The sequence below is a fragment of the Panthera pardus genome, unplaced genomic scaffold (assembly GCF_024362965.1).
Source record: "Panthera pardus isolate Hobbes unplaced genomic scaffold, ASM2436296v1 HiC_scaffold_21, whole genome shotgun sequence".
NCBI classification, from domain to species: domain Eukaryota; kingdom Metazoa; phylum Chordata; class Mammalia; order Carnivora; family Felidae; genus Panthera; species Panthera pardus.
Window position 1 is genome coordinate 56,600,895 of NW_026526777.1, and position 143,362 is coordinate 56,744,256.

Sequence of the window (143,362 nt, forward strand, 5' to 3'; positions counted from 1 at the left end):
AAGCATGTTTTCCAGTTGTACGACCTTAAATTGGAGCTCGTAGCATAATCAGAGGAAACCTGACTCCTGGGGGGGTGTGGGCACTATTCCTGCACCACTTAGCCCGGGATGTCCTGAAGTGATTCACACTTGCCCCTGTCTCCAGACCCTCCCCCCCCCCATTGAAGTAGGTGACCCCTGTCCCCTTGGTGACCACTGCTAACTATTATCAACCACTCCTGTGTTATCAACATCCAACTTCATGTGAAGGGCTGTGGCGAAATTCTGGAACTTGAATAGGAAGTTGCTTTTCTAAACAGCTTAACACAGAGGGGAGGCAGGGAGGCTATAAAGTCTGGGTTGGGCAGACAGCCTAGAGGAAGCCGAGGCGCAGAGGAGATGGTAAGTTCGTTTCTCTGTACTCTGGGAAGTGGACGAGATGCTGCGTGGAGGCTGAGTCAGGCGGGCAAACGTTTAGAGAGTGCAGAAGAGCAGTGGTCGCGGCACTTTATGTTGAGTAGCCCTTTAGACTGTGAGCATCTGAAAACCTGCTGTCTGCTTTGACCCTCCCAACATCCTTGGGAGGTGAGGTTGCTATTTCCGTGTCACAAATGAAGTCGCTGCGCCTTGCAGAGACGAGGTGTTGCACCTACAGCCCCGCTGTTAGGCTTGATGTTGTCTGCATCTAGACTTCTGCCCTCTGGCTCCCCGGCACCAGCCTACTAGAGCTTACAGAAACTCTCGAGGGCACAGATCTTGGTAAACCCTCGACCCCCTTCCCCAGGATCGGTCTTCTCTGTGGCTTGAGGGCAAGGCTGAGCAAATGCCCTGTGGCACACCTGTGGGTAAATGCTCTCTCATCCGGGCTCTCCTAGTTCCTTCTCTGAGCCCTAGGAGTCAGCTGGGACTCTTGCAGAGTAACCACATGGTTTCCATAGCTGCCTTAAGTCTCAGTGCTGTTAGTGACTCAGTTTCCTCATCTGTAAAATAGACATACATACAGTGCTCTGCTTTATTTTTTAAGTTTATTTATTTATTTTGTGTGTGTGAGAGAGAGTGTGTGCAGGGGAGGGAGAGAGAGAGAGAGAGAGAGAGAGAGAGAGAGAGAGAGAGAGAGAATCCCAAGAAGTTTCTGTGCTGTCAGCATGAGCCCGTTGCTGGGCTCAAATTCAGGAACAGTGAGATCATGACCTGAGCCGAAGTCAGGAATCTGACGCTTAACCGACCAAGCCACCCAGGTGCCCCTATGGTGCTCTACTTTATGGTGTCATTTTGAAGATTAAGTAGGATTTGCTCTGAAAAGCGTGTAAATCTGAGGCTGGCACACGGTAACTGATTTGTCAATGTCAGCTATTATTGTTGTGAAAAAGAAAAAAATTCGTGGGGGTTTGGGATCCAGGGAAGATCCAAGGAAAACTAGGCATTCATGAACTTATCAACAGATAAGAAACACACGGTTTTACCCCCAACTTGCCAGGAGTCTCTCCCACAGTCCCAAACCCTGCAGTCCGTGGCTGGAAAGGAACCAACCGAACATCTCTGTTGTTGAGCTCCTTTCTGCGGGATGCCAGAAGAGAGCAGCACTCACACATGATTTCAACCCCCTCTTTGCTTTACTATCGTTCACTTTTCAAATATTGGCAATGGGGATTTTCTGTGTTGGGGAGAAATAGAGATAAGAGGACTAGGGAGAGAGGGGAAAGGAGTTTGAGTCTGTCCTGAGTTTGAACTCCAGTGACAAAAGAACGTGGATTGCTTTTGTCTCCTCTTTTGCATATCAGACATTCCCGGTATTGGTCAACTTACATGGACAAGGACTTAGTCATCTCTTCCTTCTATTCTCTTTGGGATCCTCCTCTATTTCGGAAGTGTATTAATACATTGGACTGTGGAGTTCTTTGAGATTCTGGTGAAAGTACAACTCTCTGTCCCAGATGAAAATGCAAACATCCACATAAACACCGAGCTTTCTGGGCAAGGACAGGGGGTTCCCCAACCCCCACATGGGTCTCAGGTTAGGAAACCCACCCTATCGCCTCCTTTGCTTTATGCTCAGAAGCTCCTCCACTGGCATCTTGAAACTAGGTTGGAATACTACTTGGCAATGAGAAAGAATGAAATATGGCCTTTGGTAGCAACGTGGATGGAACTGGAGAGTGTTATGCTAAGTGAAATAAGTCAGGCAGAGAAAGACAGATACCATATGTTTTCACTCTTATGTGGATCCTGAGAAACTTAACAGAAGACCATGGGGGAGGGGAAGGAAAAGAAAAGTTGGAGAGGGAGGGAGCCAAACCATAAGAGACTCTTAAAGACTGAGAATAAACTGAGGGTTGATGGGGGGTGGGAGGGAGGGGAGGGTGGGTGATGGGTATTGAGGAGGGCACCTGTTGGGATGAGCACTGGGTGTTGTATGGAAACCAGTTTGACAATAAATTTCATATTTTAAAAGAAAGAAAGAAAGAAAGAAAGAAAGAAAGAAAGAAAGAAAGAACTGGTAGATGACTTGAAAAAAAAAAAAAAAGAAAAGAAAAGAAACTAGGCTGGAACTCTGCAATCCAGGCCTGATGGTGCCACCTCCGACACTGTTTCATTATTCCAAAGACTAGACCTCTTCCTTCGCCCCTGAGCACATTTGGCCCCTGGGATTCCGGAACCTCAACCCTTTCTGTGTAAATTTGGCTTCAAGTTCAGAGTGGCTTCAGTTAACCTCTAGGACCTGAGGAAAGAGGTTAAGAGTTAGCTGGTGGGGTATTTTCCATCAGATGGATCTCAGGGAGGAGAGCCTTTGATTGAGAACTTGCAGTTAAGTTGCACTGATGTTGGGAGAGATGTAGTGGGCTAAGAGCAGGTCTGGATTCTCTGCCATTTTACACCGGAACCATCTTAGGTCTGTGGCTTCTATTTCTTCCTTCCATGACCTGTTTTTCAAAATGTCACTACTTGGTTCACCCTCTCCTGGGCTGACCACTGGCTCTTAGAATATGTAGCTTCAGAATTCTGTAAGCAGAGGCTTATTAATCAGATCGTCAGAAGTCAAAATGACCTACCACGTGATGGGCAATACTGAGAAAAAGACCCTGGACCTAACCCTAGAGAGTAGGCCGTGGTGGTTTCATGAATGGCATTTATTACATTGTCTTCTAGGTGTCTCGCTTCTCTGGCTGAAAAGCAAACAGAAATGTTACAAAGTCACATACAAAATGATTCTTTTATGTTTGTAGGGATGTAGCTCAGCCAGGTTCCGATGGACTTTCAAAATTAGGTATGCTGCTTTATTTTTAATGCTAGTATATCAACCTAAACAATGGTGATCGGTAGTCTAATGTAAACACGTGCTTTGATTCTTAGCATTAATGTCCGGGGCTCCTTTCTGTCTTTATTTCTAACTTGCTGTTGGCTTGGAGACCTCTTTTTTCCACTGTGTTTCATGGTCTGCCTTTAAGCTGGGGCTACCAATAGCCGTGCTATGCCACCACCACTCCTATCCAGAACCTGAGGGAAGTGTTGTGTCCGTTGTAATGCCTTGTGAAACCTGGACTCTGCCACCAGCACCTTGCATAGTCCTGCCTCCCCAGTGACCCTCATATCTACCTCCCCACTTTGCATTCCCATTGACCCCAGCCCCAGCCCGTCCCCCATTTACTCCCACTGGGACTAGTACAGTAGTCTTCTCTCTCCACAGCTCAGCCTCTCTACCTCTGAGTCATCACAGCCACCATGGTTACGTGCACCTGTTCAGAACACTGACGGTTGGATCCCTTCTGCTGACATTTATGTCAGACCCGCAAGATCGGGCCCCAACTCACCTTTCCAGTTGACCTCTGGGACCTCCCAGTTCTTCACACCAAATGACCACATCATTGCCTCTCTTAAAATTCACACCCCCCGGCCTCTGACTCTTCTTTGCACTTAGAACCAAATCTCACCCCCCAGCTTCAGTTCCCAAAGCCCGGAGTGATCTGTAACCAGCTTCGTGTCATGCCCTTCTTGCTCATTCCATTCCAGCCACACTGATGGCTTCATGTTCTTTGAACTCTCCACACACACAGGGCTGCCACCCAAAGCCTTCACATTCGCTTTTCCTTCTGTCTTCAATGTTCTTCCTCCTGCGTCTCCCTGGATGGCTTCTTCTGGCCATTCTGCTCTCAGTTTCAACATCATCTCCTTGGAGAAGTCTGCCCTGAACTCCCTGCCTAAGGTGACCACAAGTCCCTGTATCACATAGCCTCACCTTATTTCCCCTACTTCTCGCTAGCTTCCAGTTTTCACGTTTACTTGTCATGAACTGCCATGTATTTATTGGTGCTTCATTACCTGTCTTTCTCAATAGATCATACATTCCGTAAGACAGGAATGATGTCTGTTTTTACCATTTTAATGCCAGTGCCTAGAAGAGCGCCTGACACATTGTAGGCACTTGGCAAATCAGTAGTTACTGAAATAGACAAGGGGCCAGGAAGTGCCTGTCTTGGTGACCGGTGGGGAAGGATCGATCGTAGAGAAGGCTCCTTTCAAGAGAAGATGTTTGGACTTATAGAGCCAGGCACACATAGAAGGAAAGAGTGCTCTGGGCAATAAGAAGAACATTGGGCACATACAGTGCCTTCTGGAAACTACGAGATGTTTCGTTACAAATGCATTGTAGAATTGGGGTGGGGGGGGAGAGGCACAAATAAATTGAAAATTAATGGCAGGAGATGAGACTTGACAAATAGAGGCCACATTTTGAGGGGTCCTATATGTGTCATCTCAAGGAGTTTGTAGGTATTGCTCAAGGGGTAGGAACAGCCGATGGATTTTAGGTAGTGAAATGATGCGGTCAGGTTTTTGTGTTAGAAACATCACTCGGACTTCATTATAGAGAAACAATGGAAGATGGGCAACTTGAGGATAAGATACCAGTCAGATGATGTCCAGGAAGGAAAGGATGATGTGTCTACTAGTTCTGTAGCAGTAAGCAGAAATCCGGAGAACGACCAGGTATCAGGTCAGAAGGTAAAGCCAGTGGGATTTGATGACAGGTTCATGTGAAGGGTTTGGGCAAAGGAGAGAAATGTGCTTTCTCATCCCCAACATCTAAGAGATTCTGCTATTTGATACCCTTCCCAGCTTTCCTGAAACATATGACCTATGTTAACCATCCTTGATTCCCGCACTTCTCCACATATCCCTCTATCTTACCCGCATGGCGTGAAGAGAGTGAGTCCTACTCATTTTTTCCCTCACGTGGGATGTGAACGATTATGCCCCTTGCTTCTCTCACACCCAAATAGAATGAGAAAAAGTGCCAAGATCATTTTTTTGCACCGATTTCTTATGCTCTTCTGCCTAATAATATACTTTCAAATGTGATACAACTACTGCTGTAGCCCTTAAATACTTAGGTCTAATGATCACATATTTTCCAACATTTTCCTACTCAGTACACCCTTCTATCTTACTTTCAGTCATTTCTCTGCCATTGCTCTTTATTTGTTCATCCATTCATAAAATATTTATTAAGCAGTAAGCACCTGCTCTCTACTATAGCTGAGATTCAGACCTAAGGCAGAGCCCTTGCCCTTGAGAAGCCTCTGCCAGCATCCTCCTCCAGCTGGGCGATCATTTGTTTGCTTTGCACTTGGATTGCAGACATCACGCTCAAGAGGGAAGTCAGGGATGGAGATACAGTGTTGGGGCCGTTGGCAAAGAGATGACCAGAAGGTGACCTCAGGACAGCAGATGAGTGATAAGAGAATAGGGTCATGGAGGCCAGAACCCAGGGAAATCTCTATCTCTACAAGTGCCAGAAGGGGGTCGAAGTAGATTCAGAGGGAGACTCATCAAAATTGCTCAAGATGTAAGAGAAGAATCAAGAGAAGGAACCACGGAAGCATTTTAAACAAAAGGAACTACTCAGCGGTATTTATTGCTGCAGAAAGGTCAAGGAAAATAACAAGGGCACATGTTCACTGGGTTTGGTAATTAGGATTTCAGTGATAAAGGTAGCAAGGGCCATTTCACAAGCTGGAGTTCGGAGGAGGCCGGAGAGTAAAGGGAGGCAAGGAAGTTAAGGAAGCTGAACCAGAGGAAGGAGAGAAATCAGATAGCATCGGGGCAGAAGGCAAAGGGTCCAGGGAGGGACTTTGTCAGTTCTGCTCTAAAAGTGCAAAGCTGTGGTCTACAATGTAGACAGGAGAACAGAATCCCTTTCCGCGGTATCATCTCTCCCAACTTTGTGCGCCGCTCGCAATGCTGGCAGCTATGGGACTTGTGCTGGCATCCAGTACCCAAGCCAAGTGAGGGCAAGGGATAAACACTTTCTCCTTCCACTTTCTCCCTGCCCCTCTCTTCACCCCATTCTTGTAGTTCTTAGGAAAGGTAAAAGTTAAAGACAATCACGGTGTGAAGTGGCTTTAATGAAGGTTTACCCAGGCACAGGATGTTATTCTAATGACCCAGTCTCAGACGGCTTCTCGGTGACTTCCAGTTTGAAGTGAGCTGCCAGAGAATATTAAAGATTAGCAGAGCGCATGGCCATTTCTCCTAGAGTCATTTCCTCTTGTTTCAACACTAAACAGGCTTAATAACACTAGGACACGGCTCTTAACTTTCCAGGATCTTAGATCTGAAGACGACACTGTAGAACAGGGGCAGGTGTGGAAGGCCTGCCCACCCCAAGGAAGCCTCAGAGGAAAACGACCACTCAAAGGCGTCATCCATTCTCCACATAAAACCCTTGTCAGTTTCCAGTGAGCCAAGGTACTGCCTTACAGTTAACAGAGATTCGAACTTGCGGTCCATTAAACGTGGACAGACTTAGAGGATCTATGAGTCTTCTGAAACTGTCTAAAAACATTGCAACTGTGCTTTTTTTTTTTTTTTTTTTTTTTTTTTTTGAAGAACCCTGACGATAGCTTTTATCTGGCTTTCAAAGGAGTTCAAAAGTCCCGCAAGGGTAATCACTATGCTAACCCAACATCCATCCAGGTGAGCAAGCTTAGGCAAATCATCTTTACTCATTAAAACTCATCTCAAGTATTCACGGTCCAAAAGATCTGCTGCAGAATGCTGGAGAAATGCTTAACTGACCTGGCATTAATCTTTATGGCCTCCTTCGTCTCTCACATAATCTGTGAGGAGTCATTCTTAATATTTAGTGATTTTTTTTAACGGAAAAATATGATCAGATTAAAGTAGGAGATGCATCATGTATTTCCCTTTCTTACATGTTGTGCTTGATCAGAAGCACCTACCAAGTCCTCTAAAACCTTGAAATGTTTAAAACCATCTCCCTCTCTCTCTCTCTCTCTCTCTCTCTCTCTCAATTCTGTTTAAACCAAACCATATTTCAAAGTTTAAACAAAGAAGTTACGACATGAAACAGCTCTTTTAGGATAGTGGCCAGAGTTGGACGCTGATAGGGAAGCAGGAGCCTCCCCACACACTTCCTTGAGCTTGCCCCAAGGCCAGAGAAACCCCTAGAAACGCTCTGCACAGGGAGAAAACCACTTCCAAAGGGCACAGGGAGAGCACCATTAGAGTGAAAATACTATACTTCTCTCTAGTCCTACTGGAGAAGCCCAGCGCAAGGTCAAAGGTGAATATTGGGGTCCCCTTCATGCAGCCTACGCTATTGTGCTCTTTAGCAGCAATACTTTTGTTCTTTGTGCCTCTGAGAGAATTCTGGAAAATTGTGTAACGCCTTACACCTGTCTAAGTGGAAAGCTAGTATTTTTCATCATCAGTTTTAAAATTAACAAGAGATGGGATTTCCAACACATTGTAAAGATTAGCCTTTTACAATAAGTGAATGTCCCATCATGTCTTTTATTCCAGTGGAATTAAATACTGTAGTGATCTGATAGCCCTCATCACTTAAAAAAATATATAAGCAAGCTCCTAATAATAGGAAATTTTATATTATTCATCTTCTCTCCTCCTCCTCTACAAAATTTTTACCTAATATAATGCAACTTTAAGCTTAAAGTCTTTTCTTGATCACTAAATCTCACTTCTTTTACAAAAAAGGTAATAATAAATCCACATTTAAAAGGTTCAACTTTTTGAAAGCATATGCGATTTTAGACTCACCAACATTTAGTACTTTCATGTGCAGCATGAGGGAGTTGGCCAAGGTGAGCATTCCCGGAACTTATTTGTCTCGAAACATTTTTTAAATGTTAACAGATTTCATGAAGTCCCCACAGAAGGGAGCCCATTAAATATAGTACTTGCTATTGATCCAAAGGGAATAGGATTATTATACATATTAATAAATATTAAATATATAGGTACCGCGCATATGTATTAAATATTGAACAGTACTGTGGACATAGGCCGCCAGTGTAAAGCAAGGAGACAAGACATAGGTCAATAATACAGAGCAGACGGCATAGCCCAGCACCATTTGTCGATTCCCTGTGCATCAAAGTATAGGTCAGACGTATCTGTGCAGATCGGGAAGTTTGCGTGCAACTTCCTATTATTTTGGGGTATGGCATACTGGTTCTTACAGGAAGATTATTGCATAATAATAATGACAATACTCTTCTTACACGAAAATTGTAAAATGTTTCGTAAATGAAAAATCTTAGTTGCACAAAGTAGTTACTTGATAAATACTTATCGAATGAAAGAAGAAACAACTTCTGTCCTCAGCCTGGGTGCAGAGCAGGGCTCGGAGCAGAGCAGGGAGAAACAAGAAGGAAGCAGAGCACTTGAACCTCCACCCTGCTGGAAACAAGGAGGATTAGAACTCAACACAATGATGACTAACAGGGATTTGGGGGGCCACGCTGATTTCACCTGGGTACTAAAAGGAAGTTTTCCTTTCTCGTTTCAGGCCAGCTGCCTAAAAGCCATCTGGAACTGGAGATTTCAGACGGTGATCTTCAGAACTGCCCAACTCCTTTGCTTCAGTGCCCTAATCTTTGGTAAACTTGGTGTTAACCTTTCGTCTAGGCCTGAGTGATGAGGGGAAGTTAAGGATGCTAGCCAGTTGTTACAAGGAATGGGAAAACTGTTCCCGCCCAGATGCCTTGAAGAAAAATGCACCCAACACCATCATATTGGTGGAAAGGCTCTGGCACAAACCGAAATGGACATATCCAGGACCAATTAGCCACTGGGCACAGCAGGCCCTGGCCCACAGTACTGTCAGGGACCCACAAAAAGGTCTTAGTATACCGTACTGATATGTATGTCTTTCTACTAATGCAATTATAAAATACAGTTTTTAGTATTTTATTACAGAGGAAGGAGCTTATAAAAGAAAAGCTGCCCAGAGTCCATGAAAGTCAATAACGCAGCCCTGGTGATGCCAAAATAAAGTCTTAGGGCAAAACAATGCAGTAGAGGTGTCAGTGGGGGAGGGACAAACATAAATGACCCTCGTGCGGGCAGCAGAGGACAGGGTTGAATAGGAACAAGATTCTATAAACAGGAAAAAGAGGCACTTCCAGGCCTGATTGCTTACATTGTACACCTCTTCGTGTGCGATCTGGCCTCTTCTGGCCCGGGTGAGCTCCCACTGGCCACGATAACAACAGCTTTCATCAGAGTCCCCCTTACACTTTCAGAGGGCACAAACTTTATTTCTACTTGCTGCCACAGGCGTTGCTTCAAACGGCTTGTTCTAAGCCCTATTTTGCCACGTGAGTGAGCAGAGATGGAGGGCGTAGCGTAACTTATCAAAGAGGAACAGTCAAGAGCAGTGGAACGAGCGTAGGATCGCAGGCCAGGAGATCTGGTTTGCGACCTGCCTCTGCCACAAACACGTTGTGCTTCACTCAACAAGTATTTACTGAACACCTGTCAGGCACCATGCTCTGTGCTTGGTGTTAAGGACCCAGAGATTAAAATTCACAATCTGGCCGGTGTGGACCGTGTCATATGAAGAGACGTTCCAACGCCCAGAGGGCGATAACGGGAAGTGGAGGCAGAGACGTGCCTACCCGGGGAAGTCAAGGAAAGCAGGGCAAGGAAAGGTTTACCAGGCATAAGTGGGGAGGGCAGCCAGACTAGCAGGGAGCATGTGCAAAGCACAGAAGTGGGAGTTCTGTTTTGCTAAGAAGGTAAATATGGCGGGTGATGAGGCTGGCCCAGCAGGTAGGCTCCGGATCATAAAGCATCTTATTTTCCACGTGAAGAGGTTGAACCTGTAGATATGAGGCAGCCACCAAGACATTCTGTGTATCCTTTAAACAGGACAAATTACTTACTATGTCTCTTCCGTTTACCAAAGGAGACTAGATGCCTCATAAGGTCCCTTCCAACTCTGTTCTCTTATGATTCCAAATCTTTTAGTACCAAGCGTCCTCAGAACAGTACAGCTTCTTATTTTGACTTCACATATATATGTGTTTGGGTGAAAGATGGAAACCACTCTTCCTTCTTAAGACGACTAGATTAGACACAACGTAGTCATATTTTAGCTTTGTCTTCCAGTCAGAACCCCATCTGACTTACACAGAAGCGTATTTATGCTCACGGACTCCCGGTGAAGGATGCTAACCTGGCACTCGCTCTCCTTTACTCAGAACTAATAAAGCAGAAAGAAGTGGCAGCGTGGACCTATAATTACAGCATCAAAGCATATTCATGGAATTATTCCCGGATGTTCTGCCAGAAGCATTACACGGATTTAGTGGCCATCCAGAATAAAAAAGAGATCGCTTACCTCAATGATGTCATGCCTTACTTCAACTCTTACTACTGGATTGGGATCCGAAGGATCAATGATAAATGGACCTGGGTGGGAACCAAAAAGGTCCTCACCAAAGAGGCCGAGAACTGGGCTGACAACGAGCCCAACAACAAGAAGAACAACCAGGACTGTGTGGAGATCTACATCAAGAGCGTGTCGGCCCCTGGCAAGTGGAACGATGAGCCCTGCTGGAAAAAGAAGCGGGCGCTATGCTACACAGGTAGGAGCTTCTGTACTCTGAAGTTTATCTGTTTCAAAAAAAAAAAAAAAGCCTTCCCTGGTTCACTAATAGAGCCACTGAGTCAATAACATCGAGTCACAAAGTCAGGTATGTGAAAACAAAGAATAAATGACAGTTGGAGTGCTTGGGTGGCTCAGTAGGTTAAGCGTCCTGATTTCTGCTCAGGTCGTGACCTCACGGTTCGTGAGTTTGAGCCCTGCATCGGGCTCTACACTGACAGCGGGGAGCCTACTTGGGATTCTCTCCCTCTGCTTCTCTCTCTCTCTCTCTCAAAATAAATAGATAAACTAAAAAAAATTTAAAGTAATTAAAAGAAAAAACTACAATCATGCAGCATTAAGGAGCACCTTGAAGAATATAAGATCAGGAGTAGAGAAACCTGGGTTTTTCTGAAGCTAGAAGGACATTTTTTTTTTAATTTTTTTTTTTTAACGTTTATTTATTTTTGAGACAGAGAGAGACAGAGCATGAACAGGGGAGGGGCAGAGAGAGAGGGAGACACAGAATCCGAAACAGGCTCCAGGCTCTGAGCTGTCAGCACAGAGCCCGACGCGGGGCTCGAAATCACGGACCGTGAGATCATGACCTGAGCCGAAGTCGGATGCTTAACCGACCAAGCCACCCAGGCGCCCCTAGAAGGACATTTTATAATCATCGGATCCACCTTCCTCAGTGTGTAACTGATTAAATAGATGCTCAGGAGTTTCTAGTCCCCTAAAATTTATATCCAGAGCTTTTCGGCACCACTGCGCCCTCATATAATGGGCAGTATACGTTGGAAGATAACTTGGCCCCTAGGAGACACAGCTATAACTGATAGCTATTGTACATCACTACGTTATTGTGATGTTATTAGTTCATGGGTCGTAAGCCTGTTTCGTATTAGTTTCATTTAGTCCTAGTGAGAACCTCATCAGTCAGGTCCTCTCATTTCATTGATGAGAGGAAGGTCCAGGCTATGAAGGAATCTGCTCAAGGTTCGAAGCTACCTGATGGTAGAGTCAGTTTCAAACTCACGACTCTAAAGTTGGTGTTTTGTGGCCGCGTATGCTACGGTACTCTCTACTCTGCCTTCTCATGAGACAACACGAGAACAGGGCCGAGAATCGCAGATGCTTACAGATTCCCTTCGACGGCAGCATGTATTCAGGTGTGCTGGTAGGGACCAGCGGCATGAGGGAAGGGAACTGACAGTGAAGAGACCCTGCGAGTGTGTTCGCTTCTCAACAGAGTGAGCGGTTCCCGAGTAGGCAGACATGCGTGGAAGCGTGGTCCTCCTGGGGTCACGCGCCTACGCTGGAACCAGTTGCATCTTTCTGATGTGGCTTCTCCCGCCCCCTGTGGCACATGAGATCATTCTGAGATCCTTAGGAAGCTACGATCAGAACAAACCATGTGTGCTCCAAGAACATAGGGCACGGGTATCACGGCTGTAAGACATTGGTGGGGTCAAGGTGAATACGATGGAATGTGGACCAGACCTCTATCGCCTCCTACATCTTCCCTTTACTCCGACCCTTCCCAGGGCCCCCGTGCAGCCCCACCAAACTTGCCGGCTGCCTCGGGAATGCCCTCCTGTAGAACCGGCACGACCTCTAGAATTCGAGCCTCTCAGAGTTGAGAGGGAATGTAGGTAGACATCATCTGGCACAAGCCTGAATGTGACATATGACTTCCCTCTTGTAATCAACCCTAAAGTGGCCCAATGTGTGCAGAGGAAACGCCACGAGAAAATATAGCCACAGGCCTTGCCCCCAGCTATGACCTCATCAGTGACAACATTCTCAGAACCCTCCATCGGGTGCATGATGCACACGCCCACAAAGAGTCTCTTGTAGGAAAGGAACCTCAGCCCTTCTCCACTGGGACTCGCTGAGAAGGGTGTGGCTAGTCAGTCGTACTCGGCACTACCTAAGCCTGGCATATTTAGGCCCGTGAAACATCTCTCCATGGGATTGTTTGTCCTGTACCACGAGGAGGTCTTAAGCGTCTCATGTGGTTCCCCTGCCCCTCCATTGTGCGGCGCTGGGCACAGATTTGAAATCAACAAACAGTGGAAGGGCTTTGGCCCTAACCCGGGGCAGGCTGGCCTCGGAGAAGTCACTTGCCTGAGGTCCTGTAATAGTAGGCAGCAGAGCCAGGACTCTGATGACATATGTGTGACCCACCCACCGCCCCCCCCCCCCGCCCCGCCACATCTGATGCCCAGCCTTTATGTTGTAATGCCCATCATAGGGGTTTCCGTAATAATACAACTCTATGCATATTCTTGGTTAAAAAGCCACAATCTATTTTGTACCACATAGAGGAGTTTCTCTGTCTACACATCGATCAGTGGCTCTTTTGTCTCTCTGGGCTACACAAAGCAATCCCTCCTTAGACAACAGCTTAAAATGGAAGCTATGCAATGCTCTGGTAGGCTTCCACAATGCCCTTTGCAGGGAACAGGCTGGCACTCCAGAGGACACTGTAGTTTTGTGTTGCTTGGCTAGCTCAGTCTTATACCAAGAGGGGCTGAGTCTGCGGCTTGGAAAGGAATCTAACTTCTCTTCACACCTCCCGGGAATGCGTACCATACTGACCCTTTTGCATCCGTGCAGCGTCCTGCCAGGACATGTCCTGTAGCAAGCAAGGAGAGTGCATTGAGACCATCGGGAACTACACCTGCTCCTGCTTCCCCGGATTCTATGGACCAGAATGTGAATATGGTGAGGGCGCTATTTTGTTGATATTATTGTGGCCTTTGGTCTTGTGCTGGAGGTGGTCCAGGAAGCAAATCATGTTGGAGACTCTCCAGGGGGTAAAGCTCATCCTGGTCCTCTCTGGGGTCAGTCAGTCAGCCCCACTCAAAGTGTCCCAAGACACGCCCTCTGGGCGAAACCTTTTATCCGTAGACCATTGGTTCAAAACAACCTACACGGTAAAAGGGAAGCAAAACAAAGGCTGATTTTGCTTGCTTGAAATAAAAACCACTGAAAGACTGATTATATCCCAAGATGTAGCCAACACAAAGGAACCAAGTAAAGATGACCAGGTTGGGTGAGACTAAGCCCAGGAAGACAGGATTAAAGAGGGTCGTACAAAGAGTTCCAACGTCCAGCAAACCTGACGTTGTCTTTAAACCTGCAATGAAAAGAAAATTAACGTTTTGTCTCCACAGTCCAAGAGTGTGGGGAATTTGGTCTCCCCCAACATGTGCTCATGAACTGCAGCCACCCGCTCGGGAACTTCTCCTTCAATTCAGAGTGCAGCTTCCACTGCGCTGAAGGGTACGAATTGAATGGACCCAGCAAGCTGGAATGTTTGGCTTCCGGAACGTGGACAAATAACCCACCGCAATGTATAGGTATGTGGACCCTACTCTTTCCATCCTCGACGACGACTAGAAAATACGGGGAAAATAAGCTTTCTCCATTAAAAAACACGAGCGATTGGGGCGCCTGGGTGGCTCAGTTGGTTGAGTGTCCAACTTCAGCTCAGGTCATGATCTCATGGTTCATGGGTTCGAGCTCTATGTCCGGCTCTGTGCTGACAGCTCAGAGCCTGGAGCCTGCTTCGGATTCTGTGTCTCCCTCTCTCTCTGCCCCTCACGCTGTCTCTCTCTCTCTCTCTCTCTCTCTCTCTCTCCCTCTCAAGAAAAAAAAAAAAACCTTAGAAAAATGTGAGAAATAATGAGCATCTGCATTCAATGGGGAATTCTGATTTTTACTACTACCCATCAATGAGAGTGACACTGATTTTGATTTTCATGATGTTTTGCGTCTATAGAGTGAGGTGATCACTTTAATTCTTGATTCTCAGGCAAAAGCATCACAAAGGGACCTCTCTCCCTTTGCTTATTGCAAAGTGAACAGTATAGTAATGAGGACCTAGGGGTTGAGTCTTATTTATTTGATACTTTGACCTTGCTTCTTTAAATGAAACATGGGGATGTTTGGATCTTTCCAAATGGCTCCTGAAAGTACCATTGAACCAACCAGGTGTTTCACCTTGCCCATCACTTACGGAAGGTGCGGACGGCTGCTGGGGCATCCTAAGGTTTCACAGGTGCTGGGCATAACCCAAGGGCTCACACCTTTGCTCTGTGGTTGTTTGTAGCTGCCCAGTGCCCACCCCTGAAGACTCCTGAGCGAGGAAGCATGACGTGTCTTTCCTCTCCGGAAGCGCCCCAATACCGGTCCAGCTGCCACTTTGCTTGTGAAGAGGGATTTGCATTAGTTGGGCCAGAGGTGGTGCAGTGCACAGCCTCGGGGGTGTGGACAGCCTCACCCCCAGGGTGTGAAGGTGAGTTTCCGGTGGTTGGGGATATGCGACGTCTACCGTGCCAGTCCTTGCTGTGAGTACAGAGGACAGTGGGGGTCTATGGATAAGCTGGCCTGAATCACCACAACTTGACTCTCCTTTCCACCTGCCACTTAGTACATCAGGATGGGAAAAGAGGACCAGGCTCCAGAAAAATCAAGAGGCTGATCTGGCTACAAACAAATTTAAAAAGTCCTCCCTTGGCCTAAACTCAGAGCCCTCAAGCAGTTTTCAGAATGGCTCCATTCATAAATTTCACACAAGAAGGAAAGGATGGCATCTACATCCTTCTAGTGTATTCTAGATACTAGAAGACCTACCACGACAGGTTTATAGAGATAAAGGGATAGAGGACATTATAAAAACCTTGGAGGAGTCTTTTTTTTTTTTTTTTTTTTTTTTTTTTTTAAGATTAAGGTCACCCTGTGGATGGATTGTCCAGGTCTGGACAAATCATCACTAGGGTCTCCTGACCCTTACAGATTTCTAGCTCCACCTGGATTTCCTGGACGAAGTTTTATCATTGCTTTCCAGCTGTGGGTCTGGGTTTTCTCCTTCCTTAGTATCTTTCTCTCTGTCCTTGGTTGTTCTCTCTAGTTGTGCGGTGTCCGCTCCTGGAAGCCCCTGGCAAAGGGACCATGGACTGTGTTCATCCCCTCACTGCCTTTGCATATGGCTCCAGCTGCAGATTTGAGTGTGAACCTGGCTATCAAGCGAGAGGCTGGGCCACTCTCCACTGCATTGTTTCTGGCCAGTGGACCGCACCCTTGCCAGCCTGTGAGGGTAGGATTTTCCTTTAGTAGCCCTCTTCCGCCCAGAAAGGGGCCATGGCGCAGTGGAAAGGCTCAGGGTAGCCTCCTTCAGGTTCTGACATTGGAACAGGTTGTTCAGCCTCCTGGAGGCATGGTTTTCTCATCCATGAAATGAGCTAAGGTGCTTTTGTGAGAACGAAGTATATAAAAAGCACACAGTTAAACAGCACGTAGAAAGTAGCTAGCATTAGACTGGGCATTCAATCAACCTTCATTTCTGCCTCGTTTTTTCCCTTTCTGCCTCACTGGCAATACAAGCTGTGGGACAATGTCCTCTACTTGAGAGGAAGCCAGAATGGTGGCTATTAGGACAAAGAGGGGGATTCCCCATTAGCGTTTGGAGGTGACTTGGACAAAGGAGCGAGGCGCACTGCGTCCACAGGGGCCGTGATGCAACCCTAGGCGGTTACACAACAGCACAAAGCTGAATTCTCTGCAGTTGCCTCCTGCCCTCAGCTTCTGAGGCAGAGAGGGTGAACAGGGGAGCAGGAAACTGAAGACTGGATTAGTGAGTGCCCAGGAGATGGAGATCACAAGCCCAACTCTGCTACCGTCCAGATACAAGACGTCAGGGAAGTAACTCATTCCTGAACCTTCCTTTTCTCATCTGTAAAGAGAGAAGGTCTGGAGGATCTTTGGTTCTTTGATGCTCCGATTCTGTAACAACTCAGAGGTCTAAGCCCAGGGTGTGATGGTGGTCTTCACACTCTGAAAAAAACCCAGGAATAGCCTGGAAATGAAATGCTTTATCAAGGATGCACATGAGGAAACTGGTCTGTATCAGAGCTAAGGCCACTCAGGGCTCAATTCTGTGCAGGAACTGTCCTTGGCCTGCACTCGCTTGGCAATTAAAGTCTGATGACGCTGACATCCTGTGTTTCAGAGATATGGCCCACTCAGGACCATTTTATAAACCTAGCTAATAGGATGTCAACAATAAGCCATGTTATTTCAGCTTTTTCCTTAAACGTCCAGCCTGTTATATATCTCCTCCTGCCTGATCCAGTTCTGCAAATATCATCAGTAAATATTTAAAGAGTACCTTCGAGGTACCAAACATGGCCAGGCTGTGGGACGCAACTAGGAACGGCTAAGCCCAGCCTCAGGGAGACTGTGGTCCAAGGGCAGGACCACAGCAGTCTCCGCACAGTGCAGGGGCTGTGGGGAGCACACTAGGGGAGTCCCTACCCCTGAGCTGCTGGGAGGGGGGCAGTCAGGGAAGGCTTCCTAGGGACAGTGAAGTCTAAGCTGAGATCAAAGGGCAGGTGAGTGACCCAGGCAAAGAGGGCACAGGAAGGTGTTCAAGGCAGCTTCCCTTTTGGAAAAGGGAGGATTCAGGGTTCTGAACGTACTGATAATATGGGTAGGAAGACGCATCTCTTGAGTGGCTCTTGTGAGAAAGAACTGAGCCCTTCCATGACCCAGTTTCAGACGACAACTTTTTCCATTTAGCCATTGCCTGTGAGCCACTGGAGAGTCCGGTCCATGGAAGCACGGATTGCGCCCCACTCTCGGGACCGCTTCCATACAACACCAGCTGTAGCTTCCGCTGTGCTGATGGCTTCAGGCTGAAAGGAGCCGACGTGGCCCAGTGTACTGACTTGGGACGGTGGACAGCGCCCGCCCCGGTCTGTGAAGGTAATGTGACATCGGCACGTTCCGTCTGTGTCTCTCAGCTTATTATGCAGTTAGCAGTCATTGATTTATTCCTCAGACGTTCACTAAGAACTACCCGGCCCTTTGTGCTGGCCCTAGGGACGAAATGGTGAGCGAAACACCCGTTCGTTACAGCATGTTGGAACTCAAGGTGAAGGTTTCACCGATTGAAACCCACTGAGTGGGTTGGCGTGAAGAAGATGGGACTGGGAGGAAGGAATGATGCATGAGGAGCAACGTAGAAGAGTAAGGGGCAGGGCATTTAGTCTAGTTCTGTCATTCCCCGGCAACAAGGTTTTGGTCTCTCAGAAGTTCAGTGTCTTCTGTAGACCGGGAGTATTATTATCTGCCTCACCTACGTGCCTCATTACTGTTGTGAATGAATGTGGGTAAAAAGCAAGCTTGAAATTGCTATGAGTTGAGGGTGCCTCGGTGGCTCAGTTGGTTAAGCATCCAATTCTTGGTTTTGGCTCAGGTCACCATCTCACGGTTCGCGAGTTCGAGCCCTGTGTGGGGCTCTGTGCTGACAGCGCAGAGCCTGCTTGGGATTCTCTTTCTCCCTTTCTCTCTGGCACGACCCAACTCATGCGCTCTCTCTCTCTCTCTCTCTCTCTCTCTTTCTCTCAAAATAAATAAATTCACTTTAAAAACTCCTATGAGTTTTACAAATGTATGCAAAATGATAATAACGTTACCTTATAAATTATATGTCTGTGATCTGATTTTACAAAGTGATCTTCTTTCAGTAGTTCATGTTTTCAATATTTTGCTCTTATAGGAGAACAAAGACACAGGGAAGTCATTAGGATTATGATTTTTATGAGGGTACCCCACACAGAAGTCAGGTCCCAGAAGTGCAATGTTGGCATTTCACGTTGCTATTTACTGGGATCTTTGGGCAATTGATGTGAATCCCCTGCATCTGTGCTGACAGCACAGAGCGCGACGCGGGGCTCGAACTCACAAACTGCGAGGTCATGACCTGAGGTGAAGTCAGATGCTTAACCGACTGGGCCACCAGGTGCCCCCGGGGATTGATTTTTTGCTATTCATTTTGATTACATACTTAGCATAGACTCGTGGGTCCAAAAGTATGAGGTTTAAAAAATTATTCCTGCATATTGCCAAAATGCTTACGATGCCTCAGAATTTTCTTCATAAAATCCTTCATGTGCCATTGTGCCATTTCTCATCCTCCGGTTTAAACATGCCCCGTTCAGAAATCCCTGTTCTTTTTTTTTTTTTTAACTTTTTTTTTTTTTTTTTTTTTTTGAGACAGAGAGAGACAGAGCATGAACGGGGGAGGGTCAGAGAGAGAGGGAGACACAGAATCGGAAGCAGGCTCCAGGCTCTGAGCCATCAGCCCAGAGCCCGATGCGGGGCTCGAACTCACGGACCGCGAGATCGTGACCTGAGCTGAAGTCGGACGCCCAACCGACTGAGCCACCCAGGCGCCCCCAGAAATCCCTGTTCTTATAAGGGAAGGGAAACAAAAGTCATATAAAAACAGGGAGGGGGACAAAACAGAAGAGACTCAGAAATAGGGAGAACAAAGTGAAGGTTACTGGAGGGGTTGTGGGAGGGGGGGATGGGCTAAATGGGCCAGGGGCACTAAGGAATCTCCTCCCGAAATCATTGTTGTACTATATGCTAGCTAATTTGGACGTATGTTTTAAAAAATAAAAAGTAAAATTAAAAAAAAAAAAAAAGAAATCCCTGCTCTTGGCGCTAGACGGGATTAAGGGGTCAAAATGAACGAGAGCTCGCGTGATCCCCTCTCCTCACTCCCTTACTTCCTCACCTCTCAGCGCTGCAGTGTCAGGATCTTCCGGCTCCAGACCAGGCCCAGGTGAACTGCTCCCACCCGTTTGGAGCCTTTCGGTACCAATCTACCTGCAGCTTCTCCTGTGACGAGGGCTTACTCCTGGTGGGAGCAGGCGAGCTGCGGTGCTTGGGTACGGGGACCTGGAGTGCTCCTCCCCCACAATGCCAGGGTAAGCTGAGTTCTCTCCAGCGTCTGGGAAATCCAGGGTAGGCTGCATTTTAAAAGGCTGTATTTTCGCGGCGGTCCCTGTCTAGGGGCCAGAAGCTTGAAATGGACCGGAAAATTAAGAAACGCTTTTCATCTTGTGACCCAGTGATCCCAAATGCGGGGCCAGGCAGGTAACACCAGTGGCGGGGTGTCTGGTAATCAGAGCTAGGGAATTACCCCCTGTGCACTCCTTACCAGGACCTTTACTAGGACCTGGAAGCTTCTATCAGGAACCAGGTAGACTGTTCTCACGTGGCTGAAAACAGTGCCTAGAAAGGCCAGAAGGGAAAAAAAAATAGCTTCAGGATGGCTGTACCAAGGCTGACCCAGCACTCTGCTCCTGGGGACCATGGAGTATGACCTCTGGGGATAACAGTGCAGGAGAGGCAGGATCTACAGGTGCTGCAGATATCCTCCAAGATCTGCGTAGGAATGGAGAAGTAGACTCAGGGAAAGTGAAGAGTGATGGAGAGAGGAAGCAATTAATCTATGAATGCAAGATTACAGGATCCTCAGTAGAGAAAACATGCAGATTCAGCCTCAGCATGTATATATCCCCATTGTATGGAGCTGAAAAGAAAGCCAGGGTAGTCTGCCACTATTTTAAGAACCAGAACCGTCTCTGGTCATTTGTGTTTGCCAACTGAAGAACAGATAGAGGCTTTTCATACCCCTCGTGCCTTTTTCCACTCAGTGCATCCAGTTTTTCAGGCTTATGGCAATTGCTTTTACGAAGCAGGGTTTTCATTTATAAAAGCTACGGAAAAGTGAGAAATAAAGAAACACACACAAAACAATCGTCTTAAATACTCCCAGCCTGAGATAGGCATGGTTGGCATTCTCGTATGACTTCTCCCAAAATTTTCCCCACTCATTTTTCCCTCTAGGCAATTAGTATTTTCGTGATGCAGATTCAATTTTCATAATAAAGTCAAATAGGGATGATACCAGATAATTCTGCATTGTTTGCCTTTGCCTGTCACTTTGCACAGGCTTTCAACATCTGAGTGAAAGCAGGCAGACATGTGTTTTTAATGAAGAGGAAACCACTTGCTGTTCAGGTCACACTCAAGTGCACACACAGACACACACACACACCCCACAGCTAAGTTAGGACAACAGTAAATGAGTGAATGAATGAATGAACTCAGCGGAGTTGGATGTCCTGCATTTCTAGGCATCAGAGAGCAGGCAAGCCACTGGTGCTGGGGTTGAATACACCTTCCAGCAGGGTCTGGAAAGACCAGAGTAAGGCTTGTGATTTAGCCTTCTCGGCTTTATTCCTGGCTACATTGCAGCCTGGATATATTCCAAAGTCCATGGAACTTTGGGGAAGAACTTGGAGTCCCCTAAGAGGGTTATCACAGGGATTAGAATTCTTCCATAGAATTCTATCACAGTAATCCGAATTACAGTTCGTTGCCTCACATTGTCCTGCCTGTGTTTCACAGCAACGAGGTTGACACTCACCACAGCTTCCTGTGACCTCCCAGTTCCCTTCTGCTTTTAGTTCTTTGTTTACTCCGACTGAACTTTCTCCTGTTGTTGCCGGGTGAGATCAAGTGAAATACCTGAATGTGGGCTGGGCAGGAAGGCACCACGAGGCTTGCAATCCACTGGCTGATGTAAGACTTATGAGAGAGTGTTATCAGACAGTTTCCCTTTTCAGTGTCCCCTTTGCCCTGTTGCCTTCTGACATGCACCCCAGCTATCAGCGGGCAAGGCCACAAAAGCTGGACACAGACTCCAGGTCATCGAGACCCTCCTTTGTGTCCTTACAGTCTTCTTGTCTCCTCTCCTCTCTACCACCCCACACACATACACCCTGAACACAGAAAGACGTTTCGGGTGGCAGAAAATGCCTAGATCTTTGGGAAAGTCGATCAGACCGAGGAGAATGTACCTGGAGAGAGGAAGAGGTGAAGGGAAGAGAAAGGTATAAAAACTGCGCTTGGAACCTCAGGCAGTTCGAAGTCAGCGGCTGGAGAATGGCCCCGGATTCAGCCCTGCTGTCACTGACTATGGTTCCGTCAAAGCAAACGGTGAAAAAGAAGCACCCCAAACCATACGTTTTCTCAGTCTTCATTTTTAAATGTCACCACGTTGAATCTAGACTTTATAGTTTCATTAGTTGGCAACTATTAACATTTACACATAGAGTGTTTTTGCTTTTGTAAAAATTTTGGAAGCTATGCAATGCTATTCTCCACATTTTCTTTTTTGAATATTTTATTTTATTTTATTTTACTTTATTTTATTTTATTTTATTTTATTTTATTTTACTTTATTTTACTTTATTTTACTTTATTTTATTTTATTTTACTTTATTTTATTTTATTTTATTTTATTTTATTTTATTTTATTTTATTTATTTTTGGGGGGGGCAGACAGAGAATCCCAAGGAGGCTCCGCTTAGCACAGAGCCGCACACAGGGCTCAATCCCGTAACTGCGAGATCACAACCTGAGCTGATATCAAGAGTTGGATGCTCAACCGACTGAGCCACCCAGGTGCCCCTATTCTCCACATTTTTAAAGCGAAGAGATTGAGGCTCAGAGAGGTTAAGTGACTTGCCTAAAGTCACAGAGCATGATCTCCAACCCAAGCAAATGCCCTGGAGCCTCAAACTCTATATGCATAAACTACGGTAAAGAGCCATGAGATCTAATTTACCTTTCTTTGTAGGTGAACATGTACAGTCACTGGGGCTGGTCCCTGTAGGATGACATTGGTGGAAAGAGCTTTTGCAGGTGGCCAGTTACGTTATGTGCCTACCGCATGTCAATGACTTAAAAAATATTTTCAAACTTAATTTTTACACATGATTTAACTAGCTTATTATTTTATAACTGAGGAGCCCTGCAAGGCAAGGAGTATTATGTTTCCCATTTCATAGATGAAGCAACTGAGGTTCAGAAAAGTCTAGAGACACATTGCTAATAAGTAACAGAGCCAGGGTTTAGACCCGGATTCTTTATACTCCTTGGTTGGGGAAAGTAGATTTTGTGGGAGGAGAAAGTATTTTACTTTGTTTTCCTACTTCCAGTCATTTGTCATTGTTTTCTGGCAAGGTCACTAGGTCCCTTTCTGAAGGTGTCAAGGAAGCAGCCACTTCCACTCCTGTGCGGGGACAACTGAAATGAGCTGTGTCACTATCTTCCCAAAGCACCAGTTCCTTTTCAAATGACCTTGAGGGACTCCTGGGTGGCTCAGTCATTTCAGCATCTGACTTTGGCTCGGGTCATGATCTCACAGTTCATGAGTTCAAGCCCAGTGAGAGGACATCCGGCTCTGTGCTGACAGCTCAGAGCCTGGAGCCTACTTCTTCAGATCCTGTGTCTCCCTCTCTCTCTGCTCCTCTCCCACTCACGCTTGGTCTCTCTCTCAAAAATAAATAACATTAAAAACAACAACAGCTTTAAAATGACCTCTAAAGCTCCCTGTGGGTGAAGGTTCCAGAATGCCAATCAACTGTCAGTCTCTATTTTATACAACCACGACCTCTACCTGGTGATAAAGCGGCGTGAAATTCAAACGATCATATCTAACCGAATGCTGCCCCTGTGGATTCAGCACGCACATGCACACACACACACGCACACACACACACGCACACACACACGCTGATGTCAGCTTGCCGTGTTCTAAAATGATCCTTCTCTCCTGTACCATGTTCTGGGTAGCCTTTACCTGCACACCTCTGCTAAGCCCTCGGAATGGAACAATGACCTGTGTCCGGCCTCTTGGAGATTCCAGTTATAAGTCCAGATGCCAATTCACCTGTGATGAAGGATTCTCTTTATCTGGACCAGAAATATTGGACTGTGCTCCATCTGGACATTGGACAGGTCCCCCACCAACATGTGAAGGTAGGATCGTGGGTGTGTCCTTTCTTACGGCTTCTCGGATAATATGATAGAATGAAGAATCACCAGGGATTCATGTAAAACTGTTCTTAAGCTAAAGGAAACACCCTCTCCACAGAGCATTGGTAATCTCTGTCTCTCTCTCTTTGAATATTCTCCTAACTTAAAACATTGCACAGTTTTATAAAGCATTTTAATTGTCATCATGACACTTGATGTTTACCACCGTTCTGAAATATAACGAGGAAAGGCAGTATCCTCTCCATTTTCCGGAGGAGAAGCAGAGGCTCAGAGAGGTTAAGTAACTCGCTGAAAGTCACAGGTTCACAAGTGATGAAGTTCAGCTATGTCCCTGGGACTTTTACTTCCTTATCAAGTCTTTTTCCGCGGACTTAATTTATTCCTCCATGCACCGTCCGTGAGCACTGCTAACGCCTAGGCACCGAGCTTATGCAAGGATGCGGATGATTTCATCCTGGCCCCTTGAGGATCTCAGTCTACTCGCGCACCTCTCTCCTGGCTCTGCCTCCATGTGGATTACGAGGTCCTTGAGGACGGGAACCGTGCCTTCTTCATCTTCGTGTCCCTGCAGCAATTAGAATCAAAGTGGCTGTGTGACAAATGCTGCTCAGCTGAAGCTTATCATTGACTGGTTACATTTGCTCAAGCACAAGCCTTATTGCCAGTGGATTGGAGGAGCTGGATCCTATCTATCTTTGTCTCCCCCAAAACATCTGGCTACGAGTTCCTAGCATGTAGTGTGCTCTAAAATAGGAGTTTGCTGAAGTAATTAATTCATAGCTCGCATTTACTTTCCAAAGGCACCAGTGGCCCAAGTTATTGTTCAGTGTGCTCAGTAATAATAAGACCAGCACTAATAGCCAATGTTTATTGCTTGCGTAATAAGTAGCAGCTATTTCACAGGCAGGATCTCATTCAATCCACACGACAACCTTGAACATGGCTATTATGATCCCCATTTTAATGTTTATTTATTTTTGAGAGGCAGAGAGAGACAGAGCGTGAGTGGGGGAGGGACAGAGAGAGAGGGAGACACAGAATCCAAAGCAGGCTCCAGGCTCTGACTATCAGCCCAGAGACCGACGCGGGGCTTGAACCCATGAACCGTGAGATCGTGACCTGAAACGAAGTCAGACGCTTATCCTACTGAGCCACCCAGACGCCCCACGATCCCCATTTTAAAGAAGAAGAAACGGAGACTTTGAGAGGATCCACAGCAGGCAAAGGCCAAGTAGCTGGGCAGTATGGAGCTGGACTCCAACCCAGGTCTCACCTGATTAAAGTGCTGGAGTTTTCACCACTACCCTGAACTGCCACCCTGTGGCAGAATTCCGAAGTCCCTTGTCGGTCTCCTAAGGGCGCTCTTTTCCACTGGCCAGGTTGCCACTCTAAGGGTTGAAATTGACTTCAGAGATGGCAGTGCCTGGTGATCAGACAAGAGAGAATGTTGATAGAAATCTATTAGTTATATGGAAAAAAAAGCGCTAAAATATCGTTTATTCCTTCTTGTGGAATGAATGCTAGATTAATACCCAAAGAACTGTATCGCTCTTCCCCAAATTCCTGAGCCATAAAAGTCCCATCACACCCGTGGGCTTCAGTTTTCTGGATTCCAAAAGCAGAGGAGTGGACGCAATCATGTCTGAGGTCTCTCTTGTGGTCAAGCATTCTGGGGTTAAAGACGTAGAATGCTGCCATCTGCTGTCAGAACGCTATACTACAGGCACCTGAGGAATCTAGACCATTTACGGGGGATTAACACTAAGGGTTTGTGCTTCCTCACTTGGTTTTCATTTGCTCATCCACCCATTCCATTGACATTTACCGTGAGTTCTGTTTTCCCACATTCTGTGGTAAGGCTAAAGAATAAAAAACCGCCTAAGAACTATCTCACTAAAATTTGAAATCATACATGCAACCACTATGGTTGTTATTACTCTGTTCCCTGAAGCCCGTCTCCCCCCCCCATACACACACCTTGCCAGCCCCCTGTCCTCCACGAGAGGAGGCATTCACCCCCCACCATGCAGACCAGCCCCACCTGGGGCCTAGAACCAGTCCTGACCACGGACAGCAGCCTTAGCCAACAGCAGGCCTCCGATTCCTCAGCCTTGTCAGAGCCTGATCTTGAGCTCTGGTTTTTGGCCCTGTGTTTGCACCCCACTCTCCAAATGCATTCTCTAGATGTGGGCAAAGAGTCCCTTTTTTTTCTTACGTGCCTGAACCCATAAAGTTTTAACCCTTCAACATTGACCCCGGAACCCTGATTTTTGCACAGTTTTGCAGCACCCTAGGTTGAATCAGAGGGGTGTGGTGTGAGGGCCACCAAGTTAGCAGGGCCAGTGTGGCAGTGGAGCGTTCGGTCTCTCACGTCAGAGCGCAGTGAAAGATTTCCTTCTTGAGTGGTTCCGCAGACATTTCCTTTCGAGTTAGAACCCCAGTTCCTGGCCTTCTGGGACTTGGGCGCTGCCTGATATCCCACTCTCCTCACTGCCTTAGTCCTCTGGGACCCAGAGTCCTTTCCGGAATTGCTTACATCTGGTTGCTATGACCCTCAGGTCCCCAACTGTCGGGGCACTATCTTGATTCAGACCACGGCTCTCCTCATCACTTTGTCATTGACGCTCTGGAGACCATGTTTGGACGCTGGACCCAACTCCTAATCATCAGCCTCCCCCTAGTGGGGAAAGGAGGTCCTTGTTCCAAGTCCCAGTCCTAGCTCTGCCCTTTCGGCCATGTCCCTGCTCACCCAAGTCCTATAATATAGCACACAAGTACCCTCTAAGCTCTGGCCTGGCTTGCGTCTCTGTTTTTCTCTCCCCTCCTCCAACATTTCTCCGACTCCATGGGGGTTCCAAGTGTTCATTTCGAAACTTTGAGTCTAGAACAGCCAACTTGGTTAAACTTATTATTCACACTGTATCTTCTTTCCAAAAGTTTCCTGACAGAAACGATATCTAACTCAAAAGAGAGAATACAAAGAAACAGAGAAGAATTAACTAAATCTGTCTAAAATAATACAAGCCAGTATGCTGTCAGTTGACGACAGAGTGCCAGTGGACCCAACAATTTATACATTGATGTGCAGTCACATACACTTACTTCATGGGTTACAGGAAGATATCCGTGAAGGTGGTTGTGGTCGACAGAGCTGTCTCAGAAGTCCATGAAGACAGAGCACTAACCCTGTGATAAAAGCAATCCTTATCTGTTTTCTATTCTTCCTGTAATCACTCAGGTTTGGGGACAGTTTTACAGGAGGCTTAAGAGTAGGACTATTTTTTCAAGTTACCCAAGAGGTCATTCTTTGGTAAAAATCTCTTCCTCTACGTCTGCCCTCAGCTCTTCCACAAATGTAGTTCGGCCATGTTTGCCGAGAGCCCATGATGTTCCAGATTGGGAGTTAGACTTCCCGTGTACCTCGTCAAGGCTGCCTCAGGCAGGAAAACCTACTTCCGCACTTGATTCAAAGTCAAATCCTTAAATTTATTTACAGGCCTTTGTTTGGGCGAGGTTAATTCTTACCTAAGAGGGTTCAGAGATTTTCACATACAAAACAAAAACAAAAACAAAAACAAACCAAAAAAACCACACACACACACACACACACAAACCTGTATCGACAATCTTGGCGGAACAAGACTGACAAAACGCAGACCAAAGAAGAGCCCCAAGTGGATTTAATGCTGCGGCAATCCTCTTTGTGTACTGAAAGTCACTTGAATCAATTTTTTAAAACAGTCACTTCTCTTCAGACCAGCTAAAAACACTTGTTAGAATGCGCCCAAATTAAATTGTGCTCACGGGCTTTTTTGTTCATTTGACAAACGTTTCTGGAGCCCCTACGATGTGCCAGACCCTGTCCCGTGGATGCGGTGTTGAAAAGATGACAAGGTCCCTGCTCTCCTGCCGCTGACATTGTGCATTTCCTGGGGTTTGAGAATGAAATCCCAAGAGTCTGAAAAAGTTGTTTTAGTGAAAATGTTCACAGATGATTTAATGTCTGTGACGTACACCAATAGATTTTTTAAATTTTTTGTAATGTTTATTTTTGAGAGAGAGAGAGAGAGAGAGAGAGAGAGAGAGAGACAGAGCATGAGTGGGGGAGGGGCGGAGAGAAAGAGAGAGACACAGAATCCCAAGCAGGCTTCAGGCTCTGAGCTGTCAGCACAGAGCCCGACGTGGGGCTCAAACCCACGGACCACGAGATCATGACCTGCGTGAAAGTTGGACGCTTAATCCATGAGCCACCCAGGAGCCCCACCAATAGATATATTTAACAAATGTTTGGTAAATGAAACTGACCTACCAACATACATTTATTAATTACTCAAAAATCTGAGCATTCTAAACTGAAATTCAGTGTGTTACTTCAGTTATTTGAGTGGACTCAGGCAATGAGGAGCCGCAATCTTTTGGCGGATAGCCTGTCACCGGAAAACACGTGGGGTGATATGGAAAGGCCAGAAATATCACATTCCCATGAAGTAATTACCTAGGACTTCAAGAGGTTTTATTTTCTTTTGTTTTTAAGGCAAAAGTGCTAAGCAAAATGAGCCTGACTGACCGAGGCACTGCTTTCAGAAAGCTTGGATTTAAAGAAAGAGTAGGGGCGCCTGGGTGTCTCGGTTAAGCGTCCAACTCTGGATTTCGGCTTCAGGTCATGATCTCACAGTTCATGAGTTCGAGCCCCACTGTCAGTGCGGAGCCTGCTTGGGATTCTCTCCATCCCCTCTCTCTGCCCCTCCCTTGCATGCTCACTCACTCTCTCTCTCTCAATAAATGAACAAATAAGTAAATGGAAAAAATAGTCACTCAGTTTGTCAAATATTTGATAATAAATAATAGTCTTATGTCAGAATTTAATGGAGAAAAAGACATGTCCTAACAGAAATATATAACTGCAATAATTTGTAAAATGATTTTGAAGGAAATGGTTAATTAAATTAAAAATTCCTGTATTCATCCACTTGGCAAACGATTGCCGAACACTAGCCCTTGAGCCCCTGAAGCGTGAGCTGTGAAAGACACAAAGTCTTATGGCTCTTGGGTTTTAGAAGCGTTCCATCCAGTAGGTGAGGGGAGACGTGGCCTGTGGTAAGACAACATAGGAGTTCAGACGAAAAACTGATGCGTTCGTAGGAGAAGCCTTTTAGGCTGCGGTGATCAGGAGACGCTCTGCGGAGGCTGCATTCAGTCGGATCCTCCAGGACGGGTGGGATTTTTTTTTCAATGAAAACGGAAAGAAATTCAGGGCAGCATGAGCCAAGAACGAGAGGCAAGTCCACATGAAGTCAGTTCAGGGAATTTCCAGGGACTAATCTAGCTTAGCCAGGAGCTCTTCCGCTTTCCTGTTCTATGGAAATGTGGTATTTGAAAAAAAAAAAAAAAAAAAAAAAAGCAGCCTGAGGATCCAAATGGAGGCAAAAGTTTAGGACAGAGGACGGTCATTGTGTTTTTAGATATGTTGAATTTGAGGAGATGGCAGGCTACCTAAGAGGAAGCGGCCTCGGGCAGGGCAGAAGTGAGTCCTAGACTGAACCCATCCAGACTGGATAGGGAGAGCCATGGGAGGCACAGGCGCAGAGAGAAAAGGATAAAACTGTGGGTTCTTCAGTGTGACTGCTTAAATCCTTGACTTCATTTTTGTCCCTCCTACCTACACTTCCCTCTGTGTGCCCGCCATCCCTCCTCCTGCCTCTGTAGTAAATGGCCTGTGTCCTATTTTTTGTGGGACACCTGCTGCCTAGCAAAACACCTGACCTAGTAGGTGCTCAGTAAGTGTTTGTTCAATAGATGAATGAATGAATGAATTCAGTGCAAAACTGGCTTCTGAGGAAACTTGAAGATTGTGACCTCATTTCTTTGACTCTCCAGCCATCAAGTGCCCAGAATTATTTGCCCCAGAGCAGGGAAGCCTGGCTTGTTCTGACACCCGCAGAGAATTCAGTGTTGGCTACACCTGCCGTTTCTCCTGTAACAAGGGCTTTAAGCTGGAGGGATCTAATGATGTTGAATGCACAGCTTCCGGAAAATGGACAGCACCTCCACCAACCTGCAAAGGTAAAATACACTCACTGAGACCACTCTTCTTCTGGAAACGTCTTCAAAAGTAACAAAAGCCCATATAAGCTCTTACGACGTGACAGGTATGCGTGATTGCATTATTATCGTGAAAGCTTTGTTTCTTGTTACGAAAAATCTGTTGGGATCTAGGAAACATAGCCTACGGATTTAAGAATTTATAAGGAGTGACAGGACTTCTCACTTTTGTGAAATAAAAGATATGTTGGTGCTGTTTTCTTTTTCCTTCTTTTGAGAGAGAGAGAGAAAGAGCATTGCACACATACACACGAGCTGGGGAGGAGCAGAGAGAGAGAGAGAGAGAGAGAGCATGTGCACACATACACACGAGCTGGGGAGGAGCAGAGGGAGAGAGAGAGAGAGAGAGAGAGAGAGAGAGAGAGAGAGAGAATCTTAAGCAGGCTCCCTGCCCAGCACAGAGCCCAATGCAGGGCTCGAGCTCACAACTGTGAGACCATGACCTGAGCCAAAACCTAAGCCATGACGCTTAACCGACTGAGCCATCCAGGCTCCCTGAAGTTATATTTATTCTTTTCTTGTTAAATGTTTATTTTTTGAGGTAATGCGAGAGACAGAGTGCACGTGGCAGGGGGGGTGCAGACAGAGGGAGACACAGAATCTGAAGCAGGCTCCAGGCTCCGAGCCGTCAGCACAGAGCCCGACGAGGGGCTTGAACTCACGAGCTGTGAGATGGTGACCCGAGCCGAAGTCGGACGCTTCCTCGACTGAGCCACTCAGGCGCCCCAATTCTTAAGCAGAAATTTTCTTTCGCAATTTTGGCCTCTTTTGCTCAGAGACCTTTACTGAGTCGATCGCATGTTCTTCATGCATTCACTGTGACGAGAAGTACAAGGCGTGGGGTCACGAACTCAGTTTTTCAAATCAAGGAACTGAGAGAGAGGTCCATGAGCATCTTTCTGCGACGTGGAAAGTTAGCGACAAAGCCAGTGGCATCGTGCATACCTTACATTTCGTGCTGACCTTTGACCAGCAGGCAATGCCACCTCCCAATGAAGCAGCGAGGGCAGGCAGTTGGCCTGTGTGTATTTCGCTTTCTACTGAATTTCTATGTTTTGGCAAAAATCTTCCTTTTTCTTTCTTCCTTTGTTTTTTTTTTTTCTTTTGTCAATACTGGTAACATTGACCTCATGCCCCACACCCCGTTCTTCCTGGGGCCTAGAGCATCACCTCCCCAAGGGTATTTTTCAGTATTTTTTTTTTCTCACCTGGTTTTCCATACCTGAGATCGCCAATTTTCCTCAACTTCCTTGAGGAGCCGTCGCTAGAGCCTCCGTTGCTACAGAAAGAGTGGAAGGCACTTAGGCCACGCCAGTCTTCACGCCGCTACGCCCCGCGTGACTGGGATCTCTCTAAATGGAAACGCTTTTTCACAGCAGGTGTGGTACCAGCTCCTCTCTCAGAGGTTCGATGCCCAGCCCTCATCACTCTGGAGCAGGGAACAGTGTCCTGCAGGCATGGTCTGGGAACCTTTGGCCCGAATACCACGTGTTACTTTGGATGCCACGCTGGATTCACCCTCACGGGAGGCCGTGCTCTCAGATGCAGGCCTTCGGGACAATGGACGGCGGGAGCTCCCACGTGCAGAGGTAATGGCAACGGGGCAGGCGGTTGGGTGCTATCTTCCAGCTGGCGCCCACGCGCAGCGTCGCACCTACCTGTTGAAATCGCATCCAGCCCCAACGACCCCTTCACGCGTCGGCTCCTCGGTGAAGTCCCCACCGATCCCGGTGAGAGGTAACCTGCCGGAGGCGTGTCGCCGCTCCCCTTGCTGTGTCACAAGCGAGTGCCCTGCTCTCGAAGACGTAAGGGAGGGAACGCTTGTAAAATGTCCAAGTGTGCGAGGACAGCAAGCACGCGGAACGTGAAACCCAGCGTACGAGTTGTGAAATACACGCTGCCGTTCCACGAATTATGTGATAGTGTGAACATGCCGTGTTTTCATAGCTGGGACCTGAATGAAAAGATATGCCATGTATGATACCTCTGGAAGAGCTGTCACCCCCTGCGGGAGGTACCGTGTTTCTCCCGTCTTTGTATTCCCCATGAAGCACGGGAACAGGGCTTTGTAAATGTCACCATTTCTCAAGAATGTTTGAGTTCAACTTTATTTCCTGAGCTTTAGTTTCCTATCTACAAATTAGGGACAATAACCCGAAGTTCCCTGAAGATAAGTTTGATTTTTTTTTTTTTAACGTTTATGTTTGAGAGAGAGAGAGACAGAGAGAGTGCACGAGCAGGGGAGGGGCAGAGAGAGAGGGAGACACAGAATCCCAAGCAGGCTTCAGGCTCCGAACTGTCAGCCCAGAGCCCGAGGCGGGGCTCGAACCCAGGAACCGTGAGATCATGACCTGAGCTGAAGTCGGACGCTCAACCGACTGAGCCACCCAGGCGCCCCTCCCTGAAGAAAAGTTGAAAGGGGGTGACATTCTCTACTTCATTCAAACTTCCAGAGGCCAGCCGTGCTGAACGCTTACCAAGTGTCTCAATAAACACGTGCTGCCATGCCAGCAAATTGCCCATGGCAATTTGCAAGAATAACATTTAGAACAGCGGTGCTTTGGAGAAGCCAAATATTGAAAGTAGTATTTTTGTAGGTGAGATTGATGGAGCCACTAGGAGGTATTTATTGAATGCTCCCTCCTGGTTCTTCGGCTGTCATCCACTGAGCGGACATCTTAGTATGTGTGATCTTGGAGGAGCTGGTGTGAATGTCAGCAGCGGCTCGTCCCCTCTGATCTTTCACATTCCTACGCCAGCTGCTGGCAACACTACCCAGGTCACAAATGAAACCAGAATCTCTGTCACCTTCCCTCTAAATGTTTGTTTTTCCCGCATTCCTTCTTTCTGCAGCCGTCAAGTGCTCTGAGCTGCATGTTACCGAGCCAGGCACGATGAACTGCTCCAACCCCTGGGGAAATTTCAGCTACGGCTCAACCTGCAGCTTCCGTTGTCCAGAAGGCCAGTTACTTAATGGCTCAGCAAGAACCGCATGCCAAGAGAATGGCCAGTGGTCAACCCCCAAGCCAACCTGCCAAGGTATATTTTCCGTATGGATTAGGAAGTCATTTGATAAGGAACATAACAAAATCAGTATTCCTTTTCTGTGTATTTCTTTATTATTTTTTTCTTTCTTTAGTTTAGAGGAGAGGGCATAAGTGGGGGAGAGGGGCAGCAGGAGAGAGAGAGAGAGAGAGAGAGAGAGAGAGAGAGAGAATCTCAAGCAGGCTCCACACTCAGCACGGAGCCTGATGTGGGGCTTGATCTCATGACCCTGGGATCATGACCTGAGCTGAAATCAAGAATCAGATGCTCAGCCAAGGGAGCCACCCAGGTGCCCCTGGTCTGTGTATTTCTGACAGTGGTCTCACTTTCACTGGGTTTCCCCTATGTTTAATAAATATTTCACAATGAATCAAGCAGAATCTCCTTGCCTCCTGCAGAGCAGTGGGAATGAAATTCAATGACTCTACAGACAACCCCACCCCAGTGCAGAGCTCAGATTTGCCAGATGCACCTTCTCATGTCTTTATAACCTGTGTGTAATAAATACATCTTGAAGTTTCAGAACCTTTTTAATGGGAGGTTATTTCGTGAAGATTCCTAATTAATGATCTCAGAAGAATTTTCTGTACCACACGCCTCTAAAAACACATGGATCTGTTTAAATGAAGCTTCATCTGTTTATAAGGCTTATCTCACCCACCTTCCTTTTCCTTTTTCACTTTTTTCTCTACGGCTTGTCAGGACTACCTTTTGTTGCATAACTAAGTCTTTGATTGCCGAAGAAAAAAAATTACCCATGGTTTATTTTATTTGCTTAAGTTTCTACTTCTTTAATCATTTAATTCACATTTTTTTAGATTTTTATTTTTATTTTTTTAGTATAATTTATTGTCACATTGGTTTCCATAGAACACCCAGTGCTCATCCCAACAAGTGCCCTCCTCCCTGCCCATCACCCACTTGCCCCTCTCCCCCACCCCCCGTAATCCTTTCATCCACTTTATTAGGGCCCCTTCACCTGACTCCCTTGGAAATTATGTTTGATGTTGAAGCATTGGGAATAGAACTGGGCCCCGGTTAGCATTCTACTGCAGTAGTCTTATGGCTTCCGGATGTCTGGCGCCAGGCTGTCAGCACAGGACTTGATCTCACAGCTCCGAGGCCCTTCTCGGGGCCCTTCTGGAAGAGTGATGGTCTTCTGCACAACATGCTTCTCATGCCCCGCGTGTATGTTTGTTTTGCAGCAGGGCCGCTGACTATCCAGGAAGCCCTGACTTACTTTGGCGGGGCAGTGGCTTCTACAATAGGTTTGGTGACGTGTGGGACCCTCCTGGCTCTCCTAAGAAAGCGTTTCAGGCAAAAAGGTAAATAGGAAAGAGTCTTCTCCTTCTTTTTTTCTTTAGTGTCACGGGGGAGGGGCCATGAAACCACAGCGTCAGGAGTTCATGTTTGAAAACATGTTTGCGTTCAAAGGAAACAAGCCCAAGACAAGTTATCTTGGGAACTGACCTCGCATCAGAATCACCTTTATAAAAAAATTACAGGGGCGCCCGGGTGGCTCAGTCAGTTGGGCGTCCGACTTCGGCTAGGGTCATGATCTCACCATCCATGAGTTCGACCCCCGCGTTGGGCTCTGGGCTGATGGCTCGGAGCCTGGAGCCTGCTTCGGATTCTGTGTCTCCCTCTCTCTCTCTCTGCCCCTCCCCGGCTCATGCTCTGTCTCTCTCTGTCTCAAAAAAATAAGTAAAAACATTTTTAAAAATTTTTAAAAATACAGATCCTTATAAAGAGAGATCTGGAAATTGGTCTGGAAAACTGAATTTCTCAAAAGCCCTCCCCTCCAAATTCTGATGATGCCCCTTGGCCCATTGGCATTTGGAGGCCTCAGGTCTAGGTAACCTTAGTTACCACCAAGACCAACTGGAAAGGACCGTGCTCCCCTCCTCATCTTTCTTTCATGCAATAGTCATTTATTGGCCGGCAGTGCTCGGTAGTGGGACCCAGGGTAATGGCCATGATGTTAAAGACTGTGCAAGCCCAGTAGGGAGACGGATAAGTGAAATCTAAGCTAATGCAGAAGTAGTACCTGTGTGAGGCCAAAACACACCCTGGATATGACTGGAACACAAAAGAGAGGTGTCTCAACCAAACTGATAGATCTGCAAAGGCTCCTTTAAGCTCTACGTTGGACGGATAAGAAGGATTTCCCTAAACGGAAATAAATGGAAATAGAGTTCCAGCAGAGAGAATGGTGTGTGGAAAGACCTGAAAGGGGTAAGTGGCCAGGCAAGTGCGACGTTCAGCATTTTGGTGCCTCTGAACCAAAAATGTTGTGGAGGAAGCGAGAGATAGAGCCGGAGGCGTGGAGGGTAGCTGCTCAGTCATGATCTGGGGTGGCACACTGAGAGATCTGTACGTTCTCCTGAAAACTTGCGGGGCCGACGCAGGATGGAGGCAGGGAAGTGACCCAATGGATGAAGACGCTCTATGAGGGAGGCTGTGTTTATCAGACTGTTCATCAAATAGGAGCTCTAGGGGAGCCTGGGTGGCCCAGTTGGTTAAGCATCCACCTTCAGCTCAGGTCATGATCTCATGGTTCGTGGGTTCGAGCCCTACATCAGGCTCTGCACTGACCATGCAGAGCCTGCTTGGGATTCTCTCTCTCCTCTCTCTCTGCTCCCCCCCTGCCAAATAAATAAACTAAAAAGAAAAGAAAAGAAAAGAAAGGAAAGGAAAGGAAAGGAAAGGAAAGGAAAGGAAGAAAAGAAAAGAAAAAAGAAAAGAAAAGAAAAGAAAAGAAAAGAAAAGAAAAGAAAAGAAAAGAGAAGAGAAGAGCTTGGCCTAGGATGAAAGAAGGGAACTATCTCTTATGGATTAAAACGTTCTTTCTTTGTCTGGTCCGGATGCTCAGTCATGAGTTCAGAAACCTCTCTTCACACACTAATGGGGCTCTTCCTCATTTCTCATGGAAGGTAACAAGGGGCATCAGAGGGGTCAGGAATGCTCAAATGCAGGTGACTGAGAGTGGCTGTCATACCTGATGGAGCTCTCATGGAACTGACTTTCAGCTCTGATCATTAACTGCTCTAGGGCAGACCCTCTTGTTCCGCACTTGTAAGTTCTCTCCATTCACAGAATCACCATCACATTGAGGCTGGTGTTCTAAAGTTCCTGCACATACTCTCCTGTGGATGGGTGAGTAGGACGATAGACAAAGAAAGAGCGTCACTCTGCTTAAAGAGCTGCCACCAGTCCGTCTGTGCGACATTTCTGTTTCTTTAACCAAATCCAGAAGGCAGAAGCAAGAGTTCCTAAGACCTAGAACCTATTCTCCTTAACCATGTAGGAATCATATTATTCCTGCCTTCGCCCCCCCCCCCCCCCCGCAGTTCTTTCTTTAGATTTGAGACGTTGCCAAAGAACCCTCCAGACCATGACGAGAGACCGGCAGCCGCCCATCCTCCAATATCTTTAATAATAAATAAATCTGGGGCGCCTGGGTAGCTCCGTTGGTCAGGTCATGATCTTACAGTCATGAGATCAAGCCCTGCGCTGACAGCGTAGAGTCTGCTTGGGATTCTTTGTCTCCCTCTTTCTCTGCCCCTCCCCTGTTTGTGTGAGTGCTCTCTCTCTCTCTCTTTCTCTCTCTCTCAAAATAAATAAACTTTTAAAAATAAAAATAAATAAATTCATTTGTGAGGATGGGCGATTTTCCTTGACCCGTTGCAATGTGATTTTAACTTTATAGGACTCTATGGTCAAAATAATAGGAAAATGCTGTGTACTCTGTTCCTCTCCTGCAAATTCAAAATGCACATTCATTATCACATTGAAGGCTCAATAGTGCCCTGTAATAAATATACTTGTTCCCCTTCATTTGGCTTAGTGTTTACTAAATTTATTTAGCCATAAGATGCTTTCCCCTTTTATCTCTCCATGGGACGATGGGCAGGCCGGCTGCCATATTTAAAGTTTCCACTCTGCGAGCCCATTGTTTGGATTAAGGCAGGAGGCCCTGGTCACCCATGTTACCAGAGAAAGAAAACAGCCTTTGTTATGTGGGTATGGATTTGTTTACACAATCAGCTTCCCAACTAGTGGCTGGGGGAGTGTGGCACAGGTTGCAATGGCAGGGGACCTCAAGTGCCAAACAAATGGGTTTCAAGAACCAGCGATCTCAATGTCAACAGCAACCAAAAACAGCCGAGAGGCTGACGGCAAGGACCAGAGGACAAAGAAGAGGTTGTCACTGAAAAGCAAGAGAGGAAACATGAGTGGAGTGTGGATTACATACTGTCAAATGTTTTCATTCAGCCCCACACGGGTCCCAATGCACAGCTCGTTCCCAATGCACCCCTGATAATGAGCCTGTGTGAAAATCAGTAACAGACTTTCCCCAATGACTCTTACCACTGATGACCTTTCTCGTTCATCTAGGGTTTTTTTTCCTTTAAACCAATCATTTGTGTCTTCTTGCTTATTCCAGATGATGGAGAAAGCCCCTTGAACCCTCAAAGGTAAGAGAGACATGTTGCATGGTTGAGTAAATTTTTCTAGTTTGACTTTTTAACTCACTGTGATATATCAGAATGACTGTACATAATGTCCCCCTTTTGCAACAAAACTTTTGCAAAATCCCCGTTACTAATTCTAAATTCAAATACACAGATAATATATCCTAACTACACACAGTGTTTTTAAAAAATCAGTGATTTTCTCATTTACTCATAAAGTAAAGGAGAAATGAAAGGGAAAGTGATATATGATAGAAATAAAACGCTAAAGCCGAGGGACTACTCCAGTGGATGTGATGAGGCTTGCACCTTTGGGTCAACAGCCGTAAAGACCAACAGTCAGTGACCAGCAGTTTTTCGTGACTCAAACAGCCTCAGAGGCATTGCCAGCACCAACCTGATTTTTTTTTTAATGATGAATGACTCTGGTAAAGGATTGGAAAACCTGTTATAACCTTCTCTCAATTCACATGGCAATTGTAATTTAAAAGACACAAAAAATACGCTATTCTAGTTAAAGCAAGATAAGTTCCAGACTCAGAGGTTATTCACCTACAGGAATATTGAGTAGATATCCTAAAACCGTATGGAGTGAAGGATAAATCTTTTGCGTCGTGTGCCTATTAGGCTATCCAGTGCCCCTGGCCCTTTCCCCCACTAAATGTCAGTAGAACTCTTGATCATTGTGAAAATGAAAACAAACAAACAAACATAGGGGGAAGTACTACCATGCTTTGATAACTGTTGCCAGATGATCAGATATCAAGCCTGGGTATTTTCTAAGGATTTCTTCTCCCCAGGAAGAGGCACAGCGGGTACTCAGTACCTACAGCTCAACAATAACTTAACGGGGGTGTACGTGCCGCGCAAATTGCCCAGAGCTGTTAAATGGCATCTCCAAAATATTGCAGGCATTTAATTTTGTTACCTTTTTTTTTTTAATGCTTATTTATTTTTGAGAGAGACAGAGACAGAACGCGAGTGGGTTAGGGGCAGAGAGAGAGGGAGACACAGAATGGGAAGCAGGCTCCAGGCTCCGAGCCGTCAGCCCAGAGCCCAACAGGGGGCTCGAACTCACGAGCTGTGAAATCATGACCTGAGCTGAAGTCAGACCCTCAACCAACCGAGCCACCCAGGAGCCCCAATTTTGTTAGCGTTTCAAAGCAGAATTCCGGGGTCGGGTGTTCATGCATGGTGTCTCAGGAACTCTGTGCTGCGCCGTCATCAAGGCCCCAGCACCACATGGCAAATCTTTGTGTTTCTGTCCTTTAGCCACCTAGGAACATACGGAGTTTTCACAAATGCTGCATTTGACCCAAGCCCTTAAGGTAAGTCCCCCGTGAAGATATTTTTGAAGTGGGGGAAAGAGAAAGAATACTAAAACTTGACTTTTTAGTATATAATCAGGAGTTACATTTTTAAGCATGTATTAAATTTTTAAGCCTTGAAGGAAATTGCGTTGGCAGCAGGGGACAGGGTACGTCAGTAGAGTGACAATAGAAAGTAAGTTTATGCGAGGATTTCCATTTCCTCCGGGATAGAAATGCTCTAATAAGACATAACTTCTTTCAGGATGTGTGACATTCCCATTAATGGCCGCTCGGTGGTATTAACAACACTGCGGACCTAAATTTCATATATTAAAAACAAAGAAACAAACAAAGAAAAAAAACACCACGGCCTTGCTTGATGACCACAAGTCACACTCCTGGAAACATTCTACAAACTTTCATGCAGCCGGTCCCCTATGTGACCTGCTGGAACACAAAAATAATTGGTTACTTTCTCTGCCCCCCACAGCTCAGTATGAGTAGTTGGGTTTCCTAAGGAAAGGAGCCTAAATGGCAGATTATCTAGAATCTAGAAAGAGCTTATGTTGATCCTCAGGGACAGAAATGCTAAGAGCTAGCTAGCTAGCTTGCTTGCTTGCTTGCTTGCTTGCTTGCTTGCTTTGAAGCCACATGTAATTATTTCAATTTCTTTCGTCTCATTTTCAGAGACCTGTCCTCCTCGTCACCTCACTCAACCTCCATAGGATCCTATTTTTGAACATCAGGCTTCCTGCCAGACTGGGCTGTAACTGTGGCATATTTGCTGCAGCTTTCTGGAAATACTTGTAAAAAAAAAAAAAAAAAAAAAAAAGGCATGAAGTTTCCTGTAGATTAGTCCTGGATGACAGCAGAAGGATTGTGCCACAAGCCCGAACTCTCCACCCACCCTTCCTGCTTCACCTCTTCCTTAAGCCTCAGCAGCCAGGACTGGATGCCTGCAGTGGTCTGTGGGTTTTGCCCAGCTGTCCCTTTCTTGAAAGACTCATTAGCCAGAGACTGAAGCATCTGACTTACCAGAAGACCAGACTGTGGAAACATAAAAAAATGCCTCTATTTTTGGCTTGGAGGAAGGCATACTCTACTTTGTTGGGAGGCGGGTGGTGTCTGTGACTTGAGGGGACTTCTAGAAGATCTTCTGGGGTCTCCAGGGCTTGCCCTTCATGAAGCTTATCACACCCTGGCTGCAAGCCTTCCGAGAAGCCTCTGGTTGGCACCAGAGGGTGCAGAAGACCGAGAATCAAGACAGGAAGGCACGTGTCGCCTTCCCTCCACCGGTCAGTCCGCCCAAAAGGACCTCAAGACCAAAATTCAAATGTGCAATTAAAAGGATTCTTCCCAAATACCACGCTCTATTATTTGACGTTTTGTTCAAGAAGGTCTGTGTACATCATTTTGTTTACATCAGTGTAATGCATAATTACTGCTGTCCCAATGGTAGACTGACCCTTCATTCGGTCGGCAAATATATACCACACCACACCACCCCCAACACACAAAATCAGAGAAGAAAAAGAAGTCAGGAAATCAGAGAGGCAGAAAAAAAAAATCTTTATCACCTGAACGTTCTGTAAGAAAGAACAGATGTTCTTTATTAAACCACATGTTTAATGCATAGGTTGTTGAAAGTTACACAGTAGTTATCTGGAACTGATGCCAAAAAATAGCCAAACGGTACAGTTGCCTCGTCTCTGTGAGGCAGTAAACGTGTCATGCAGAACAAACAACACGTGGGTGCATATGCAGATAAAAATGGCAAAACCGTCTAGCTAAAGGGTTACAGTAACTTTGCAAGAGCTTCAGTGGTAACCTTGGGGGATTTAGGGACTCGCTGCTCTTCAAAAGCTTCTCATATACTGTCGACAGCATCTCTGACTGCTTATCTTAGGCCAATCGCTGGGCCGGGTGTGGCAGGACGGTGGCCACCGGCCCCGTGTCCAGAGTCAGAATCTGCCATTTGTAAAAGGTCCTCTGGGGAATTCTGATGGTGGACCCGCTTTCAAACCACTGCTGTCACAGATACAGAAGAGTAAGGCCCTGTTCCTGCTCTAACAGCTGATCACCTAATTGGGGAAACGATAGACATCCCGGCAAGGTAACAGAGGGCGAGCAATACGAGTGTTTTGTTTGAATACTGCTGTAGGAGCTCATAAAGTGGGAAAGGCAACTTGGGTCCAGAAGGAGACTCGGGAGATACTCCTACCGGGAGATAGGTAGGACTCGATTTGAACTCAACCAGTGGGCAGCAAAGACGAAGAGATGGGCATTGTAAGTTGGCAGAGTAGTATCGGCAAAGCAGCAGACAGAAAGAAGCCTGCGTGGAGGGAGAGTGAAGCCTGGAGGGGCCCGACGTCACGGGACATCACCTCGTGCGAGGTGCCCCATTACAAGGTATCCAATCTACCGAGACAAACCGTTGAGACAGAAGCTTGGAGGCCCGCAGGTTCGGGGAACCTCGGACAGCGATAGTGATGCTTCGGACAACCTAAGCCTCCGATTTTCTAGCAAGGGCAAAATAAGATCTTAAGGCCCCGTGAAACAGCCCAGTGCTCGGGGAGACACAGGGGGGCCCCTGCAGCGGGAAAAACACAATCGGAGTAATACGCGTGTGCGGGCTCCTCTCAGCCGCGGGCGAGTCGGGCACCTCACAGTATTCTTTTATCTTGCTAACAATTGCATCGGGGGAAAGACTCTCATCCCCCTCTCGGGCCGATGTTAAAACCGAGCTCTAAAGAGGTTGCGTCGCCGACCCAAGCCAGCACGGCGCGGGGAGTGGGACTGAGGTCTGCTCTACTGATTGCCTCTGCGGTGCTGCCTCCGTGGCCTCGGGCCCTCCTCCGGCCAGAGCCGGGCGCGGGCAGCAGTCAGTGCGGTGGTCCAGGCCCGCCGGCCCCGTGCCTGGGCTCAGGCCCCCGCTTGCTCCCCTGCAATTGCAAGGTGTCCCTGTGCCCCTACCACAGCAGAACACCCTTTCCCCCAGGTCGAGAGACCGACGCGGCTAGGGGCGTGGGGTGACGCCGCACTGGGAACTGCAGAGGGCGTAGCAGGTGTGGACGTCTTCGCGGTGGGTGGTGAGGGGGAGCGGGCTCAGCGGGTGCAAGGGCCGGACCGCTTTTGCCCGCGGCTCGTTAACCCCTGGGCCCCGCCCCGCCCGCGAGGGCCTCCATTTCTGCCCTTCTCTCCACCTGCGGTAAAACATTCACCAACCCCTCGCGCTGCCTCCTCCCTCCCGTCCCCGCGGGCGGGGACCCAGCCAACCCCCTTTGGCCTGGAGGGGCGCTGGGAGGGGAGGACGGCTGGAAGCCGCGGCGGCCTCGGCGCCCCGGCCGAAGGGCGGGAGGACACCGCCACCCGCAGCCTCCCGGGGCGCATTGCAGCCGCGACGGCGGGCCGGCCTGCTGCGCGGGGCGCGACCGGCGGCGGACGCGAGCGCGGCCCAGGTCCCCGGCTGGCGGCGGCGGCGGCGGCGGCGGCGGCGGCGGCGGCGGCGGCGGCGGCGGCGCGCGGGAGCGGGGAAGCAGCCATGGCCCCGGGCTGCCCGCGCCTCTGGGTCCTGGTGGTCCTGGGCGCCGGCTGCGCAGGCTGGGGGCGCCCGGGGGCCGAGGCGGCGCGGCTGAGGCAGTTCTACGTGGCCGCGCAGGGCATCCGCTGGGACTACCGCCCCGAGCCCGCAGACCCGAGGTGAGGCGGCTGTGGTGGCCGGTGGGCTCCCCCCCGGGGAGCATCAAGTTGCCTCTTCTAGGGAGCTCTTCCTTTGCAATCGCGGGGCGTGCGCAGCAAAACAGAGCGGGAAAAACAAAAAAAGCAAAAAACCTTATCGCTAAGTTTGGAAACGGAATTGCCAGTTTTGCTTCTAGCGAGGCAGCGTATTCCACGATGCAGTGTGCGTCCTTCCGAGGTTTTGGGAGACACAGGTGCCGCTTTCAAGAGTTGGTGAATACAGTTTCGTTAGAGCGGCTCGTTGGGGGTTTAGTGCGGTGATGGATGCAGAAGCACCTCATTCGCCCTTCCTGCGAAGTCCCAGGCCAGAATTTGGGAAGGCTCGTGTTTTTCTAGAACCTCTAGTTACATATTGTTTACTTCGTCCTCCACATGGCTTCCTCTTCTAAAACTAAAGATGTACGCTTTGGCCTTCATTACAAGCAGAGTGTCCAATCGCGGTCGCCAAATTGCCACAATTTTGTTGTGTTCTTACAAATGGCTTTCAGACCATCATCGGTCCGTAAATGTGCAACATGTTTGTTCCTTTACCTTGTCTTCCGCTTCACGTGGCTCGTTTTATTCACATTCTTAGTCCCTGGGATAAAGTCTACCCCGGGCTATTTTGGAAGGGTCCCTGTTAACAGACATATGTAACGAAAAGGTGGCTGAAATAATAAAACTCTATCTTTGAATTGCAAACTATTTTTCCTAATTGAAAGGTTAAAAAAATAAGACTTCCCAGCAATGAAACAAATTATAGGACCTACTCACTATTTCCAGTTATATTTTTATACTTTTTAATGGTCAACCTCTCAGTGTGACTCAAGTTTTTTTTTTAACTTAACATCACAGTTTACGTGATTGTGAAAGACATGTTCCTCTTTTACAATTACAAAACCAAAGCAATCTGCCAAAAAATAATGTAATATTTCAAGAGTCTTGTAGCGTATAGCATTAGATCCTTCAAAGAATTGCTTTGTAACTGGGTTATCTTGGAGAGTACTACATACTATCTTGGTCTTGTAATAAGAAGAAATCCTTGCTCAAAAAATTTATTTTAAATATTGTCTTTCTTTTTTTTTTAATTTTTTTTTTTAACGTTTATTTATTTTTGAGACAGAGAGAGACAGAGCATGAACGGGGGAGGGTCAGAGAGAGAGGGAGACACAGAATCGGAAGCAGGCTCCAGGCTCTGAGCCGTCAGCACAGAGCCCGACGTGGGGCTCGAACTCACGGACCGTGAGATCATGACCTGAGCCGAAGTCAGACGCTTAACTGACCAAGCCACCCAGGCGCCCCTAAATATTGTCTTTCAAGTCGATGATCTATCTAGATCGCACCCATAGCCTTAGGAAACTGCCAGAAACCCCGAAGAAAATAACAGGCTTCCCAACATTAATCTCTGTTGCTCGTGGGCAGACAGTAACACGCTTTGCTGCCTTCGCGGGGGCACCCCGTGCTTGTGCTTGGAAGTTTGTTCTTCCTTCTGTAGTTGACTCCGAAAATGACAAGCAGAACCACACAGGGCAAAAGCCTGAGTCACAGAGTCACATGGTGAGTCCACAGGGCACCATGACTGGTTATCCGATCCCCTCACCCTGTGGTTGAGTTTCCAGAATTCGCGTAAGAGTCATAACCCTGGTGCCAATCATTGCTCCCAAACCGTGGAATGATAACCGAGAACAACTGTCAATATCTTTGAACCTCAGATCATGTCATTTCTCTCTCTGGCACTTTCTAGTGAAAAATCTAACCCGTACATCTGGCTGCTTAAACTCAGAGCTTGTGCTCAAGTGGCCTGCACCCGCAGCTGAATGGCACTCACTTTAAGGAGATGGGTCTAGACAATTCCATTCTTTGCCAAAGTGTATTTTAGCACAAAGCAAAGATCTCCCCTCTTACTTCACCCAGTATTAGCAGGAGAATGCCTTTGAGAGGTGACATATATCCATTATTCTTGTTTGAAGTCTGAAGTAAATGTTTTTGAAAATTTCCCTAAGGAAACTTGTTCAGTCACTTACATGTATGTAGGTAACAGGTCTTGAAAACGAAAACGTATATTTTTTTCCCCTCTAGGGTTCTAGCTTTATATGATTCTTATTATGATCAAATCAGTTTTAGAGAATCCTCATAAATGAAAAATTCATCATGCCTGTTGTTGGAAATCCTATTATTTTCAGCTTTCTACTTAGATTATTTTTGAATAGCAATTCAGTTGTTCGAAATCAAAACAGATATACCTCAGGATGTACACACAATATGTACAGTGAAATATGGTAGAAAGTATGCCCTTATTGAACAAAAATTAAAATACACACCCCACACAAAAGTCTGATTCTGCTTAGTAAAGCTTTTATGCCATCATCCGTGGTCATGTATTTCAAGATCGGGGGTGGGGGAGGGGAGGGTTGTTTTCGAATGTACTAAAGATTAAATAAATAGAAATGGATTCCCACATGAGGGACACAGCTACCATATGGAATCTTAAGATTCTTGGGTTCTAAGAACTCTCAGAGGTAATTTTGTTCATTTTTAACATCGATGTTTGACCTTCTACTCCCCCCCAACCCTAAGCACCAATCCCACCCCCCAAGTGGTTGTCTAGTTTCTACTGAACGCTTTCAGCGACTGAGAACCCAGTACCTTGAATAGCTAACTACTCATTTCCAAAATACTTTACTCATACTTCCTTAAATTCTGCCCCCAAACATTAACACAATTCTTGCATCCCACATTTTAAAAAGTTTAAGAATTACTGCAATTGACGATTTTTCTGCTTGGTAGGAAAACATGGAGACTAAAAACCAACTTTTATTACCTCTTAAAAATATGACTAGTTAGCACGTATTGGATATTTACAACGCGCGGGCTCCAGGCCCTTTGCAGGTAGCCGTTTACGTAATACTTGTAACAGCCCCTTGAAGATTTCACTATTATTCTCATCTCACACTTGTAGAAACTGAGGCACAAATGGATTAAATACATTGTTGAAGGTTAGACAGCTAACAAGGGGTAGAAACGGGATTCAACCCCAGACACTGAGTCCACAACGTGTTGTCTTAACTACTGCACTATATAGATACTGCAGCAAAGGTGGTGAGTATCCCATTCTGTGATGCCCTGATTTTAGGGGTGGGGGGCCACCCTCTCTGGATTAGGAAGCCTCACAAAGCCAGTTTGTTCAACGGGCTTAGACATTTTTGAGAAATTTCCCCCAACTACCTTCCCGTTTCCTTTCATCTGGAAGACCGCAGTAGGAACGCTGTGCCCAGCTTTAGCGATGCAGAAGGAAAAAAGGCCAGAAGCAAGCTCAGTGCTCTCCCGGACTCCCCTTGTGTGATACTTTACCATGAATACAAGGGTTTCACCTCTTTGAGTCTTGGCTCTGCCACTTTTCCATTGATCCTCGTCGGGACAAGTTACTCAACATTTTCTGAGACGTGGGTTTTTCATTTGTTTGTTTGGTTTCCAGGGTGAATCCGCAGGGCTTTTACTCCATTAGCCCATCTCCAACTTCTCAGCTAGAAATAGGGTCCACCAAATCGGTGGTTTTTTGCCGTGTTCCTCAGGTAATTTACATATGTATTTGATTCATCAGTTAAAGAATTGCCCATGTGTTTATTCGTATCGGATTTGGTTGTGGGTTTAGTCATTTAAAATCTAAGCCTAACGTTTGGGTTCACACGATGATCTTAGGTCCTTTTTTAGAAAATGGATTCTGGGGCGCCTGGGTGGCTCAGTCGGTTGAGCATCTGACTTCAGCTCAGGTCGTGATCTCGTGGTTCATGGGTTCGAGCCTCGCATTGGGCTCTGTGCTGACAGCTCGGAGCCTGGGGCCTGCTTCGGGTTCTGTGTCCCCCTCTCTCTCTGTTCCTCCCGTGCTCTCTCTCTCTCTCAAAAATGAATAAAGATTAAACAAAAAAAGAAAAAAAAAAGAAAATGGATTTTGAGTACATTAGTTAAGGCAGACTCAATTTGGGAAAGAACAGTTATTTCAACAGAATATTCTTAAAGGGATCAATAATTGTTTTATTAACTTCACGTATTATTCATGTTTATAAAATCTTGGGTTTCTGAAACACAATTGAAATACTGGTGTTCCTACCACATATCTGAGGACACGAGAAAGCCATCTGTCTTGTGATGAGATATAGATGTCTTATATGCCTTTCAAATTAATTTTTGTATTTTATTTCTAGTTCGAATCCTTTTGCAACTTCCTTTCAGAAAATTGTCTACAGAGAGTATGAACCATATTTTCAGAAAGAAAAACCACGATCCAAAATTTCAGGTAAGCCCGAAGTATACTATTTAATTTTGAAGATAAACCTCTACGAATAATTTGATATTCATATATATATGTAAACCGTCTATTTAGGACCATCTTTGTAGAAATGCGTGCTTTTGTTGTTTTTAACCAGTTCAGGCTACAGAATGTGTGGGTCCAAGTGCAAAGAGAAAATGTGGGGCCCCTGGTTCATATTTTTGAGAATTTCAAGGCAGGGGGCCCTTCTTGCCCATGAGGTGCCATGGCCAGGAAGCTGGCTGTTTTTGACATTGATCAAAAAGCTCGACAAAACTTTGAAGTGTTTGAACTTTTAAGTTTATTCACGCATTGAACAGACTACTGTTGAGCACCCACTATGGGCTGGGCATTGAAGCAGGCGGTAGTGGACAAGACAGAACCTTACCTTGTCTTTCTTACCCTTGAGTGTGGATGAACCTTAACAAATAATCCGGTGCCTCTGTCTGGGTCCCTAGACTCACTCAAAGGAACCATATATGGCTGATTCTTTTGCATCGGTTTTCCCATCTCTTCTCCTGTTTTATTTATAGTGTGAGATGTACAACAGCTGTCAGTTTCGAAGAGAAATCTCTCCTTTTCCCTCCTCTCTTCTTTAATCAAGGCAAGTGGGTTGAGTGGGTTTTTGGGATCTTGAATATGGTACTATATTCCGCAGGAATGATAGAGGCCGTTAAGAGAGAACTTCCTCCAGCCGGGCCCCCTGGTCAATAATTCCCTCATCCTCCCACACTAACCAACGGAAGAGGGTCAACTTTCCCAAACTCCTCCTTCTGTCTCTCCGTGCAAACCGTTCTGTCCTGCCTCCTCTGACCGCCCTTTACCTTCAGTCTTCCCTCGGCTGGAGCCTACCCTTCAGTCACAAATCAACAGTTTTGGAGTTTTACAAACAAGAATACAGTGTCTTAAAATACCTAAGGGCTCAGGGGAAGCATCCAGTGGAAAAGGGGAGGATAACAATATCTGAGAGAGAATAATTGCTGGAACCAGATTCAGAAGAAACAGGAAGTGAGGGGATTCAAAGCTTGGGCCGAATTAGCTGGAGATAGATGAGATACCACCTTCACGGGGGCTGGCGAGGCAACAGACGATAAGGTTACTAATAAAATTAAGTTTGTAGTTGAGGGCAGAAAGCTCAAGGATCTCCCGTCCTCTGTCACAGAGTCTATTCACTTTCATAGCTCTGGCTCCACGCTTTGTATGTACGACAGGTACTTCAGAACTATTTAATTAAAATTAATTGTAGGTGGGTGAGGGGAAAATGAGCTGGGAAGCATATTCATTAGGCCTGGAGAGAAGAAGAACTGGGCAGGTGTTTAGAGCCTTGCCTCGTGTGGCTTTTGCCAAGTGACTGAATTGAATCTCTGGTCTGTGTAAGCCACCGTGCTGAGTGATGGAAAGGCCAGTGCCAGCCTGGAGACTCTCTTTTAGCCACGAAGGAGTCATTGATAGGTTTTGGAGAGGAGAGTGCTGTGATCAAAATCCTTTGAGATGATCAACTTTTGTGGACATTTCCTGATTCAACCTCATTAATTAGAGGTAGACCTTAATCAGGGCGCCTGGGTGACTCGGTACTTTAAGCGTCCAACTCTTGATTTGAGCTCAGGTCTTGATCTCACGGTTCGTGGGATCGAGCCCAGAGTGGGGTTTTGTGCTGACAGCGTGGAGCTTGGGATTCTCTCTCTCCCTCTCTCTCTGCCCCTCCCCCATCTAAAACTAAATAAATAAACAAACTTAAAAATAAAAGTAGACCTGATCATTAATTTATGTGTAAGCCCTGTGCACTTACAACATCACCCCTCTGTCCACCCCTGTATTTCTCATTACGCATTTGTTTTATGTGAATTCTGAGGCATTTTAACACCCGTTTTAAAAGGAGCTCCTTCCTGAACTCCCCACGTCACTTAACGATGAACCCCTGAAGGGCAAGGGTAGTATTTTATTCACTGAATCTCTACAGTAGCTGATAGAGTGGGGCAAATTTGGGGTAAAGGAAAAGCCTGAGAAGCTCTGGGTTTAAACACTACCATTGACTATGTGACCTGCCCCATCCCGCAGCCTGGTCCTGTGTCATTGGTACCTTTTCCCTGTTTCCTCCTCCACCCATCTGGCAGGTACGATTCTAGCCGAACCTGGAGCCAGTCATGAGCCACTTCTGCAGCGTGAGCCCAGAAGTCATTCGAATTGCGGGTGGGGGCTAGGCTGTAGGACCAGAGGTCTGAAGGTGCCTGGCCAGCGAGGTTTGAGGACCCGCGGACAGGTGGAGGGGCCAGTCTCATTTTCGGGAATCCTGTCTGGGGCTTGAAAATGGTTCGTTTTGACTCCGAATTTTTTCCAGGAGGATTAAGAAATGTTTGCTCCTGAAGGGGCTTTAAAATAACCCCACGACGGGCTTTCCTGTTTTCTGTAGTGCGCTGTTCACCTTGAGAGCAGGAGGCTGGGTTAGCTGGCTTCAGAGCCAGCTAATAGTTTTCAAGTCCAAAACCATTTGGTACATGCTGTGCTACCTTCTTGGGACCACAAGATAGGCAGCTCCTTCCCCCCACCTCACTGTCGGCCACTGAGGAGAGGGTGGGATGGGTCTCGGGCCATCTGGCCTACGGAGGAGCTGAACGGCGGCTCAGACAACGTCCAGGCCTGTGTTTGCCCACGTGCGGGAAGGTATTTGGGGTGCACTTACAAACACATCGCTTTGTTTTGCCTTAATTCCGAAGAAACCGAAAGGGAGGCAAATAAACATTCCACATCACTCACTGCAGCAAGAGGTCTTATTAGGTTAAATAACTTAGAAGACTTATCCTGGGCACCGGGCATTTGCAGCCCCATGATGCCAACAGACAAATCGCCAGGGCGAGGCGCCCATGGCAACGAAACCTGTGCACGCTGTGACACCATAGCCCTCTTGTGGGCTCCGGGGCATCCCAGCGGGTGGGAATAGCCAGTGGGGGCTTCTGTCGGCAGCTAGGACGGAGGGCAGCAGCCAGAAGACAGAGGTCAGCCAGTGGAGCCAGATGTGGTCAGGAGTCAGAAATGGTGTAGACACTGGAACCATTTCAGGAAAGGGGGGCTTCTGAACCCGCTCTGTGCGAGGTGGGAGAGAAAGGTTCAAGAGTCCGGAGATTTGAGTTCTCGCCCCAGCAGTGCCACCCAGTGACTGACCTTGAGCAAGCCACCCTCCCTGCCCCCATGTCCTGGGCTTTGTCACTGTCTCCAAAACGAGGATTGAACGACGTGACCTCACTGGCCCTGTGCAGAGCTAACACAAAAACAAACAAAAAGCTTCAGGCACATGATCAGCATAAAGTCTAGCACCGGGAGCTCAGCGAAAGGAATAAGAAAACTGGGTCCTGGGGCAGCTGGGTGGCTCAGTCCGTCAAGCTCCCAAGTTTGGCTCCAGTCACGATTGCGTGGTTCATGGGTCCGAGCCCCGCATTGGGCTCCCTGCTGTCAGAGCAGAGCCCGCTTCACATCCTGCCCCTCCTCTGCTCGTTCTCTGTCTCTCTGTCTCTCTCTCAAAAATAAATGAACTTAAAAAAAAAGAAAACTGTGGGTAAAAAGATAGGAGCAGAGAAAGGTAGGGCCTCTGTCTCAGAAGTCCCATTTTCTCTTTGCCAATAGGTAGGCATCCTATCTTTCAACATCCATTGAAACATCCTTCCGACATCCATTATCATTTCGACATCCTTATCTTCATCATTCCCAAGGGGCAGAACCCCTTCGGCCATATAAGGTAGCGTATTCTCAGGTCCCAGTAGTTAAGATGGGGACACCTCAGGGAGGGCCTTCATTCTGCCTACCACGCCCACCAAACAAAACCTTCCCACAGTGGCCTCCCTTTCAGAGAATGACACCTTCCTGCACCCAGCTGCCCAGCCAGAGTGTCACCGACCATCCACAGCAACTTGGACCCCTCACCGTCCACCCATATCCCATCCATTGAGGCCTGGCAGTCTGGTCTCCTAAGAGCTCTCTAGCATGTTCTTATCACCTCCACTACTGTAACTTTACGGTAACTCACTGACATCACCCCCCTGGAGCCTTCTATCTGCTCTCTCAACATCCACTCTGGATTCTCCTCGGCTCATCCTCCACCAACGCAGCCAGAGATTTAAAACCCCAAATCTGGTCCATGTCTCACTTCTGCTAAAAACTCTCTAATGGCTTTCAGATACTCTTAGAGGAAAACTCTAAATGGCCCAGAAGGCCCTACCTGACAGGGCCTCTGACTATGCCTTCAGCCTCACTTTCTGCTCCTTTCTCTTGCCTGTTAAGCTTCACCTTCGCCATGGCCATCTGTCAGTTCTCCAAAGAGGCCAAGTTTTCTGGTGCCGCGGACCCTTTGCACGTGCTAATCCCACTTTGACTTCAGTTAAAACATCGCTTCCTCAAGGAAGTATTTCCCAACCCTGATCCCCTCCATGCATCCGAGATTGGACGAAATCCCTCTGTAAAATGCTCTTCAGGGTGTTCTGTACTTGGCTTTCATAATACTTACCATAGTTTGTCATCAAATGTTGGTGGGACTATTTGTTAAAATATGGCTTTCCTACCTTTTTTGTAAGCTCTGTGAAGGCGCCTATTTTACTCACCATTACAATGCTGACAGCTAGGACAATGTGGGCACTCAATGAATATGTTTTGAGTGAATGAATACATATAGCATGGGGGTGGACTATTAAAAGGTGGTTAAAGGCTCAGTATGTAGAGTCTGATAGGTTAGCTGCCTCTAATTAGCTACATACTATTGGGCAAGATGTTGAAACTCTCTGAGGCTCAGCGTCCTCATCTGTAAAATGGGTATGTTAGTATCTCCTTGAAGATTTTCTCTGTGGTCACAGACTTCAACTGGCATTCATGGGCAGTGGTGATGATCATTATATTATCTCGATATTATATTGCTCTCCTGTGATTCCTAGTGGAGAGAAGCCAGCCCCACAGAGTTTACAGATGGCTTGGCAATGAGAGCGGTCAACTCTTGTCACTTGTCTGAAATAGGACTTCTGGTGACAGGTTCTCAAGATTTAAAGGACATCAGAATCAGTCAGGAGCACATGTTCTTCGCAAAACCCCAGTGATTTCCCATTTCACTTAGGAGAAAATCCAGAGTCCTTACCATGCCCCCTAAGCCTCACATGACCCACCCCTCCCTCATCTGTTCTCACTCTGCCCTCACCATTTCTCTTACAGTTCTTTGGATCCAGCAAGCTCACTCTTGCCTCAGGGACTTTGAACTTGCCTCAGGGCCAGAGTACTGCATGATTTGCTCCCTCACTTCACTGAGGTCTCTGAGGTCTCCCACCTCAGGGAGATCTCATGGAGCCAGTCACCTTCCCTCAAACCACCTTGTGTAATTGAAAATGACCATCTTTCTTTTTCTTGACCAAAGACAAAGACAGTGATCTCCAAGAAATGACGGTGGGTCTGAATGGGGGGCGGACATGGTCAGAACTATTCCCCCTCTCTCTTGACTTGTTTTGGGCACAAGCCAAGCATTTCTGCCTTCCTGTCCTTACCTGCCTGCCATGTAGAGGCAATGAGCTGGTCAGCCTCAGGACCAGGAGGAACGACCGCCATTACTCATGGGGTTCATGCTTAGCAGCTCTGGCTTTGGTAGTCCTGAACACAGACCCATTATAAATCCTTGTTTCCATAGGACTTCTTGGGCCAACTTTGTATGCGGAAGTTGGAGATATCATGAAAGTCCACTTCAAGAATAAGGCAGACAAGCCCTTGAGCATCCACCCTCAAGGAATTAAATACAGTAAATTCTCAGAAGGTAAGAGGAATTTAATATCCCCCTGTCAGCGGAAAATGTACAACTCCAACAGCCGTGTCAAACATTGAAAAGCAGGCTGGTAACCACATGTTAGAGAAATCTTTCCTTCAACTGGTAATTACGAAAGTTGTTGCCTTTGTAAGTTTCAAAGAGGAAAATGAACAAGTTCTGGGGTCATCTGGACCTCAGGTTCTCACTAGGTTCTTGCCCTTATAGTTGGATGGACAAGCTACCTAATCTTCCTGAATTCCAGTATGTTCATCTGTAAAATGAGAATAGTAATACATGCACCCTGCAAAATGGTTTAAGGCAGGGAGGTCCACAGACTTTTCTGCGATGAGCCAGATGGCAAATACCATTGGCTTTCGGATCTCTCTTGTAACTACTCAACAATACCTTTTTGCGCAAAAGCAGTCACAGACAACGTGTAAGCGAAGGAGTATGTCTGGGTCCCAGTAAAACTTTAATACAGAAACAGGCAGCTGGCTGGATTTAACCCATGAACTGTCGTTTGAAATCATGAGATAGGACTAGCCTGACAGAGGCCCAAGCTAACACAGAAAGCACACTTAATACGTGGTATTTTGTGGTGGTGCTTGTAGAAGTATGATTCAAATTTTGGACGTAGTGACATGGTTAAGAACATACGCTTAGAAGGCAGACTTAGGTTCCCATTCCAGCTGTGTTGCTTTTGACTCTATGGCCTTAACATCTCTGAACCTCAGTTTTATCATCTATAAAATGGGAATGGTTATACCAACGCCGTAAGTTTGCTTTGAGGATTAAGTGAGATCATTTAGGTAGTGAACATGGTTCCTGGAACATGGGAAACCCTCAATAAACGACAGTGATGATAAAGACAACGAGGGCAAAGATCACGAGGACGAAGGTGATAAGAGTGACTACATCAGACACACGATAGTAAGCACCTATTGTTGACATCATTCTAGTTATTTCCGTTATGCTGACGTTCAGACCACAATACTGGTATAAGCACCGATACAAGAAAATTGTATCTATGTTGTAATAGATATTGGTATAATAACAGTTTTAAATAACTTCAGGCCCTTCGTGATTCACAAATCTTCTTCCTCCCCTGTGTTCCAGCCATCATACCTTTGAAGAGAGCAACTGAGGTGGAAAGTGGGTTGTAGCGCAGGTTCTAGAAGTAGACTGCCTGGTACAAATCCTGGCTCAGACACTTACTAGCTGTGTGACTTTTGAAAAGTTGCTTAGCATTTCTCTGCCTCATCTTTCTCATCTGTAAAATGAGAATAAGAATCATACCTGCCCCATATCGGTTTGTCGTCATGAAAGCCTTGAACAATGTCTAGCATATAGTAAACACTTGATAAACATTAGACATGATGGTAACATTGAGTCTTCAATCAACATGGATTCCAGTTATGTTATATCTCAGTGAAAAAGTTTTAAAATATGTTCAAATAACTCCATATTTATCTGACAATTTATGGCTTACAAAGTGACTTTTACATTTATTATTTCATGCGTGAATTAATTCGTCAAACTCATTCCAACTAAGGTATATATGACTGATAATAGGTCAATGAACTACCCTTCCCAGGACTATTTGCATTAGTGCTTGATCTTTGGATTAAGGAAAAACAATGAAGGATTAACTGTGAAATTTCAGGCATCTTAAAGAGCCAATTTGGCAAGACTCTGAGTGAGGTAGCATGCACAGGAGTCTCTCTTGTGTTCTTAAAATCATACGGCAGCGTAGCAAACAACCATTTAACCTACCTATGAGGCTTCCAGATGACTACATCAAGAATTCAGCAATGTAATGTGAGAGGGGAAAACCCCCAAAATGTCACATCCAGGTTCCATTTCAAATAGGGGAGGAGATAAGGTTTGTGGACTTTGTACTCCAGCCGGGCTGTTTGCACAGGGAGCAAACCTTGCACCCTTGCCCCCGTTTCTTTACTGTTTATTTGTTCCCACGCTCCGCCACAGCCAGTCCTTTATGAGCAACGATTTAAGATGCTCCCACCCCTTCCACTGGCCACCCGATTACTGCCATGAGTCTTCCAAATCTGAGAAAGGCAAATACAGATTGGTGGGGACTGTGGAATTTTTATTTTGGAAGTGAGATGCAAATCTAGTAAGTAGGTTGAGTGCCCTGCATGGCAAAAGACAAGCCTGTTCGTTTTAGTGTACCCTCCGTGTTAAAATAAAATATCCTCTTGCCCGACACTCACTCTGGCCCAGAGCCTTCCTCTATGGTTTGAAGTAATTTGGGGAGTATGGAAATCAACTAACTACATACTGACTCAGCTACATGAGAATCCAGATTCCTTTCTCGCAGAAGTAGGTACTGGAGAGATGGCTTGACAGAGGACTCAATCCTTGCCCCTATGGCCGCCTCATCTAACCAGGGAATGACACCACCTTGACACTAATCCTACTTCTTTGGGAATTAATCCTTGAGCCCCACCAAGGATGTGGAGACCTACTCTCATTAGCTAGAAGGAAAAGATAGCCATGGAAAGAATGCTGGCTTTAGAACCAGGATGACCTGGTTTTAAATGTGGGCAATTTCTGGGTGCCTGGCTGGCTCAGTCGGTTGAGTGTCCAACTTTGGCTCAGGTCATGATCTCATGGTTCATGGGTTTGAGCCCCACACTGGGCTTTGTGCTGACACCATGGAGCCTGCTTCGGATTCTCTGTCTCGCTGTCTCTGTGCACCTCCACTGTGCTCTCTCTCTCCCTCTCTCCCCAAAATAAATAGACATTAAAAAATATTTAAATTTGGGCAATTTCCTTTACCCCTAACCCTTAGTTTTATATCTGTGAGATGAGCATAGCAGTTCCTCTCAATGAAGATTATTTCAGGGATTAGTTATAATATATGTAAAGTTCTTGGCACGTGTTTGACACACAAGGTCAGCCATTGTTGGTGTGGTTATGTCATGGCTTTTCACAGTGCAGGTGTTAAAGTTTGTTTCCAGAAGCTTAGATGAAGGAAGGCCTTGGCCTTGAATAGTGCTAATCATTTTATCTGCACTTGAATGAAATAAAACTCATAGATTTTAGATGTCAAAATGAACTAAAATTGCACAGAAAACCTCAGTTATCCGGAGCACAGAGAAGTCGTTTTGAATCATTACATTTTCCAGATGGTTTGGGGTTTATTTCTTTACGTGTCTAAGATCCTTAAAAAAATTTTTTTAATGTTTATTTATTTTTGAGGGGGGGAGGGGCAGAGAGAGAGAGAGGGAGACACAGAATCCGAAGCCGGCTCCGGGCTCTGAGCCGTCAGCCCAGAGCCTGACGCGGGGCTTGAACTCACGAACTGCAAGATCATGACCTGAGCCAAAGTCAGATATCTAACTGACTGAGCCACCCAGGAGTCCCATAAATACTTTTTTTAAATCACTTTGGGTATATGTTGTCCTTCCCCAGACTCTCTTGAAACAGAGGATGAGAAGTAAAACTCTTATCTCTAAGCCATTCCTTCCAATCCACCGTGAGACTTTGCAAACACCCACAAATGTTAGAATTACGTGCAGTCTAAGTAAATGGACTCTAAACGAAAGTCTACGTTGTCGCCTGTGGTGTTGCCTACAGGTAAAGATCCCGAGCTGTCACTCACGGGTTTTGTAACGTCTGTTTTTGTTGGCCAGAAGCCCTGTTGCTTTTCGAAATGTTTGGCTGTGCTTTCGTTAGGTTGGACATCTGAGTTCTGGCCGGGAAAGAGGCTACTTGGTGTGAAAGTCTCATCCTGGCCTTTCATCCATAAGCTGGCATCACCCGACATGAACGCCAGGTTGTCGTTGGCATTGCCGACCGCTTCTGGTTGTACCCCCCTCCCCAGGTGTGCCCGAGAGAGACCTCAGTCATACATAGGGCGGGATGAGTAACCCATTTGACAGGTCGCACAAGCCATGATTTGTAAAAATGCTCACAAGAACATTTCCTTTACACATGTATTTAAAAGGAGTGTGTGTGTGTGTGTGTGTGTGTGTGTGTGTGTGTAGAGAGAGAGAGAGAGAGAGAAAGAAAGAACTAGTGGGGGAGGGGCAGAGAACAAGGGAGAGAGAGAGAATCCCAAGCAGGCTCTGCGCTGTCAGTGCAGAGCCCGATGCGGGACCCAAACTCATGAACTGTGAGATCGTGACTTGAACAGAAACCAAGAGTTGAACTCTTAACTGACTAAGCCACCCAGGCACCCTTGATAAGAGTACATTTTTAAGGCAGGAAATAAAATATCTTTAGCTGTACCAAATCATTTAAAAAGTTTCTATCACTGAGAGTTTTGATTTGAGGTTAAAATTTCAGAGACTCTGTAGACTGCACGCCCTGAACTGTTTGTAATGATGCACCGTCGAGCAAATTTTGTTCTTCAGTAAGATTTTTGTAGCTGTTTTGGTCAATTAACTTTAAAAGTTTGTTTCAGAATGAATCTTAATATTATTCTTTTATTTGCTTTATATCCTCACTTAAATGTGTGAGTTGCGTTATGAGTATTAGATCACAAGATTACTTTTACAATATTCAGCTATCTGTTGGTAAGCCAACTCTGAATAAAGGAAGAAAGAAGAGGGGCGCCTGGGTGGCTCAATTGGTTGGGTGTTCGATTTGGCTCAGGTCATGATCTCACAGCTCGTGAGTTTGAGCCCCGTGTCGGTGTCTGTGCGGACAGCTCAGAGCCTGGAGTCTGCTTTGGATTCAGAATTTTTAAAAGAAAGAGAGGAAGGAAGGAAGGAAGGAAGGAAGGAAGGAAGGAAGGAAGGAAGGCTGGAAGGCAGGAAGGCATTTTCCACCAGAGGTTTGCATCTAGTGTTGCCAAATTCTCCATATGAAAACTTAGTCTTAGGGTTTTTCCAAAACATTCCAATACTTGACATAATGTAGGCAATGATATTTTTCCCTTTTCATCTGAGTATTTTGGCCTTATACAGATCCTTCTTTGGGTATATGGTAAATACCCGAACAACTGTAATGGCTGATACAACAATTCTCATAAGTCTCAGAAATGTGGACTCCCCTTCAAAAGAGACTTGCACATCCTGTGCTGTGGAACCAGGTTCCTTATAGAACGTCAGCATTCTAATTTGCCCATTACCTAAATTATAGCTTCTAAAGAAGGTTCTATGGGGTACCTGGCTGGCTCAGTTGGTTAAGTGTCTGACTTCAGCTCAGGTCATGATCTTGCCGTCCATGGGTTCAGGCCCCGCGTGGGGCTCTGTGCTGACAGCTCGGAGCCTGGAGCCTGCTTCAGTTTCTGTGTCTCCCTCTCTCTCTGCCCCTCCCCTGCTGGTGCTCTGTTTCTGTCTCTCTCTTAAATAAATAAACATGAAAAAAATTTTCAAAGAAAGAAGATTCTGAATCTTCAGATGCACACTGAAGCATTTGCTAAGTTTATTAAATGGAGAGGAAAAGAGCTCTTCTAAAAATAAATAAGTAACAAGGGAGGATCTCAAGAATGAGCACCCTATTGGGTGACCAAAACAGGTCTTCTCGGACCTTCACTTTCCCAAAGCTTGTATGCAGCATTTTACATTTGAAAAAAAAAAAAATACCAAGGGCCTTTGGCAAATAATTGGTTCATCGTGACAAGAGTAAACAAATTGCAATGCTGACTATGAACTGAGCTGGCAGTGAACAGACTTAAGTAAATATAAAACAAAGGGCTACCCTTGTGTAAAGAATTTATTCTCGCAAGAAGCTGAAGAAGGACTTTTTGTGCTGTAGCACAATAGTCCTTCCTGTCCATTTCTCCCCTCTTCTGTTAAGAGATTAGGCTTTTAGTTTGATGACAAAGTCAAAATCAGATTCATCAAAAAATGCATTTCATAAATGTTTCCTTTAAGTAGCTGTTTATACTTTGTACCTCATATTAGGTAGGTTGTGAAATCAAAGATACACCATGCCTGGTTTATTTTAGGCTAAAGGTAAAATAAAATACTTGGAAGTGAAAAGAACAAAAACCACAATAAAATCATGCCCCAATTATCTCATTATCTCAGTCCTCAGTGTAATTGGAGAAGCTATGCCCATGTACAACTTTGTTTACTATTTATTTTAAGATGCTCATAATTCATCTTTTAAGTAGTATAGCAAACTTAATTAAAGCCATTCATTCAATTATTTGAAATGTATCTTACATGTAACTTCATATTCCTATTCCTTTCACACGGATATGAAGTTCTCGATGATTTGCTTTGGTCACTAGACAGACACTTAAAAATCATCGTTGGTTCAAATAAAGCAGGATACAAAACCGTGACCATTTAAAAATAAATTTGATATCATTAGAGAATCAGTCTCATTGCCATATCTAGTATGTGTTAAAGCCTTTTAGGTGATTCTTAGATATTTATATTGTTTGATTGTAATTACAGATGCACAATGTGAACACTGTGGCTTCTCCACTGAAGTGGCCCTAGAAGAAATCTAGAGGTGAAACCCACCACAGCCGAGACACCAGCATGTACCCTACTGGGCTGTGGGTAGACTTCAGGGTCTTACCTCTTTATATTTGCATCCAGGAACCTAGCACAGAGCCTCCCCCGTGCTCTGAAATTTACTAATTTTGCTGGTGATTGTGATCAACAGCCCAGTCTTATTACCAGTTTTTACCACTTTAGAGTAGATACGTCACCACCTCTAATCTTTCTCACCTGTGTTAAGGTGAACACTTAAGATACAGCTAATCGGAGGTAAAACACAAAGGAAAGAGGCTGTATCCATTGCAACGTGGCTGAGAACGAAAAAGCCAACATCATGAAGTGTAGTGCTGTAGCATTGGTTAGGCGCCAGGCATTTTACATACAGTTTTTAGTTCTCATAACCCACCAAAGATGATAATATTATTACTAGAGAAAGGATTATATTGTTATGAATGGGAAACGTGAGGCCCAAAGGCAGGTCAAGAAACTCCCAAAGTCACCCAGTCAATAAGTGATACAGTCAAGAAATTTCAATTCTGGCCTCAAAACTCATGTACTTTCTTTCACAATTTATCATCAATTATATATCTCACAAATACTTAATTAAAAATTATGATGAATATTATATGTATTTATGAATACTTTTAGAAATATAAATATATATATTCCATTTATATATCATATACACTTCATATGATATATATATATATGTATGTATATATATATGTATGTGTATATATATATATATATATATATATATATATATATCAGACATCAGGGAATGAGTAAGCTGACATTTAGGCTGATGTCTGAAGGTTGAGCATGCATTTATCCAGAGAGAGAGAGAGAGATGAAGAACTTTAATAGTTATCTCTCACCCTACAAAGAATATCACATTTGTCCTCTTGAGAGCTTATGAAGGCAATAGAAAGAATGCCACTTTCTACTATAGGAATTTGCTGTGATGTTTTAACAGCTGGGACAGTGGAAGCATCATGTCCAGAAACATAAATTGGCTTCTTCTGAGGCCAAGAGGCATGAAGCATTGATTAAGGGCCCTCAGGCTTGATTCCCGATAGTTCTAGTCACTAACTTGCCATGCCAGTTCCAGTCAATAGACAAGGTTTGATCTGAGAGGGCAACTCTCCTTATCAGACCTGTTTGTTCTTTTCTACCAAAGCTATTTTGTAACTTTCCAGAGATAATACTTCCTGTTTATTAGCAGAGACTTCTCATAAACTCTTTTTTTTTTCTTTTTGATTAGACTGAAATAATAGTACTACTCTCAGGAAATTATTCAAGCTTTTAACATTTCTCAACTCCTAATAATTTTAATATTCAGATCCTTTTTATCATCAGAGTGAAAGTTCAGCCTAGAGTAAATATTGCTTATCGGCGTCAAACTATCTTTGAGGAGAAGAAAAGATACAACAGAATGCCATGTTAAGCTTTTCACTAGCACGAGGGTCACAATTCAGATGCCTATAGAAGTCAGGAGGCTAATTCAATGAAAAAAAAATGTGTCCTTTAGGGACTGGGGATCACAGAGCCACTGCCCTATCTAAAGGGGGTAACCAGATATCAGGTCAGGCAAATTCCTGGATACAGGAATTTGGTTCAGTGTCGTGAAATGTCCATGCTTTAGTTGTTGCTATTGTTTAAGAGAAGAGAGCAATCCAGATTCTTATATGATATCTACATAGTGTTAATGTTGGCATTTGATTTGTTTTAATGCCATGCAATCCTAACAAAACACCTGTGAGCTAAGACTCAATAGCTTTGGTTCTAGCCCGCAGGACCTTATATCTTGAGTTCCATAAACACTCAGTGAGCACCTTCTCCACGCCAGGCACTGTGAAAGGCACCAGACGTGCTAACACAAATACAATCCAGCAGCTGCCTTTGAGTTGCTTACATTCCGGTGACCGAATATGCATGATACAATTAGTTGTTATCTAGTCGGAGAAAATGAAATTAATCATGCAATGCCACACACATTTAATTATAAATTATAATGAGTGAAGTAAAAGAAAAAATCTGTAACACAATTAGAGATCAGGAGTAAGCTTACATCTAAAGGATGAGCACGCATTTGTCAAAAGGAAGAAAGAGAAGAACACTCGAGGCAGAGGGAGTAGTATCTGCAAAGACCCTGAGGTAGGATGGAAAGGCTTGTTTGGGGAACTAAAAGGCAGCTCAAGAGAGTGATATGTAGTAAGCAAGGGGGAAAGTCACACACGATGAGAATGGAGAGAGAAGTAGGGGTAGGTCATACAGGGACTTGCGGTCCATGTTAAGAATTTTGTGAAAGTAGAAGCTATTATCAGGATTTCAAGCAAGAACATGGCAAAGTAAGATCTGGAGTTTTGAGGGATCATTCTGGATACAGGTTGGGAAATGGATTGGGAGGGTACTCTTATGCCAGAATCCCAGTTAATAGGCTAATTCTGGAGTCGATAGCTTTAGCCTGGGGTGATGGCAGTAAAGATACAGGGAAGAGTGCAAACTTGGGATGTATTTTGGAGGCAGTAGGTTGCTGTGGGAGTACAAAATGCACACAGCTTAGAGGTATGGAGGAGATCACCCTGGATAGGTAGACTGGGAAAACTCACGAATGACTTCAGCCGCCATAGTAACACACTTGGACTTTTCCCTGTGAGTAAGACAACACTTAAAAGGTTTCCAGAATGAGTGAACGCAGTTGGATTTGTGTTGCGTGAACAGTAACTTGATTCAGTTTCCTGTCTTTAGTGAAGACTTTGAGGTCCAGCTGTGACTGGTTTTCTTTACTGTGTGCCACCAGCTGAATCCCCAGCATTAAACTGTCAGCTTCTGAGAGCGTTAAAATCCATCTTTGTTTCCCATCTGTAAGACTGATATCATGACTATAATATTATCTCAAGTTTGGTTCTTTTCTCTCCCATGCATATAAAGATGATGCTCTGCCCTATGGAGATACGTAAGTAAATCTAGATACATCTACTCAACTCTTCTACATATGGCTTCTATGCTCAGAACCTTATGTTGTACAGTAATGCATGTTGCTGCTGTGCCTGAATGCCTCAATGATGATGGATGCATGTGCCTATTTCCCACTCCCATTTGGGGAGCCCCAAAATATGCCGATGCCTTGCAAGCTCACATGAGTGTTTGTGAGTAGAATAGATTTTCCTGATGATGGGCAGTTAAACAAGGGTAGCCGACATGGCTGCAATGTAAAATATTCTATGTAGAAATTTAACATCTCAAACTTGGGCTTTTGGAAAAGAGCTATCAGATTTACCCTTTTGTTTACCAACTAGACAGGCAGACAAAATGTATGAAACAGCAGTTTTCAGACATCGAACAACAGACAACACAAGAGAATCCTCCATGAGAGAAGAATAACAAATGAAGTGGGCCCTACGAGTATTCAAGCTCCCTGCCTTGAGTGAGTTTCCAGAGCATAGCACAGAGAAGATGAACGGTCTCATGGTGAGCTCAACAGTCTCTTGGAGTTAAGGAAACGGAGACTTTTGGTAGGCCAAAGTGGCTGGAACTTGTGATTTATAGGGCAGAATCCTGAAGAGGGTGGTATAGACACAAAGAAAGAGTTCTTGAGAATCTACACAACGATCCTGTCAAGTCTTCAACTAAATACTGATCTGCACGTGCACGTGAGGAAAGTATTGAAGGTAAGGAAAATACCACCAGACAGAAACAGCCAGAACACTCCCTGGACCACACACATAAACATAGTTTATGTCCCCATCATCAAAAGTGGAAAGACCGCCTAATTAATGGGCACTGGGGAGAGTAGAATCATCAGAAGGCACAGGAGTTGGGTAACATTAGTCTAGGCTGCAGACTGCTCTGGAGGTGACAAGCATAAAACTCAATATTAGTTACAGGAATGCAATAAAATCCAGCAACCAACATGTGAAACTCACAAGGTTAATAAAAACTAACGAGCATTAAAAGAAGCAGGAAAAATACGACCCATAACCAAAAAATACTTAATCAAAAGAAACAGATCCAGAGAGAAAAGAAATAATAGAACTTGCAGGCAAAGACATTAAGACAGGCTATCATAAATATTCTCCACATATGCTCCAGAGCATGATGAGAAGAGTGACAGAAGGTATGAAAACACGTAAGTGGAAACTTTACAGACGAATACAAGAGCCGAAATGGGAAGTACACAGATTAACAGCACTGTAGAAGAAAATATTAGAAAATATTATATATAGCAATAAAAACTATCCAAATGAATCATGAAGACAGAAAAGACTGAACAAAATGAACAGAGTATCACTAAGCTATGGGACAATATCAAGAGACATCACATATATGTAATTGGAATCCTAGAATGGGGAGAAACAGAAGAAATATTTAAAGAAATAGTGGATAAAAAATTCCCAAACGTGATGAAACTATAAGCTTACAAAGGCCTGACAAAACCAAGAAGAAGAAGCATGAAGAAAACCACTCCAAAGCACATCATAATCAAGTTGCTAAAGACCTGTGATAAACAGAAAATGTTGGTTGGTCCAATGGTAGTGGGTTATCAAGCTTATTAACATTAGTGTCACTGAAGTTGGTATACAACCCCCCACTAATAAATTTGACTAGCTTTGAAAAAGAATGAGAGAAAATGTTACAAGCACTGAAAAAAACAAAACCCCAGAAACAAAAATAAGAATGACAGTAGACATCATTAGAAACAATGCAAGCCAGAAGACAATTAGAGATATCTTTAAAGTACTGGTGTGGGGTAGGAGAGGGCCATTTGTCCACTTAGTATTCCATACCAAGCAAAAATACTCTTTTAAAACAAACAAAATAAAGACTGTCTTAGGCACGGAAAGAAGAAATAATTTCTCACTAGCAGAACAGAAAAACATGGTAAAGAAAGTCTTTTAATCAGAAAAAAATCATGTTAAAAGGATATTTGGATCCACAAGAAGCAATAAAAAGCTCCAGAAATGGGCAAATATAGAGAAAATTCTTCCTCATTTTGAATCTCTTGAAAAGATCATCAATTACCTAAACTTTAAAGCAAAAATAATAACAATTTATTGTGGGGTATATTATAAATGCAGAAGTAAAATTTATGTACAATACAAAATAGCACAGAGGCTGGGAGGGAGGAAATGAAAATAAACTATTGCAAATTACTTTTATTTTAACAAAAGCATTAATTTTATTTATATTTTTTAATTCATTTATTTTTTAATTTACATCCAAGTTAGTTAGCATATAGTGCAACAATGATTTCAGGAGTAGATTCCTCCTTAATGCCCCTTACCCATTTAGCCCAACCCCCTCCTACAACCCCTCCAGTAACCCTATTTGTTTTCCGTATTTAAAAATCTATTATGTTTTGTGCCCCTCCTTGTTTTTATATTATTTTTGTTTCCCTTCCCTTGTGTTCATCTGTTTTGTATCTTAAAGTCCTCATATGAGTGAAGTCATATGATATGTGTCTTTCTCTGACTAATTTCGCTTAGCATAATACCCTCTAGTTCCATCCATGTAGTTGCAAATGGCAAGATTTTGTTCTTTTTGATTGCCAAGTAATACTCCGTTATATATATATATATACATATATACATATATATATATATATATACACACACACACACACATATATATATATATACACATACACACACACACACACACACACACACACATATACACATACATACATGCCACATCTTCTTTATCCATTCATCCATCGCTGGACATTTGGGCGCTTTCCATACTTTGGCTATTGTTGATAGTGCTGCTCTACACATTGGGGTGCATGTGCCCCTTGAAAACAGCACACCTGTATCCCTTGGATAAATACCTAGTAGTGCAATTGATGGCTTGTAGGGTGGTTCTATTTTTAATTTTTTGAGGAACCTCCATACTGTTTTCCAGAGTGGCTGCACCAGTTTGCATTCCCACCAGCAGTGCAAAAGGGTTCCTCTTTCTCCACATCCTTGGCAACATCTGTTGTTGCCTGAGTTGTTAATATTAGCCATTCTGACAGGTGTAAGGGGGTATCTCATGGTGGTTTTGATTTGTATTTCCCTGATGATGGGTGATGTTGAACATTTTTTCATGTGTCGGTTGGCCATCTGGATGTCTTCTTTAGAGAAGTGTATATTCATGTCTTTTGCCCATTTCTTCACTGGATTATTTGTTTTTTGGGTGTTGAGTTCTTTATAGCTTTTGGATACTAACCCTTTATCTGATAGGTCATTTGCAAATATCTTCTCCCATTCTATCGGTTGCCTTTTAGTCTTGCTGATTGTTTCCTTTGCTGTGCAGAAGCTTTTTATTTTGATGACGTCTCATTAGTTCATTTTTGTTTTTGTTTCCCTTGCCTCCAGAGATGTATTGAGTAGGAAGTTGCTGTGGCCAAGGTCAAAGAGGTTTTTGCCTGCTTTCTACTCGAGGATTTGATGGCTTCCTGTCTTATGTTTAGGTCTTTCATCCATTTTGAGTTTATTTTTGTGTGTGGTATAAGAAAGTGGTCCAGGATAATTTTTCTGCGTGTTGCTGTCAAGTTTTCCCAGCACCACTTGCTGAAGAGACTGTCTTTATTGCACTGGATATTCTTTCCTGCTTTGCCCAAGATTAGTTGGTCATACATTTGTGGGTCCATTTCTGTGTTCTCTATCCTATTCCATTGATCTGAGTGTCTGTTCTTGTGCCAGTACCATACTGTCTTGATGATTACAGCTTTGTAATACAGCTGTAAGTCTGGGATTGGGATGCCTCCAACGTATGGTTTTCTTTTTCAACATTGCTTTGGCTATTCGGGGTATTTTCTGGTTCCATACAAATTTTTGGATTATTTGTTCTAGCTCTGTGAAGAATGCTGGTGTTCTTTTGAGAGGTATTGCATTGAATATGTAGATTGCTTTGGGTAGTATTGACATTTTAACAATATTTGTTCTTCCTATCCAGGAGCATGGAATATTTTTCCATGTTTTTGTGTCTTCTTCCATTTCTTTGATAAGCTTTATATAGTTTTCAGCATATAGATTTTTCATCTCTTTGCTTAGATTTATTCCTAGGTATTTTATGGTTTGTGTTGCAATTGTAAATGGAATCGATTCCTTGATTTCTCTTTCTGTTACTTCATTATTGGTGTATAGGAATGCAACTGATTTCTGTGCGGTGATTTTCTATCCTGCGACTTTGTTGAATTCATGGATCAGTTCTAGCAGTTTTTTGGTGGAATCTTTTGGGTTTTCCACATAGAGTATTCGTGTCATCTGTGAAGAGTGAAAGTTTGACCTCCTCCTGGATAACTTGGATGCCTTTTATTCCTTTGTGTTGTCTGATTGGTGAGGCTAAGACTTCCAATACTGTGTTGAATAACAGTGGTGAGAGTGGACATCCCTGTCTTGTTCCTGACCTTAGGGGGAAAGCTCTCAGGTTTTCCCCATTGAGGATGATATTAGCGTTGGGCCTTCCTATATGGCTTTTATGATCCTTCTATCCCTACTTTATTGAGGGTTTTTATCAAGGAAGGATGCTGTATTTTGTCAAATGCTTTCTCTGCATCTATTGAGAGGATCATGTAGTTCTTGTCCTTTCTTTTATTGATGTGATGTATCACATTGATTGTTTTGCGGATATTGAACCAGTCCTGCGTCCCAGGTATAATCCCACTTGGTCGTGGTGAACAATTTTTTTTATGTATTTTTGGATCCGGTTGGCTAATATCTTGTTGAGGATAATTGCATCTATGTTCATCAGGGAAATTAGTCTATAGTTCTCCTTTTTAGTGGGGTCTTTGTCTGGTTTTGGAATCAAGGTAATGCTGGCTTCATAGAAGGAGTTTAGAAGTTTTCCTTCCATTTCTATTTTTTGGAACAGCTTCAAGAGAATAGGTGTTACCTCTTCTTTAAATGTTTGGTAGAATTCCCCTGGAAAGCCATCCGGCACTGGCCAGATGTTTTTTGGGAGACTTTTGATTCCTAATTCGATTTCTTTACTGGTTATGGGTCTGTTCAAATTTTGTATTTCTTCCCATTTCAGTTTTGGTAGCATATATGTTTCCAGGAATTTGTTCATTTCTTCCAGATTGCCCATTTTATTGGCGTAGAATTGCTCATAATATTCTGTTATTATTGTTTTTATTTCTGCAGTGTTGGTTGTGATCTCTCCTCTTTCGTTCTTGATTTTACTTATTTGGGTCTTTTCCTTTTTTTTTTTTCTTTTGATCAAACTGGCTAGTGGTTTATCAATGTTGTTAATTTTTTCAAAGAACCAGCTACTAGTTTCATCGATCTGTTCTACTGGGGTTTTTTTGTTTGTTTGTTTCTTTCAATAGCATTGATTTCTGCTCTCTTCTTTATTATTTCCTGTCTTCTGCTGGTTTTGAGTTTTATTTGCTGTTCTTTTTCCAGCCCTTTAAGGTGTAAGGTTACATTGTGTATCTGAGACCTTTCTTCCTTCTTTAGAAAGGCCTGGATTGCTATATACTTCCTCTTATGACCACCTTTACTGTGTCCCAGAGGTTTTGGGCTGTGGTGTTATCATTTTCATTGGCTTCCTTGTACTTTTTAATTTCCTCTTTAACTTCTTGGTGAGCCCATTCATTCTTTAGTAGGATGGTCTTTGGTCTCCAAGTATTTGTTATCTTTCCACATTTTTTCTTGTGGCTGATTTCAAGTTTCATAGTGTTGTGCTCTGAAAATATGCAGGGTATGATCTCGATCTTTTTGTACTTGTTGAGGGCTGATCTGTATCCCAGTATGTGATCTATTCTGGAGAACGTTGTAGGTGCCCTGGAGAAGAATGTGTATTCCACTGCTTTAGGATGAAATGTTCTGAATGTATCTGTTAAGTCCATCTGGTCCAGTGTGTCATTCAAAGCCATTGTTTCCTTGTTGATTTTCTGATTAGATGATCTGTCCATTGCTGTGAGTGGGGTGTTGAAGTCCCCTGCTGTTATGGTATTATTATCAATGAGTTTGTGATTAATTGATTTATATATTTGGGTGCTTTCACATTTGGAGCATAAACGTTTACAATTGTTAGGTCTTGTTGGTGGATAGACCCCTTGATTATGATATAATGCCCTTCTTCATCTCTTGATACAGTCTTTATTTTAACGTCTAGATTGTCTGATATAAGTATAACTACTCTGGCTTTCTTTTGGTGACCATTAGCATGATAGATGGTTCTCCATCCCCTTACTTTCAATCTGAAGGTGTCTTGAGGTCTAAAGTGGGTCTCTTGTAACAGCATATAGATGGTTCTTGTTTTCTTATCCATTATGTTACCCTATGTCTTTTTATTGGAGCATTTAGTCCTTTGACGTTTAGAGTGAGATATGAATGTATTGTCATTATGTTGCCTACAGAGTTGGAGTTCTGGTGATATTCTCTGGTCCTTTCTAGTCTTTGCTGCTTTTGTTTTTTGTTTTTGTTTTTCTTTTTGTTTTTTGTCTTTTCTCCCTTCAGAGATTTCCCCTCAAAATTTCTTGCAGGGCTGGTTTAGTGGTCATGAACTTTTTAAATTTTTGTTTGTCTGGGAAACTTTTTATCTCTCCTCACTTGAATGACAGCCTTGCTGGATAATGAATTATTGGCTGCATATTTTTCTGATTCAGCACATTGAATATATCCTGCTACTCCTTTCTGGCCTGCCAGGTTTCTGTGGATTGATCTGCTGCAAACCTCATCTGTGTTCCCTTATAGGTTAAGGACTTTTATTCCCTTACTGCTTTCATGATTCTTTCTTTGCTTAAGTATTTTGTGAATTTGACTATGATGTGCCTTGTTGATGGTCGGTTTTTGTTGAATCTAATGGGAGTCCTCTTTGCTTCTTAGATTTTGATGTCTGTGTCTTTCCCCAGTTAGGAGAGTTTTCCACTATGATTTGCTCACATAAAACTTCTACCCCTTTTTGTCTCTCTTCATCTTCTGGGACCCCTATGATTCTGATGTTGTTCCTTTTTTTTTTTCAACGTTTTTTATTTATTTTTGGGACAGAGAGAGACAGAGCATGAACGAGGGAGGGGCAGAGAGAGAGGGAGACACAGAATCGGAAACAGGCTCCAGGCTCCGAGCCATCAGCCCAGAGCCTGACGCGGGGCTCGAACTCACGGACCGCGAGATCGTGACCTGGCTGAAGTCGGACGCTTAACCGACTGCGCCACCCAGGCGCCCCATGATGTTGTTCCTTTTTAATGAGTCACTGATTTCTCTAATTCTTAAATTGTGCTCTTTTGCCTTAGTCTCCCTCTTTTTTTCTACTTCATTGTTCTCCATAAGTTTGTCCTCTGTATCGCTGATTCACTGCTCTGCTTCAACCATTTTTGCCAACGTAGCCTCTGTTCGAGATTGCAGCTCAGTTATAGTATTTTTTATTTCATCCTGACTTGCTTTTACTTCTTTTATCTCTGCAGAAAGGGATTCTAATTTATTTTCAACCCCAGCTAGTATTCTTATTATCATGATTCTAAATTCTGATTCAGACATCTTGTTTGTATCTGTGTTGATTAAGTCCCTGGCTGTCATTTCTTCCTGTTCTTTCTTTTGGTGTGAATTCCTTTGTTTCATCATTTTGAAGGAAGAAAAGGAATTAATAAAGTAAAACAAATTTAATTAAAAACAACACAAAAAAAATCAAATAAAGAATGCTAGATCCTAGGTGTATTTTGGTCTGGTTGTTGAAAGGAGCTTGGTAGATTAGAGAAAAAAGGTGAAGAAAAAAAAAGGAAAAAAAGAAGAAAACGTTTGAAATTTTGAAAAAAAATGAATACAGTAAAATAGAATAAAATGAAATGATAGAAATAAAATAGAATTTAAAAAATTTACAAAAAGGTAAAAAATATAGTAGAAAAATTAAAGACAAATCTTTTTAATAAATATGGAAAATAAAAATAAATATCTTCTCTTTATTCAAGAATAAGAAAAAAAAATTGAATAGATGGATCAGCGAACAGACTGAAGTATGATTGAAATTACATCGGTTTCCCCTGGAAGTCAAACTATGAAGTACTTTATAGTCTGTAAACTAGGCAGGCAGAGAGGTCCTCAAGAGCACGGTTGGCCCAGTTGGGTGGGGCTTAGTGTAATGACTCTGTTCTCCACTAGATGACGCTGCTTAGCTTTCTGGGGTGGATTGTTGTGGCTCACGTAGGCAGGTATGCGCATGTGTGGGAGGGGTGAAAATGGCATCACCCAGCTACCTAGTCTCTAGTATCAGAACTCTGTGCTCTCCCTTGCCGGCAATCAAGCACCCCTCCTTTGTCTCGGGCTTCCGTCCACTCCCAGCTTTTATACTGTTCATGACCAAGCCATCAGCCTGCCAGGCGGCACCTCCCTCCTGAGTTTTATCTCAGATGTGGCGGTGTTTCCCAACCCCTCACTTCTGTGGGACTGTGATCTTGACCTGCCCAGACCTTCTGGGGGAGGGTCTCATTGAGCAATGGCCTGGTGGCTGCCTGCCTCCAGGAATGTTCATGGGACTGTGTTGCTGCCGATGCCCAGATACTCCAGCCGGGTGCCCGCCCGCCACAGAAAAAGTTCACATGATTGTGTAGCAGCAGCGTTTCAAGGATTATGGAAAATCACAACACACATCTGGCACCAGGCTTCACCTTTAACGACCTTGTTCTAGCACCAGCGAATGTGGTTGTTCTCTGGGGTCCGCTGGGACCTTTGCCTGTGGGTTGGCCACATAGCCTCTACCAGGTATCCTTCCTGCAGGGGAACCGCCTCTCTCCCATGTGGCCTGAGGACCCCTTGGACCTCACTCTCTGCTCCTGGGGATTTGCCCTTCCCACCAGAGCACCACCAGGTATCGAGCTACAGAGTTTCAGACTTTGTGCTCCTCCTGTTTGTAGAGTCTTAATGGAATTTAAACACTCTCCTTTCTCCCTTTTGTATGTTCAGTCCCTTGCGTACTCTTCCTTTTCTCTCCAGCTGCTTTCTGGGGGGTGGGGTGGGAGGGGTGCCTTCCCGTACTCTCCCCCCGTCTCCATCCTCTCTCCACAAGCAAAAACAGCCTTACCCTCTGCTGCTTCTCTCTCCCCCAGTTCACCTCTCCGTGCCATGTACCTGCTGAGTTGTGTGGTTCAGGTTGTGCAGATTGTGTTAATCCTCAAATCCGTTTTCTAGGTGTGCAGGCTGGTTTACTGTTGATCTGGCTGTATTTCATGGATGAGAGACGCACAAAAACTTCCATGCTGTTCCGCCATCTTGGCCTCTCCCTCTATTGCAAATTTCTTATAAGTGAAACGATACCATATTATCTGATGGTAGACTGAGGTGTTAAAGTTGTATCTTGTAAACTGAAGGGCACCACTAAGAAAACAAAGCGAAGTTAATAAAATAAGTGGAGATAAAAAGAAACTATAAGAAAATACTCAAGCCAAAAGAAAGCAAGAAAGATAAGGAATAAAGACATGATGGATAAATAGAAAACAAGAGCAAGATCATGGACTTCCACTCAACCATATCAATAATTACATTATAAGCAAATGGGCAGAACACTGCAACTAAGAGACAAATTGTAAGACTGGGTAAAAAGAAACACCCTACTATGTGCTGAATTTGAGAAATCCACTTGAAAGACAATGACAGGACAAAGTAACAGATGGAAAAAGATCTAGCATACTAACACTAACAAACACAAGGGGGTGTATAATGTGTTTTTCCATTTGTACGTCCTTATGGGAAAGAAAATTATAATGACAGAAAGCAGAGCAGTAGCTGCTGGGCCCAGAGGGTAAGGGAAGGTGCTGACTGGAAATGGCACAAGGAACCTCCTTGAGATAGAACTATTCTGTACCTTGATTGTGGAGGTAGCTCTACAACCATATACATTTGTCAAAATTCAGCAAATGTTCTACTTAAAATTGGTGGATTTGATTGTATGCAATTTATACTTCAATAAAGATGATAAAAGGCAGAAAAAGAGAGAGGAAGGAAGGGAGAGAAGGAGGAATAAAGAGACGAAAAGGAACAAGGAAAGAGAATGGAAGGGAAGAAATCAATCCTTTGTTTTCAAAAAGCACAGTCACTTCCGTAAGAATAGCTTGCACTGGCCCTTTACCCCATCACGTAAAATGTTTTAGTCCTTTTTCCTGATCCTAATTGTCTGCCAATGTCTACACTCTGATGATCTCCCTTCCGCCTCAAATTTGTCAAGCTGCTGCACTGAACAAGAGAAATTCTGGCACCAGATAGTGATAGTGAAACTTTCACCTAATTAAACGCGGCACACCTCAGGCACTTGGCTGTCTACAACACTGACCTCTCCCCTTCCTGACCTCCTTTGCTTCATCTCTGGCCACATCTTCCTTTTGTTGTTGAACGCCCCGCCCAAGCCTTTGCCCCTGTTTTCATCTTCAGAATCCTAGCTCCCTCTCTTCAATAAGGAAGACCCATTTCTACATCCCCCACCAGTCCGGAAAGCCAAGTACGTACATAAGCCAAGTACGTATGTTAGCGGTCGGTTTTCAGGTACACAAAAGACAGGAGTGAGACATCTGAACTTCAGAAGGTAGACACATTTCATACTTGCAAGGGCAGCTAGACTGCACAGAGGAGCTGGACTCGGAGGCTCTGGGGAAAGTGAGACTGATCAGTTGGTGGAAGCGTGACACAGCGATCAGACAGGGCTGAGGGTGGCAGAGGTTGGGAAGAAGATACGAAATACAGAAGAAACACAAAACAATATGGAAACAGCTCTGGGTATACTCCCATCCCATGCTAATAGGAAGTTAAATGGAAGATGTCTTGTCAAGCACCACAGAGAAAATAGAAATAGAACTCATTCTCTTGAGGCACCTGGGTGGCTCAGTCGGTTAAGCGTCCAACTTCGGCTCAGGTCATGATCTCACGGTCCGTGAGTTCGAGCCCCGCGTCGGGCTCTGTGCTGACAGCTCAGAGCCTGGAGCCTGCTTCCGATTCTGTGTCTCCCTCTCTCTCTCTGCCCCTCCCCTGCTCATGCTCTGTCTCTCTCTGTCTCAAAAATAAGTAAAACATTAAAAAAAATTTTTTTAAAAAGAAATAGAACCCATTCTCATATTCTGAGATGATTTACCAATCAAAGGTGATTCAGCTCTCTGATTTTATTTAAGTAATAATCATTTAGATACCCTGTAAAATTAACTTCTTAAACTTTAACAAAAATATACTCGTAGCATTTTTTATTCACCTCAGATCACTATGGATACAAAACCCTTACAACTGCGTAAACACAGAAGTGGTATATGTGAATCTTTCCAACTAATGAAGGTCCACTGTGGAAAGGTATATACATCTCTGTAGAGATCGGACATTCCCCCATATTTGAAGAAGATGAAAAAGTAGTCCTCAGAAACTGTCCAGATGTTTTCACGCTTTTCTTCTCCAGGTGCGTCTTACTCTGACCACACATTCCCTGTGGAAAAGCTGGATGATGCTATAGCTCCAGGCCAGGAATATACCTATGTGTGGAATATCAGTGAGGACAGCGGGCCCACGTACAATGACCCTCCGTGCCTCACACACATCTATTACTCCTATGAAAATTTGGTACAGGACTTCAACTCTGGGCTGATTGGACCTCTGCTTATTTGTAAGAAAGGTAAGGAAAAATCAGCAACGATTAAGATGTTGAAAGGGTAAAAAGTGCTCTCATGGAATGAGGCTCGAGAGAATCTTGGTACCTTTTTGTAAATCAGGCAGAGGGAGAAGGGGGTGGGACGCCAGCTCTTTGCCTGACATTGGTATCTGAGGGTTTGGAATCTTCGTGTTTCCCCTAATCCTTCCTTCATCTCAGTGCTGGGAGACTCTCCCAAGTAAACCTCTGTCTGAGAGCATGTTCCAATGCCCTGCCTGTGTGACCCTAACACTTACCTCAAGGCCAAGTCTCTTTGAAAGTGTACAGCAGCCTATATGTTGCTGAGAGTACTTGGAAAGAACTTAGACTAACGTACCTGAGGTTTAGGTTGGTAATTTGGTTTACAAACACACAAAACACCAGCTTCCTGTCTTATAAACAAGCTGAACACTTTGGGTGGCAGGTTTCAAACATATTCAGTTGACTTTATAACAAAATTTCATCAGCTGGGCTTAGGAGCAAGCGTGAATTTTCATTTTACACCCCCAAAGGATTCAGCCCGTCTTCCATTAAAACAAACAAACTACCACAGCGAACTGCACTGTGGGAAATAATGTGATTGATTCAGCGTCTGTCTATACATACAGGCATACCGCATATACATACCTTCCTAATTCATTTGTTCACTGCACAAACACATGTTTTCACTGCCTGGCCTATCAAAGACACCGTGATGGCTCTGACAAAAGATATTTCAAACTTATAAAAACCTCTTCTTTTATTTGACTCTCAGCTGCGTTTCCTCCTCACATGAGAACGGATTAATCTTGACCTGCTGTCTCACTACACATCCAGGCAAGATGGCTATATTAAACTTGAAACGTCCTTGGCCAACTGAGCTAACATACCTATTTATGGGCCTGTTGATACTGGAGGAAATAAACGCTTTTCCTGAAGCCTTGACAGTCCCAAATGTTTTTTCTCTGTGCCAGATCAAATTTGCCATTAAGTCCCCATTCCTCAAGGCTCTGAGGTATCCAAGAAAATACTTAAGGTGGACACCAGAATTTTAATAAGCTTCTAGGCATTATTACTTGCTAAAGATGCTATTTTTTAAAATAAGCATTTCTTAAAGCTATTATGACTGCTTGCCTTAGATTTTTTTCCTATGTAGGAATACCTCACGAGAGTCTTGTGCCTAGGATGCTTCTTAAAAAGCGTGTCTTTTCTTTCACAGGCACCCTGACTGAGGATGGGATTCAGAAGATGTTTGACAAACAACATGTGCTGATGTTTGCCGTGTTTGACGAAAGCAAGAGCTGGAGCCAGTCATCGTCTTTAATGTACACAGTCAATGGTTACGTGAACGGGACAATGCCAGGTAACCCGTGGGCCGCACGCTACCCGGCCACAGCAGCACCATTAGTGCCTTTGATCCCGCTGTTTTCCTTAAAGCCCCACGGAAGGTGACCATACTCATATTCGCTGTTTTTCAACTCCTAATCAGAAAGATAACATAATCGAATTCAGTGGTTCTCCAGATTCTATCATCCTTTTCTTTTTTTTCTTTTTTTCTTTTTTTTACAACAAATACAACAAACAATTGGAAGCTACCTAGGAGGAAGAGTGTGCAGCCTTATTATATGTAAGGTTCTGGGCAGGCGTCACCTTGGCCTGTGCCTCCAGGAAGACCTCCAAGATATTAGCTCAGTCTCCTTCAGTGAGTTCTGTGGTCCCTGCTGCGTGGTGACCATGCCTTCTTCCACAAAGGAAGCCTTGCAAAACAGAAATTCAAGGTCAATCCCTGGCAGGAAGGGTCAGCAGAAAGAATACAAGGAATACACGCACAGTGAAGGTTGATAGATTAGGAGAAGGACCCCACATACAAAACTACCACTGGCATTTCACAAGGTGATGGGTGAGGAATCGTCAATGGCATGTAGGAGGTTTTCTCTTTCCATCTGTATGGAGGTTCTTGTGGAAAAGCAAAATCATAGCCACTATTAAGAGAAAGAAAAACAAAACTGATTCCCATCCAGACTTCTTCCACCCTTCCAATAGAAATGACTTGGAACCAAAGATCTTGAGGAAAAAGAATGGAAAATGAGAATATTATTTTATTAAAGAAGCCCATACTTCTCAGAGGTCATTTTCTGTATCTGAAAATCACAAGTGGCTTTGCTTACTAAAAACGAAACTTGTCAAACTTGTCAAGAGTGGAGGTCTGGATATTGCTTTTAAATTGCATTCTGTTTCATTTGACTCTGTCTTCCCACCCGGGTTGTTACAAACATACTCCGATGACTCTGGTTTCTCCATTCAGAGTTCCAAAACTTAGTTAATTGCCCTCTATCTTAGGAGGTCTGCGTTCAAGCCTTGCTCACTTCTCTAGCTTAGTGTGGCCCTTGGAAATCCATTGTCATTGTAAATGTGCCTATTTACAAAAATGGATCAACCATTTATCCTGGTGCAGAGGGGTGTGGAGGAATTTTCTTTTTTTACATATAAAGTAGCATTTCCAGTGCTATAATCCTTAGAGAGGAGTGGTCAAGGAGACATTGTATCTGTGTCCTGGAACAGTGAATCATTTGTGTAAATATGTAGAAGTCAAACAAAAGCAAGCTACATGCAAAAAAATTAGTAATTCGGTCAGGGCATCGAGTTTATGAATTTATAGTAAAAAAAGAGTATTTGGGCTTAGGAGAGGCAAGATAGGGGGTCATTAGTAGAAACTGAGAAAAGTTAATGCTGTGCAATTGTCTTTTGGAGCATGGTAAATTAAATATATGATAAATGCTAATACAGATGTTATCAAATGCTTAATTCAGCATAAGCATTTTTTATGGGGTAGATAAATACTTCCATCAAAGCCTCCTACCTTCTAGGTTCTTGCTTGCAGCTTCTAGCTTCTTGTTCTCATCTGTGATACTAGGAATCCTTGCCTGGTTACAATGGTCTCCTAAAAAATACAAGCCCCTCAGTCTCTCTACAGGTAAGGGACTGATTCTCAGCTCCATAATGTCGCATCTGGTAATTATGGATCTGAAATTTAAACCCCCAAGTCAAGGATGGAAGGAGGCTTAGAATCTCCCACAGAGAAAATTAGCACGTTCCCAGTCACTGTGAGCACAAAGAAGGAGCCAAACTCAGCTTTTATTCTCAGTTTTCATGACTTCATCCATGAAATGCTCCAGTGGCCTAGTGCATTAAGGAGAGCCTATATCCCACAGAGGAATTCATTGCCTTGTCACTTAAACAATCAACAAGTGGTTAAAGAAGTGATTAAAAATTTCTTAAAGCATCGTCACATCTCTCCCTTAGGCAGAGCTTCGACCTCTATCCAGTTGAGAAGTTTATGCCCCTGAACTCAGCCTTATTGGAGGCTCTGGTGCCTCCCTCCAGTTGAGCCCAGATTGATTCTAGAGTGACCAGCTGCCCAGGCTTTCTCAGGGCTTTCCCAGTCTTAACACTAAAAGTCCTGCATTCTGGGAAACTCCTCAGGCCCAGGTGAACCAGGGTGGTTGGTGACCTACTTTCCCTCCCTGGCCTCATCTCTTAGCAATCCTTGTGTTTCTGAACTAACTTTCCTCATCTGTGGGCTCTATTCTTACCTCTCCATACCACTTGCTTGCCCGTCACTCAGATGTCTGCTTTGCTGGGGCAGGAACCACAACTGGAGTGTCTATACCCCCTGAAACAATGCCTGATGCATAGCAGGTGCTCAGTACATAGGTCATGAGTGATTTTTTTTTTATTACAAAGTGCTGACTGCCTGTTTCACTCCCCATCTCTCCCTCTCAGATATCACTGTTTGTGCCCATGACCACATTAGCTGGCATCTGATTGGAATGAGCTCTGGGCCAGAACTGTTCTCCATTCATTTCAACGGCCAGGTCTTGGAGCAGAATCATCATAAGATCTCAGCCATCACCCTTGTCAGTTCTACGTCCACTACCGCAAACATGACTGTGGGCCCAAAGGGCAAGTGGATCATATCTTCTCTCGTCCCAAGTCATTTTCAAGGCAAGAAATTCTTCCAAAGTTTTGCTTGTGAACATGGGATCCTTTCTTCCCAGGCACTAACTCCCTCATTCTCCTTTGCCCTTTCAAGCCACCCAAACCCCAGACATATATGCTTAGTCCTGAGAACAGAATTTAGTTATTCTGCTCTTAGACTTAATATAACGCATGAGTTGGAGGAAGTGGGGAAATTGACAAAGGCTTTTTAAAATGAAGCAAAAACTAAAGAGGGCTCTACTTCCTCAAAAGGAAAAAGAAGGAAGGAAATAAACTCATACATAGAGATATTCTTCCTGGGGGTATTTAGTATGTAGCTAAAGAAAAAAAAAAAACCTAGGTGCCAGAACAAATAAAACATCTGTTGGGGCGCCTGGGTGGCGCAGTCGGTTAAGCGTCCGACTTCAGCCAGGTCACGATCTCACGGTCCGTGAGTTCGAGCCCCGCGTCAGGCTCTGGGCTGATGGCTCAGAGCCTGGAGCCTGTTTCCGATTCTGTGTCTCCCTCTCTCTCTGTCCCTCCCCCGTTCATGCTCTGTCTCTCTCTGTCCCAAAAATAAATAAACGTTAAAAAAAAAAAAAAAAAAACACACATCTGCAAGCACTATATAGAAGCACCAAGTTACAGAAAGTGCAGAAGATTTAACATGAAAAGATTATCTTTTATAACAAGATGAACACAAAGCCTGGGACAAGGAGGAACCCAATGGGTGTGTGTTTAATGGAAAAAACATAGAATTAAACTAGCTGAGCAGTGAGTTTAAAGAACATCAGTTGATTTTGGTGGGGAAAAAAAATCAGCCCAGGTTGTTATGTGGTATCATGTAAACACACTAACTAATTGTTCTATTATTACACATTGTTGTTTTAAAACTGTTGGGGAAGAAGGGCGCCTGGGTGGCTCAGTTGGTTAAGCAGCCAACTTCAGCTCAGGTCATGATCTCGCAGTTCGTGAGTTTGAGCCCAGAGTCAGGTTCTTTGCTGACAGCTCAGAACCTGGAGCCTGCTACGGATTCTGTGTCTCCCTCTCTCTCTGCCCCTATCCTGCTCGTACTCTGTCTCTCTCTGTCTCTCAAAAATAAATAAATGTTAAAAAAGCTGTTGGGAAGAAGGTCTATATAAACAGAGACTAAAATGTAAGTAAATGATATCGCTATAGAAAATTATTTTGGTACCAAAACAATGTATACAAAAGCCAGACACATAAGAAAGGGACACTTTGATGGGGTCATTTTGTTTCCTGTTCACACTGAGCAGTCAAAATTATATTTGAAATCATGAAATTGTCATAATACCCCTAGGAGGTAGAGTCCCAAATAATAAAAAACAACAAAACTAACATTATTAAGGCTAAGTGCTTTTTATATTAACTTATTTAATTTTTAACAACAATTTTATACAGTATGTACTATTATTATCATCTCCATTTTACAAATAAAGGGACAGATGACAGGGAAAATGAGAAATCAACAAGACCTAAGTCGTAAGATTTTAAGGATCTGGAAGTTACATTTTTTTTCCTCTAAAAGAAGCAAAGGAAATCTTTCCAAATTTCTTCCCTAACCCATCCTCTCTTTGCTTTTTATTCTTGCCCCTTTCTCTACTGTGCTAAAAGAACTATAGACCAAAACGTTCAGAAGTTGCTTGAGCATTACTTTTACTGTTATTATTTAAAAGATTTACATTTTGACCAGCCTCAGTTTCTTCTCTCAAAATCTCTCCCTGCCCTTACATTCTAATTCAGCCGGGATGCAGGCTCATATAGACATTGCAAGCTGTGCAAAGAAAACCAGGAATCCTAAGAAACTAACTCGCGACCAGAGGCGGCACATGAAGAGGTGGGAATACTTCATTGCTGCAGAGGAAGTCATTTGGGACTATGCACCGATAATACCAGCGAATATGGACAAGTGAGTTTTGGGGGGTCTTAACCACTGTGTAAAGAAAGGTCCCAGAGTCCTAAAGGCATGGCGTGAACTGTCATGCACTGACATCTCTCAAGGGAATACATGTATTGGATTCGGGTCTTTTTGTACAAATCAACCTGGAATTACTCTAAACTCACCAAGGGAACTCCGCAGCGGCAGCGGTAGGGGCTGGTAACAGCAGCGATCACTTGTTGAACATTTTCTGTTAGTTTTACTTTAATGCTCCAGGTGAGACACAGCTTTTATTCTGTAGATTAGAAAGGCTGTCAGAAAGGGGGAGAAATTCAGAAGTGCAAGTAGCTCTCAAACGCTTGAAAAATCGTCTCACTCACCGTAAGAGAACTGCAGATTACACTTCACTGAGATACTGTCTTCCGCCTCTCAGACCCACAAGTGCAGATGATACAATCTGTTGGCAAGGCCGTGGGAGACGAGCACTAGCGCACATTGTTGGTGGAAGAGTACACTGGTACAGCCATTCTAGAGGATGATTTGGGAATACGCATCACAGTTACAAATGCATAGGCTCACAATTGTAAATGCATCGTACCCTCTGACCCAGCAATCTTGCTCTGGGAACTTACTGTATAGATATACTTGTTCACCTGTGAAATGGTGTACGTACTGGATATTTGCACTGTTAGTAGTAGCAAAAGTTTGGAAACCACCTAAAATGCCCTCCAATAGGAAATTAGTTTCATAAATTATGGCACGTCCGTATGATGGAATACTATGCCTCTGTTTTCATTTTTAAAAAAAAAAAATTTTTTTAACGTTTATTTATTTTTGAGACAGAGAGAGACAGAGCATGAACGGGGGAGGGTCAGAGAGAGGGAGACACAGAATCCGAAACAGGCTCCAGGCTCCGAGCTGTCAGCACAGAGCCCAATGTGGGGCTCAAACTCATGGACTGCGAGATCGTGACCTGAGCCAAAGTCGGTCGCTCAACCGACTGAGCCACCCAGGCACCCCCATGTTTTCAAAAGAGGTTGTAACCACTCTCTCTACACTAATATAAAAGTTGTCCAAGATATATATTTTTAGATTAAGAAGTCAAGGGAGGAAAAAATGGCAGATTAGGAGGTCCCCCGATCGTATCCCTCCATAACAGTAGTAATTTGACAGCTGTCACAAACAAAAGTGCTTCTGTGAAAGCTTTGGAATCCAGGTAGGATTTGAGAAATTCCAGGATCTTCCCAGTGGAAGCCAAGACCAAGGAGGGATATTTTTAGAAGGCACCTCATGCTTAGGAGATAGGTTTTCTGACAGTGCTCCCATCTACAAACTTGGAAACAGCTTTGTCCCATTTTGGACTCAGCCACAGTCCCACTTGGTCTTTGTCTTGACACGAGCACCATTTGCCAAGCAGTTGACAAAATTCAACATCTTTTCATGATAAAAACTCTCAACAAGTAAGCTATGGAAGGAATGTACCTCCACATAATAAACCCAAAGCTAACATCATATTCAAAGAAAGCTTTTTCTGTAGGATCAGGAACTAGACAAGAGTGACTACTCTCACCATTTTTATTCAACATCTTACTAGAAATCCTACCCAGAGCAATCAGGCAAGAAAAAGAAATAAAAGACATCCAACTTGGTAAAGAAAAAGCAAAACTGTCTCTCTTTGCAGATGATAACTCTTAAGACTCCACCAGAAATCTATTAGAATAAAAGTATGCAGTAAGTTGCATGATGTGAAATCAATGTATAAAAATAGGTTGCATTTATTAAACTAACAGCAATATATACAAAAAAGACATTAAGAAAATAATCCCATTTCAATAGAATTAAAAATAATAAAATGCTGGGGCGCCTGGGTGGCGCAGTCGGTTAAGCGTCCGACTTCAGCCAGGTCACGATCTCGCGGTCCGTGAGTTCGAGCCCCGCGTCAGGCTCTGGGCTGATGGCTCGGAGCCTGGAGCCTGTTTCCGATTCTGTGTCTCCCTCTCTCTCTGCCCCTCCCCCGTTCATGCTCTGTCTCTCTCTGTCCCAAAAATAAATAAAAAACGTTGAAAAAAAAAATTAAAAAAAAAAAAAATAATAATAAAATGCTTAGGAATAAATTTACCCAAGGAGGTAAAAGATCTATACACCACAAACTGTAAGATACTGATGAAAGAAATTGAAGAAGAGACATCAAATAGAAAGATGTTCTATGTTAATGGATAGGAAGAATTAATTTGTTAAAATATCCATATTAATCAAAGTGGTGTACAGATTCCATACAATCCCTATCAAAATTCCAAAGGCGTTTTTCATAAAAATAGAAAAAAACAATCCTAAAATTTATATGGAACCACAAAGACCCTGAATAACCAAAACAATATTGAACTAGAAGACCAAAAGCTAGAGGCATCACACTCTTTATTTCAAATTGTATTACAAAGCTATACTAATCAAACAGACCAATGAAGCAGAATAGAGGCCAGAAACAAACACATGCATATATAATCAATGAATCTTTGACAAGGACACTAAAATATACAATGGGGACAAGATAGTCTCTTTAATAAATAATGTTGGAAAAACTGGATAGCCACATGCAAAAGAATGAAATTGGACCATTAGCTTATAGGATACACAAAATTAACTCAACATAGATTAAAGAATTGAAGGAGAAAAGGTAAGGGAAAAGCTTTTTGACACTGATCTTGACAATGATTCTTTTTTGGTATAACACGAAAAGCACAGGCAACCAAAAAATAAGTGGGCCTACATCAAACTTAAAAGCTTCTCTACAGCAAAGGAAACAATCAGCAAAATGAAAAAGATATTTATGGAATGGGAGAAAATACTTGTGAGCCATATGTCTAAAATATATAAAAAACTCAATGGCAGAACAAACAAACAAACAAACAAAAACCCAACCTGATTTTAAAATGGGTGAAGATAGGTGCCTGGCTGGCTCAGTCAGTGGAGAGTAGGACTTTTGATCTCAGGGTTGTGAGTTCAAGCGCCTTGTTGGGTGTAGAAATCACTTAAAAATAAAATCTTTTAAAAAATAAAGTAAACTTTTAGAAATGAGCAAAGGACCTAAGCTGACATTTTTCCAAAGAAGACATATAAATGGCAAATCGATACATGAAAAGATGTTCAACATCACTAGTCATCAGGGAAATGCAAATCATATCCACAGTGAGATTATCACCTCATACCTGTGAGGATGGCTACCACAAAAAAAAGAGATGACAAGAGTTGGTGAGGATGTGAGGAAAATGGAACTCTGTACACTGTTGGTGAGAATGTAATTTGACATAGCCATTATTGAAAAAAGTAAGAAGTCTCCTCCAAAAATCAAAAATAGAAGTAGCACAATATCCAGCAATCCTACTGCCGAATATATATCCAAAGGAAATGAAACCAATACCTTAAAGAGAGCTCTGTGCCCCATGTTCATTGCATCATTATTCACAATTGCCAAGATATGGAAACAACCTGAGGGTCTGGTGAGGGATGAATGGGGAAAGAAAATTCCAGACACACACACACACACACACACACACACACACACACACACTGAAATATTACTCAGCCTTAAAAAAGAAGGAAAGCCTGCCACTTAAAACAACATGGATGAAGCTGCAGAACATACTGCTAAGACACATCCCAACACAAAGTGACAAATACTGTATGATCTCCTGATCTCACTTAAATGTGGACCTAATAAGCAGTATGGTGACCATAGTTGGTATCGTATACTTGAAATTTGTTAAGACAGTAGACCTTAAGTATTCTCACCCCCAAAAACGAATATAGTAACTAGGTGAGGTGATGGAAGTGTTAATTACCTTAATTATGGTAATCACATATATACATATATGAATCATCATGTTGTACTTCTCAAATATATACAATTTTTGTTTGTCAAAATCACCTCAATAAAGCTGGGAAAATACAAGACAAAGTCAAGGTGTAGCACTAAGTATAAAATACCTGCCTGTTTGCTAAGGAATGAGAATATAAGTGTATTTATATTTATAACTCATAGTTGCATAAAGATGCTCTAGAATTATACACATGAAATTAATGCAAGTGAATATTTAGAAAATTCAGGGATGGTCAGAGACGTGGGATTGATGGGATATAGTGTGTGAGTGAGCATTTTCACTGTAATCAAAATCATTTGAATGTATTTGCTATTCAAATCTGCTATTCAAAAAATGTAACTGAGAAAGAAGGGCAGAAAAGGAACTTGCTCAAGATTAGATAATAATAATTGGCAGAACTGCAATAAGGTTCCAGGACTCTGGCAACGGTCTGTGCTTTTTATTGTGCAAAATAAAGGCATAAATGGATCAGTTCTATCATGGCGCTTCTGTTTTTGGAAACTGAGGCAATAAAGAGGACCAAAAGGAAAAGTGGTTCGTGTTGCTGCCCCAAATCTTTTATCATAAGAGCTACAGAAGATGGGTGAAGGTGATTGCTTTTTAGTTGGCACTGGGATCAGGTGGATGGTAGAAGGGATAGACCAACAGCACAGAACTACGTCTAATAAAAATAGTCAGAGCTTCCTGGGTGGGAACATATCTTTAGAGATTGAGAAATACCTGGTCAGTCACTAAGGGTACCACAAATTAAGTGATAAGGAGGACTTGAGAAAAAAAATTCACAGTGTATCCTCTCATTCCTTTTGTTTTTTTTTAATATAATTTATTGTCAGATTGGTTTCCATACATCACCCAGTGCTCATCCCAACAAGTGCCCTCCTCCCTGCCCATCGCCCTCTTTCCCCTCTCCCCCACCACCCATCTACCCTTAGTTTGTTCTCAGTTCTCAAGAGTCTCTTATCCTCTCATTGCTTTTGGATAGCTCTTTTTCCAGAGATTTCTAAGGTCTGTTCTAGTGACCAGAGTGACAGGAAGTTCTAGGTAGCCTTTTCTAACCATGCCCACAACTTTATTAGTGGTGGAGAAGACAGACAGATGAGAGGTTTCCAGTTTTCCAACTAGAGAGCAGATATTGGGACTTTGCAAACCACGTTAAGAATTTTTTTTAAAGAAAATTAGCATTTTAGCTAATTCAAGAGCAGAACTTCTAAGCATAGGGTTTCCTCATCCTCCTGGGGTCTTTATTCGAGCGAACGGTTTAATTTTTTTAAATTTCATTTCACTTTAAGAAAATACAGATCTCTGCATTTGGATAATTTCTCAAACCAAATTGGAAAACATTATAAGAAGGTTGTCTACAAGCAGTACCAAGATGAGTCTTTCACCAAACGCATGGAGAATCCCAATATCAAAGAAGATGGGATCTTGGGTCCTATTATCAGAGCCCAGGTCAGAGACACACTCAAAGTAAGTACCACAAATATGGAACCATGGAAGAAATTAAATAGTGAAAGACAATGTATAAATATGTCCATTATAATTTTTGATTCAAATGCAACTTCAGTTTTTATGTAGTATTTGCTCTGATTTATAGCCTACCTCACAACATAAAGAATCTAAGACAATTCATCAAATTGTAAAAGGATAAAGCAAAGAACCAATTTCATTGAGGTGAAGGATAATGTGGGGACAAAGAAAATAAAGCCATGGATAAATACAATGGAACACACGCCGTATGTTCCAATCGGGTTGTCTGTAAATTTTGTCCAAAGCATTCCAGCAGCCGAGTGAAAAGGGAAATACGTCAGGGCAAGATTCGCAGTACTCATAAAGAAAGTATCGTTTTCCCTGATACTGAGATCAGTTTCTCCCATGGATCCTTAAAAAGAGGATGCTGTATAATACAGTGGATGGAATTCTTGATAGAATCCCTATAATTGGTATAATAAATAAGTTGCATAGCTTTTTAATATAAGGGTTGTCCTCATAGCTGAGAACATAACAGTAAACACAACTGAGTATAAACAATTCATCATTGTGCTCTAGGTATATAGTTCTCCCATAAGCTGGTCTGTGATGAAGGTAAATTTAGACATGTATCAAGAACACCGAGTGTTCTTCAGGCAGCTTTCCTTAAATATATGCCACATCAGTCAAGCTTTTGATAAGAACTGGGCAGCAGAAAATTAAAGGTTGGCATCTTTGGCAAGGTTCTAGAATGCAGGTAATCTACAGATTAAGGATGAGCCAAATGCTTTGGCAATCGACCAGTAGGAGATAAGATTAAGGTTCTCTTTTGAAGATTAAGAAGGCTAACTATCACTCCCGTGTAAATAATGCTCCTCCTTTCACCCCTTCCTAGGGGTAAACTAACATATCCGCACACAAGGTCAATTCTGTTCATTTAAAGATAACAAAAGGATAGGAAGCAGCCTTTCTCTATTCCTCTTTCCCTTCCGCCATTTCTGATTTCCCTTTTAGGTGCTCTTAGCAAGTGTAAATATACCTCATTGGAAATTCAGGATCTGGCTATTTGTATGCCCCTCAAGAAGATAATGTCAAGGACAGTGTCCTGGGAGGTGTGCCAGGCTGGAGAAGGGAATTATGGTCTAGAGAGGAGAAGGAACAGATCTGAAGGCAGATGTGGTCCAAGTTGAGAGGAGAGGGGAAGGGGACAGGTTTGGAAAGAGTGATATACTGTGAGGAAAATACAGGGCAGACTTCTCTTTCCATTTTCCACCCTACCGTGTGAGTGAAATTCTCTCAAAAGTTTCTTCCAGGTGATGGGGAGAGGTTGCTGCTCAGAGAAACAGAAGTAGTTTGCGAACACACACACATAAGCACGCCCTCCATCAAGTGCGTTTGCCAAGCTAAGCATCCCATATCAATTCTCACGATTGAGCTTAAGTCCTGAAATAATGAATTAACTTTGTAGATCGTGTTCAAAAATATGGCCAGCCGTGTCTACAGCATTTACCCTCATGGAGTGACCTTCTCTCCTTATGAAGATGAAGTCAACTCTTCCTTCACTTCAGGTTTGAACCCGAGTCTACTGAATGAAACTGTTCAGCCTCTGAGAGGCTGCCACGCTTTCCTACTGTCCTCTTTGCTCAGTAACATGACTTGTGCAGTCAGGCAGTATACAAGTAGGGGTGTCCTAAAAGTCACAACGAAACCCTGCTCACTTCAGGGATTTATTTACCCTAAAATGTGCTGTTCTTTGTTAGTGCCATAGCGGCCTCTAGTGGAGCGATTTCTAACGGCGACACGTAATCCAAGGTTCTGTCAAGTGGAGCTTAGTATACACATATTCCTTCCCTAATATTACCTGGCTCTAATAAAAATTTTGCTGTTTGTTTACTGAAATAATTTTGAAAGTGAAGACGATTTTACCTTCATTTTCTTTCAGGCAATAACACTATGATCAGAGCAGTTCAGCCAGGGGAAACCTATACTTACAAGTGGAACATCCTAGAGTCTGATGAACCCACAGAAAATGATGCCCAGTGCTTGACAAGACCATACTACAGTAATGTGGACATCACCAGGGACATTGCCTCTGGGCTGATCGGGCTACTTCTAATTTGTAAGAGCAGATCCCTGGATAAACGAGGCATACAGGTATTCTGTCCATGGAGTAAACTTTTAGAAAATCTAGGAACTTCTTCTGGCTGACACAGATTAGGTCTTCTCACTAGAGAATGAGCCTTCTTCTAGAGAACAGAAAATGCTACGTTGTCCTCTTTAGTGCAAATGTGACAACATAGATTCCTTTTTTTTTTTTTTTTGTCTTGTCTATTTTCATCTGACTCTCACTGCAGAAGGCAATCATTCTATAGAGTGATGCAGTATTTTGTTTTAGTTTGAAATTCCAGATATTTTGCTATGTGATCGGCAAGTCACTTCGCCTTTCTCAATTTCTTCCTTTGGCTAATAGCCCTCCTAAAAAAATTTGACACGGCTGCTTTGGGGCTCAGTGAGATACCACCTGGTAAAAGGGTAAATCTCTCTACTAGTCCTTGTTATTTTTAGAGACCTGAACTAGGGAGAGATGAGAGAGATAATACTTTGGAGAGATAGCATCTGGTGAAGGTGGACCCAGACAATGGTCCATCTCTAGTGAGACTAAATTATACAAAAAAAAAAAAAAATATGAACAAATATATGGAACTTCATCAGAGACTAACAGTCTCATATTAGTAACTTAAAATTCCCAACCAGGCTAAGCTATTATTAAAGAAGTTCATCCTAAGGCATACACCATAAATATATGTTTGGAAAAATTTTTTAAATGGACATTTGGAAGACCCTAACTTATTGAGCTAGGAAAGGACACAGATAGGAAGAGGGATAAAGTTTTCCTATTGCAACCTTCTGTTTTATCCTTTGCAACTATTTGGAGCACATCTGGTCAATCTTGCAGGTTGAAAGGTATTCACTTACAGAGATAGAACACAATTACAGCGGCCGCGAGGAGATGGAATTTTTCTATTAAGATGTTTTAGTCTCTGAATTTCCTGATCCGCTCAGTTTGCCTTTGCACATTACCTTTGGCCCTAATGAGGGCTTTGTACAAAATGGTTTTCATACATGCCTACATTTGTGGCTTCAGTGGCCCCAGGGACTGTGCCTCTTTGGTTTCTGAGAAGAGCTCAGTGCTGCGGGCGATGGGCTGGCACATCAATCACTGAACACAGCACTTCTACCCTCCAGAGGGCAGCAGACATTGAGCAGCAGGCTGTGTTTGCTGTGTTTGATGAGAACAAGAGCTGGTACATTGAGGACAATATCAACAAGTTCTGCGAAAATCCCGATAAGGTGAAACGTGATGACCCCAAGTTTTATGAATCAAACATCATGAGCAGTAAGTCAAATCACTGTTTTCGTCCGTCAGTTTTTCACTCCGGTGCTTAAAGTAGGACTGTGCCTAAAGGCGGAGACATGGAGTAGAATCCACTCACCTCTTATCCTCGCTCTCAGTCCTCGCTTTGATGACGAAATTAGTGGATGATATTACAGAAACTTCTTTACGACATGAGGCCAAAAGCTTGTGACCCTTAGGAAGTCTTGGTCTCATGCTCCAGATGTGCGTGCTCTGGGCACATACACTCCGGAGGAGCAGGGTGAGGGGTGGGGGTGGTGAGGAGAGCGGGTACAGGCTTGGTCAGTGGCATATGGGGATTTCAGACGGGGGGTGGGGGGCAAGGTGAACGCTCTTGCTAGCAGGGCAGAAACTGAGTAAGTAACCCAAAGCTGGACTGTCCAGTCAAACTAAGGCAAAATGCATATGGGGAGCCAAGCGTCTTAAAGAGCCAATCCACGAAGAAGTTTGAAGGGAGCAGTAAGAAGTTCAGAACAGAGGGAGTGACCTGAGCCAAAGTCCAGGCATTTGCTGCGGTTTTCAGTTTCAGTGCCCAGAGCCACTGCTCTGACAAGTCTGAGAGAGATTTGACTAAGCCAGCTGGAAGCAAACACTGCCACAGTGGTCAGGGTCCTCACCACATTTCCTTACACTCGAGAGTCATTATGACCACCTTCTCTGATAGGTGATCGTAGATAGGAGGATGGCTTCTCTGCGGTCTGTTCATATGGCTTCAGATGACTGGCAGCTGGGGATTATCTGAACGGCCAGGTGCCATGGAAATCACTCAAAACAGGGAGTTACTCCGCTTTCTTTGCATAATTTCATTTTGGCAGCGAATCTGTCATAGTTCTGAGCCAGCGCTGTCCAGTTTGAAATTATGCGTGAGCCACAAATGCGATTTAAACTTTTCTGATGGCCGTATGAAAAACTGAAGAGAAATACATCCCAAATGTGATCATTTCAACATATAACCAATATAAAAATTGATGAGGTTTGCTTTCTTTATTTCATATACTAAGTCTCTGAAATCTGGTGTATATTTTACCCTTCGAGCACATCTCCATCCAGATTCTCCACCTTTCAAGTGCTCAGTGGCCCCTGTCACTACTGGCTACTATATTATAGAGCTTCCGACCATTGAGAAGAGCCTCCTGAATGAAATACAAACTAAAAACATATGTCAGTTCTTCAGTAAATATTTAAGGGTTCACTAGTGCTAGGCCTCATACTAGGATCAGGACTAGACTGGTAAATCAGGCAGATGTGGGCCGTGTCCTCAAAGAATCAAGCCTGTGATTTTATTACCATGCCTAGAATCTGAGTAAAGATACTGCCTAAAGCTGTGTCCCTTTGAAAGATAATGAACATGTGTGAACTCAATCCCTGCATGAAAACTATAGTTTATCTCAGTGCTAAGAGGGCACAATACAAGTTGCAAATGTACTAAATATGCATGACTTTTAGGGACATTACTTCTTATTCACTAACTCATGTGTCAAGACGACTTTCTTATATTATGCTTTCCTTCCAGGTAGAATTAGTCTAGATAATATTCTAAATTGATGTTCAGAATATCTTTCAAAGCAGACCGTGGAAAACAAAGTATCTGATACACACTTGACAATGAAGAAGTCAACATGAATGAAAAGCTTTGTCTTTATCGGAGTATTTCTCCCTTGGCTAACTTAGGAAATTAAATTCTCCTTTGGGAAATCTGACTTTGATCTTCTAGTCACATGTTAGACCTGGTGGAGTTTATCTCAGATGATCACTGCTTTGACACAACCAAGTTACTATTAGGGCATTAATCCCAGGTATAATTAGACACATGTCCTTTTGTTGGCGGAGGCCTGCGTGTTAACAGATTTTACTCTTTCAGCTATCAATGGCTATGTGCCTGAGAGTATACCCACGCTAGGATTCTGCTTTGATGACACTGTCCAGTGGCACTTCTGCAGTGTAGGGACCCAGGATGACATTTTGACCATTCACTTCACTGGGCACTCATTCGTCTATGGAAAGAGACATGAGGACACCTTGACGCTCTTCCCCATGCGTGGGGAATCTGTGACCGTCACAATGGATAATGTTGGTAAGAGCCTAGACACTTGAAGAGGCATCTCTGATCTCTAAAGGTCTGCTGCAGCTCTCCAGACTCCCACAGTTCCTGGGTTTATCTTTCTGATCCCTTTCAGGCTTGCCTTTCAGTATTTCTCATGATTCATATTGGGTGGAATTAATTACCTAAAGGGTCCAGTCGCTTAATGTGGGTTCCATTTATCCTTCTCTGGGCTAAGTGAGAAGTAAAGACACAACAGCAAAGAGATAAGCCATGACTTAGAGGAGGAAGTGTGAACATTCAGCCACAAAAGAGCATTTCTTTTATCAAAAAAAAACCCTTTTCAGGTTTTGTTTAATGTTTATTCATTTTTGAGAGACAGAGTGTGAGCGGGGGAGGGGCAGAAGGAGAGGGAGACACAGAATCTGAAGCAGGCTCCAGGCTCCGAGCTATCAGCACAGAGCCCGACGCTGAGCTCAAACCCACGAACCGGGAGATCATGGCCTGTGCCAAAATTGGATACTCAACTGACTGAGCCACCCAGGCGCCCCTACCTTTTTTAGTTTAGTTTTTTTTTTTAATATATATAATTTATTGTTCAAATTGGTTTCCATACAACACCCAGCACTCATCCCAACAGGTGCCCTCCTCAATGCCCGTCACCCACCTGGGGAGGAGGGGAGCCAGGCGTGGGTGTGGTGGTAGGTCAGGGGCTCAGTCTGCAGTTGGAGAAAGTGATTCCCTTTTTTAGTTTTTAAAGATAGTCATTCCACCATGCAGTAGTGACCATCAGGTATAGTGCCTTAGAGGCTGGCCTCAAAGCCAGCAGTGCCGTGGAAAGCACATGGGCTTTGGAGTTGTTCAGATGCGCTCTGGCATTCAGTATGGACAAGTGACTTGACCTCACTGAGCCTCCGTGTTTTCATCTGAAAAACACAATAACAACACTTTACAGAGTTGCTCTGACCATTAATTGTAATATCCTAGCACTCGGCAGACACCCAACGAGTGCTAACTATTGGAGACTCTCCAGGAAATCTGTACGCCAGCAAATAATAGCATTTCAAAGAGATTCAAAGTTTCCCTGGGCCCACTCAAATCATTTATTGCTTAGAAATATCTATATGTCTCTTATTTGTTGGGGTGAACATCATCATCCTCCCCTCACACCAATTCGCAATATGTGCAGCTAACAGGATGGTTATGGTATTCAAAGCCCATTTTATTCTTCATTCATCCTTTTTAAATATATTCTAAAATAGTGATTCTCAAACTCTCTATGCTAACTCTTTTATCTCTAATCTCCACTGACCAATCCTTTGGGCCGATACTGATCACATGCTTGGATGTCGCAGCAATGTCAAATTGCTAACGGGCTTTCTAAACACCTTAGACCAACTGATCTCCTTCTGTCACTGTGGAACACTAATCAATAGTTCACGGATCAGTGGTGGCCCACAGACCATGCTGGATTGTCCCTGCCCTGAAGTTCATTGAAAATCATCTGCCACAATGGATCCTAGTGTTTTTCTATATTTTTTGGGACTTAGAGCTCTCTGTTTTCTCTGTCTCTCTTCTGTAGGAACTTGGATATTAACTACAGTGAATTCCAGTCCCAGAAGCAAGAACCTAAGGCTGCGATTCAGGGACGTTAAGTGTATCCGGGATGAAGACGAAGATTCATATGAGATTATATACGAACCTCTGGCATCTACAGCCATGACTACGCGGAAAATGCGTGATTCTTCAGAAAACAGAGGTGAAGAGGACGATGGTGACTATGATTATCAGGAAAACCTGGCTTCCTGGTTAGGAATTAGGTCATTCAGAAATTCATCACTGAATCAGGAGGAAGAGGAGTTTAATCTTACTGCCCTAGCTCTGGAGAACTACTCTGAGTTCATTCCTTCAAGTACTGATCCAGCTATTCGTTCAAATTCTTCTTTCCTGAGTAGCATTAGCAGGCTTATTGTCCATAACTTTGCAGGACCTCACAAAACGCTTCCTCGCCCAGAAGCCACCACAGCTGGTCCCCCCTTGGGACGCATTGGCTTGGACAAGAAATCAGTTCTCAACTCTTCCACAGCAGAACATTCCAGCCCTTATTCTGAAGACTCCATGGAGGATCCTCTCCCATCAGATATCACAGGGATAAGCCTTCTTCCGCTCGATGCAGATGGTTTCAGGAATCAAAAACATGCTAAGCACAATGGATCCGAGAAAGGAAGAGACCACACAACAAAGCATGGGATCTCCCAGGTGGGACTTTCAGCATATAAAACTGGGAGACATTTAAGACAAGGCAACTCTTCTCCTTCCAGAACGGGAGCCTGGGAAGACCTTCCCGGTGACCTGTTACTCTTAAGACAAAAGCACCCATCAAAGATTTTGAACGGGAAATGGCATCCGGCTTCTGAGAAAGGTAGTTATGAAATAGTCCAAGATGCCGATGAAGACACAGCTGCCACTAAGCTGCTGAGCAGCCCTCAGAATGCCTCGAGGACTTTGGGAAAAAGCAGCCCTTTCACAAACAAAGACAGAAAGCAGAATGGCCACCCCCCATTTTCTGGAATTAGAAAGAAATTTCTGCAAGAAAGACCGGATGGAGGAAACGGTAGATTGAAGAAAAGCCCTTTTTTCATTAAAACACGAAAAAAGAAAAAGGAAGAGAAGCTTGCACACCATATTCCTCTATCTCCAAGGGGCTTTCATCCTCTAAGAAAGGCTAATACCACATTTGCAGACAGGAGACTTAATCACTCATTGTTATTCCATAAATCCAAGGAAACACCTTTTCATCCCACAGACCTCGATCAGACATTCCCCTCTGTGAATCTCAGCCTGATAGCCTCACTTCCTAACCATAATCAGAATCCCCCAAATGACACCAGTCAGACGAGCTCCCCTTCAGATCTTTATCAGACAATAACCCCCGAAGAACGCTATCAAACATTCCCTATTCAAGACTCTGATCAAATGCACTCCACTACAGAGTCTAGTCCTGGATCTCTCCCAGAGCCTGGCCAGATGCTCAACTATGACCTAAGGAACAAGTCCTTCCCTACTGACATTGCTCAGATGTTCCCTTCCTTGGAGCCTGAAGCCTGGCAGACAACCATCTCTGCAGCTCTCAGTCAACCAACCCTTTCCCCGGACCTCAGCCAGACAGCTGTTTCCCCAGACCTTGGCCAGATGCTCCTTTCCCCAGACCTCAGCCAGGAGCCTCTCTTATCAGACCTCAGCCAGATGGCCGTTTCTCCAGACCACAGACAAACAACGCTTTCTCCAGACCTCAGCCAGACAGATGTTTCCCCAGACCTCAGTGAGATAACCATTTCCCCAGATCTCATAAAGATGAACCTTCCCCCAGACCTCAGCCAGATGCCCTTCTTCCCAGACCTCAGCCAGGAGACTCTCTCATCAGACGTCAGCCAGATGCCTCTTTCCCCAGACCTCGGCCAGGAGACCCTCTCATCAGATGTTGGCCAAACAACCCTTTCTCCAGATACCAGCCAGACAACACTCTCTCAAGACCTTGGTCAGATACCCCCTTCCCCAGACATTAGTCAAACAGCCCTTTCTCCTGATCTCAGGCAGACATCGTCTCCTCCAGACCTTGATCAGACATCCAACACCTCTGAATTTAGTCATTCATTGCTTCTTCCAGAATTTGGTCAGACTTCCCCTTCTCCGGACCTTAGTCAGGTGCCATCTCCTCCACTATCTTCTACAGTAAATAACACTTTTATACCAAGGGAACTTAACCCACCAGTTGTAATAGGCCTCAGTGGAAATGATGGAGATTACATTGAGATTATTCCAAGGCAGAAGGAAGAGAGCAGTGAAGAAATCATTGATGACACTGATTACGTGGCCTATGATGACCCTTACCAAACTGATGTTAGGACAGACATTAACTCTTCCAGAGATCCCGACAACATTGCAGCATGGTATCTCCGCAGCAACAATGGAAACAAGAAATATTATTACATTGCTGCTGAAGAACTATCCTGGGATTATTCAAAATTTGCTCAAAGGTTTGGCCAAATTTTCTCCGTTGATTTTCTCATTTTTCCACTACTGCTAAAAAGATTACAATAGTCTGAGGAGATAATTCTGGGCAAATTATACTAATTCTGGGAAAATTTAATTCCCCTATTGCAATTTGTCCTATACAATTTCCTTTGTCAAGTCTATGATTAACCTCTCTATATTACATGACATTTGGACAATATAAGAACAATCACTGTAAGAAGTCTGTGATATTCTCTAGAGAAGCTCCCTCCTCTCCTTTCTTTCATCACTCATGTTCCTACCTCCTTTTCTCGCCCAAGTGCAGAGCCCAGCCTACCCATAGCTATCTGCTAATCTGGCTAATCAGAAGGAATCTCCTTTTGCATTTGTTTACGGAAAAACACATCTTTTAGTTGTTTGGTGATCAATATAAAGTGTATAGCATCTTGGTGAAATTTAATTCAAATTACATGAGATTCCAGTGGCAGAGGCCAAAGATATAAACCAGCTTAGAAACAAAAAGGCAAGTTTATACCTTCAACTGAGGCAGTCATAAACAATGATTTCTTTTGCTTTAAATTTGAATTTTAACTTGGCTTATAGAATGAGTGCTTACTCTCTCCTAAGTATTGTGCTAAGTGTTGAGACTACAAAATAGAATATAAACATACATGACTCCTGCCCTCATGGCACTTGCATCTAGTTGGGCAGGTAGATAAGAGTCAAATGCTCACATAAATAAGTGTAAAATACAACTATGCTAAAGACCGAAAAGGAAAGGCAGATACACGGTGATACGGTGATATGAGAATTCAGGAACCTGACACTGAACATTCTAGATAGAGAGAATAGCATAATGAGGCCACAAGGAAGGAGGAAGCCTGAAGCCTCTGTAGCTGGAGCTCAAGAAGGGGGTGAGTGTAAGAAAACGTTGGGCTCGCTCTACAAAGACCAGATGCCACTAGGCTTTGGGAAGAATTTTGGTGTTTATCCAAAGAGCATTGAGAAGCCCTTCAAAAGCTTTAGCCATTCTTAGCTTCACAGATTATGTCAGTTCCTTTCCTGGACCTTGTTACTTTCATCTTTTAAATGAAGGAGGTACACCAAATGTCCCCCAAGATCCTCTTCTGCTTTAACATTTCAGGTTCCAGCCATTCTTCAACCAGAGATGCAATTATGTAAGTGGCCTAACTTACAACAGAGGGTTCCTAAGGGATCTACATATGTTTTTAAACGGTTTTCAATTCAATTCTGCTTAAGGATGGAAAGCCATATTGGGCTGGACTCTGGACGTGGCCTGTATTCTGGGATGACAATATAGAGAAAGAAGAGGTTGGGGGCAGGGGGGACAAGGAGCAAGTCTTAGCAATAGTGGGAGAATCACAGCTTGGTGACCATGCTCACACCATGTCTAATATATAGTTCACAGATTTTATAAAAGCTAACAACTACACTGAAAATCAAAAGCCAAAGTGTAATTAGAGTAAGCAAACACAATATATGGTATGGCTTACAGAAATTATTTCATTAATCGGATGCCTGGCATTTCCATATTAGAACTCTGTTAGCCTAAAACACATTTTCACATGACTTCCTATTTAAATGTAGCTCCCACTGCTATATGAGAATAATTTATCTAGGGATTTCTAAGAGAGGCCCTGAAAGAGTAAGATTTAGGGTGTTTCCAAAGCAGAAAGGGATAGAACCAGGTCCTTCAAAATCTTACGTCCCATTCCAGATATGCAACCCATGTTTATGGCACTCACAGCTGCTTTGCTGATCCCCATGTGTTCTGTGAAACTATGCTTAGGGTCTGGAAGGATGGGGTCAGTGGTGTAGGAAGACCAGGAGGAAGACAGAGTGGGATTCTCTGTTGGTGGATTGTGGTGCATGACAAATTCTATGACATTGATGGATGAGCTTTCGGCCTGTTTCCATAGGCTTGAGAAATGTAAGAGTCAGTGAGAAAATCTGATGTGCTCTGGCCCCAGACTGAGCTGGTGAACTATGTGAGGAATGATCCGATTTAACAACAGCAAACACGAGAAGCGTGGCTACTTTCATTCACAGGGGTGACCATTGTCAACTGACAGCCCCAAGCTGCCAATCCCATTGCATGGCTTTGTCTGCTTCTGATATTAAAATCTGCTATGTGACTATATGATTATAATTATTCGTTCATTAATACATTAAACAAAAGTTGATCCAGTACCTGTCATGTGTCAGATGATTTGCCAGGCACTGGAAATTAAATAATGAGCAGACTAGGCACAATCCCTGACCTCATGGGACTTTCACTCTAGTGTCAGAGTCAGATTTTAATAGATAATATCACAAATAAATGATATATACTGTACTGTACATAACAGAGAAATTTAAGAATACTACAGGAATATACTATATACACTATGGTAATACTGTGAACACTTAGAGAATAATATAGACAGATTTCACCTACTCTAAAGGATCATAGGAGCCCTTACCAAAGAAATGATACATGAGCTGGGATCAGAAGGATATTTACTGGCTTAAGTTTTTACTCATTTATAGTTTCGTTCATTTGTACATTATTTATTAAATATCTCTGCTAGACACTGTATTCAGAAGCAGGGATAATTCCTCCAATTCTTCAATGGTCTTTCATTTGTTCTTTCAAACAATAACTATTATTATTGTTGTTGTTGTTATTATTTCAGTGAAGTAGATAATGAAGACATTGACGATGTTCCAGAGAACACCATATACAAGAAAGTGGTCTTTCGAAAGTATCTTGATGGCTCTTTTACCAAACGTGATCCTACGGGGGAGCTTGAAGCTCATCTCGGCATTCTTGGTCCTGTTATTAGAGCTGAAGTGGATGATGTCATCCAAGTAAGTCATCTTTTGAGCATTGTTAAGATCGTCAGAGGAATTTCCACAAGCACCGGGGGTTGTAACAGTGAAAGGGGCAGGAGGGCTATGGGTAATTTGTTTACTTTCCAAAATGAACAAATAATAACACATCTTTTCAGAGACTGCTTGCCAAGTACAGTAAAACCTTAGATTGCAAGTAACTTGTTCTGCAAGCGTTCCACAAGATGAGCAAACATTTCTAATAAATTTGAACTTGATAAATGAGTGATATCTTGCAATATGAGTAGTACATGACGCCGAACGTCACATGATCACAACTGAGCCAATGGTTCTTAAAATTCACTTTGACATACGAGTGCTTTGGATGACAAGCATGTTTCCGGAACGAATTATTTTTGCAAACCACGGTTTTACTGTCGTTTGATAATCTTCAAGAAAAAAAATGATCTCATGATTTTATTTCCCCTTCTGCTGAGCTCCCATTCATCACTGCAAGGGTCAGTTCTGTTTTCCCTAAGAAACTTTTTTTGCCACCCCAACCTCTCCTGCACATTCAACCGAATAGCTCCTTCCTGGCATTCCCATGAACCCCATTCATACTTTGTTTACAACACTTTTGATCTCCAGATTTTTTAGTTTATTTATTTTGAGACAGAGAGAGGGTGAGCAGGGGAGAGGAACAGAGAGTGGGAGAGAGAGAGAATCCCGAGCAGGTTCTGTGCTGTCAGTGCAGAGCCCAACGCAGAGCTGGATCTAATGAACCGTGAGATCGTGACCTGAGTCGAAATCAAGAGTCGGTTGCTTAACTGACTGGGCCCTCCCTGTGCCCTGGGTCTCCAGATTTTTAACTTGAATCCATATGTGCACGTGTCTCTTCATCAGGAGGTTGAAAGCTTATTGTTAGCAAGACCCAAACTGCATTCATCTCCACATCTGCAGCACCTATTGTGATCATTTCATTCGAACATAACGTCAGTACTTTTGCTTAGCAGAAGAATAAACATGTTTTGGTATTTCTAGGGTAAACTACTTGGGCCCTATCTCATAGGATATTGTAAAAATCAGGTGAAATAATACATATGTGACTTTGAACCTGCATGCAATTAATATATTCTACTGCATATAGATCTAGGTCTAATTTAATAGCCATCTACTTGGGCCTATAATAATGACATTCTTTAATTTGGATTTTTGTTCATCTTAAGTACATTTGTGGACCATTCCTTTTTCTAGGTTCGTTTTAAAAATTTAGCATCCAGACCATATTCTCTTCATGCCCATGGGCTTTCCTATGAAAAGTCATCAGAGGGAAAGTCTTATGAAGATGATTCTCCTGAATGGTTTAAGGAAGATAATGTTGTTCAGCCGAACAGCAGTTATACGTACGTATGGCACGCCACTCCAAGGTCAGGGCCAGAAAACCCTGGCTCTGCCTGCCGGGCTTGGGCCTACTACTCAGCAGTGAACCCGGTAGGTACATCCATTAAAAATTTCTGTCATTCCCCTAACCCTATAACTTGAGTCCACCAAATGGAAGGGTCAAGTTGATCTCCTGTTAGATGTCTGTCCTGTTTTCCATGAGGAATGTGTGAGGATTGTGGCCAGTCGTCTACAGCCACTTGTGTTCAGAGGTCAGCGAGAGAGAAGCACTTGCTTCTCTCAGGAAGGGCAGTGGGGATTACTTAAATTACTTAAATTGTTGAACCTGGTTAGAGTGACTACGTTTGCAGAGGAAGACGTCTATTTGCAATGTCCTCGAGCAAGTATTAGCTTTCTTTAGCTCTGCCTTTATGAAACAGCTACAAAATCAAGACTCGTTCGTTTGGGGCATGGGAGAGAGAGAGAGCACAGACTTCGAGTTCAACCCTCCTGTCACTTCCTGCGTGGGCCTAGGAAAATTACTTGACCTCTCTCGGCCTCAGTTTCCAAAAGTTAAAAATGAGAAAACAGTAGATAGCACACAATAGGCACTTGGTAATATTTGTTCAGTAAATGAGTTTCTTTGTATTTAATATACAGGATTGTTGTCTGAATTAAATAAGACACTACAGGCAAAGTGTTTTGTATATTGGCAGATGCTCAATAGTGATTATAATAGTGTCGATATTGTCACTAATTGCAACATTATCATGACTGCCATGCTGAGATAAAGGATTCATCGGAGGAAGGGAATACGAATGCCACAGTATTTGATAATGATACCTAGGCTTAGTAAGCTATTTCTTTATAATCTTCCAACTCGGGGCCCCTGAAGTTTCCTTTTCTGTATCATCAGAGGAAATCCTGCAAGAGAGCGAAATATGTGCAATTTGTCCCTGCTGTCTTCCAGGAAAAAGATATCCATTCTGGCTTGATAGGTCCCCTTCTGATCTGCCAAAAAGGAGTACTTCATAAGGAGAGCAACACGCCCGTGGACATGAGAGAATTTGTCTTACTCTTTATGGTCTTTGACGAAAGGAAGAGCTGGTACTATGAAAAGAAACCCCAGTCTCCCAACACTTGGAGACTGTCATCCTCTGAAGAAAAAACCTCCCACGAGTTTCATGGTATCGTCTTCTGACTTTGATCTAATCTCTGACCTAAATCCCCCTGGGTGCACGTGATTCCTGCCCTCGGTCTTCATAAGATTAGACGTGAGGTGCTTCTAAAGAGGTGCTTCCGATGTCGCCCGGCAGGTGGCGCTGCAGGTGAAGGGGACAGAGAAGTCTGAAAGCTAGCGCAGGAGCCCGCAGAACTGACCCAACCAGCCAACAAGGAGCCAGTGTGCATTAGTCTATGGTAGCTTAGGGATTAGCACTATTCTGCAGTGTAAACAGTTAATGAACCTGTTCCTTGATCTAAAGGAACAACCATGTATCTAGAAGAAGTGATCACTCATGTGTTCTTTCTTTTTTTTTTTTTAATTTTTTTAATGTTTATTTATTTTTGAGACAGAGAGAGACAGAGCATGAATGGGGGAGGGTCAGAGAGAGGGAGACACAGAATCTGAAACAGGCTCCAGGTTCTGAGCTGTCAGCACAGAGCCCGACGCGGGGCTTGAACTCACGGACCGCGAGGTCATGACCCGAGCTGAAGTCGGCCGCTTAACCGACTGAGCCACCCAGGCACCCCTCATGTGTACTTTCTAAATAAGAACATGACAGTTCCAGCCCTCAGCACTTCCCAGGTGGCATCGGAAGCATCTAGAACAAAATGAGATAGGAAACTGGGTAGTTGGGTCACAGGAGAGTCATGGCAAGAGAGCATTGCTGGGGGGGGGAGGGGTGAGTGGGAAAAGCAAATGTACTCTGAACTCCATTTAGGAATTTTGTCTGCAAATTGTCACTGAATTAAACCTTGGTTTGTGAGCATAATTTGTCCCGGAAACATGCTTGTCATCCAGAGCACTTGTATATCAAAGCGAATTTCAAGAACCATTGGCTCAGTTGTGGTCATGTGATGTTCGGCATCCCGTACAATGCATATTGCCAGACAACACTCATTTATCAAGTTAAAACTTATTAGAAATGTTTGCTCGCCTTGCGGAACACTCGCAGAGCAAGTTACTCGCAATCCAAGGTTTTACTGTAGTTTTAGAGAAAGGCAGAATTTAGAATTAGGTGAAAAACAAAGAGAATGACTTGGGGATTAGAAAAATAAATGAAGACTGAGAAGCCCTGCTTTTAGAGTTTGATGAATGGAGGGAATTGCTGTAAGGTTTCTCATCAGGATGGATCTGTGCTTTGGGTATGGGTAGGTCATTCCATGAAACAGGAAAGGAGAAGGTTGCTTGAGGAATTAAAAAAAAGACTTATATACTACATCCACTTCAGTGCCACCACCACCCCTCCCCCAGCCAGTCGCCACGGCTAAGTAGGTGTATTTTGCCTCCCCTAGCCCATTTACACACTCAGGCTGCCCTTCTGATCTGATCTCACCCGTATAAATGCTTGCGGGTAGAGGAAGGTGAACAACATAATTTATGATCTGCTCCAAAACCCTACCCTCTGACTGCTTATCACACAAAGAAGTTAAAAAGATTCTCTTAAGCTTTCTAGAAGAGTGTCAATGGAAAGCTGACCAATAACTCTGAGCGGAGCTTCCTTTTCTCTTCTAGCATTTCTAGGTTTTTCAGCCTAGGCTACTTGGTGTTGCCTAGGTTACGGGTGGCAAACACACGCTTCTGAAAACCTCCCAAGCTGGTGGGAACGCAATGGCTGCAGACTCAGATAGGCTTGTCAGCTGGCTGTCCCCTTTCCTGTTCAGTACCCTTGAGCCACTGCTTCCGATTCCTCAAAGAAAGAGTAAAATGCATCCGGGATAGTTTAGTTTGAAATGTACTCTGTAATTTGGTAATCCCCATGGCATAGTATTGATCAGGGTATTTGGTAAGCAGACCGCCCGAGTTCCCAGCCTCAGACTCAGCACCTGGCCTGTGCAGTGCGTGCTTGTAACTAAGTGGTGAAATAGGGAGTAAATGAAGGAATTCTATTACTCAGTTCAATTTATCAAACGTTTACTGAGCACCTGCTATGTTGAGAGACTTCATTCCACATCCTGATGTAATGATTTAGCAATGCTGACCCAATAATTGCTTGAGACACGTTTCACTCTTAGGAGATCTATTTCCTGCACAGGTGAGGGGTTAGGCCTGGTGTGAGGAGTAGGAAGATAGGTACTCTTTACTTGATGTAACCTTAAGGGTGCCAAAATGACCTTAACTCCTTTTGCTCCCAAAATTCACTCGCGCAGTTCCTGAAGTCCCATAGAGTTCTTTTTACTTTGGAAAAACACTACTAATAAAAACTTCCCTCACTTCAATCTCAACTAAATGCATGGTAGCCCAGAGCTTTATCAGTAAAATTTTGTATTATTTTTTAAGGTGATCAAATTTGCGAAGTGCTTTAAACACACACACACACACACACACACACACACACACACACACACACTTCACCGAGGGAGAGTGGACGAAGCCTGAGAACCCCAGACATTTAAGCTGGGAAGAGGGCAGAGGAGCTATCATACAAATGAGACAATAGACATGAACCCTTATGGTCTGCCTTCCTAATTTTGCCTGGAACTTTCTCTGAATTTAGGAGGCCTCAGGGTGATGTGCTGTGTGTGCTCTCAGACTTTTTCCTTTAACCACTGGAGTTCACCTATCTGGCTCGTGTCAGTCTTTCTGTTTTGGTAGTGCAGGCAAATGTCAAGGGTAAGTGAGTGGAGCCCAGGGAAGAAGTGTGAGGTCCAGGGTGAAGAGTGAGAAGCCACATGAGAAGCTGCTGTGGGCTGGCATGAGGAGGAGCTGGAGGGCCCGTCTTAGCCTCCCCCTGGTAGCAGGACACACAGGGGTCCGGACGGGTGGAGTGATAAGAAGATGGGTGGTGAACAGGCCACCTCCTACTTCCTCACCAGCCCCTCTGCCGGTGTACATGGATTTCTAATCGATTGCACCTCTGTCCTTGCAGCCATTAATGGGATGACTTACAGCTTGCCTGGCCTGAGAATGTATGAGCAAGAGTGGGTGAGGCTGCACCTGCTGAACCTGGGCGGCTCCCGAGACATTCACGTGGTTCACTTTCACGGCCAGACTTTGCTGGAAAACGGCACCCAACAGCACCAGCTAGGGGTCTGGCCCCTTCTGCCTGGTAAAGATCTGCACGCTGTAAAGAGGTCCCGGATGGAAAAAATGGCTAGGGAAGGCGATCTCGGCAATGTAACTGTCCCTCATTCCGTCCTGTGCATTTGCTTCCTAAGGGTCAGGAGTGGGTTCTGGCACAGATCCTGGGCACAGCCATTTCCCCAAACTGCAGACAGAGTATGACAAAGTCAGCCAGTGTAGGCACTGCGTGCAGCTCCTGCGTGCAGGCTCAACTCGGTTCTCCGGAGATGTTACGTCTGACGCAGTTTTTTCCAAACCGCACTGTGTCACGTAGGCCAGGTCTTAAACAGATTACAAAATGAATCCCACAGGGCTCAGGCTGCTTTAGCAGCTTTCTGTCGGGAAGGAGATTAAAAACTTACTAGGGTTTTGGGATTCTTGCCTCCGTGAATTCTGTTCCGCACACTCTGACCCTGATACCTTTGGGCAAGTGACTACAGGAATCTTAATCTTAAACTGACTCATGAGGCTGTTGGGGCAGTGCCGGGGTGGGGGGGGGGGGGAGGGGGGGAGTGTTTTTAAGGATTATAAAAGCTAAAAAATAAGAGGGGTATTTAGAGCTTTCATGTACAAAGTAATGAAAAGGCTTAAACAAACCAACCATCACAAAGGATTTTTATGTGCCAGAGAGTTGTTTTATAGGCATATCTGTGCATTGCAGGGGTGTGAGTGGGGGTGTGAGTGCCAGGGACCCTGATTCTCAAACTGCAATAGGCATAGTGAAATTCTAGGAAGCCGGTTAAAACATAAATGCTAAGGCAGAGATTTTGCTTCTGGAGACTTTGATGTCAGACAAGGGCCCAGGACTCTGCATTTTTAACAAGCAGCCTTGCTTCCACAAATGCTCTGAGAAGCTAGGCAGGGCAGTCAGTCCTTTGCCAGAACTTTGGTTGGGAACTTCCTATGTGGGTCAGCCTCAGTTAGGCACAGAAGTCCAAACAGGACTGGTTTGGTTAAAGGTGGGGGGAAAGAGTGTTCTTGGTTGGTTTGTTCAAGCCAGTGGCTCACTAATGGAGCTATGAAGACCCACTTTATTAAAATCAGGGACAGAGGGGATTAGGTCAAACTTCTGGCTTTTTACCAAATGTAAATTAGCAGATCCATCATCCTTCCCTTGAGCCTGAGAAGCTGGAATTGGCTGGCCCATCCAAATCTTCAAATCTAAATATCTCCGTTGGAGAGTGGAAGGATGGAATCTTTTTTCGTGTGTTAGAGGAGGACCATCAGCTATTAATTTTTATTCACCATCTGGGACATAGTCACGAATTACAGTCAACAGAATTTAAGTGTAAACTGGCAATGAGTAGCATTGAAATAACAGAGTGGGTAATCAGAGGTTTCAGAAACGTCCTTCAGTGATTTTCTGAGTCAGTTTATGTGTATCTCTATCCAACTCTGTAAACCTAATAGAAAATTTGAAAACATGGGAGATAGATGTTTTATTCTTATTTTTCTTATGTAAAAAAAGAAACAACAGTGAAATGAAGGGGGAGGAAGGAAACACATACAATATTCCTGAGGCCCAATAATGAGTCATTCAAGGCCGCTTTAATACTTAAGACTGTGAAGCTGTGTTGTATATGGGTTAGCTTGTGACATTAAATGTAGATCAGTAAAAGTTACTTTCTAGTAAGGCATGCTGGAGATTTTTTAAAGTCTGGGCCAATTAACTTTTAGTAATGTGTGTGTGTGTTGTTTCATTAAAAAAAATTTTTTTTCAATGTTTATTTTTGAGAGACAGAGAGAGGCAGAGCATGAGCAGGGGAAGGGCAGAGAGAGAGGGAGACAGAATCCGAAGCAGGCTCCAGGCTCTGAGCCGTCAGCACAGAGCCTGATGTGGGGCTTGAACTCATGAACAATGAGATCATGACCTGAGCCGAATTGGACACTTAACTGACTGAGCCACCCAGGCGCCCCTGTTTTGTTTCGTTTTTATCTGTTTGTTACAACTCTAGCCCTGCCTAAAGAGAAATGGATAATTCATAAGTTCTTTTCTAAAACTCCTTGTGATGCAGGGATTTTAGGATTCTTTGACAGCTGTCGACTAATATTAACTTTCAATCTTTGGGTATGTAATGTCATGCTTCACTTTCTATTTTAGGTTCATTTAAAACTCTTGAAATGAAGGCATCAAAATCCGGTTGGTGGCTCCTTGACACAGAGGTTGGAGAAAACCAGAGAGCTGGGATGCAAACACCTTTTCTCATCATAGACAGAGGTACACCCCGAGCTCCATGGGATGTTTCTAGCAGGGCAGCCCCTGCTAGAATATTATTAACTTTTAAGTTTGAAATACTCAACTCTGGGACTTCTGCATGACAGAGGTACAATCTGTAGCAGTAGCTGCTTGTATTCTGACCCGTGGTCTGATTATACTGCAAACATCAGTCGTCTAGGAACCTTAAACCACATGCTTCAGCCCAAAGGCATGCCTTTCAATTGGGGAACCAGTATAAAGAGTCTTCCTTCATGACATGTGATTCATGGGAAAGTGAGTGGAAGAATTTTTCCAGACTCCTAGAGCAGAGGAGGGAAAAGATACCAGGAATTAAACAATGACTAGGATAGTCTCTGAACTTGGCATTTCAGTATTTGAGAAACAGTTCCCATACGTCCATCCATGCAGCCAGCCAGCCAGCCAGCATTTATTAGGTACCTGTCAAGTACCAAGCACTGTGTCCACATCCAGGTATCTCAGTGGCTGGTATTTTCTTTTGTGATCAGAATGTAAATAGCTCTGTAATTTTTGGTCCAACTTTTGGGAACATAGACTTATAAGGGTAGTACGCAATGTTGTAAAATGGCTTTATTTTAAGATACAAGCAGATGGAAATCAGTTTAAGACTAACTGCATTTCAGGACGTCAGTGGTTTTCCTCTAGGGTATCACTATTTGTTAGAGCACCAGTCTTGCGAGTACATTTACCTCTTATGATCCAACATATTTAGGTCAGTGCCATACAAGGTAGGTGAAACTATTGAATCACTGACCCACCAGAGGTATAATCTCTAGCCACGAAATTTTACTTTGTTAATATGTATTTTCTAAGCAAAAATTATTCATCGTTCTGTTTTTTTGTAGAATGTAAGATGCCAATGGGACTAAGCACTGGTATCATAGCTGATTCACAGATCAGGGCTTCTGGGCATTGGGGTAAGTAGTAGCATCATAGCCTACGAAAGGCCTCCTATAACTGTGCAGTATACAGCCTGAAAAACCATCCGTGACAACCCTGCCTGTTGAATCTATGGATCATTGCTTGTCTCCAGGCTTTTCTCTACCACAGGAAAGCACCTCTATCTTAAGGTGCTCATCTGGTAGAGGAAGGAGCAAAAAACCTGTTGGCACTCCTTTATCACCGCCTCCCTCCCTGGTGTATAATGTTCCTAAGGAGTCTCTCCCCCGGGAGACCAAGAGCTAGGGGTCCTCAGAATCTCTACACAGGCAGTACAGCCTCTCAGCAGGGATTGAGCGAGGAGTGGATCTCTCTCTCTGAGAGAGAGAGAGAATCTGAAGCCGGTTCCATACCTAGCACAGAGCCTGATGCAGGGCTTGATACCCACAAACTGTGAGATCATGACCTGAACAGAAATCAAGAGTCAGATACAACCGAGCCACCCAAGCACCCCCTTTCTTTCTTTCTTTCTTTTCTTTTCCTTTCTTTCTCTTTTTCTCTTTCTTTTTCTTCCTTCATTTTTCTTTTTCTTTTTCTTTCTTTCTTTCTTTTCTTTTCCTTTCTTTCTCTTTCTTTTTCTCTTTCTTTTTCTTCCTTCATTTTTTTTCTTTTTCTTTCTTTCTTTCTTTCTTTCTTTCCTTCTTTCTTTTCTTTCTTTTCCTGTTTTCTCCTTCCTTCCTTCCTTCCTTCCTTCCTTCCTTCCTTCCTTTCCCATACTCTCGTGACCATGTGCCCATTTCCAAAACTCCCCACATTCATCCCCATTCCACATTTGATCACAAATGAGATATTCCAGCCAGATTCCCAAGGTCTATTGGCCACATGCCATACTGCCCTCTAATAGGGCCCTTTGCTGTGCTAACCATTCATCTATTCAGAAACTTTGCTGATCACCCACTTTGTGTCAGGATCTCCTTCTAAATTGCCTCACTCTGCCTCAAAGCCCTTCCCAAGATGAAGAGGTCAGTGGCAAGGGATCACGAGCTTCCCATAATCCCTCCCATGTCCTCCGCTTAGGCAAGGCACACTCAGCAGCAACCACACCAACATAGCTGAGAAAAGATAAACACAACCTGCATGCAAGAAAGGGGGTGGGTGGTGGTTGACACCAACCAAGCACAGACCTGAAGCCGAGATTTCATAATCATGAACTGACTTAGTAACTGAGGCCTGTGACAACTGCCTGGTTGCCTAACTTTAATAGAGGCTCCTGCAGAGATCTGGTTTTCCACGGGGACTAAACTTACTTGGGAAATTTCTAGTTGTATGTTTTGGGTTTTTTTTAAGTTCAGAATAAATTTTTTTCTCTTTTGAATTTAGGTTATTGGGAGCCCAAACTAGCAAGATTAAACAATGGTGGATCATATAATGCTTGGATCACAGAAAAGCCTTCAGAAGTTGACCTTAAACCTTGGATCCAGGTATATCTTATTAACCTGATAGTATTTACTGTGCTATAATAATAAAATGACAGTGATTTCATATTTCTCTTTCTTGTTCTTGCAGTGTTTTAGGCACTATTCTAAGTGCTTTACATATTCAAAATGAACCCTATAAAGTCAGTTCTAGCATTATCCTAGATATCCTTTTTACAGATGAAAAAAACAAAGAAATAGAGGGACTGATTAACTTCCAAAAATCACACACAGCTAGTAAGTGGTCAAACTTGGATTCAAGTCCAGGTACTCTGTGCTCAAATATGGATTGTATCTAGCCAGTTTATTAGTTTGCTGACTTGGGTGCTGGCTTTTTAGTTCCAAAGAAAGCTGGTTACACAATGAATTAAGGAAGGTGATATGTGAGTTGTCGACAAGGACAGATCTGCTTAATGGCTTTGCTCTGTTGCAGGTTGACATGCAGAGGGAAGTCATCCTCACAGGGATCCAAACCCAAGGTGCCAAACACTATCTGAAGTCCTACTACACCATGGAGTTCTATGTGGCCTACAGCTCTGACCAGACAAACTGGCAGATCTTCAAAGGGAACAGCACAAGGAACGTGATGGTCTGTGGACAGTTTCTTTCTAAGTCTCAAGACTCACCCTAGGATTACTAGGCTACTATGCCTATGACTATGTCTTTTTAAAAAATACCTTTCTGGGTGGTAGAAATACAAATGGCTTTCTTAGGGCTTTATGAAAGAAAGTGGCAAAATCATGGGTCTGTTATACAAATTAAAGGGATAAGCCTGATTTATGGAACTTCAAAACTCCACACACACAAAAAAATCACTTTTCGATCAAACTAAATGCTCATGCTTCTCAGATTGGGAGATGGTGTAGGGCATTTAATCTGGTTTTGTGCCTTAAGGAGCTCATGCTCCTTAAGCTTGGAGCTTGGCCTCCAAGTTTTGATAATACTAACTTTTACATTTTATTTTGTTCTTTGTTTCAGTGTACTTGAAGGAAATAGCAGCTCTGAGGCAGTGTGCTTTTCGGAAATTTTTTTTTTTTTTTGCTACCCTGCCTGCGGAGTGACAGTCCCCTGCTGGGTCTTTCAGAGGCTCAGCGGGATTATCCCCAATAATCCGTATGTACCAGCCCTAACTCTTCTCTTCCTCCCTAACCCCCTTGCCAAAGAAAGTTATCAGAATGTAAGGCGTCAGTCTGCCATTATGCTGGTAACTTTGAACCTGTTTCATTTTTCCTGTAAATCACTTACCATTTTACTAGTTTGTATATTATTATTAGCTATCCCTGGTAATAAATTATTTGCACTATACCTTAGAACAGATCATGAAAATCTCAAATTATCGTCCCTACTGATCAGTTTTGGAAAGAGAACACAGGTTACAGTTACACTTCGTAGCTGAAAGACTTTTGCCCTTATACTTATGAGGAACGTTGGTGTGCGGTATTTTTTTTGTACTTTTTTTCTCGTTTTGGTATCAGAGTAATACTGGCTTCATAAAATAATTTGGGAAGCATGTTCTGTTTTCTGGGAGAGATTTTCTAGCATTGGTGTTAATTCTTTAAATATTTTTAGTATTCAGCAGTGAAACTATATGGGCCTAGAGATTTTTTTTTCCAGGAACTTGTAAATTACAAATCCAATTTCTTTAGTAGTTACAGGCTGTTCAAATTACCTATTTCATATTGGGTGAGTTAGATAGTGTTTTTCAAGAAACTGATCCATTTCCTCTAGGCTGTTAAATTTGTGTGTAGAGTTGTTTGTAGTATACTCTTATTATCCTTTTGATGTCTGCAGATCTATAGTGATATTGCCTGTTGAATTTCATGTTGGTAATATTCACCTCTTCTGTTTTTGCTTTGTCAGTCTTGCTAGATGTTTGCCTTTTTTTTTTTTTTTTAATCTTTTCAAAGAATTGATTCTGTTTCCTTGTGTTTATCTACTGTTTTTCTGTTTTCAGTCTTGCGGCTCTTATCTTCTGTGTTAGCTGGCTCTTTCCTTGCTGGCTCTTTCCAGCCTCTTTCCAAGTCCAGGTTCTCCACTAAAGGGGAGCTCCTTTTTGCTGTTGGGTGGGGACGGGATAGTGTCCACTGATACGACAGTGGTGGGAGTCGTGTTAGGAGCTGGCGGGGATCAAAGTCCTGGATTCCTATTTGCCCTTCTCTGACACAATCCCAGTGAGGGTGCTGGGGTGCCTCATTACAATCTCATGAGCATGGAAGTCTAGGCTCCCCACTTGGCCTTTGATGCTGTGAGTAGAGGAAGGGCCATGATGTTTTCTATAATGCTGAGCTGGACATAGATCTGTTATCATCTGAGAATTTTCCGTCTTGCTGAGCTGCTCTTTCCTGGGCCTGTGGCTAGAGAAAGCAGGTTTTCATTGGGACTTTTTTTTTTTTTTTTTTTTTTTTGGCCGTACCCATTGGTGTTTCTTGGTTGCTGGCTTCTTTGCTTCCCAGTCTGGGGCATATGAGGCAACAATAAAACCCAGGGAGCCCACCGCCATGTTGCTCCTTGGGTCCCAAGGACCCTAGCCAGTCTGCCTTCTTTTCTCCCCCTCTCCGAGGCTCCTTATGTTTTAGTAGTACTCAGCAGAAGGAACGAGGCAAAATATGTCTACCTCATCTTCCTGAAGTGATCTCCAATTATTTTTTTTATTTAAAAAATTTTTTTTCATGTTTTTATTTATTTTTGAGACACAGAGAGACAGAGCATGAGCAGGGGAGGGGCAGACAGAGAGGGAGACACAGAATCTGAAGCAGGCTCCAGACTCTGAGCTGTCAGCACAGAGCCTGACGCAGGGCTCGAAGTCACGGAGTGTGAGATCATGACCTGAGCCGAAGTCGGACGCTTAACCGACCAAGCCACCCAGGCGCCCCTCCAATTATTTTTTTTAAAACCAAGAGACTTAATTCAGGTCACATGAAAACTGAAAATGACAATATTAAATTAATCAGAATTTTATTACAAAATCACTTTATAGAGAATTGTTACATAACTAAGCCTTCCTCTTTTTTTCCTCTAGTATTTTGATGGCAATTCAGATGCCTCTACAATAAAAGACAATCAGTTTGACCCACCCATCGTGGCTAGATATATTAGGATCTCTCCAACCAGATCCTACAATAGAGCTGCCCTTCGCTTGGAGCTACAAGGCTGTGAGGTTAACGGTAAGGAACTAAGATGCATTGTTGTCCAACCACCAGGCAGAGAATCAAGTAGATATGGAAGAATGGCTAGAACTTTTAGTTCTCTTCAGTCACTTGGGTGCCTAGAAAAACCTTGGCGAAACCGGTTCTGCTCAGGTGAACTCTCATTGTGATCTGGGCCAAAACTGGTTCTACCAGCCAAAGGGCAGGCACCATCTCTGAACAGTGCCAGGATGGCATGGGCACCGCCCTGACCCTTCGAGGAAGGGCCCTAGCTTAGAATAACTGCATCAGCCCATTTCAATAAGAACTAAGGTTCAGACTAGGCCTGACTCTTCCATCGTTCTCCAGGTCACCCAGATTTTAATGCAGTAGAAGAACATAGCAACATTACTGGCATATATTAGATGTTCGATGAATGTTTTCAACGAATCTAAACTTCTTGTCAACCTCCTGAAACTCTGATTGAACTCTTCGTTCTCTTTGGCACCCAATGTAGGCGCTCAAGCTCTTTCTCTGTAAGCTGCTGTTTTTCAAGGGATGTAATGTGACCTGTGGTATAAATCAATCCAGGTACCCACAAATGGCCATAATAAAATTCTACCATGTGGAACAAAGATGTTTAAGAATCTGATCAACTATGCTCCTTTGCTGACTCTTAAAGTAGAGCTCTCCACATTCTTTCACTTCAAAGCGCATCTAGAAAATATCTGTCTAGCAATCTGGGGTAAGAGAAGGCCCTGGCTAATCTTCCGTTGCATCTCAGCTGCCCCAGGGCTCTGAGCGGGAGGGAGATCAATACATAGCGCACCTGAAACGTGCATTTCTCCACCTGTTGGGGAGCTACAGTACCTTCTCGGTCTCGCAAGGCTCACAGTGGACAAAGCAGCTGAAACTCGGAATCCGCTTCTTATCGAGGCAGATAACGGTATCCATTATACTGCCGATACCACGAGGGGCATGGACGTGGGCATTTTGTCAAAGCGCAGTTAGCAGTGGTATGTAACACCTCCCATATAAAATGCTAATTCTGTATAGCAGGAGCAGTCCTTGAGACAGCTCCGTAAATCACTGGCCTTTCTTTCCCTCTGGCACATGACGTAAATGGTAGTTTGTTCAGGTCATAGAGACAAGCCACTCTAAAATGTGACATTCAACTCTGTTAATCTATTTAAAACATTTATATTCTATTCAAGAAGCATTACTTTTTAAAAATCTCTTCACTTTCTTGGGGCGCCTGGGTGACTCAGTCGGTTAAGCATCCAACTTCGGCTCAGTTTGTGAGTTCGAGCCCCGCGTCGGGCTCTGTGCTGACAGCTTGGAGCCTGGAACCTGCTTCGGGTTCTGTGTCTCCTTCTCTCTCTGTCCCTCCCCCTGCTCACACTCTGTCTCTCTCTCTCTCTCTCGCTCAAAAACAAACATTAAAAAAAAATAATAATAATAAAAATCTCTACACTTTCTTGATATAATTATTAGAGTAGATTTTCTTTTTTAAAACTCTTTTTTTTCCATGGAGAAAGATATCACTTCAAGAAAATGTCAGCATGATTTACTAACAAGAACAAAGTGTCACAGAGGTGATGATGATGCGTGGTCAGCTGGGCTCACTCACTAGTTACGTTTCTTACATTCGCAGCCCAGCCTTGAAGCCTGACGTTCAAGTTCACATCTTGGCAAAATTCATAACATGAACCACCCTCAAAGGGTTAAAAATAAAATATTGAATGTGACTCCCCAGGGATCTTCTTCTTTGTAGCTTTTCCTTAGAAAGAGAAATAGAGTATATTCTTATATACAGAGATAGTTTAGGAGTATTTTCTACCTCAAAGAAAAGACAGTTTCCATGATTCTCTGAAGGAGGAAAATGAGTTTAAATATTTAGAACGTGGTGTTTGGTGTCAGACTTCCTGCGCCCCAGTTTAGTTTCCGATTCTTCTGGTAGTCTTACTTCAGCAAGTTACTCTTTCTTGCTCTGCTTTTGTCTTCTCATTTGTAAAATGGAGGTGGTTAGCAGCATCAGATAATACACGGAGAGCCTAAAAATAGGATTTGGCACACGGGCAATAATGTTCACTGTCGGCGATGATTGTTTTGTTGTTACCGAGTATTAATACTGTCTCCTCTGTAGTGCAAACCACCACACAGGGAATACTGGTGGTGCATAATTAATCACATTACTTTTCTCTTGACAGGATGCTCCACACCGCTGGGTATGGAAAGTGGAAAGATAGAAAACAAGCAAATCACAGCTTCCTCATTTAAAAAATCTTGGTGGGGAGATTACTGGGAACCTTTCCGTGCCCGTCTCAATGCCCAGGGCCGTGTGAATGCCTGGCAAGCCAAGGTAAAATAACGCCTATGAGTGGAGTTCTCTCAGCCTTCTAGAAGAAAACCACGGCCCTCACTACAAGGAACATGGGCATCTTGGGAAGCAAGAATATTATCTCCTGTTTCTGCAGATTATGATCCTAGGTCCTTAGACCTAGGATGTCTGTTGACTTGATAGCTGTAGCTCTGACTTTGGCTCAGAGAGAAGTTACCATCTCCTTGGTTTTTGGTCTAGTCTTGATTTAGACGAGGCTGGGCAAATCTTTTCTGCAAAGGGCCAGATAATAAATATTTTAGACTTTGTGAGCCATACATTTCTAGTCATAACTACTCAACTCTGCCACTATAGCAAGAAAGCAGCTATAAACAATAAGTACATGAGCATGGCTGTATTCCAATAAAACTTTATTTACAAAAACAGGCAGGGGGCCAAATATGGCCCTTGGGCTGTAGCTTGCCACCTCTGAATTAAGACAACTTAGTGATAAATGATTTTGATTTCCAACACCTTCTCTCTTTTTTCACAATTTAGCAATATTTTTCATTTTCTTAATAGTGCTATTTAAATGTTTTATGTTCCCATTTTTTAGAATTTTGTGACATTCCTTTGGACAATTGGAGGCACAGTAAAATGCTACAAAACCGGGGTTATAAATCAGTGGCCTAAGTTTAATAAGCATCTTCCAGAGAGTAATATTGCTCCTAATATTAGCCCATTGAGTAATTCCAGTGTCTTAGTTTTTAGGGTAACTGTTAATATTGACTCATTTTTATTGCACTTTTCAACTGACTTGAAAAATTACGGTGGCATCAGAAACCAGAAAAATTCTATCAGTCAACTTAACCCTTCCTTATTTTCTATCTTCCTTTGTCCCTCCCTTAAGACACCTACATTCTAGTTCCCTGGACTCCATAGAATTCCAGGTCCTAACCCTAAGTTAGGCTGTCAGAAATGGAAAGAGAGCTGTGGTGGGAGTAGAGAAAGTAGAACAGCTTGGACCCCATACAGATAGTCTTGGGAACTGACATCTGTATCTCAGAACTCATTTCTAGTCCATCACAGACTCACAGAATAGAAAACAGTGAGGGGGTTACAAAGCATATGGTCCAGACTTTTCCTGTTAAGTTTAAACACAGAGAAGATCGCATCATTTTCGCTTAGTCTGGTGGCAGAATCAGGAAACCCATTCTCCCGATAAACAGTTTAGTGGTCCTTCTGCCATTCAAAGCCACCCAAACCCCTTATTATGCAATTTCATGGAGGGGGAAACAGACCTGAAGAAGTTAAAATAAAAAAAGTAATAATGTATTACATTATACTAATATAATTATATAAATAAAATGATAAAAAATGAAAGATTAAGTTACATAGAGATGTCATCCAATTTTTCCCAGATAACTCTTTAGATCTGTTCATGGTATAACTGTGTCACCCTACTCCGTATTTTACAACTTTCTGAAATACTTTGCTCTGTATATGATTTGCACTTAGTCTTTGTAATATAATAAGGGCTTCAAAGATGAAATGCTGATTTTAATTTTTAATGCTGTCATTTTAAAATCTGGAATTCTTAATCTTCTTCACTTAATCTTCACTTAATCTTCTATTAGGATCATATGTCTTTAAAGGGTCTCTTTAGAGAGGCTGAAAATCTAAGCCAGACCTATGCAAGTACACGCACAGACTGAGGTGTCTCTACCTCTGTCATGCCTACGAAAATTTTCATGCCTTCAAAAACCCTCTAGCAATCTATATTCTACATCACCGGTACAACTTCGATTGGATACCATACAGTTTAAAGGTACACTAAGAAACCACCAAATACCCTTGGGGCGCCTGGGTGGCTCAATTGGTTAAGTGTCCAACTTCGGCTCAGGTCATGATCTCAAGGTTCACAAGCCCATGTCTGGCTCTGGGCTGACAGCTCAGAGCCTGGAGCCTGCTTTGGATTCTGTGTCTCACTCTCTCTTCCCCTCCCCTGCTCTGGCTCTCTCTCTCTCTCTCTCTCCCTCCCTCTCTCTCTTTCTCTCTGTCTCTCAAAAATAAAACATAAACATTAAAAAATTTTCTAAAAAAGAAACCACCAAAGTCCCTAGAGAGTGTTACAAACTTGACAAAAAATTAATTAACATAATTTTAATTCAGTTAATTTATTTTAAAAATACATATAGTATATGAGTATATACATATATCTGTGTATAAATATATACACATACATATGTGTACACATAAGTGATGATAAAGAAATATGTCAATATTCACTATTTCATATAGAACTGAATGAAGACTATGGGGCATGAGAAATCTCCCAAAGGTGAAAATTTCTCTTAGATTACTCTCGTACTCAGTCCTTCTGATCCTCTTTCTCCAAGTATGTATCAGCGAACATATGATTAGGCATTTTGTTAGGCCAGAAGGCAGGACAGCTACCATGCCATAAAGTCCCAGGTATGGCTTTATCAAGGCTCTCAAAGATTACATTTATTTGAAGTATCAGAAGAGAAGAAATTGGACTTCTCCTCGTTGATATAAGCAATGGGAAGAAAAGTGGGACTTTTCTAAAGTAAGTTAAATAGAGATTCTTTCCCTGATACCCTCATGGCATTTACACAAATTTATTTAAGAGAATAATATTTACAGATAACTTAGCAATATGATATTCTTTCTCAAGTAGGATTCATTTATGTGTTCATTCAACAAGTATTTGTCGAACACCAACCATGTGCCATGCATTGTGGTAAGTACGTGGAAACAAAACAAATTCCGGCCCTCGAAAAGGAAGGGATACAAAGAAGTAAGTCATTATTGTACAGTGTCTGTGAGACTCAAGTAAAAGTTTATATATGTCGGTGCCAACAAACACGAAGGAATAGGGAAATCCTCTGAGAGAAAGGATCTTAAGGGATGAGACAGAAAAGAAATCCTCTTGAGCTCTGTACATTTCTGAGTATCTTGATCTAAAAAAAATCAAAGGTTTTAATTGCCTCATTCATATGTCCTCATCATTTTCACAGGCAAACAACAACAAGCAGTGGTTACAAATTGACCTACTCAAAATCAAGAAAATAACTGCGATTGTAACACAGGGCTGCAAGTCTCTGTCCTCGGAAATGTACGTGAAGAGCTACACCATCCACTACAGCGACCAGGGAGTGGATTGGAAATCGTACAGGCAGAAATCCTCCATGGCGGACAAGGTACCGGCCGGTGTCCCGGCAAAGACAAAGCAGTTCGAAAGCTGCTGTGATGAGAAAAGTACCCTACATTTATTTGCACATAGCTTTTGGGATTTGACAAATAGGCACAGACAGGCACCTCCTCTCTAAGAATTCTGTGTGGAGAGAGATCCCACGTCTCCCCCTCTTTTTATGAGTACATTAATCCCGTCGTGACGGCCCCACCCTCCCGATTTACTCTAATCCTAATTACCCCCCAAAGGCCCCGCCTCTTAATACTATCCCATTGGGGGTTAGGGTGTCGATGTAGGAATCTGAGCGGGATGCAAACATGCAGTCCATAACAGGGTCTAGAAAACTTTCCACCATGAAATAACATCATGTTGGCATTACCTTGGGTATACTTGTTATTCTTGACCGATGCCCAGCAAATGCCCATGCCCCAAAGCTTTCTGTATCATATTATTAAGCAGGAGACAATTGTTAGCCTCGCTGATGAGGAAACTAATTTCCTTCAAGATGAACTACGCCATTATTCTCCTTAATTCCCTGTCATATGGTGTTAAGATGCTGCTGGGGCAAAACTAAGGACATGAGCCTAAAATTCCAGAAATGGAAGTGAGGCTGGAGCCAGGTGGAGGGGCAGCGCAGGAGAAGGGGGTGACATTTACTGACTGCTCAGCTTGGGCTCAGCACTTATCTCAGCAAATGAGTTTGAACCGCTCTCTCTTTTTAAACTCCTGGGTTGTTTGTCTGGTCGCTTGGTTGGTTCAGTTTGTTTTATCTGTCACTGTACCAGGATGTCTTTCTAGCTTGATAAGCATCACTGTCATAAACAAATAGTGATTTAGTTTCCAGTGTATGTAAATCTGGGGGGAACCTGCTGGGAATGCAAAACTGGAAAAGAAAAAGGGGGGGCATAAAACACAGTTCAATTGAGGATATAAGGCATTTGGCAAAAAGAATAAGTAAAAACACATATCGTTGCATTTTATTTTAAATGTTGGTGACCCCTACTCTCTGGCACTTGTCATATGTGTACATACTTAAAAAAAGTCTTTATAACGCCTTCTGTGAGGTAAACTTTTATTATCCCCATTTTGCCAATGAGGAAATAGAGAATCAGGGAATATAAGTAACCTGCCAGAAGTCACACAGCTATAATGGGACCGCGTCAGACGTCAGATTTCTTTATTTTCCCAGCTCGGATCACTGGTGAGGTAGAATCCCTAAAGAGGTCTGTTAGGCACATGATTTCATAATTGACTGAAGATCATCTCTTCATGATGTCTGTGTTCTTTGTTTTTAAAAAAATCACCTATAAGATTTTTATATCTGTTACATCATCATCAAAGATCTTCTCATATTTTCCTTTCAGATTTTCGAAGGAAATAATAATGTCAAAGGACATGTGAAGAATTTTTTCAACCCACCAATTATTTCCAGGTTTATCCGCATCATTCCTAAAACATGGAACCAAAGTATTGCACTTCGCTTGGAACTCTTTGGCTGTGATATTTACTAGAATTGAATATTCAAGGACATAGGAAAGACTCTTAAAGATATCAAGCGATTTAGAGCGGGCAATGTATTTTATAGCTATTTTAAATATTAATAATTTTGATTGTTTCCCTTTTCTCTATTAGAGAATAAAATTTTATGTATGAAACTTTCATAATGTAACTCCTTGCTACAATTCAGTGAGGTGATGGCTATTATTTATTCAGATATATGGGAAAATATCAAGAACCAACAAACAAATGGCTTATCTGTCACAATGATTTAAAATGCTATATAAAGTAATATTTATGTAGTTAGCATGCTTCATTATAGTTCTGTTGAAACCTAAAAACACTAGGGGCTCCTGGGTGGCTCAGTCATTTACGCGTCCAACTCTTGATTTCGGCTGAGGTCATGATCTTGCAGTTTGTGGGTTTGAGCCCTGCATCTGGCTCTTTGCTGACAGAGTAGAGCCTGCTTGGGATTCTCTATCTCCCTCTCTTTCTGCCCCTTCCCGCTAGCGTGTGCTTCTCTCTAAGAAATAAACACTTTTTTTTTTTTTAAACCTGTACACACTAATAAAAGAGATATTACTTTTTTAAGCCATTTATAGACCTGGATAGCTTTCACACCTACCTTAAAAAAAAAAAAAGAACTATGATTTAAGAGTAAAGGAAACAAATAACATTTTTAAATGGTTCATTTTTCTTAACATGAAGAGAAAAATATCTTACCATATGAAATAATGAGTCATTAAAATACCCTGCCTTCCTTACGTGACAATGATTTTTCTGACCCTCTGTGAGATAAAATGATGTCCAGAGTTAGGGGTCTTTAGATACAAAACACAACCCAAATAACCATGGGAGAAATGAACCCTTGGCCTCACTCTAGCTGACACTACAATGGTATACTGTTTTTTCAAAGCATAGGTTCACCTAAGGGAAAGCTAAAACCTGTAAAGCAGCATTGGAACCACTGGCCCAAATGCAGCTGTTCCTGCTAAAACTGGCGAGCAATTGTGGCTTTCTTTCAGTGCCCTTCCTTCCAGGGCCCCAACCTCCCCCTCTCCCTTCCTCAACAACTTCCCCTTTCAGCGCTCCCTTCCATGGGAACTTGGCATCTAATGATCACATAGATACCGTGAGACTGGGGAGCTCTCTGGTCCACTTCAGCCACATGGGATAGGCAGTCACTGGTAAGACTATCTTTTTGTGGAACAAACCACCCCAAATCTGAATGCTTAAAGCAACACGTTTATTCTTTCTCATGATTCTGTGGGTTGACTGGGCTTGGCTGGGTGGTTTGACTCCTGACTACATTGTGGGGATCTCTAGTGAGGTCATAGGCAGGGCTGGAGGCAGAGTCATCAGAAGGCTCAATGGGACATTGAAACAGCTGATCTTCTGTTACTCCTCAAGTGGTTTCAGGTCATTTCCTCATGACGTGGCAGCCAAGTGGCCCATCCGTCATGGAGTAGAATTCATTGGGAACATCTTTAGATACTATCAGAGTTACCTATTACATCCATGGGTGGGCTGAGTCCTGTGAATGCATAGGGGAGCTTCAAACATCCACAAAATATGGCTTTCTCCCCCCCCCCCCGCACCTTTATTACAATATATTTGACAAATAAAATTGTAATATGTTTAAGTGCAGAACTTGATGATCTGACATATGTAAATGTTGTAAAAGGATTCCCACTGTCAAGTTAATTAACTCATCATCCTCTCACCGTTACTGTTTTGTTTTGGTCAGAATGCTTAAGATCTACTATCTTAGCAAATTTCAAATATAAAATACAATATTATCAACTATAGCCTCCATGCTATATATTAAATCCACAGAACTTATTCATCCTATAATTGAAAGTTTATACCCTTTTTACCAGGTTCTCCCCCATTTCTTCCACTTGCCAGCCCCTGGCATCAGCATTCTACTCTTTGCTTCTATGACTTCAACTTTTTATTTTAATTCTGAATAGTGATACCATGCAGTATCGGTCTTTGTCTAGCTTGTTTCACTTAGCATAATGACCTCCGGGTTCATCCATGTTGTCACAAATGGCAAAATTTCCTTCTTTTTTAAGGCTTCATAATATTCCATTGTATATATACCACATTTTTTTAATCCATTCATCTATTGACATACACTTAAGCTGTTTCCATAGCTTGACTATCATGAATAATGCTGCAATGAACATGGGAATATACATATCTTTTAAGCAGATGATTTGGTTTCCTTTGTACATATATCTACAAATGAGATTGCTAAATAATATGATACAGTAGTTTTGTCTTTAATTTCTTGAGGAAGTGCTATACTGTTTTCCATAGAGGCTGTACCAGTTCACATTCCCACCCAAAGTGTGCATCTTCACCAGGATTTGTTGTCTTTTGTCATTTTGATAATAGCCATTCTAACCAAGTATGAGCTTATATCTCATTATGGTTCTGAATTTGCATTTCCTTGATGACTAGTGACGTTGAGCATATTTTCACTGGCCATTTCATTTCATCTATTGGCCATTTATATGTCTTCTTTGAAAAATGTATATTCAGATTCTTTGCCCATTTTTTTATTTGGGTTATTTGGGTTTTTTGCTATTGAGTTGTATGAATTCCTTGTGTATTTTGGGTATTAATCCCTTATCAGATATGTGGTTTGCAAATATTTTCTCCAATTCAGTATATTGTGTTTTCGTTTTGTTGATAGTTTCCTTTTATGCCCAGAAGACTTTGAGTTGGATGTCGTCCCACTTGTTTACTTTATGCTTTTTGGTGTCATATCCAAAAAATCATTGCCAAGGCCAATGTCAAAGACCTTATCTTCAATGCTCTAGGAGTTTTATGATATCAGATCTTATATTTGGGTCTTTAACCCATTTTGAGTTGGTTTTTCTGTATGGTGTAAGCTAATGGTCCAATTTCATTCATTTGCAAGTAGATACCAACACACTTATTAAAGAGACTATCCTACTCCCATTGTGTATTTCTGGCATCTTTGTCAAAAATTAATTGACCATACATGCATGGGTTTATTTCTGGGCTCTCTATTCTGTTCATTGATCTATGTCTGTTTTTATGCCAATATCCTACTGCTTTGATTACTATAAATTTGTAATGTAGCTTGAAATCAACTAGTGCGATGTTTCTGCCTTGCTCTTCTTCCCCATGATTGCTTTGGACATTTGGAATCTTTTGTGGTTCTAGATGAATTTTAGGATTTTCCCCCTATTTTTGTGGAAAATGTCATTGGAACTTTGATAGGGACTGCACTGAATCTATAGATCACTTTGGGTGGTGTGGACACTTTAGCAATACAAATTCTTATAAGCCATGAGAGGTTAAATAAATTTAACCAAGGTGGTTAAATTTATTTGGTTAAATTTAACCACCTTGCTTAAATTTATTCCTAAGTATTTTATTCTTTCAATTCTATTGTAAATGGGATTTTTTTCTTAATGTCTCTTTCCAATAGTTTGTTGTTAGTATATAGAAATGCAACTGATTTTTGCATATTGATTTTGTATCCTGCAACTTTGATGAATTTACTAGCTCTAATTATAATATATAAAATACATAACACCATAATAATAGTGCTTTTGTGTTGTCTTTAGTGTTTTCTATATATAACATCATGTCATCTGCAAATAGAGACAATTTTACTTCCTCCTTTCTCATCCTTTCATTTCTTTTTCTTGCCTAATTGCCCTGGCCAGGACTACTAGTACTATTAAAAAAATTTTTTTTTAACATTTACTTACGATTGAGAGACAGAGAGACACAGAGCATGAGCAGGGGAGGGGTAGAGGGAGGGGGACACACAGAATCTGAAGCAGGCTCCAGGCCCTGAGCTGTCAGCCCAGAGCCCGACACGGGGCTCAAACTCACAAACCACGAGATCATGACCTGAGCCGAAGTCAGCCACCTAACCGACTGAGCCACCCAGGCGCCCTTATCAGTATTATTTTAAATAAAAGAGGCAAGTGTGGGCATGCTTGTCTTGCTCCTGATCTTAAAAGAAAAGCTTTCAGCTTTTCACCAATGAATATAATGCTAGCTATTGGCTTGCCATATTTGGATGGTCTTTTTATGTTGAAGTACATTTCTTCCATACATACTTGAGAGTTTTTATCATGAAAAGATGTTGAATTTTGTTAAATGCTTTTACTGCATCTATTTAAGTGATATTGTAATATGGATTCTTCATTTTGTTGATGTAGCATACCACATTTATTGAAAGCATACATTGAACTATCCTTGCATCCCAAGAAAATCCCACTTGATCAAGGTGTATGATCCTTATATCGTATTCTCAAATTCATAATGTTTTGTTGAAGATGTTTGCATCTGTATTCATCACGGATATTGGATTGTAATTTTCCTCTTTTGCATGTCTTTGTCTGGCTTTGGTATGAGGGCAATGCTGGGCTCATAAAATGAGTTTGGGAGAGTATCATCCTGTTTAATTGTTTGTAAGAGTTTGAGAAGGATTGGTGTTAATTCTTCCTCAAATATTTGGTCCATGAAGCTGTTTCGTCCTGGGCTTCCCTTTGTTGGATGGCTTTTGATTACTGCTTCAATCTCCTCACTCGTTGTTCTGTTCAGATTTTCTATTTCTTCATGATTCAGTCTTGGTAGGTTAGATGTTCCCAGGAATTTTTTTTAATATATATTTTTATTTTTTAATGTTTATTTATTTTTGAGAGAGAGACAGAGTGCAAGCCGGGGAGGGGCAGAGACAGAAAGGGAGACACAGAATCCAAGGCAGGCTCCAGGCTCTGAGCTGTCAGCACAGAGCCTGACATGGGACTTGAACTCATGAATCGTGAGATCATGACCTGACTCAAAACAGGAGTCAGATGTTTAACAGATTGAACCACCCAGACGCCCCGTTCCCATAAATTGATTAATTTCTTCTGGGTTGTCCAATTTCTTGGTAATTGTTCATAGTAGTTTCTTGTAATCTTTAGTATATCTGTAATATCAGTTGTAATGTGTCTTCTTTCACTTATGATCCTATATTTATTTGAGCCTTACTTCTTTTTGCCTTAGTTTAGCCAAAGTTTTGTGAATTTTGTTTATCTTTTCAAAAAATCAGCTCTTAGTTTCACTGATCTTTTCTATTGCCATTCTAGTCTATATTTTATTTATGTCCACTGTCTTCTTTCCTTCTACTAACTTTGGGCTTGGTTTGTTCTTCTCTTTCCAGGTCTTTGAGACGTAGTGTTAGGTTTATTTGAGATCTTTCTTTTTTCTTAACGTAGGCATTTATCACTATAAATTTCCCTCTTAGAACTGCTTCTGCTGCATCTCATACGTTTGGGTCTGTTGTGTTTCTATCTTCATATGTCTCAAGTTATTTTTTGACTTCCCATTTGATTTCTTCTCTTATTCATCAGTTGCTCAGGAGCATGTTGTTTAATCTCTATGTGTGAATTTTTATTCTCTTCTTGGAACTGATTTCTAGTTTCATGCCCTTATGGTTGGAAAAGGTGCTAGATAGGATTCTGACCTTCTTAAATTTACGAAGACTTGTTTTGTGGCCTAACGTATGATCTCTCCTAGAAAATGTTCCATGTGTGCTTGAGAAAGGTGTAGCCTGCTGCCGTTGGTTACAATGTTCTGTAAATGTCTGTGAGATCCATCTGATTTTATGCCTCAATGATTTGTCCATTGTTGAAAGTGGGATGCTGAAGTCTCCTACTATTATTGTACTATTTCTCCCTTCAGATCTGTTAATAACTGTTTCTTATTTGTAGGTGCCTAATGGGTGCATAAGTATTTACGTGATTATATCTTTTGGATGAGTTCACCCCTTTATCATTATATACTTATTTTTCCTGTTGTTTTAGGCTTAATGTTTATTTAGTCTGATATAAATATAGCTGCCCTGCTCTGTTTATATTTGCATGGGAAAATCTTTTTTCATCTCTTCTTTTTCAGCCTACATGTGTCCTTAAAGCTGAAGTTATTCTTTTATAGGTAGTATGTAGTTGGCGCGCTTTTTTTATGTTTATTCATTTTTGAAAGACAGAGAGAGACAGAGCACAAGCAGGGGTGGGACGGATAGAGAGGGCAACACAGAATCCAAAGCAGCCTCCAGGCTCTGAGCTGTCAGCACAGAGCCCGACGCAGGGCTCAAACTCACGAACCGCGAGATCATGACCTGAGCCGAAGCTGGACGTTCAACCGACTGAGCCACCCAGGTGCCCCTAGTTGGCTCTTATTTTATATCCATTGGCAACTCTATGTCTTTTGACTGGAGAATTTATAGTCCATTCATATTTACAGTAATTATTGATAGATATGAGCTTAATATTTCCATTTTGTTCATTGTTTCTGGCCATTTATGTGTCCCACTTTTGTTCCACTCTTGCTTTCTTCCTTTGTGATTTGATGGTTTTCTGTAGTATGCTTTGATTCCTTTCTCTTTATCCTTTGCATATCTACTAAAGCTTTTGTTTTGTAGTTACCATAAGGCTTATACATAACATCTTGTATGTATAATGGTCTATTTTAATCCGATAACAACTTACAAACACACGCAGTCTCTACATTTGTATGTCCCCCCCCCTTTTTGTTACTGATGTCACAATTTAAATCTTTTAATACTATGTGTCCATTAACAAATTACTGTAGCTATAGTTATTTTAAGACTTTTGTCTTTTAGGGCTTATACCTTTGTTGTAACAATTTACACATCCTCATACAATACTAGCATATCCTAAATTCAGCTCCATATTTACTTTCGACAGCGAGTTTTACACGTTCTTGTATTTTCATATTAGTAGTTGGCATCTCTTCATTTCAACTTGAAGAACTACCCTTAACATTTCTTGTAAGGCCGATCTAGTAATGATGAGCTCCTTCAGCTTCTGTTTGGGAAAATCTCTCTCCAATTCTGAAGGATATTTTGCTGGGCTGAGTATTCTTGGCTGGCTGTTTCTTGTTTCTTCTTGCTGTTTTTGTTGTTGTTTAGCACTCTGAATATATCATCCCACTCTCCTCTGGCCTATAAGGTTTCTGCTGAACAACCTGATGATAGTTTTATGGGGGATCCCTTGTACATAACAAGTCACTTTTATGTTGCTGATTTTAAGATTCTCTCATTTTCTTTAACATTTGACAATACAAGTATAGTGTATCTTGGCGTGGGTCTCTTTTGGATTCGTCTTCTTTGGTAATATTTGAGCTTCCTTGATCTCGATATGTTTCTCTCCTCAGGTTTGAGATGTCTTAAGCCATTGTTTCCTTGAATCAGCTTCCTGTCCCTTTCCCTCTCTTCTCCTTCTCAGATACCTATGATACATGTACTGGTCTGCTTGATGGTGTCCTATATGTCCCTTAAGCTATCTTAATTCTTTCTTAATTTTTCCTCTTCCTCTGATTGGACGATTTTCACTGCCTTGACTTTGAGCTCACTGATCCTTTCTTCCACTTGATCTAGTCTGCCATCGAACCCCTCTATTGAAGTCTTAAGTTATTGTATTCTTTAGCTCTGTGACTACTGTTTGGCACTTTTTCGTATTTTCCATCTCTTTGTTGAAATTCACACTTTGCTCCTGCATTGCTCTCCTGATTTTGGAGCATCTTTATGACCATTAGCTTGAACTCTCTGTCAGGTAAATCACTTATATCTATTTCATTAAGGTTGGTCTCCAAAAATTGGTCTTATTCTTTTGTTTGGAATACATTTCCCTGATTCTTCATTTTCCTTGGCTCTCTGAATTGTCTGTGCATTAGATGAAATAGCCACCCCACCTAGTCTTGACTAGACTGTGTAGTTGATTAGCGAGGTCAGCCTAGCCTGACGTTATTGTTGCTTCTCAAATCTCTGTGACTGTCCATCCTGCTGCCTTTGTTCTTATGGGTCCCGGTAGATTGGGGTGATCCATTATAGTCCCAAAGATATGGGAAATGCCCACATGCCTTTTCAGTTTCATGGACTATTGTCTGCCCCATCATCCCACCTATTCAGGTTAGTTGGAAGCCTGACCTTCAGGCAGAAGCTGGGAAAGTCAGGTTATTAGATGTACAGTCTAGTCCCTATCAGGAAGAAACTGGGAACCGGGTATTTTTGCTTACTCTGTGCTGAGCTAGAGAAAAGTTGGTAGAGGTGCTTGTATAACCGTATAAAATCATCTCTTTGCATTGTGTGGTTCTGGGGGACTTGTGAGTGCTAAGCTCTGTCAGCCCCAGAGCTAGATCATTCAGGAGCCAGTCCCTCATGTAGCAACTATAGCATTTGGGGTGCTACATGAGTGGACATGCTCCTTCCAGGGAGAAGCTGGAGCCTTGGTTTTCTGCTGGACAAGTTGAAGAAAGATGGTAGGGGACATTCCCACCAGCTCTTTCAGGCTCCTGAGAGGATCCCAGTCTGCTCCCCCATGCAGTGTAACTAGAAGCCAGAACCTCAAACAGCAGCTAGGAAAATATCCAGTCCAATGCATTCTAGGGAGAAACTGGGAGTTGAATGTTTTTGCCTCTTCCTTCTGTACTGAGCCAGGGAAGGGAGAGCTGCAAAAAGTGCTTGCGTGCCCATTTAAAAACTGCTTTGTTTCATATGGTCCTAGGGGACTTCTAAATGCCGAGCCCTGGTGGCTATTAGAGTCAGTGACTTCAGAACCTGTTCCTAGGGTGACAGCTGCAAAACTTGGAGCGCTTTATGTGTGGGCACTTTCCTTCCAGGAAGAAGCTGGCAACTTGTTTGTTGCTGTCGTTGTTGTTGAAATGAGCCAGAGGGAGAATGTGGGACAAGTGCCTACCAGCTTTTTAGGGCTCCTGGGAGGATCCCAGCCAGCACCCAGAAACAGACTGATTAGAAGCCAGACCCTCATGGAGCAGCTAGGAAATTGTGCTCTCAAAATCCTTCCAGGGAGAAATGAGGAGATGGTAATCTTTGCCTGGTCGGTGTGCGCTGAGCCCCGGGAAGAGCTGTGGGGCGTGTTTAACAACTGCTTCTTTGTTTGGTATGGTCCTGTGGGACTCGTGAATGCCAAGCCCCGTTGGCTCCCTGAGCTAAGAGACTTGGGGACCCATGCCTCGCATAGTAGCCTTAAAACTGGAGCACTCGATGTGTGGTCCAAACCCTTCACTCATAGGGAGGCTGGAAGCTGTGAGTTCCCTCCCAATCATAAGGCTCTGTGCCAGGGGTGGGGTGTATGGTGTGTGTCTCAGCCTTTCCCACCCACTTTCATGTCGGTGTTTTCTCAATAAGCTGATGTGAAGGGATTACTCAGTTGGTTTTTAGATTTCTCTCAGAGGGAAATGACCTGTGTGTAGCTATACCTTTGGCAAATCCGTGGCAGGAGGGAAAGTCAGGAGCCTCCCATCCTGTCATCTTGGTCGATCTAAAACATTGGCTTTCTAATACTGTATGTTCATTATTTCTGTCTTTTAATGAGGCATGTCAGTGTTCCACCAGTATTTCTTTGATGTTCATTCTGTTAAGAGCAAAAGAGAGTGTCTGAATATAAAATAAAAATTCCTTTGGTCTCTGCAGGGCCAGCCTCGCGGGTGTGCGATCTGCTCAAAGAGCCCCCATGCTCAGAGGGGCCCCCATGCTTAGTTTAATGCCCCATCATCTTGCTCTTGAAATTCTTAATAATTTTTTAACAAGGAGGCTGCCATTTTTATTTTGCAAATTATGTAGCTAGTCATGGTCTGTCTACTGAAGAAGTGGGCAGGATCTCTCCAGATCTAGAATCTACCAAGATATAAGAGGGACAAGAAAATCATATGGAATAATAAGTAGGGGATGAGACGATGGTGGAGCGGGAGCTCCAACTCTGTTATCCTATATGTGAGAAGAATGTCTCCAAAGGTTAAACAACTTGCCTGAAACTACTGCTTGTTTGTGTCAAAGGTGAAACTAAAAACCAGGTGATCAGACTCCCAGACTCTTTTTCAGTCTGGTTTCTCTTCCATAGAATGGAAAAATTGTAACATTTATAATTCACCCCCTCCTCCCCGACAGGTAGACATGAATTATTAATTATTAATATATAAAAATTAATTAATAAAGCCTATTAATCTGAACAATACTTGTTTGGGGATCAATGAGATGTTTGGGTTAAATCTGATGCTCTGTGGGAAAATGAAAACCCCTCTTTGAAATAAAAAGCATTTTCTGTATTTTTATTCCTCTCTTTGAAGTCATTTATATGGTATTACAACTTTTGTTGTATAGTATATCCTCCACTGACATATCACTGTCCACTGTTGTATCATAATTGGTTTCTATGCAAAGGAGCTAAGTGACTCACAGTGGAATCATGACTTGAAGAAACTAACAGATAAAATCCTAAATGTTACCAATAATCATAATTGAAAATTAGAAAAGAGGGTCTGTGAGTGTATCACAAATATGAAAAGGTCAGAGGAAAAGAATTACTGCTCTAGAATTTTTTTCAAGCTGTTAAAAGAAATTACAAACTTCATTGTTTTTAAGAATAACTTTGAATAATAATAATTATTTGAGTTCAGGACCACTCTGGCAAACTTGGGGAAAACGCATTAACCAAACAGCTTGAATCCTCTAGAGTTTTACCATTTACTTCTCTAGATAGGCCAAGAAAGCGCAATTCATGGGTCAGTGGATTTGGTTTCTATAACTGGCACATGCCCTAACACACACTTTAAAATATCTGTGATTTCTATGCTACCATTTTTTCTTCGCATTTTTTTCCTAATAGAAAGTGATTTTATGGAAAATTCAGAATGCCTAATTCTTCTAAGTTCTTATGTTGTCAGAGACTAGAGATGGGGCAAGCAATAAGACACGGGCAGATAAAATGACTGTGTGGAGTGACATTTACATTGTCAATGCCCAGGTAGTAAGAAGTTTTTTACATCTAGGTACTGTAGATATAAGATTTGCTATCTCTGGGTTGTATGAACTGTCCTCACCAAAGATACTTATGTATTTTGCATTTGGTATATGGAAAGAAAAAAACAGTATTAACATCCCTAGATGTACCACCATGTTAATTTGCTTTTTAAAAACATTTATTTAGCACACAACAAAATTGTTGTATTTATACAAAAAAGTACTATGATAGGAATTATAGGGGAGAGTATATTTTAAAAAATAAAAGACATTGCTCTGGCTCTTTTAACATGTATTAGCTATTTGGATAGAAAAGACAAACATAAGAAGTCAATAAAACACCAAAAGAAAAAGCTTTTGCATAGCAAAGGAAATGGTCAACAAAACAAAAAGGCAACCTACTGAATGGTAGAAAATATTTGAAAATGATATATCCAATAAGGGGTTAACATCCAAAATAACTTACACAACTCAACAAAAAAATCTGATTTAAAAAATGGGCAAAATGGGCGTCTGGGTGGCTCAGTTAAGCATCCAACTCTTGATCTCGGCTCATGTCTTGATCTCAAGGTTGTAAGCTTGAGCCCCACATTGGGCTCTGTGCTCGGCGAGGAGCCGACTTTAAAAAATATATATGGGCAAAGGACCTGAACAAACACTTTTCCAAAGAAGACATACAGATGGCCAACAGACACATGAAAAGATGCTCAACATCACTCATCATCAGGGAAATGCAAATCAAAACCACAATGAGATATCACCTCACACCTGTCAGAAATGTCCAGAACTTTATTTTTGAGACAGAGACAGAGCATGAACAGGGGAGGGTCAGAGAGAGAGGGAGACACAGAATCAGAAGCAGGCTCCGGGCTCAGAACTGTCAGCACAGAGCCCGATGCGGGGCTCGAACTCACAGACCATGAGATCATGACCTGAGCCGAAGTCGGACACTTAACCGACTGAGCCACCCAGGCGCCCCCAGAGTGTCCAGAACTTTAAAAGACAACAAATAACAAGAGTTGACAAAGATGTGGAGAAAAGGGAACACTTGTGCAACTGTTAGTAGGAGTGTAAATTGGTGCAGCCACTGTGGAACACAGTATATAGGTTCCTTAAAAAAATTAAAAATAGAACTCCCATATGATCCAGTAATGGAATTACTGGGTATTGAGGCAAAGAAAATGAAAACAGTAAATTGGAAACATACATGCACCCCTGTGTTTGTTGCAGTATCATTTACAATAGTCAAGATATGGAGGCAAACCATAGGCTGATGAATGGATAAAGAAGATGTAGTGTGTACACACACACACACACACACACACACACACACACAATGGAATATTACTTATCCTTAAAAAGGAATGAGATCTTGCCATTTGTGACAACACGGATGGACCTAGAGGGTATCATGCCAAGTGAAATAGGTCACATAGAGGAAGACAGATACCACATAATTTTACTTAGATTTGGAAACAAAGCAGAATTAGACCCATAAACACAGAGAACAAACTGGTGGTTGCTGGAGGGGAGAGGGGTGAGGGGGAGGAGTAAAATGGGTGAAGGAAAGTGAGGGATGCAGACTTCCAGTTACGGAATGAATAAGTCACACGAATGAAAGGTACAGCCTCAGGAATATAGTCAATGGTATTACTACAGATGGCAGCTATGCCTGTGGCGTGTACAGTTGTTGAATCACTATGTGGCACACCTGAAACTAACATTGTGTGTCCACTGTACTTCCATAAAAAAGGAAGAAGAAGCAAAGAGAGACGATGGGCAGACTACACTCCGAGTACTAAAAAGTCAACCAAAAGAGTATCTATGTAAGATGAGTAACAAGAGATGTGAAAGCTCTTGGAGAAGGTCATTTGACTCAGATCTTGAAGACATTGGATGCGTATCAAGGCAATCTGTGCAGAACGCCAGATCAGTGGATTAGGATAAGGGATAGGATGGTAGTAACCAGATGAAAAGCAGGTTACCTTTGGAGATGTGATAGAGGATGCCAGCCTCGGACAAGACTCTGGCTTGCTCAGAGGACAGGGCACGCTGGTCAGAAGGCATGGCACTGGGGTAGGAAGCCAGGCGGACAAAAGAATGTCATATGTGGGACACTGGCCAGCCGAGAGGTGGGACAATCACATGGGCATATTTGGATAATGACGAGAGTTTTCAATGCTTAGGTGATTGTTCTGCTTCGTTGTGTTTTCCCACTCGCCCACACTTGAGCCATCTGCGGTTCGCCAGCTCTTTCGTGTTTCACCTTCAGGGGCAACCTGTCAATGTTCCAGATATTTTCATATACCCAGCTGCTTCTGGGGGCATGAAATTTGGTAATGGGTTTACTGTTCTGTTTATCCCAACTGCCTTCAATCAAAGTTCCTTCTTGTTGACTGAAGAGGCTTTCTGACAGTCTGGATGGAATGTGGCAACCATGTTTCCAGATGTGACAGATAAGAATGCAAAAGGTGGGGCGCCTGGATGGCTCAGTCGGTTGGGCGACCGACTTGGGCTCGGGTCTTGATCTCACGGTTCGTGGGTTCGAGCCCCGCGTCGGGTTCTGTGCTGACAGCTCAGAGCCTGGAGCCTGCTTGGGATTCTGTGTCTCCTTCTCTCTCTGCCCCTCCCCCACTTGTGCTCTGTCTCTCTGTCTCTCAAAAATAAATAAATGTTAAAAAAAATTTAAAAAGAAAGAATGCAAAACGTTTCTCAGTAGTCTTGGGGAAATAGTGACAAAGACTATATTTCTATGTATAGCGCTTAGAATAGTACATGGCACATATTAAACAGTATATATATGTATTATTACTAATAACAATGATATATAAATATAATACACTATAGCATCAATATAGTGGTATCATGATGAACAATTGTTACCAATTTCTGCTGTGTCGAACACCTTGTTTTATATCACTTGTTACTTTTTTTAATATGTGGTAAAATATACATAACAAAAATGGTTGACACGATACCTTTTACAAGTATACAATCCAGTGGCACTAAGTGCATTCGTTCGCACTGCTCAGCGACCATTGTTACTTTTCATCCCTGCTCTATTTTCTGTAACCCCACGTCTTCCCAGTAGGTGGCCTCTGGCTCAACTGCCAAAGTTCTGAGGACTTCCGCTCAGAGGTCAAGCCTTAATTATCCAGGTGAAACAAAGAATCGAACGGCTCGCGCTGACTTTCTTCGGTGGATTTAACCAGACTAATTACGTTTTTCTCAGGGGTGGGGACTATTTAATGTTAGATGATGTCCAGAGTCCACGCTCTGGCTAATCGGGGATTCAGGAGTTACTGTACATCATCCATACACAAATTGGATCATTTTAAAGGGAAGTAAGTAAAAGTGTTTTGAGTGCACAGTGGACTGGTTGCCCACGAAGGAGGCAAGAAGCAGGGAGGTGTAAATCGGCTGTGCCAGAGACTAAACTAGGAAGAAAGCTCAGCATGTTACATTATAATAGGTAGTGTGAAGACGATACTTTTCTGCAGTGAGCTATAAAGGTCTTTACAAACAATTGGCCGGTGACGATAGTGGGGCTTGATACTGGCCACGTATTATAAAGAATCTTCTCCGTCCTCCTAGCAGCTAACCTCCTAAATCAAAGAGTCTTGTACTTCTTCCGAGGGCAAAGTAATAGAAAGCACCATGCTCTCAGCAGGAAATAAAACTCAAATAACTAAGCACATCATTCTATGGATATAATGTGTATATGAACGAATATATTCATCTCTCATCTTGGTCCCCTAAAAGATGTCAGGTTGCCTCCAAGAGAACATAAACTCCTATCAAACAACTTATGTTGGAAGCAGGAGAGAAGGCGAAAACAGAGGCAGGAACATAAAGGGGAAGCAAGAAAGAGAAGGACATGGAAATGGGGACTGTAAACCCCTATGCCTTGCTATGAGTGGGTTTGGGTTTAGCAGGAAGTTTTCAGAGCAGATGCAAAAAGAAAAACCTTATCAGTTATACAATAGAGTGCCCCCCCCCCAATGTTCCAAGGAAGCACTTTTCTTGGTGCTAAAATTAAAAATCTCTCAAAGGACCACAGAAAGAGACCATCATGTAATGTGCAGAGCGTCTATGGCAAGAGTAGACTTTATAGGTCTGTTTCCAGTTGAATCCCTCAGGAATGGCTGAATGGATTCCCACCAAAGCAGCTCAGTAAAAGGCCAGTGCTGTGTGATCCAAGTGCAACGCTCTCGGGATGGCCTGGCTTACGCCAAAGGTAGATGTTACAGTCTCTCAAGGGAAATAGTTGTCCTTCAGACAACAGCTCATATCATAAGTAGTGTCTTCTCTAAGTCATGATTTTGATGGCCATTCCGTTAGCAATGAGCTCAAGAATTGCACACTACCCTAATTTTTGCAGAATTCTCATGTTCCTGCACCAGATTCTATTATAAGCAAACGGTAGGAGAAGCTGAATGTTTCACAACAACTAATGGGAAAGAAAATGTAAATTGAGGAAATTATTTCCGTTCACCTAATTTTTGCCTGTAATCTTGGAATAGAGCACCCTTCTGTTTGGGTAGTGAAACACCTGAATGCGGCTCACAGGAGAATACCGATGGTACGACACATCGACGTGCAAACATTATATCTAGAGGCGAAATCAGATTCTTATTTATAATTTCATTTAGTACAGACTGATCATTTCAGTCTGATCACCTTTCCTGATCACCTTTCCTGAAAATGAATATAACATATTTGGCATCATCCGATTCCATTAAACAAATATTTATCGCTCATTTGTGGGAAGCAAAATTTTCGTTACGGTAGAGAAATGCCTTGCCCTCAAGGGACTAACAGACTTATTCATAAATTTCTAGCGATTAAAGCCTGGTTTGAGTAATCACATACTAATATTTTTCTTAGTAGCTAACTTCTTAATATTTTATGAAGTGCTGCCGTGTTAACACTCAGAACAATGGACTCTAAACACATTGTTTCCCCCAGAATTTGGAATCATTCAGACTACAGCCTAGATTTTGACACATCAATGTTAGGAGCTCCCTGGACCAGGTATTTGCTTTAAGAAGGTGCCACTTATGGAGATTAAGCTTTGCAAATAAAACCAGGTTTATATTTAACTACCTTCTCCCACTCTTTCTCCCCCACAGCGCTGATTCCCTAGCACTTTGCTCACGATACTTTCAATACTCACAGGATGCAAGTTTTTCCTGTTTTCATGTTGAGAGAACTTCTTTGAAAACAACCGTCTTTATCGAGTATTTTACCAAAACATTTCTTGTCATTCTGTGTTTAGCCCCCTCCAAAGTACTGGCCTACCTAAACCTAATGCCACACTTTAGAAAACACCCTTTCGGGGCGCCTGGGTGGCTCAGTTGGTTGAGCGTCCGACTGCGGCTCAGGTCATGATCTCTCAGTCTGTGAGTTCGAGCCCCGTGTCGGGCTCTGTGATGACAGCTCAGAGCCTGGAGCCTGCTTCGGATTCTGTCTCCCTCTCTCTCCTTCCCTCCCCTGCTCATGCTCTCTCTCTCTCTCTCTCTCTCTCTCTCTCTCTCTCTCTCTCTCAAAAATAAATAAACATTGGGGTGCCTGGGTGGCGCAGTCAGTTAAGCGTCCGACTTCAGCCAGGTCACGATCTCGCGGTCTGTGAGTTCGAGCCCCGAGTCAGGCTCTGGGCTGATGGCTCGGAGCTTGGAGCCTGTTTCCGATTCTGTGTCTCCCTCTCTCTCTGCCCCTCCCCCGTTCATGCTCTGTCTCTCTCTGTCCCAAAAATAAATAAAAAAACATTGAAAAAAAAAATTAAAAAAAAAATAGATAAACATTAAAAAAAATTTTTTTTAAACACCCTTTCTACTGATGTTGTGCAGTTTCTTACAGTCTAAATCTGTGTGGACGTGGCGGGATGTTAAATTCAGTTGCAGACTTTTCCTAAAGTATAAACTTGGAGGGTGAAACCTTCCAGTGGATTTCTTAAATCCTTACCCTATCCCTTTATTTTCTGTCTCTGACCTTTGATCTGGCCCAGTCTTTGAACTAATAAGGATCTGTTAGAAAACATTAGTAGCTTGTTAATTTCTTCTTTCTTTTCCCATTTTCTCTTTCCTCTTTCCAGAGCAAATGACCTTTTCATCGTGTCTCTTTCTCCTTTTCCTTTGTATTGAAGCTTGCATTCAATTAAAATTCCACCTTACAGTCATGAACAAGTATCTCTTCAGTCATTTCAACTTATTGATTATTTTGTAAGTGCCGGCACCTTTACGAGTACTGAAGAGGGCAAAAGCAGACAAAATCTGTCATCTAATGGCATTTACCCTCAAGTTGAAAAAGAAAGACAAGGAACAATAAGGAAAACATATAGGGTGTCAGACATTATTAGGTCCTAAGGCAAAAATAAACCAGGGGAGGGAACAAGGTGTTTGTGGAAGGGAGGTGAATATTAAGCAGGATGGTCAGGGAAGGCCTTAGAGAGAAAGGCACCGTTGAAGCAGAGACCGGAAGGAGGTGGGCGAGGAAGCGAACAATACAGAGGGATGGGTGGAAAAAACGGGCAGGCAGGCAGACCAGTGAGTGCAAACATCTTGCCATAAAGCTCACACCTCGGGGGCGGTGCAGGAACAGCAAAGAGACCGTGGAGGCTGAAGGTGACTGAGCAAGAGGGGGGGTAAGAAGGTGAGATCAGTAGAAGGGGAGATGGGACCGTACGGTGGGTGGGAAGAGGCAAGGGTCTGGGGGCTTGGGGGTGGGCACTGTAGCTCTAGAAAGCCCTGGGGGGGGGGGGCGGGGGTTGCTGAACGAGATGGGAAGTCTACTGAGGCGTTTTGAACAGGAGAGTTCTGACCCGGGCTCTGCTTGAGAAGAACCTTCCTGGCTGCCGCGTTCTCTAAAGGTGCAAGGATAGTCCCAGGAAGGCCATCAGATGCAACTGCAGGCACCCATGCAGATCGGGGGTGGCCGTGAGGCTGGTCAAAGCGGTGGGGCCTTCGGACAGATTTTAAGCCAACGCTATCTGCTGATGGACCGGACGGCGGACGGTACGACAGCTGTCCCCCGGCAGGTCCTCGGTAAACATCCGCCCCAGTGAAGCACCGGCAGCGCTCTTTTAAAAGCCTAGCGTTTGTCCAAACGCTTTCTTTGTGTTTTCCGCCCGCTGTTAACAGCTTCCCCTGGGCCTTCCACTCCATTTCACCAGCCACTTGCGGGGAGTATGGCCTGAACCTCCTCCCCTCTCATGAGGAGTCCACGTGGGCAACGGGAAACGCTACCTGCCCGAACCTCCCTGGGGGGGGGGGGGGGGGGGGGTCTCGTGCACTCAGAGCCCACCGTCCCGAGATTCCCCCGAGGCCCCCAGTTCCCGAGCCCACGCCTCTCCTACCTCCGTCTTCCACGGGCTCCCTCCTGGCGTGGCCGCCTCCTCCAGCGTTGCTTCCAAACCCTTTGAATGTTCTCGGGCGCGTCCTCCGTCCAGCCTTGGAGCGACCCGGCCTCCTCGTGCCACCGGCCCACCGCCAGGGGCCACCGCGCAGGCGCAAGCGCAGGCGCAGGCGCTCGTGCGCGCAGCGGGGCCGCCATTTTGCACCACTGTGCTGGTCTCTACCCAGTGAGCGACTCTCAGCTTCCCGCGCGCGTTGTGGTCGTGCCTGTCCCTTCCCGCTTCCCTTCTCCTCAGCGCACACCTAGCTGCCTGCCATACGGGGCAATAAACATTAGGAAATGCCTCCAAGGTCACACGCACCTCTACTCAGGGCCTATTTCCCTGCGTTTCCACCCACCTTACCTACTTCCCTGAGGGGGGCGAGGGGAGAGCCTCCTTTTTCTAGTCGAGGCCAAAATTTGCACTTCGGTTCTGGATCCCAGCAGCCTCCCCCTCCCCCCCCCCCCCCCCCAACCTCAGGGGCCTGTTTCAAAAACCCCTGGATAGTTAGTGGTAGTTATAGGACTATTTTGCCTCAACTGATTGAACGATACATTTTATTTCATTTTTAATGTTTTTAATGTTTCTTGTTGAAAGAGAGACGCACGTCGCGAGTGGAGGAGGTGGGAGGGGGAGATAACGGAATCCGAAGCAGGCTCCAGGCCCTGAGCTGTCACCACAGAGCCTGATGCGAGGCTCGAACCCACTAACGGGGAGACCGTGACCTGAGCCAAAGTCGGAGTCTTAGAGCCACCCAGGGCCCCTGAACCATATATTTTAAATGGATGGGGGTTTTTCGGATAAAAATTACGTATGACAAAATTTAAACAAAACAAAAAAAACCTGACTCTTTTCTGTCCTTTTCTTCTCTGCTCATAAATACACTTCAGCTTCTGACAAAATAAAAGCTGAATTCGAAATGTCCTTTGCCTTTGCTGGCTGCCTAAGTTTTTAAAGAGCTCCAACTGTGTGCCAGTGTCTCTCCTAAGTACTTGGAAGCTGACCCACTATGGTGCTTGGCAAATAATACATCTCATCCTCTTGGATCAGTGTTGTGTCTGGCACTGTGCAAAGCCTTTAACGTGTCTAACCTTATTTAGTCCTCTCAACTACCCTAAGAGGTAAATACTACCATTTACATTTTACGTAAGAAAAACTGAGCCTTTAGAAGGGGTTGGTAACTGGCCCAAGTTCTCCCAGCAGCGCGGTGGGGACCGGACCCCCAACCCGTGTCCCTCCGATGCGCCTCACCACTAAGTCCTGCATATATTAAGCTGCGGGATGAGGTTTTAGGTTGGGTGGGAGCAGAGAGGTAAGAGATCTGAACAGTTGGTTGCTCACAAGTTTCAAGGACTTCTCTCTCTCCTGTGTGAACTCCCTGTCTTCATTGCTGGGGGCACACATAAAGGCTACCAACCAAACTATCCTTGCCAGAATAAGGAACTGAGGCACAGGGGTTTCCGGGAACCATCGAACACAGGATCCCGAACCCGTACGTCCTCTCGTATATTTTTGCTTTTCCTTAAAGGGTATTCATGCAACTACTACCATCATAGGCCTTTTCTCACCCTGTGATTCTGTTTTTTTTTTTTTTTAACGTGTATTTATTATTGAGAGATGACAGAGCATGAGCAGGGGAGCGGCAGAGAGAGAGGGAGACACAGAATCCGAAGTAGGCTCCAGGCTCCGAGCTGTCAGCACAGAGCCCGACACGGGGCTCGAACCCACAAACCGCGAGATCACGACCTGAGCCGAAGTCGGACGCTTTACGGACTGAGCCACCCAAGCACCCCGTCACCCTGTGATTCTTAACACGCTCTAAAGTTGATGTCATCAGAAGATCCTTACATCAAAATAGAAGAACTGAGTCTCACTGGCCGGGGTCAGAGTGTGCAGACCACAGAGATTGGGTCTGCCTTTCCCACATATGTCCAGCCTGTGGTCCATCCACAGCTTTCTCCCTTCTGTACCCAGCTCACCAGGATTATTCAAGCCATGGCGGATGGTCAGCCAAGCCTGCAGCAAGTGGTGGAGACGGTGGATGAGCAGATAGCAAAAGAAAGCCTCTTCGATCCAAATGTCAATTTTTGTCACGTGTGGAGACTGGGACTCGAAAGTCCCAGGCCAGGGCCATACTTGGGTTTGCCAGTGGCAAATTACTTCAAGCAGTGGATTAATTTGAAAAAGGCTTACAGCTTCACCATGGGCTGCTGGCCCAGGAATGGATTTCTAGACAGGAACCAGGATCCCAGCCTGCAACACATAGGCGGGTCCCACCGCAGCACGATGACTACAACATTGCCAACATCATGAAGACACTTGCATATCAAGACCTCGTCTTCAAGCAGACATCGAAGCCATTCTGACTGGCCCAGGATGGGATGGGGCAGGACAGGGTAGCTGCTTGGCTCAGCCTAGAACCCTCCTTTCCCTCACCAGAGAGGAAAAGGGGGAGTGGCATGGTTCTGCTTCCAGTGTCCCCCAGTCTACCCTGTGGACCTATGTCCTGGGTAAGGACTTGGCCACTTGGCCCCTCTGGAGCAGACACTTTGTGTCCCCCACGCCAACTCCTCAACCTCAGCCCAGTATCAGCCCCTCCCATTGTGGGCCTCGTCCAAGACAACCCGTGCACTCACAGCCTCCTCCCAGGTATGTAGGCTTTGCTGGGGCCAGCAGGCCCCCCTGTGCTCCCTCCCATCCATAGTGCATGGGGTGTGGTGCCCCCAGGGCTCCAGGAGAGATCAGGCCCAACCTTGTGTCTACCCCCGTCCCCGCCATGAACATGCCACTGGATAAAGTCAGGGAACAAGAAAAAAAAAAATGGAAGAACTGGGCTAGAACCAAGAAGACGACTTCACTACACTAAGTATGATGTCATAATACTCATAAATAAGCAGTAAAAAAACAAAAAAAAAAGGATTAATGAAGGTTGGAAGTGTAACTCATGACGTGTGGGAAACATGTCTGCCAAGAAACAGTTATTGTATCACACCCCTGTTCAAAATGCCAGAATAGACATAGAGGATACAAAAATAAAGATCACACTCCATTTGTGCGCACATAAAGCCCACAGTTAGCGGGGGAGAAGTCATGTGTAAAGCCCTCAGAAATCATTTACCAGGCAGGATGTGACAAGGACTTGGCACGAGTCAATGTGGCTTGAGTAGCCACGGCTCCCAGCACATGAATACCTCACCAAAATCTGAAAATTTCCCCTTTGTTAGGATGTATTCCAGGCAGGAACCCTCACCCTCAGGATGGGGAGAGGAAAATTGAACGGCTCATGGGAGTCTGGGCTACAGGAGCCTGGACAGAAGGTCCCGAATCAGTATTCAGGTTAAGAGTTAAGAAGGGCATTTCCTTCGTAATCTCTTCTCTGTGGGTTTTCGATTATTTTGGTCTTGGGGTGGTGAGTTCAGGCGCCATGTTGGGCCTATTTTTTCGATTGGAGAGCATTTGAAAATACCTCACTAACTCACGTGGAGAATTCATAAGCAAATGAGAGGAGAGGAAATGAGTGTGTGGTTGTATGTTTGCATGTGTTTATGCGTGGTTGAGAAAAAGGGAGGAGAGTGACACATCAGAAACATTTGAATAGTTGTGGCCTGACTCTGTGGCCATGAGAATCTCATAAAGCACTTGATCTATTCCTTGGGTTAATCATGTGCCACAAATGAATATTAGATGAGAGCAATGAGCACGCCCTTATTTCAACTCATTTAGGATTTCCTAACTTATGACTCATTGGTCTTGTGATTATGAGTGCTGTTTTTGGAGGTGGCCATAAGAAGTTCCACATGTTTCTAAAACAGGACTTCAAATATTTTTCTAACAAGTGACATGCATTCTTTAAAGACGATAAGGTATAGACAGCTCCCGACTTCTGATGGTTGGACTTAAAACAGTTTTGTGGCTTCACGATGGTGAAAAAGCGACACACATTCAGTAGAAAGTGTACTTTGAAGTTTGAATTTGGAGCTTCTCCCCACCTAGCCATGTGTGGGATGATCAGACCTACTATGAAGGAGCATGACGCTGGTCACAGGAAACGAGGTACGGCTCCCACTCAGCCTCGCGATCATGAGGGTAAGCTATCGACACACAACCACTAGCTACCCACATGGCCATTCTTATTGTCCTCTCCAGTACGGTGTTCAATAGATTACATGAGATACTCAACACTTTATTATACAACAGGCTTTGTGTTAGATGATTTTGCCCAGGTGTAGGCTAATGTAAAGGTTCTGAGCATGCTTAAGAGAGGCGAGGCTAAGCTATGATGGTTGGTAGGTGTATTAAATATTTTCAACTGACGATAGGTTTATCGGGACGTACGTAAAGGAAGATCTGTGTATTCAAAAATAAATTATTTCACCACTTGGCTTGGCTAAATAATCTAGTCTGTTCTGGCCTCTGATGAAATTCATTCTGTGTGACATGAGGAGGTTCAATAGCTGAGTCACAGACAGCACATCCAGGGCTGCTCCCTCCCAATGGCTCAGTGACTGTCTGCTCCCAGTGTGCCTCTGGCAAACTCCGGAGCCTCCGGGGACCTTCCAAAGGGCACACCCTGAACCCTGGGCTGTGTGAATTCTACTTCTAGTGTGGTAGCTCAGAGGCGAACTGGACTAAGGTTGTAGGGTGGGAGAGAGACGATTTCTGAGCAGCCTCTTGAGAAATTGGCAAGCAACTCGCAGCTGAACAGAGCGAGTCTACGGGCGAGGAGTGAAGAATGGAGGGGTTAGCCCAAGTCAGAAATAACAAGTTCCAGCTTTATTCAGGAAGCACCCCAAATTCTTTTTTTTTTTTTTAAATATTTACTTTTGAGAGTGAAGACAGAGTGAGCAAGGGGTAGAGAGAGGGAGACACAGAATCCGAAGCAGGCTTCAGGCTCTGTGCTGACACTTCAGAGCCTGACGTGGGGCTCGAACTCATGAACCGTGAGATTATGACCTGTGCCGAAGGTCAGATGCTTAACCGACAGAGTCACCCAGGAGCCCCAACCCCTTTTGTCATTTAATTGGACAATAGTTGTCATTTACTAAATGTTCATAGATAGGTCTATCTCTGGATTCTCTAGTCTGTTTTGCTTATGTAGTTGGCTATTCCAATAATATTACCAAATCTTCTTTATTCCAGCACCTTTAAAGTGTGTTCTGATATCTGGTGATGTAAGAATACCCTTGCTAGTCTTTCTTTGCAAAATTTTAGTGGTCATTCTTGTACATTTGGGTTTCCTATATCAGCTTCAAGATAGTTTTGGAATCTTAATTGGATATTGTTTGAACTCCAATTGGAACTGCATTAAAGTTATTAATTAATTTTGAGGAAAGCAATATTTTTATGTTTTCCTATCTAAGGACATAGTATGTCTGATCATGTGTTCGGACCTTGTTTTATGTTCTTCAAGAAGATTTTATTATTTGGCAAAAGATAACCGTAGACAAGTCAATAAAAAGTATATTTTTAGAAATAACATTTTCAATGAAAGGACAAATAAAGGGTTTATAAAATATAAAAGGCTCTTATTAATTGATAAAAGAGGGATAAACAACCAACAGAAATATGAGCAAATGGGGCACCTGGGTGGCTCAGTCAGTTGGGGGGCCAACTTCGGCTCAGGTCATGATCTCACAGTTCGTGAGTTCGAGCCCCACGTTGGGCTCTGTGCTGACAGCTCAGAGCCTGGAGCCTGCTTTGGATTCTGTCTCTGTCTCTCTCTCTCTCTCTCTCTCTCTCTGCCCATCCCCCACTTGTGTGCACACGCTATCTCTCAAAAGTAAATAAATATTAAAAAAATTTTTTTAGACAGTCTCTTTAACAAATGGTGCTGGGAGAACTGGACAGCAACATGCAGAAGATTGAAACTAGACCACTTTCTCACACCATTCACAAAAATAAACTCAAAATGGATAAAGTACCTGAATGTGAGACAGGAAACCATCAAAACCCTAGAGGAGAAAGCAGGAAAAGACCTCTCTGACCTCAGCCGTAGCAATCTCTTACTCGACACATCCCCAAAGGCAAGGGAATTAAAAGCAAAAATGAATTACTGGGACCTTATGAAGATAAAAAGCTTCTGCACAGCAAAGGAAACAACCAACAAAACTAAAAGGCAACCAACGGAATGGGAAAAGATATTTGCAAATGACATATCGGACAAAGGGCTAGTATCCAAAATCTATAAAGAGCTCACCAAACTCCACACCCGAAAAACAAATAACCCAGTGAAGAAATGGGCAGAAAACATGAATAGACACTTCTCTAAAGAAGACATCCGGATGGCCAACAGGCACATGAAAAGATGCTCAACGTCGCTCCTTATCAGGGAAATACAAATCAAAACCACACTCAGATATCACCTCACACCAGTCAGAGTGGCCAAAATGAACAAATCAGGAGACTATAGATGCTGTAGAGGATGTGGAGAAACGGGAACCCTCTTGCACTGTTGGTGGGAATGCAAATTGGTGCAGCCACTCTGGAAAACAGCGTGGAGGTTCCTCAGAAAATTAAAAATAGACCTACCCTATGACCCAGCAATAGCACTGCTAGGAATTTACCCAAGGGATACAGGAGTACTGATGCATAGGGGCACTTGTATCCCAATGTTTATAGCAGCACTCTCAACAATAGCCAAATTATGGAAAGAGCCTAAATGTCCATCAACTGATGAATGGATAAAGAAATTGTGGTTTATATACACAATGGAGTACTACAGGGCAATGAGAAAAAACGAAATATGGCCCTTTGTAGCAACGTGGATGGAACTGGAGAGTGTGATGCTAAGTGACATAAGCCATACAGAGAAAGATAGATACCATATGGTTTCACTCTTATGTGGATCCTGAGAAACTTAACAGAAACCCATGGGGGAGGGAAAGGAAAAAAAAAAAAAAAAAGAGGTTAGAGTGGGAGAGAGCCAAAGCATAAGAGACTCTTAAAAACTGAGAACAAACTGAGGGTTGATGGGGGGGTGGGAGGGTGATGGGTATTGAGGAGGGCACCTTTTGGGATGAGCACTGGGTGTTGTATGGAAACCAATTTGACAATAAATTTCATACATTGAAAAAAAAATTTTTTTTAAAAAGAAAGTGAGCAAAGATCAAGAATAGGTAATTTACAGAAAAGTAAATCCAAATAGCTTACAAATATATGGAAAGATGTTCAAACTCACCCATAAAGATTTTCAAACTGAAGATAAAAGGAAGTATCTCTTTACACCAGGGTTTCTTACCTGTGGCACTGTTTGCATTCTAGGCTGGACAACCATTTGTTGTGGGGGTTGCTTTGAGTATTAGAGGATGTTTAGCAGAATCCCTGGCTCTGCCCACTAGAAGCTAGCACACCTAGTCCCGACACCATGATTAACAGGACAATCAAAAATATCTCCAGACTTTGCCAAATATCCCCTGAAAGAGACAAAATCATTACCTTATTTTCCAACTATCAGACTAGAAAAAAAAATTTTTTTTTAACTTGACTACATCTATTGTTGACAACGATGCGGTACAAAAGGAATACGCTCACATGTCGCTGGTTTATGCAAAACAACTGAACAATGCCTATTAAAATAAAAATGCATATACTCTTTGACCCAGCTCTCCCACTCCTGGAAATAAATCCCGGAAAAATGAAACACACAATACATAGACATATATTGTACACGGATGTTAATTACAGCATTGTTAACAATGAACAAAAAACGAGAAACAGAGTCAGTGGTCATAAATAGGGAATGGTTGAATAAATTATAGTGCACCCACACAATGGGGCATTAGAAAGAATTAGATCTTAACCTTACCACAGTGGAGTGTTTTCTACAAATTATTCCTGAGAAAAGCAAGATTCAAAAGCATGGAGTATAATTCTTTTTGAAAAACGCATGTCCTCACGT

General features: G+C 43.4%; 2 protein-coding genes, 1 long non-coding RNA gene and 1 pseudogene across 13 annotated transcripts; 3 read left to right on the forward strand and 1 right to left on the reverse strand.

The window, feature by feature from the left end:
• Nucleotides 1–262: 262 nt before the first annotated feature.
• On the forward strand, nucleotides 263–39,892 carry SELP (selectin P). Of its 11 annotated transcripts, none has more exons than XM_019424246.2 (17): nucleotides 264–381; nucleotides 8,807–8,897; nucleotides 10,503–10,889; nucleotides 13,511–13,618; nucleotides 14,071–14,256; nucleotides 15,009–15,194; nucleotides 15,810–15,995; nucleotides 17,477–17,662; nucleotides 19,489–19,674; nucleotides 23,396–23,581; nucleotides 29,477–29,662; nucleotides 31,078–31,290; nucleotides 32,555–32,740; nucleotides 33,952–34,071; nucleotides 37,194–37,224; nucleotides 38,494–38,549; nucleotides 39,219–39,892. In XM_019424246.2, the coding sequence occupies exons 1-16, from the start codon at nucleotides 379–381 to the stop codon at nucleotides 38,546–38,548; spliced, it is 2,496 nt and encodes an 831-aa protein (XP_019279791.2). In that variant the 5' UTR covers nucleotides 264–378; the 3' UTR covers nucleotide 38,549; nucleotides 39,219–39,892. The 11 variants fall into 11 exon arrangements, with proteins under 11 accessions (XP_053765288.1, XP_053765293.1, XP_053765291.1 ...); XM_053909309.1 differs by having other exon boundaries at nucleotides 31,081–31,290; XM_053909313.1 differs by lacking the exon at nucleotides 19,489–19,674 and having other exon boundaries at nucleotides 263–381.
• A 1,947-nt stretch (nucleotides 39,893–41,839) lies between these two features.
• Nucleotides 41,840–117,542, forward strand: F5 (coagulation factor V). Its single transcript, XM_053909320.1, has 26 exons — nucleotides 41,840–41,999; nucleotides 42,033–42,230; nucleotides 46,451–46,542; nucleotides 52,208–52,330; nucleotides 73,105–73,317; nucleotides 74,531–74,674; nucleotides 77,095–77,316; nucleotides 79,054–79,219; nucleotides 84,357–84,534; nucleotides 86,003–86,102; nucleotides 86,477–86,688; nucleotides 87,781–87,931; nucleotides 89,811–90,023; nucleotides 91,573–94,027; nucleotides 96,701–96,875; nucleotides 98,091–98,327; nucleotides 99,187–99,403; nucleotides 102,308–102,487; nucleotides 104,603–104,719; nucleotides 105,583–105,654; nucleotides 106,997–107,097; nucleotides 107,525–107,680; nucleotides 110,111–110,255; nucleotides 112,427–112,578; nucleotides 115,578–115,760; nucleotides 117,118–117,542. The coding sequence occupies exons 2-26, from the start codon at nucleotides 42,073–42,075 to the stop codon at nucleotides 117,262–117,264; spliced, it is 6,309 nt and encodes a 2,102-aa protein (XP_053765295.1). The 5' UTR covers nucleotides 41,840–41,999; nucleotides 42,033–42,072; the 3' UTR covers nucleotides 117,265–117,542.
• On the reverse strand, nucleotides 74,847–79,646 carry LOC109252051 (uncharacterized). Its single transcript, XR_008424681.1, has 4 exons — nucleotides 79,570–79,646; nucleotides 79,375–79,484; nucleotides 76,172–76,252; nucleotides 74,847–75,068 (listed from the first exon to the last, which is right to left on the reverse strand). It is a non-coding gene; the product is annotated as an uncharacterized LOC109252051 (long non-coding RNA).
• A 19,560-nt stretch (nucleotides 117,543–137,102) lies between the features above and the next one.
• LOC109250536 (ERI1 exoribonuclease 3-like) lies at nucleotides 137,103–138,262 on the forward strand (annotated as a pseudogene).
• Nucleotides 138,263–143,362: the final 5,100 nt, after the last annotated feature.

Excerpts from the sequence above, each read along its gene's own strand:
- SELP (XM_019424246.2), top strand. Across the intron at positions 14,257-15,008 it reads TAACCCACCGCAATGTATAG|CTGCCCAGTGCCCACCCCTG; the intron begins GTATGTGGACCC and ends GGTTGTTTGTAG. Across the intron at positions 15,195-15,809 it reads CTCACCCCCAGGGTGTGAAG|TTGTGCGGTGTCCGCTCCTG; the intron begins GTGAGTTTCCGG and ends TGTTCTCTCTAG.
- F5 (XM_053909320.1), top strand. The coding sequence starts at position 42,073 with ATGGCCCCGGGCTGCCCGCGCCTCTGGGTCCTGGTGGTCCTGGGCGCC. Across the intron at positions 46,543-52,207 it reads ACCACGATCCAAAATTTCAG|GACTTCTTGGGCCAACTTTG; the intron begins GTAAGCCCGAAG and ends TTGTTTCCATAG. Across the intron at positions 86,103-86,476 it reads CAACTCTTCCTTCACTTCAG|GCAATAACACTATGATCAGA; the intron begins GTTTGAACCCGA and ends ATTTTCTTTCAG.